The sequence below is a fragment of the Trematomus bernacchii genome, unplaced genomic scaffold (assembly GCF_902827165.1).
Source record: "Trematomus bernacchii unplaced genomic scaffold, fTreBer1.1, whole genome shotgun sequence".
NCBI lineage: Eukaryota > Metazoa > Chordata > Actinopteri > Perciformes > Nototheniidae > Trematomus > Trematomus bernacchii.
The window spans coordinates 10,306,407-10,444,975 of record NW_022987705.1 but is presented as its reverse complement, the minus strand read 5'-3'; the positions used below and the strand labels follow the sequence as shown (position 1 = coordinate 10,444,975).

The 138,569-nt window shown below is 39.2% G+C and overlaps 2 protein-coding genes and 1 long non-coding RNA gene across 9 annotated transcripts; all 3 read left to right on the top strand.

Moving 5' to 3' along the window:
• The first annotated feature begins 6,884 nt into the window (after positions 1-6,884).
• gabra1 (gamma-aminobutyric acid type A receptor subunit alpha1) lies at positions 6,885-37,692 on the top strand. 5 transcript variants are annotated; one of them, XM_034139987.1, is made up of 10 exons: positions 6,885-7,118; positions 9,333-9,435; positions 13,345-13,457; positions 14,448-14,515; positions 16,220-16,440; positions 17,802-17,884; positions 19,023-19,166; positions 19,888-20,040; positions 32,624-32,826; positions 33,589-37,692. In XM_034139987.1, exons 2-10 carry the CDS (start codon positions 9,356-9,358, stop codon positions 33,907-33,909), a joined length of 1,386 nt encoding a protein of 461 aa, XP_033995878.1. In that variant the 5' UTR covers positions 6,885-7,118; positions 9,333-9,355; the 3' UTR covers positions 33,910-37,692. The 5 variants fall into 5 exon arrangements, with proteins under 5 accessions (XP_033995878.1, XP_033995876.1, XP_033995880.1 ...); XM_034139985.1 differs by having other exon boundaries at positions 6,908-7,059; XM_034139989.1 differs by having other exon boundaries at positions 6,926-7,047.
• Positions 37,693-63,521: 25,829 nt separating this feature from the next.
• On the top strand, positions 63,522-120,768 carry gabrg2 (gamma-aminobutyric acid type A receptor subunit gamma2). 2 transcript variants are annotated; one of them, XM_034140434.1, is made up of 10 exons: positions 63,522-63,934; positions 71,347-71,486; positions 78,731-78,798; positions 81,650-81,870; positions 83,404-83,486; positions 86,091-86,228; positions 105,029-105,181; positions 113,067-113,272; positions 114,735-114,758; positions 117,201-120,768. In XM_034140434.1, the coding sequence occupies exons 1-10, from the start codon at positions 63,819-63,821 to the stop codon at positions 117,477-117,479; spliced, it is 1,428 nt and encodes a 475-aa protein (XP_033996325.1). In that variant the 5' UTR covers positions 63,522-63,818; the 3' UTR covers positions 117,480-120,768. The 2 variants fall into 2 exon arrangements, with proteins under 2 accessions (XP_033996325.1, XP_033996322.1); XM_034140431.1 differs by having other exon boundaries at positions 117,198-120,768.
• LOC117490657 lies at positions 107,794-111,465 on the top strand. 2 transcript variants are annotated; one of them, XR_004556689.1, is made up of 4 exons: positions 107,794-107,834; positions 109,215-109,266; positions 109,765-109,905; positions 110,566-111,465. It is a non-coding gene; the product is annotated as an uncharacterized LOC117490657 (long non-coding RNA). The 2 variants fall into 2 exon arrangements; XR_004556690.1 differs by having other exon boundaries at positions 107,804-108,003.
• Positions 120,769-138,569: the final 17,801 nt, after the last annotated feature.

Below are 138,569 nucleotides of genomic sequence, written 5' to 3'. Positions count from 1 at the left end.
TCTCGAAGAATAGGTTTACAGAAGAAATGCTAATCTAATTTTCTTTTGTGTTTTCAAATTTCAATATATTTATCTTTTGTAGCATAGCCACCCACAAACAAACATAAAAAGAATGGCCACAGTCAAGAGTCAGAAAGGAGTTGTTCTGTAAAACATAATGGACTGAATACAGCATGGTACTTTACACTTGACATAACTAGTTCTCCTAATCCGGAAACATTTTCAGTAAAGGTTCCCTTATCGTTTAGAACACACCGCCCCTGTCTTCAGTATAAGATCTCAGTATCTTCAGATGTGATATATTTGCTATTTCTCTCAATCATAAATCATACGTGGGTAAACAAAAAGGCAATTTCTCGCAAGGTTCACTTTTTTCGCATCGCCATCGCAAAAACAATAGCCATTTTTTTTTACCTTTAGGCAAGACATAACACGTTTGTAGCTTCAAGGAAGGCACATCAGACACATTATACTTTTCCAAAAGCCTCAGAGAAACAATGAAAGGTTGTCTTCTAATATGTAGAAAGTTTACTGCATGACCAGAAATAATGTGGTAAGTTATCAATCATAGACTTAGATTTATCACAATAGTTGAAAATCTGTAATAATTTTTTTTAAATAAGCTGTGACAGTTCCCTTGGATAAAACAGTCAGTGTAACATTTTATCTGTATGAGTGTATGTCTGATATTGACTAAATAATCATGTACAGTATTTAAACGTATGCCCCAGACAAAAATTGTAAGTTGCACATTTAGCTCATCCTCGCACGCCTGTCCAAATATTTAACAGAACTCTGTTCTGCGAGTAACAGGGTCAAAACATGTAATTGCCTCCAGGAACTCATGCTGGTTGAAGATTAGCCATATGCCTTCTGACATAGTACGCTTTTCTTAGCGTTGTGACACTTGCAACAGTTCGATTTCATGACTACACTCATGTCATAGAGATACATAAAAAAGTAGAGAGACTTAGTGTAAGTTTACCCTTGACTGCATCGCTGGACACTATTTCTCCCAGACCTTGAAAAGAAAAATGGTCACTGAAGGGTCAGCTAACCTTAGAAAGTGTTCAGAAATGAACATCTCAAACTGCAGGTTGGTGTTGGAATTGAGTTGTTGTTGTGGTCTAAGAGGTGGTCAAGATGTGTGGTCTAAGATATGACTGTGATAACATTTACAGATCGTAATGTTTGCTGTCAAAATATTTGTACTGTTCAGAGAAATAACCATCAGAATGTATTAAACATGTCCTGCTTTATGCAATGAAAATATAGCTGTCACTTTAATAAGTCACTTTTACTGATTACAGGAAGTCCTGAAATTAACACCCAACTAGCCCAAAGCATTCAAACATCCTGTTTCATGTTGTAAGATGGGGATGGGGATACGGATATAGGAGCAAGCGTTATAAAAGTAAGCTAAATATAAACATGAATGGAGAGAAAACTAGAGAGGAGAAGTAACCATTATCATCAAAATGTGTCTTTCATCACAAGCTTAAACAACCGTTAGACACAAGAGGAAATACAATTAACAATAAAATACTCCTTTCAATGTCTTCCAATTTTTAAGATGTACTCAAAGTTAAAAGCTTGCCAATTGCCCCCCAAAGTCTCCTCAATTGATTAAGCTCCTGGTATATTGAATATTGGTCCTGCCAGTCAGCTTTGACATTAAAATGTATTGGCAATAGTGATTTATCCCTTTACAGACTTTGTTTCCATTAGGTAATGGCATACAGTCAATATCAGAAAGACAGCTAAGCCTAAAACCAGGCAAAGTGTGCACATTTATTTTCAGCCATGTTGTTTTATTGAAAATAGATTGCTTCAATCTTTAAGAACAAAAGCTCTTGTGCTTTCTAGGCTCATAACTTGCCTTTCTTATATACTCTTAACTAGGATAAATATTAGTTATACAAGTGATGTAGAGTACAACATTTGTGATAAAGTCACATCATTGCTCTGTGATTCTTGAGTGGCAGGAGCATATAGTTTCACTAGGTAGAATCAATGTCCAGGGAAAGTATTTGAAGGAAAGCAACTAAGCAGTGGAGCAGATGGTCAGTGAGATTTTAATGCCCTGGCCAAACTAAACTGTTGCACGTCGGTTGGCTCAATCTCAGGGTTATAATCAGTGTTATGTAAACTGACGAGTGAGAGTGATGCTGCTGCTGTGGCTTCTGCCTCCGCTCCATGGCCCCACTCACCCTCTACCACAGTACTGTTTGTTTGTATGTAGAGAGTACTGATGGGAAGACATTCATGTTTTTAGAAGGAGAGAAGAAGAATCAGTATGGACGGAAACCAAGAAGCATGAGATGTAATAATGTAAAGGCTAGAAACCATAGGCCAGCAGGAAGAGAACACCTATGACATTTAATATAATTTAAATACGTTTATTTTTTACAGGAGAAACATTTGATTAATATTTACATGTTTAAAGTTAATCCATGTATGCAGCAACAACCACAGTTGAATACTGAAGCCAAGTGTTCACTGAAGCACTTCCTCTTATGGCCACTAGAGGCTGGCTCCATAAAGCTTTAATGAAGTGACTGGGAACCCAGCATACTCAAGAGATGTACAGATCCACTGTACAATCAAGCAAAACAAAGCTCTAGACAGTTCCATCTTTCAGTTGTAGACCATATACATATACTGAGTATCCACAAGCAGCTAATATACTCGTGCTCATATTGTCAGTGAAGCGAGTTAAGTGAGTTATAGATGAGTCAACTGTACATATGAATGGTTTATGTAACGCTATGGTAGAATTAACTAACAGTGAATGGGAAACAACTGCATTGGATAGCATGAAAGGGAAGTGTTATATTTAACCTTGCTGGAAATTGTGTCATTGTGATGATAAGATGCTGACATAGCATGTTGTGGGTGTCTTGGTGTACAGAACATCCACAGTATACTGTGTGTACTTGGTGGTGCAAAGATGCAGCAGAGAGGCTCCTAAATTCTTTATCTTAGCACAAATATTCTAAAATTAGAGCTGAGCAGTGTACTTCCTTTTAATATTTATACACATTGTGTTTACAAATTATGACGTTTAATTGGCAATCATGAATATTTGAGTGTGAAATAAAAAATGGTTACATTATGAAGTTACCTGCAGAGAATTCCAGACAATCCCGAGCTTTAGCTTTGGATTTAAGTCTTTATTTTGTCCTGCGTTGTGTTGTGCACGTGTGTTTGTGTGTGCATGCGTCCAAGTAGATGGATGTCAGTGTGTGAAGCTAATTCCAAAGCCTTTACTTAAGTTAAAGTTCTGTTGGGATATTATTTTGGACCATTGCAAAATAACATTTTACTTTTATTACTCCAATGATTATTATTTCTCACAGAACAATAATTTGAATTGTTTATGTTGCCCATTCATGTCCAGTTGTGAGAATAAAAGTAGCTGGTGGACCTGGATTATGTGCTGGTACAGTATGCTTAGCCACAATACATGTATACACTGTACATTTCAGTCAAATACTTATTTTAAATGAACGTTTTTGACTGTCTTGTGTCCATTGAACATTTGTATTTAGTTCAGTGCACTTGCATTGTTTTATATGAGGTATAACAAGTACAATCTGAAGTGCCTAATGCTGTCAAACTCAGGTCTTTAAATACACAATTAAACAACACTGATTTATGCTTTCCAGTGCTGTTAAATGTGTGTTTACATCAGTAATGACTGGGTTCCCCACTCTGCTGGTAGGTGGTTGTAGCACAACATGTGGGAAAGAAACAAGTGATTCATAAATGCTGAACATTGGCAGCACTGATGCAAAAATAATTCCTCATTTGTCTAAAATAATATGAACTTCAATGTTAAAAGAAACATACCTATCATAATTTGTGCAACATCCTATTTTAAGAAAAAACTGTTGAAACCTCTTCACCATAGATGTTATAAATTCTCAATGTTAGCAGATGTATAGGTCTGTGATTGTGTATACATAAAGTAAAGCTATATTAATGTGTTCACATGCAGTCTGTATGTATGTGAACAATATGCATTTTTGTAATCATAAAAAAAAATCTATATAGGTGTGTATATTTTCACATGTGTGCATGTCTGTTAACATGAGATATAATGTTCAGGTAGGTATGAATGTGAACTTGCTCCCCTGTGTGTGTGAGTGTGTTACGCTGGACCTTGTGCGACACAGTGATTCAGAGGAGACACAGCTTATGGCTGATTGCAGAGAGCAGCTCACAGAGGGGAAGCACTCTTTTGTCTTTAACAACAGCCTGATTTATTCCTCAGGACGACTGATTGAGGCAAGTCACCCTTAATTCTCTGCAGAAAGGGAACCACAGACTTTAGCCACAAAACTGCCTGAAAGGCAGACGTCAAAGTGCAATCTAAACACAATGGTTCCAAACTTTGTTCATCCCCGATTTTTTTGCAGTGAGAGTTTCTCGTCCTTTTGCTACCAAATGCGCATAGCACCTCACTGAAACACACATTTGGAAAGTCTGGATGAGGGATAACAGATGACACCAGGAGCTCGAAACGAAGGGAATGAGACACTGTTAAGCAGGCACAAAGACCGGGTTCAAGAGACTGCTGGCACTGTGACATGAAAAAGCCTCAGGGGCGAAATAACGGCAAGCAGAAATCAAGCTTTACTGCAGTAATTGAAGGGAACTACACTTGGGTTGATCCATGTCACCTGCTAAAGTCTCAGTCTGAGGCCAGATGGGAGCACTACCTGCTGCATACTGGAGATCCTCATCACCGAGGAGCAGCCCGACCGTGCAGGAGCCACAACATACCGCTGACTAACAGAGCCTCAGGAATCCCAGGTCCAATGACATCACATGCCAGTTAAGACATTCCTCCCTTTTCAAGAGTGGTTCATTCCACAACAACTGAAACATCTGTAAAGCCTTGTCCTGCTTTTATACATTTTAATATACTATTAATGCTTGAGATAATCTGAGGTTGAGATCCTTTTCTGTTTCCTGTGTGGTTGCGGACCAGCACTCTTAAAAGATCTGTGCTAGTTGAGAATGTGACAGTGTCATTAGAAGCCTTGTGTTCACTTATAAAAAAAAAGGTCAGGAAATCCTTTCAGGGTCACCAGTGTTCAGAAGGCCACTTTTGCTTTGAGAGTCAACAATCCCAGTGCTTTAAGTGCCGGATAAAAGCTCTATAGGACGCCTGAAGGAGCAAATGGTTGTGCACTTGCATTTGTTCACATGCAAACACTGATATAAACTGCAGTGTGAATGACTTCCCTTTCAAATGGACCAACACTAAAAACACACTGACATATTAAAGGCTGATTGGGCACATTCACAATTCACAAAAATTATGTCCTAAAACAGAGTGACACCGATGTTCAGTGTGAATACACAAAGTTGTTATGACAAGATTGACTCTGCCACATATTGATGCTGAATATGAACTCACAGCAGTTGGTATACTAAGTTTGTGTGAAACGGAACAAATGATTAGCACATATGGCCCCCGTGATGGATGCACACACACAGAGGGAAAAGGGGGGGGCGTATTCCGTCAATATCGGTTCTTTTAAAATTCAAAAGCACTGCGAGTGATTATTTATCCATAACCTGCACATCTCTCACCTAAATTACCGTCATCCATCTCTTTCCGTTTAGTACACACACACACACACACACACACACACACACACACACACACACACACACACACACACACACACACACACACACACACACACACACACACACACACACACACACACACACACACACACACACACACACACACACCTTTGCTTTTCGTTCCCATCAGCTGCCCAGAGATGGAGCTTTTGGTGGGCAAGACGCCTTTGCTGGTGTCTATTTGTTTGAGCAATTTTCGTCTTATATGATCACTTGCAGTGCTCCGAAAAAGCTGTGTTTTGTTGCCCACGAATAACTGTTCCTCGTTGGCACAAATGAAGGTTATTAAAACGTGAGGAGGCGTGCAGAGAGACCAGAGCTATATACTTTTTTTCCTCCTCTCCACTATCTGTCTCGGGCGTGCGCGCCAACACAACTCGCACGCGGGCACGTGTCGGTTATGCATGCCCGCACGTGCACGCGCGCGCACAGGCAAATCGAGTCACATGCAGCGGTTGCGTCTGACTTTAAGGAGAAGGGAAGCAGCTTGAAATGATACTCCACTTGCATTACAATAGCATTAATTCTGCGGGAGGAGCTCGGTGGGGTTGTGGAGGGGTTTCTTGTTGTCATTATTCAAGAATAATGTGCGCGTGCGCGTGAAACCACAGCATCAGGTAATAGGAACAACATATGAGAAGAGCTCAATAAGAGAGCGGAGAAGTCCATGTCAAAACATTCGGGTTGATTTCTTGTAATTTTTGTCATTATTTTAAGGTTTCACAATGTTTCTATAATGTTTGTCCTGAACGTGGAACAAGCTCAGATAGATAAATAGATAGATGGATGAGAGAATACAGAGGCACGTATAAACCAATGACGTCCCTCATAACTATAACGCTCATCCACTACTTTAACTACGCGTGAGGAGGCAACACACATACACGCACACTGAGGAAACGTTGCACTGCAGACCAGACTGACGTGACTACACTGCCAGCTCACTATGCCTGCTCTGATGAAAATAAACCCCCAGTCAGAACTGAAGGCGAAAAATGAGTTGTTCCTCTGTCAAAAGCATTCCCAAATCAACAGCTGGGATTTATAGGAGGCTTATGCAACCATGAATTACACTGATGTGATATAAACTGCCCATAAGAATGTCCTTGTTTTCCTCTTATGCCTCCTGCTGTAGTCCTTGGAGATGAAAATGTCTTCTGATTTGTAGTTTAACTTGAAATACGCAGATGACTACAAAAATATACGCTGGGTATCATCAGCCCAATTTTTTTTTTCCCCCTGCCTTGCAGATGCACTCGGCTCAGCGCTCCTCGCCGTTCTTAGCTCAGTGTGGAGTGGCGCGGCTGTAGCAGCAGAATATTTGGCTGTACACTGAGACACAGTGCTGTTGTCTCGATGCGAAACGCAGGCTTTTAGGAGACGGTGAGTGATACGGTGAGTGATTCGAAGAGGATTTTATTGCAAAGAGAGGCTCGTCTCATCAGTGCAAGCTGGTGAGGGAACACGATTTTCTTTACATTTTGGAGGTGTCTTTTCCCCTCGCTTGTGCGCGCGTATCCGAAGCCGTGTAATCCATTCGTGTTTCATTCGCTTCTTTTTTGCTTCATCGTAAATAGTCACTGTCCGTTTTATGACTGTTACTCATGTCCATTAGATGCCCTAGCTGTCTTGGGTTTTTCAACGGTCTTTTGATGTATGTCAGTTTTATCTCCTCGGAAATCATCACGTATAGGAGCGAGACAGAGAAAGCGCGATGGGGAAAAAACAAGGGATCCCAGTTGAAAATGTAAGAGGATTTTTGTATGGCAGCCACTAAAAAGAGATTAGGGGCGACAGCAGTGGAAGTTAAATTGTGCTGCATATAAAATGGGCGGGCTAGTCTTTATATTAGGTTGGTTCAGCCTATTCCAAAATTAAATGGTCTGCGCTTGGACACAGTCTGTTTGCCATGCACTTTATTTACAGGCACTATTGATGAACTAACCGTTATTTTGGATAGGGACCTCGGTCCATAGACAAGATATGTTAGTTTAGTGGAACATTTTTGTTGTTGCCGACAGACTGATATAGTTCAACTCACTACAGCAGCACCAATGAACAGTGAGAGAGACCTGCGCATATCGTCAGCAGCCGCTTCTCCAGCCTCAAGCAAAAATTCGTCAGATCTGAGATCACAGAGGATTTTTCTCATTCAGTCCGGCTAGAAAAGATATTCTCAAAAGTTTGGGGATATAGCCAGCGGACACCGAATATACCCCGACTCGTCAGCTGTAAGTGATATTCTCAATTTTCTTGCCTTTTTATCAGGCAGAAGAAGGAGAGAAGGGAGTAACACTCTGATTTAGAAAGGGATGGTTTGTGTTGCTGGACACCGCTAGAAACGAAGACGAGTTTTATTGGGGAGAAGGGGAGTTCGCCGTCGAAATTAGGACCGTTTAACAGGTATTTTATGGCAAAGAAGAACCATTTGATGTTTTAAACGGGAGACAGCATCACGGACGGCGCTCAGAATAAAACAGCATCAACGTACATTTGCTTAATTACTCCGCCACGCACCAATTGGATCGCCATGCATGCATTTAGAGCAACCTTGCAGGGATGCCAGTTGCATGCTTAATTTCTACCCAGCTCGACTATGTGCATGTATTGTAGGGAAGAGGGTGACATTTCCTCTGAATAACTTAGAAAGTGTGCCTGTGCGGGATTTTCTGATCCAATCGTTAATCTGCATCATCCCCGCTTTGTCAAATCCTTGTCAACCAAAGGATTTATTTCATTTTTATTTCATTTTATCAGATCATTGTACGTCCACTGACTCCTATCCGCTCCCAGTGCACCTTGGAACATCACAAGCAAGTAGCAGGGGCATTGTCTTCTATGTGGGCTGTGTTTCGCGGCAGGATTCTGTGGTCGTGTGTGAAATGGTTTAGCGCTTTTCTATAAGTAAGTAATTGGTCTTCGCGTGGACACATCGATTATCCCTTCAAAAATGGACCGTGAATGTGTTTTGCATGCACAGTAGAGCAGGCTAATTGCTTACATACTTTATGAACCGGCTGACATTATTGCTTAATGATTGAGGAGGACGCGAACGCTGTTTTTTTAGGTGGATTTGGTTTGATATTGCGGTAACGCGCTTTTCACATTGCAGGGCATTAGAGGAGGCTGTGTACAGGTGCTACGAGCTCACACAGGGTGTTATGTGGTCGGTGATGTGTTGCCTTGTTATTTCGTCTTAATTATTATGCGCTACAGATGCAGCCATATCGTATGCGTGTGTTGTGCGCGTCAGTTATGAAAGTCGTTTTTCCACTGGGTCCCTTTCTGATGATCGAAATGCTGAGCTGCTATTTCAATTTGATCCCCCACATAGTTAGGGTGTCTGTCAATGTGACACATCGTTTCAAATGATGATGTGAAATCTTTTGCGGGTGCGTGTGTCAAGTGGCATGTGATGGCCCAATGCATGTGGCAGGGCCATTTGGTTTGATTCATGTGCTGTCAACGAATCTGTGAATTAAGAGCAAGGGACCAAACAGCCTAATCTTTTAAGGAACAAGCCTTTATCTACACAATAGCTGTTTGTATTTAACACATCTGCATGTTTGTTGACTCTTGAAGAGAAGAGATGTTTGGGTTAATGGTGGAACATTAACTCACATGACTTGGTAATGATGTCAATTATCCCTCTCTTTGACCTCCAACAGTGAAAGGTCCTCATATTGCAACTATGGGTGGACGGAGCAGGACGGCCTTTCTGTGTCTGTGGGCTTCCTTGCTTGTGGCCAACAGCGTTCTAGGTGCGAAAAGGTAAGAACAACACTTTTATTTACAAATGCATGTATGTATGTTTCATTAGGATCATTGGATAATCCTAAATATGTGACCGCCACACTAGACATGCACACTTTTCATATGATTTGGTTTTGAAGCCTTTTGCAGAGTTAGATATAAACGGTCAGTGGATTTAAATATTGTGTATATGATTGAGATGTTAATGGTTGATGTGATTGCGCCTAGTGACATTTGGAGGACAAACTCTAAAGACCACCTTGTGTTGAATGCACTTTTGTTGGAGGAGAATTACAGTTTATTATTGGTCTCAGTTCTTGCCAATGGTCTACTTGCTAGTAAATATGTCAGTAAATCAGTCAGCCAGCAAAGGAGGCAAATGGTGGTACACCTACTGAGTTTCAATTATATCTTCCTGCCTAGTGTTCGGTATATTGGGTTACACCCTTACAAAGCAAATTCACTGTGGTTGTAACTGGGACATCCCCACAGGACACCATGCTTAGAGTTGCATGGAGGCAATAAGAAATTCAACGCAGGGAGGAGGTTAGAAGCCAAAATCACAACCACCCATCTTCTTCCTCCCATTTTTTCTTTCACTAGTCTTGTGGGACAACATCTACATTCTCAGTTCTCAGACCTATAGGCTGTGAACAGTGGGTGATGTGTGTTGCATTGGGGCAATTGGCAAAGATGTGTGCATGTGTTTCTGACGGTGACTGTGGGGATGGTAGGGTTGATGTTCCAACACACATCTCAATGTCAACACTGAGGTGTCGGATGTCGCCTAACAAGAAGTAGACAAACATATTGAGGGAAAGACGGAGAGTGATTGGATAAGAGGTGGCAGTAACTCACTGTCATATGTCTGCAACTGCATTAATTCCCACTGGAGTCAAATGCTGGGCAGCCATTCCTATGGAATACCTCAAAATATCCTAATCTGACAACACTCTTTGGATTAACGTGGATCATTTTGACATTGAACCCTACATTAAATAAGAATGCAGACCATTTACAGTCAAAAATAAAACACCAAACATGCAATTCATTAGCTGTTGCAATGGCATGAGATCATTTTAGCTCTTTCGTAATCTTGGAGAAACTCAAGAGATCAGGCTTTTCTGCATGGTTGAATTATTCAGTAGAACTGTCAGAGGCAGTTCACTTGAATGGCGATGTCTTGAGATGGACCAGCTCGCTTCTCTCTTAGTGACAACAACTACACCACAAAAACACACATGCATATAGTACACAGTACATGTTTCATCTTACACGCCCTGAGCGAGGGCAGAACACAGATGGAACCTGTCCTATTTTAAATGTATGATGAACTGCAATACGTCATGATTTCCCACTGGTTTGATTTAACTGATTAATTAAGGTTGTAGCTAAGGTTTTGGATACTGACTAACATATGGAAGGTTTGATTTACTGGGTCTGATGTGCTGAATGTTGAGCACATTAGAGCAAATGTAAAAGTACTGATTACTTTACTGGGGAACTGTCACTGCAAACTGCAAAGCAATTATCACCGAAAGATTTACTGTATAATCCAGTCCCTCTTTTGAAGTCAAATACAGAATCACACACACACACACGCACACACAGACGTACACACCTTGGGGGATTTCAACAAGACACGGTAATCAGGAAGACCTAGCACTCTGCTACAGTATGTTGCCAACGAAAGAAATTGCCTTATAATTAGATATCCGAGTGACGAGAGCAAAGGGGACTGAGAGGGAGGAAGAGAGAGAGAGATGTACAGTAAAATAGAGAAAAGGGGAGAGAGTGAAAGAGAGACATTGACAAAGTGAGTGTGAACGGCACTGTTGCTGTTCAGATGACCTGTAGATGGGGATGGTGTACAGTGTTTTATGAGGAAGTGGCCCCTGGCTGATAAACATGTGTATTCTTCCACATCACCTTTCCTCTCTGTTTTCTTTTCTTTTCCTTGACATACAACCCCCCACCACCTGTGTTTCCCATTTACACTGTGGAAAACATGTCTATCTTTGAAAAAAGCCATGTGGTATTCCATCAGTTCCAAATGTGTAAAATGGTTGCTTTCTACTATAGATTATGACTTGTCAGTACCTTAAACCAATGAAAAAAACAGCAGCCTTTTATTCAAAGACTGCAAGGTCAAAGAGTAAACCTTATAAAAAGTGTTTTTTCCACTGATTATTAATCACTTTTTTTTACATTGATTTGTTTTCCTTGTATTTTCGTGTATTCAAGTACGTTTTAATTATTGTTGAACTTGAAAGAAATACAGGACATCCTGGCTTTTTTTCTCGGTTGGTGGAGAGAATTACAAAAGGACTGTAACCCTTGGAGTGGACCAAAAACTGCTTTGTTGTTTTGTTCTGATATAGGGCAAATTAAAATTGCCTTAATGAATATGAAAAGTATGAATAATAATCAGAATCAGAATTCCTTTTTCGTCCCACATAGGGGAAAATTACAATAAGGAAGGGAAGAGGAGATTGTGTTTTATTTTAGCCTGTCAATGGATGCAAGTTATGTTTTTGTATATACATAATTGGCTACCAAGACCAAACAAAACAAAACAGACCAGTTATTGTTTTGAATGCGAATATTTCAAAGCTGTTACCTTCAAGACTGACGTTAAACAAAATTGCTCATTGCAGTTTCCACAGTTTAAATGCTGGCTCAGATAGTTGCCTTTTTTTGGCAGATGGAAGGACGCTTGCAAATTGAGCAAAATCGGTTGCTGAGAGAAACACATTAACCATTTTTATACAAATCCGTGTGTGACGCGGATGTGGCAGCCTTATTTAGAAAGCAAAATGTTTAGCGGCTCATGTTCAATCCAACAGCTTTGAACATGAACTGTTTTTCCCCTCCCCACTTTAATTTCCTAACCTTTTCCCAACGTCGCTCTTCTTCCTTTTATCCGCCTCACATCCATCTTTTTTATCTCCCATATTTTTGTATTTTCTTTGTCTTTCTTTGGAGCTTTACTCACATGTTTGTCCAGAAGCCACTTTCCCTCCCTCCTACTTTTCCAACCCTCCCGTTGCAGGTCCCTGCTAAATAATCTTGATGACCTCTCCCTCTCCTTGGAGCAGTTAAGCTTGCAGAGCTTGTTTCCAAACACTTTCTGTTTATTTAGGATGCAATCAAATCAAATGCTATTGGCATAAAAAGAGGGAGAGGATGATTGCTTAGAGGCATACAATGCCTAGTGAGAGACTTTCATCTGATTATTATCAGCCCTAACCCACATGCAAACATATGCATGGTATGTACCAAAGCTTGTGCGTAGACCCTAAGCCTACAGCGCATGCATTCCTTTATTCGGGTGTGAGAACACACACACACTTTCCTGTCGCATCCTGCCTTTATACAATGTAATTAGGGGCCATATTCCTGATTATGAGTGCGTTGAAATATTTATGCGGGGAGATGCTGCAAACTCTGCTCTTGCAATTACTGATTGTGACTGTTTTCGGCATTGCTCTTAGCATTTTGTTTCATGTTGTTCATAAAGCACATTCAGCAAGGCCTTTGTGGTCTGAAAGACCATATTATGGTATAAATAATGTATTATGATTTCTCTATTCTCTCTGTGAGATTGTGTCTGCGCGTGGGTGCACACTCATGTGTGCTTGCATGCCCATTTTCACATTTGGATGAAAATAACTTTAACACTCGTCACACTTTCCGAAGGGATAATACAGGATTATCTGCCCTTTGGCAACAACAGTAAAATGCGGCAATTTTGTCCATTTTTTCAACAGAGCTGTCCTGCTAACTACAAAGCAGGGATCTTTCTTTTTTGTCTTTGATATACAGTATGATTCATATTCAGGGTTTGTTCTTACTCTTTTGGCAGTTTTGAATGTGGTTTTGGAGTCTAACTGTGAAGACTTTAAATCTTATTCTTTGCTTTGCCAGCTCTGGGACGAACGGCATGACAGATGAACAGACAGATAACACTACAGTGTTCACCAAGATCTTAGACAGCCTTCTGGATGGCTATGACAATCGCCTCAGGCCAGGACTGGGAGGTCAGTAAACCCTTTTTTCCCTCACAGTGACTGTTTGAATATTTTTCTTTTTTTTCAAATGTCATTAGAAAAAACCTCTACAAATAGCTTTATTTTCACATGACTACAAATAGAAATATCCACATGACTACATCTTGTGGAGGTGGGTTTGCTTTGACTGTCAGATTGTGTGTGTGATAATTGAAAAAAAGAACGGGAGACTCATTCTTCAACTGCAGCTTTTGTAAAACAGTGAATTGTCATAAAGCCAGGACTTCTAATATAACACAGTGAATGACATTTCATCGTGTGGGCTGCTCTTCACTCTATTGTCAACTGACCATTGTAAGAGAGAGAAACAAAATGTCAGGGAGACTGAGACAAATCCAGATAATGGAACATGAGAAAAATAGAGAATAGGAAAGAACAGAGTAAAAGGGAAAAAAGAGGAGAGATAATGTGAGAATTGGTGTGTGAAGGACACCGAGGACTGCACAGTGCGATGTAGCAGGCATCAAACCGACAGGCGAATAAAACCAAGCCTGCTAAAAGTTCAGCAGCTGAGGGGAAGAAATTATGGATTATGATAGGTATCATTCATAAATAATGCTGTCGTATTTTAGTTTCAGAATCGCAAGAAACCAACCCTAACCCATGCATCGCCTCTGCCACCAACTCCAATTGAATCCCCAGTAGACCCATTTCGGTTATCAGTATTATGGGACCAGAGTGGTCAGTAACACAGCAATGTGCACATTTATGAAGGGATTGAACCACTGGCCCGGTAATGGAGCTGACACTGAAACCAATACCAGCAGAAATGGTTATCGATCTACAAAATGGATGTTTTTATTGTGGTGTGTTTTTATTTTTCCAATTTATGTGTGTGTAAATGTGTTACATAATGTTGAATGGATCAGAGGCAGCCAGGTAGGCTTGTATTAACAGGTAGTTAGGGGCTAATGAATGCCACTGATAGTCACTCACTCTGGCAATTTCCTGCTTCAACAGAGCGTGTAACTGAAGTCAAGACTGACATTTTCGTGACTAGTATTGGGCCAGTTTCGGACCATGAGATGGTAAGACTCTTTTTGCTTCTTTAAATGTCACCAGTTTCCCCCTTTCCCTGTTCCTCCACCCTCACCCCTGTCTTATAAACTCTCCAGGCAGACTGTTGTGTAAACTGTAACATGTTACATGTGTGAAATGTATTTCCTTGTGCATGGTTCGTAACCCAGCTCTACATAAATGCCATCCCGTCTCGTTAATACGACTGCATGTGACTTTTATGTGGATGTTGATATATGCTTTAAAATTTGACCCTAAAGAAGTTTAAAAAAAAAAGTTTAATGTAAAAAAATAAATAATAATAATACTAATACTAATAATGTTCGGGTCTACACCTATGCTGATCTGTCTCTACTAAAAATTACAGAGCTAACTAACAATATATTAAAATTGAAGGACTGAATGTGCTGTAAAGTAAAAGTAATTAAAGGGCAAAATGTAATTACTGGGCAAACATAGCACAATCAATATGTTATGTATTGCCTATATTTTTTAAATTCAAGCTGTTATCATATTCCAAATGGATTTTTCTAGTCATTACAGAATAGTGAGATGATTTGGCAGTAGATGGCAATACAAATAATAAGCTACGATTCCATATTGAAATAAAATGCTACCTAACAATATGAGTCATCATATTTATGTTTTGTTTAGTCTTCTTCAGTATGCTACCTTAAAAAAAAGCTGTGGGCCGCTCCAACATGAGCATGATCTGATCTTTACTCTCTGCACTGGAAACCAATTAATCTCATCCAAATGTCTCACTGCCTCTCCTTTACCGCTTTAAAAAAAGAAAGGACTTCTGTTATCTGCACGTGAAGTGACATAATCTCAGTTAATTGCAGTGGCTGACATGCGGGCCAGGACTGTTTTTCTGCTGTGTTATAAGGCCAGATGGAAAGCCAAAGAACAATTTCTCCATCTCCAGCCTTTCCCTATCCCCTTGTATTACCTCAAAGCTCTGTTTCAGCTCACACTAATTATCTTACGTGGGCCAAGTGGAATGGGGGAATAAGAGAACAAAAGAAAAACAGGCTGCGCTGTAATTTCTACAGCCTCTCTTTACTGTGCCGGGCAGTCATGTGGAACCATTAGAATCTGCTCTCAGCTATAGTCATTAGCTGCCTTCAAAATGAAATGTCTTCCTAATTTTGTTGTCCAGTGCTTCCTTTTTGTGTCCATTATAATTTAGATTACTAAGCGAAGAAGTTTCCCTAAAGACAAATGCTAACAATGATCATGTGTGGCACTTCCAAACAATGCCCCATTTGCATACATGCCATTACACTGACCATAATTGTGTCAAAATGGTTGTGAAATGTAATGGAAAAAGCAACCAAACATATAACTAAATAAAAATAGAGAACAATTACTATACTTAACATTAGAGGCTGGTATCTTTTATAAAAGATACCAGCCAGGAAACCATGCACCTCCGTCCAGAAGATCCTCCCTATATTTGGCAAAGGCTTTAACACGAAGAGACAGCTACCAGCAGGGAAACAAGGCCAAGACTAACATGAGAAAGTCAAAGTGACATGAGGAACAGAAAAAGAAACATTGCAAATCTTTTTTTGAAAAATAAGGTTACTCATTATCTTGAGCCAGCAGCAGTAGATGGAGGTGGAAATAAAACAGCTACCAGGTTGGGGGGGGATGTTTTTTGTTTCCTTCTTGACTTTTATATTTCTTTACCCCTTACTGTGCACCCGTAGGAGTACACTATTGATGTCTTCTTCAGACAGAGCTGGAAGGATGAACGGTTAAAGTTCAAAGGCCCCATGGCCGTGCTACGTCTCAACAACCTGATGGCCAGCAAGATCTGGACCCCCGATACCTTCTTCCACAACGGCAAGAAGTCCGTGGCTCACAACATGACCATGCCGAACAAGCTGCTGCGAATTACAGAGGAAGGAACTCTGCTGTACACCATGAGGTAGGCTGACTGGATTTTAAAAAACGAGCCAGAGTTCTAACTGGTTTAGAGCTGATGCTGAAAGTCTTATATTACTCAAACTGAATGAAATAGTGCATTATGTAGGCACCATTTTTCAGCTGTGGGTAAATACACAAGTGGTGTGCTTCTACATATTTGTGGCACCAGAGCAATGTATGTGGAATTGAGTAATGATACATTTCAGTGCCTATATGCATGGAAAAGAAGGAAAGTGTCAACCAGTCAAAGGGTGATGTTTATTGATGTGTTCTTAATAGTTTTTGGACATTTTAGAAGATTTGTGGCACAGAGGGAAAAGGGTTTTCTGGCTTTACTGTTGGTTTTAATCTTGGTTGTTTAAAATGTAATTTATTAATAGGACTAAAATGAAAAGAATGACCAGCTTTATTTTTAGGCTATTTATTAAACATTTTCATTGAGTACATTTTCTGAGGTAGATTGCTTCTATCTGTAAAAAAAAAAGACAGTATTATTATAGTGCTGCATATACTGTCCTTCTCACACAAAGATGATTCATTAGTCTTCTAAATGTATATTCTCTCTATTTTATATATCATTTTATATTACGTATTGTTCTAAGATTATGGTCAGCCATTTAGAAGTTCTGTGCACCACATACATACACAACAATTTGTCATTTTTCCATTGTAGTGTTCACCAGGAAAAATGAAATAGTTTTATCCTGTCATGATTTATTACTTTGGGGATTCTACGGGACAGTTGCGAGCAGGAAGATAAGGTGTATGACCAGCTGAGCTGAGTTTAGAACAAGTCGTGGCACCTCTGTATCCTTCAGCAGAATGCGGGTAAATAAAAGCCTCAGAGACGGCACAAACCTTGACGCACACTGCAGGGTGATGCTAATGTGAGATGTCTGAGTCAAGGATTGTAAAACATTGGTTTTAGCATGTTATCCAGCAGGGGGAGGGGGTGGAGGCGGAGCCCATATTGCTGTCACAGATGAGCGAGATGAGGGATGGATGGGAGATTAGTGTGTCACGGGTGGCCTGACGAGCTGTTTTTCACCAAGCTGTCAGGAAATAGAAACCCACAGCTCAGGTGGCTGGAGCGTTTCCGTGGGTTTGGGGAAAAGTATAGCTGCTGTTTGACTGTTTGGTGCAGAGATTTTGAAAAATAAATAAGTAATATATTACATGTTTGTGGTGCTTCAATTTGAATTGTCTTTTTTGTGCCCTAATTCTTCCAATCCTCTTTTTCATCCTTTTGACATCATTGTCGCTTTCTTTCTTTCTTACTGGCTTTGCTATTCTTTTCTTATTTGCTTGCTACGGTTTTGTTTTTGTCTAATTCACTCTCCATGTCTGTATGAATCTCTCTAGGCTTACAGTAAGAGCAGAATGTCCCATGCACCTGGAAGACTTCCCGATGGATGCCCATGCTTGTCCACTGAAATTTGGCAGCTGTAAGTGGCCGCTGCACTCACACACAACCTTACATATAAATGCACACCACACAGACACATGCCTCTCTGACACGCTGTCACTACTTCATCTAACTGGAAGCGTGAGCCCGCACCAGTCCCAGATAAGAGATGACAGTGTGGTAACAGCTGTTCTCCCAGAGGAACTGTCCGCCAAGTCCCCTCTGGCCCCCCCATTCAACCCTGCCAGGCCCTGAAAGACCCTGCAAGACCCTGGCAGGCGTGCAGCGCACAGACCTGTGTTTATCCGAGGCAGCCCTCTTTGTAACGTTTCCAGAGCATCACACCAGCTGCTCACCGCTGACAGCTACCCCTACCCTGCATCATCGTTGAGAAGACATAACAAGATATAGAGTGATTGAGGCCGCAGACAAGAACAGAGAGAAAAGCTAGAAGCAAAAAAAATAGCGAAATTGAAAGAGAAGTGAACGTCAAAATATCTCTGTACCATTCTTCAGACAGCTGCACAGCGTGAGTGAGAGGACCTAGCATCAACCCCCCTTTAAATTGAACTCACTCCCTAAATATTTCAGTGATGAGCTCTCTTCCGTATGCTGCAGTCTGCAGTGGAGCCATCCTTTCCTCTGCAGTGGTCGAGCCACACTGCAGCTTTGACAGGTTGGGTGGCCGGAGGGGAGAAAAGACTGACTTTGCTGTTTTAAGGTCATGTTGTCCTGTTGGGAGGTTGTTTGTTTGTTTTCTTACAAGTAGAGGGACGACATGACGTGATGTGAAAAGACATCACATCACAAAATGCTTAAATGTTTGAAAAAAGGACAACAAAATATGAGACAGCACGAGCTGAGGAGTATTACATAAATCAGTGGAGATGACGTTAGCAGACACTCTAACAAGGTGAAAGAAAATAATCTGCTTAAATAGCAAATGAGACAAGACAGGCAGAATTAAGATGAGAGCAGAGTAGACGAGATGAGAGAAGACAAGATGAGGTAAAATGGAACTAGGGGATTTTAGTGGAGAACCACACTTTAGATGTGTCTTTTCTTTCTTCAACTGGCATCCCTAGCAACTCCAAAAATATAACCCGCAAGGCAACACGTGACAACAGAAAACCGGCAGCAAAATAATTTATAGGTTTTTGCTCCGTTCTTCCTTCCAGATGCCTACACTCGAGCAGAGGTGGTGTATGTGTGGACCAGAGAGCCCGACCTGTCCGTGGTGGTGGCGGAGGATGGGTCCAGATTAAACCAGTACGATCTGATGGGGCAACATGTGAATTCTGGTGTGGTGCAGTCCAGCACAGGTAGGTTTTAGTTAGGTAACTATGTGGTCAGAATGGTACTATTTACTGTGAAATAACAAAAAAATGCATTTGAATCTACTGATTTACCCTTTTTAAATGTTTACACTGCATTGCTCAGTCAAAAAAAAGCTCAGTAGAAAGACGTTCCCTACATAAACAGGAACTAATCACTGCACCAACTACTGGTCTGAAACTGTTCATTCGATACAGCTGCAACAGTTCATCTGCAACGTCAGTGGCATCATTTTGACGCTTTACAAATGACATGCCATGCCCTAGATTCATAATTTCCCTACTGGGCATCACGTCTTTTTCCACCTCCTCTTCTCTTCATTGATAGTGGCAACAATTAGTGACAGCATAAAATGGGTGACCTGTTTTTATTTGTTCCAGTTATTTACGTCTTTTGAAAGCCTCAAAAGCCTCAACATATTTCTATAACCCTTACCCATAACATAAACCTCCGGTGCTGGTCCTCTGACACTCATATTATATGTTCGACCCGGTGCAACTGCACTAATGGAATGGATCATGCCTTGGAATTGAGTTTTTTTGACGAATGACACCCACAACTATGCCAATATATCTCAACTATACTTAAACTGAGCACAGCAATCCATTTAACAACAACCCTAGGGATGGTACAATAGATTTCCTAAATATATATATTTCAAAGTGTATCTGTGCATTCTTTCTGACTTCATTTGTCTGCCCACTACAGGAGAGTATGTCGTGATGACAACCCACTTCCACCTGAAGAGGAAAATTGGTTACTTTGTGATCCAGACATATCTACCCTGCATCATGACAGTCATCCTCTCCCAAGTGTCTTTCTGGCTCAACAGAGAGTCTGTCCCTGCCAGGACTGTCTTTGGTGAGTCGTCTGCTCTTCTCACTTCTAAACATCTGTGGCTTGAGAAATGAGCACTTCATCAGATGCTTTCAAATCTGGTTATGGAGAAAATAAATGTGAAAGATATGATGGCTTGACATGCTGTTGAGAAAAGCCATAAAACTAGTCTGCAAAAAACGAAATAAGAGTCATAATTAAATCAACGCATGAAATTATGTAAGGGTTTTACCTCACAATGGTTACATCACAGTTTTTATAACAATGTTATTGTTGCCCAATGATAGAAAATGTTGTTACATAATACTATAACATATTGCATGGTTTGAAAAAAGATATCACTGAGATACAAAAAGTATCTCCAGTCAAATGTAATACCTTTTAAGACCTTTTTTAAGACCCTTTCCATACATTTTAAGACCTCATCGCCACTTCGAGTTCTAACCGGTTACATTGGCGACACACTTTACCTCATATTTACTATATACAGTATTGATTGTCCTTCCTCCTTATCTTCCAACCATTTGGACGCAAACTTGCATTTCCCCATAACGATGTTGTTTAACAACCGCCGTAAACGGACCTTCACGCGCTATCAAGCAGTGAGCGTGCAACGTCCTGTTCAGATGACGTCAAATCCAACGGGATGCCATAAATAAACTACAAAGAATCACACTACACACCTACGCTATGATTACATTCAGGCAAACTTTAGAATACAACCTCTTTGGACAATTTATATACTTATTGAAAACAAGCTACAAAATGTAATACCTTGGAAAATGCCGTTTAATACTTTTTAATAGCCTTAATTTTCGCTAAATTGATTTATCAACATTTAATACTTTTTAATACACCCTGATCTCTTTCATAAGTCACTCTGACAGTATCGGATTTAATTTTTAAACAAGAGCTTTTTGACTCAAATGGAATATAAATGAAAATAGGACAACATGCTGTAACAATTTCATGAAGAGTGGACGGGCACAGTGTCTTCCTGGTGTCTCTGCTGGTTGCCTGGCAACCTCACAGAGATAACACAGTGGTATCAATCTTCTCATCTAATCCTAGGCAAGAAAGCGAGAAAGCGTATTTGCCAAAATGTCAAACGATTCCCTTAAAGGATATTAAATGTTAAAAAAGACGGGATATATTGCCTATTCAGTCCAAACGTCATTGTACGATAGTTCCACTCTATTCTCCTCTGTCTCTGCACCAGGGAGGGGAACAAGAGCTTTAATCAGTGGTGGCTGGCTGCGGTAGAAATTCAAGCACAAGGCTCAGTGTGAATTTGGATTTACGTGCTCGGAATGTTTGCCTACAAGTGTGTGCGCATTTGTCAATGTGTGTGTGTGTGGGTGGGTGTGTGTGTGTGCACTGACTGGCCTATGTGTGTTGTGCACATGTGTTTTGGCATGTGTATGTGAGTGTCTGTATGTGAGTGTGTGTATCCGTCTGCCTGTCACACTAAGGTCTTACATAATAGCGCCCAAAAGGAAAGCTCTTGCTAGTCTGCAGCATGCTCTGTAGCAGCAAAGAACAGCAGCAGCAGGCAGAATGTCCTTGAGTTACCTCGCCCTGCACTCTTTCTTCCTCTTTTCCTTTTCTCTCCCTCTCTCTTTCTCCCTCTCTCTCCTCTTCTCATGGACGGCAGTGTCTCCCCTTGCCTATTACTTAAGGAGCTTTCACAGAAAAAATAATTCAGATGCCAAATGTTGCAGCTCCGCAGTCTCCAGCATGTTTTTTTACTCCTGCAATGTCTGTTTGTGTGAGTTGTGAGTATCTTCATGTGTCACCGCAAGCTACCTGCGGTGCTCGTCACGTGTCGAGGGGAAATGAGGATGGCCTAGATTAGATTCGAACAACTATCTAGGGCATGTGTGTGTCCCTCATGCTATCACTGCTGGTTCTGCTTCATGAGATTACATGCATGCAGCATGTGCACACATGCGCACACACACACAGTTGAATAAACACATGTACGCGCTTTTCGCGAAGACGCAGAGCAGCGCAGCAACCCAGTATACTAGGTAGGTCATCCATGTGATTAATATGCATCATCTGAGACAGCAGATGAATGAGCGTGTTCTTTAAAGATGTTACAATGTCAATATCGCTGTAAATGAATCATTAAAAAGACATAGCCGACAATCAGGATCTTTCATTGCCATCTTAATCCTTTGGCGATCATCTGAGTCAAGGATTTATGTGGTATATCAAACCATTGTACATATGTCTAGTGCTATTAGGATGAAGGAGTGCATTGAGCAGCCTTCACTCAGAAAATCCTTTATACAATGTGTCTTTATTGTGGTATATCATATGGAAAACGCAACCTTAATAACATGGTTTCTGGCAATATTCAATGTAATCTCAGGAATAATGCTTTCATGTTATATAGAGGTTACGGTCTCACTGCTTGCAATGTTGCTGTGCAAAGGGAACTACGCACCTTTGGTTCCACTTGTCTCGTTGCGACTTTATATGCCTATTTACATTGATTATTTTGAGAGCTGGGCTAGTAAACGGTGCTTTAAACATTCAGCATGATGATGTGAGGCAGACAGATGTCAGAGTTTTGAGAGAGGCAGCTCGACAGGAACAGATTCAGAATGCTGATAGGCACAAAAACACAATGGTTTGTAGTCCCTTCAGAAAGGCACCTCATTACCTAAATGTGATTACAATTTTACAGACTTGCCCAAGTCACAGTGATCCTTTTACAAGGTCTTAACATTTCCGACATAGCACTATGCAGTCACACTAACGCAAAGGTTACAGTTAAACACAGTGAAATAAATTATGTGCACAAGCCGTTCCACTACAAATTACACTTAATGATAACCTTTTAAGCACAAATAAAGTAATATAGTTTAATAAACCACATAACTGAAATGATAATCAGACCAGCACAGCCATCTTATATTTTTAATTTTCAATAATGCCAACTTAAATGAATCAAAACACTTAATGTCACACGTCATGGGCATAAATGAATCAATTGAGAGTCCCAGTGTGCCTTGTGCATCAAATCTCTACAAATTATAAAAATATAGGAGAATTTGTATTAAAGGTGGGGTAGGTAATTTTGGAGAAACCAGCTCGAGTGCGCTAGAATTTGAAAATACACAGCCGGAACAAATCTGCCACTTCCTTACAGAGCCCCTCCTCCAACACACACGAACGCGCACATGACCAATGAGGGCACGAGATAAGTTTGTGCACAGATGGAAGGCTGACAGGCAGGTAGGCCATCCAGTTATTTTAGCCGGGCCGGCTAAAATGATTGGTCGTGCTTTTTACAGCACTACGGCTTCCACAGATGAAATTTCTTTATGTATTCATTGTCAAAGCACTTAAGATATTCATTGCTATCGGGATGTTAAGAGCATTCCATGGAATATAACAAAAAGTGTATCTGAAATAAATTACATACCCCACCTTTAACCCTTTGGAGTCCTGGGCTAATTTGGCCGTTTTCGCACACTTTTGATTTGTCTTACTAAACCCCATTAAGAAATGTTTGGCATGTCAATGTTTGGTATCTTTCTTTTAAGGACAACCTCACCTATATAACCTGATAGTTATTTTTTTAATTTTGAGATACTATATGAACATTTTGGACCCAAAATCACAAAGAAATGTAAAAACGGATTTTGAAAATGATATAATTTTTTATATAGGTAACACAAACATGCACAACGAAACAATTTGAAAGCTGGAAATATATACATGGGATGTTACTATGATAATGTGAAAGTTTGATTGAGGTAGCATGAATCTATATACACATTTTATGAACAAATAACAGGTGTAATCCATAGGCGTTTTTTTCCTAATTTCTCAAGTTCTGTCAACAGTGACACAGTAGGCACAACAAAACATTTAAAAGCTTAAATAATGTACATTGGATTTCATTCTGATAAGGCAAAAGTGTTATTATAAATATAATACAAATATATATATACACATTACGTACAAAATCAGTTTTTGCTGTCTTTATCTGTGCCCACGTGTTGATAAATCGTGATCTTCTCGCTCCCAGGAAAGAAACTTAAAATAACGAGACTAATGGAGTCTCTGAAAAAGGTTCAAATGGGTAGTTTAAATTAAGTAACGTGGTTAAAGAACAAGCATGGGTAAGGAGAGACAAAGCCGGTGTTGTCTTCAGGGAGGCTGCAGCGAAGGAAAGAGCGTGAGTTGTCTTCCGTCCTCTCTTTTTATCCACGTCTCGTTGTCTCCCGCTGTGCAGATAGTGGGCCCGTCCTCCTCGGTCTTCGATGTTCGACATCGCGTAAAACAGAGGACTTCAACATTCTGTATTCCCTGCCTACTTCCTTAAGCCTTTTCTCCTCCTTATCTCTTTCATGACTTTCTATTTAATACCTTATAAACAGCTGTAATCGTTAGTTTAAAACATTGTTAGCGGCATGCTGACCGGATATGAAGGATTTTCAGAATAAAAGCTTGGCATTGAGACTTTGAGAACTTCCGGGTTTTTTCACAATAAAACAGCTTTTAAAACTGACGATATATTTTAGACTAATTATGCTATTAAACATTGATTTTAATTTCTAACAATCCCTCCTTTCACACCTTTTAAGGTGTGAACACAATACTGAAATTAATGAGTTCTTCATCTGTAAACATTGATTTTAAATTTCTAACATGCTTCAAAGCAGTTTCTGTCAACTACGACATCACAGGCTCCTCCTCCTCCATGTCAAAAAACAAGCTTATAGCTTGACTCACGTTCAGAGTTCTCTTCATCATAGTTGAATCTTCAAAACTCTAAATCTATCTAACTATATCTAAATTCCCAATGTTTGTCTGTCACTTCACTTCAATCGCCGTCTCTCTTCGTCTCCCGCCGCCTGTCTTCGTATATCTTCGTCTCTCTCCATGTGATCTGATCACGCCGGCGTGATGGTCGACTCCAAAGGGCTAAGGGTATTCACAGCAGGAGTTTTGGAGGACCGTCACTCATGCCCACAATGGTCATTAATTAAACCTTCAAAGGTCAAATAAGTTTTCCATCATAAACACTGAGAGAATAGAAAACACTTTAAACAGGACTATTCAATTCACCACTGTTTCCATTTGTACCTCTGCATTATGGCTCTTTCCATAGTGGTCCTGTCAACCCTAATAAAGCTGTGCATTTTTTTTTTACATAAAGCTCACATATATCTGAAAGACAAAAAGCCATTATTTTTAACATATATACGTAGATGAAGCCAACAACACTCCGTGTTAAATGTTTGGAAAAGCCTTTAAAAGTGCAAAACAAAAATGTGTTGTTTTATTATATTTACAGCAGAAGTCCTAACTAAATGGCACAGACATTCACTTTAGTCATTCCTCCTGCAGACACCTATCACAGTTTGACTTCTCTTTGTTTTCAATTTCCGAACAGAATCATAATGTATCAAATGGTGCACGGATACTTAGGATAAACAAACAACTACTGTAATGCTATGTGTTCTCTTGTTACACACTGATGTGATCAGGTTAATGTTTCCAGCACAGATGGTCCAAATGTGACACAGAAACCCCATTAACATGAACAAGCACGGCATTGCAAACACTGTTTAAATGCCATTGTGACTACTACAGCCACTGCTCTAAATCTCTTCTCCTAAAGCTTTCCCTGCAGATGAATAGGCAATTTAAAAACACAGCAGTGGGTAGAGTTATCTTATTTATCATTGTGCCGATTAAGAGGCTGATTAGTTTAGAGCCAGTTTGTTGTAGTGGAAAACTGTTTGCTTTGTATTTATTTGCAGTCCAAAATATAAAAACCAAAAGGAAACAGCCACTGATGGTGCTCTGTCTCACTTCCCCTCCCCCCTCCTCCTCACTCTGTCTCTGAGCTGTCAGGGAAAGCAATGCTCAGATTATCTTGCTTCTTCCTCTCCTCTTTAAGTGATTGGCTGGGTATTTATTAGTTTTCCCATGATGCTGTTTAATGTATCGGCTCATTAAGGAATAACACCTTGTGTGTGTGTGTGTGTGTGTGTGTGTGTGTGTGTGTGTGTGTGTGTGTGTTGTGTGTGTGTGTGTGTGTGTGTGTGTGTGTGTGTGTGTGTGTGTGTGTGTTGTGTGTGTGTGTGTGTGTGTGTGTGTGTGTGCGTGTGCATGTGCGGGATTGTATATGTACACAAGTGAGACTGTGTATGTGTCACCGCATGTATTTGTTTGCTTTGCGTGCACATGCTGGTTGTGTGCCAGTGGGTGATCATAAATTCATGATTACTTGCTGACAACATTGTAGGCAGTGCAGTGATGTACTGTGTGTGTGTGTATGCGCACGCATGCATGTTTTTGTGTGTGTATGTGTGTGTGTTGCACAGTTCTCACAGCTGTGGTGTTGGCACAGTCAGTTAACTCACACGCCAATCAACATGTCAATTTATTTCTCCATTTATGTAAATCAGAGGTGATGTAGTGACACTGAATGAGATGTGTTTCTGAGTCAGGCCCCCCTGAGGCTTCAGTTATTGATAAGGCATGAATAAATAAGTAGCCAGAGCACAGTGGAGATGTTGATCGACATCCAAAAAGGACAGCTTTACTCCAGGGACTGGTTTGACAACTCCCTACACACAAATTGTCTTAATTCATCAACAGTCTTTACAAATGATGGTTACTAAACTGTACTTCACTAATTATACCCTGATATTGGTATCCTTACTAATGTATTTTCTGAATCTGAAATTCTCTGAAAAGATGCTCAACTATGACTAAACTGTTCTCTGATATTCATGCAGCCAACCTGTTTTTCAAAATTGTGTTCATTTGCAGCTTATGTGAATCAGCATATTATTTATTTTTCAATTCTTTAAATCTAGAGTTCTTTTATTTGTTTCCCTACAACATTAACAAATCACTTGGATAAGGGGGGATAGAGAAAGCTGATGCTTGAAAAAGACTAAGCTGACACAATGCTCAATATAGGATAATTATATTTAATGTTAATCTCTTATCTTATATATCGATTAACCAAGTGTTTTTAGCCAAAATCCTGTGGTTGTATGCCCGCTATCCAGCCTCCGGACATTATAGTATAATATAGTCATAGTCATACCCCAGCTGCAATGACGGTGCAGAGATGCCAAAAACGCAGAGAGCACAGACACATTGACCAATCAGAAGAGACCTTGGCTTTCGGGCCGTAAAGAGTCAAGCTGCTTGAACGTAGTGGTTTTAGACAGAAGGTGAAATTGCAGGTATATTCAGGCAGGCAGGCAGGCAGGCCTCTCAATAGAGTTTAATGTCACAATAAAGGATTAAATACTCTTGGATTGAGCAGGCATCCCACTTCACAATGTCCTTTGACCTTGTCCCACTTTTTGATTGTCATGTTTGGTTGCTGCTCAGTCAAAAACATTGTCAGAGGGACATTTCTGCCTGGAACAAGGCAGCATAAGAGTAGAGAGGGAAGTCAGCCATTTTCCTGATGGCTTACTCTCCACCACACAGATTTGAGATCTGTAGCTTGGCTGCAATCCAGTGGCTGAGAAAAGTACGTTTTACTCACTAATTTGAGATTGGTCAGATTTTCCAGAAGCTTCATTCAAGGATTGTCAATCAATTTGTCAATTGGAACCGAACAAAAGGAAACCATAGAATGACAGAAAAGTCAGTAATGATAATAAACAAAAACTCCTTAGGCAGGAACAACGTTTGGCCAAAAGGGACAATAAAGTTGATCTAAAAAGGTCTATTATTTTCTTTCCATGCATGGAGCAATTTATTTTGTTATCCATGGCTTTTCACTTAATTTGAACTAGACTGATTACCCTGATAGGCATTCAATCAGAATTATATAAGCTTTACCTTGCTGTGTCAGAAACCTGTTAACCCAAGTAGACATAATCCTCCCCATATTCTCTAAAAATGCACATATGGACTGCTTGCCTGCATATACGCATATCAAAATGAGTTCTTGCCTGAGGCAGCAGGGATAGTCACCCTACCTTGAAATAGTGTGAGTCACCTTGTCATTAATCACCATAAAATCTCTAATTTAGTTTCCCCAAATTAGCTTTCTTGCACCGTCTTTCACTATGTCTTGTCATTTTTTTGTCAAGTTTGTATCTGGAAGTGAATCTGCAAACAGAGGCAAAACCTGTGCTTGTGTACAGTGAACTAAATTAAAGTGAAAGGTTCTCAAGAATTGTGTTACACCACTATTAATCCAGTTAGAACTTTCCACATCAGTGACTTTGTTCATTAACATACTTCAAAGCCTCAAGTCTATTAGTTACAACATGTCAAATGGAGTCATTTAAAACCAGCTCTGGAGTCATGTTATAATGAATCAACTAACTGGTGTTCTAAATTATTCCTAAGTAGGCCTCACAGTTAACAGACAAAGGGTAACCATTCTTCCTCTAGGTGGGAAATCCATACCTATCCACACATATTCACAAGTATACATAGGCTTTTAGATACATTATATAGACTAATGTAACCAACGATAAATAAAACCATCAACACATCACTGTGTGCAAGCAACAAAGCAAACCAACACGTAACAATCAGTCAAATTCCTGCTTCGTTTCGATGTCATCGCTACTTTTTTTTCCTCTGGTGGTATTAAGATCTTGGAGGAGTTGGAAGACTTGTTTCCATGACAACAGAGCTTGTCAAACACAGCAAAGTATAAATGATTTCCAAGCATCGGGCCGCTTTTGTGAAGACTTGTGTAATACCCAATCCTCCTCCCCCACAAAATTAACTGATTTACTGGCAAACAAAGTACCTGACAGATTGACACCAATCTGTTGCCCTCCCATCTTTCCGTTCACCTTCCTTTACCTACCTCCATCCTTTCCTAATGCTGTAACCCACGTATCTCTAAATATATTTTTACCTCCTACATGTATATTTGGTTTATCTAGTTGTTTGATATCCCATTATGCATATTCCTTCACTCAGCTATATGTAGCTCTACAGAAGCAATGGATGAGAGGTGCTTTGCTTTTAACTCCAGCACGTCCTTACGCCATAAGCACAAATTATTGTTGTCAACATTGCAGCAGTATTTAGATCTAATATGAGACAATTTTATTTGGGTTTGTGTTGCAGAGAGGAGGTCACACAAAGCGCTTGACTTTGACAAATCTCATCCTTTAAGCTTTCCCTTTTATTATCACTCTTCAACCCAACGGCCCAGTTCTCACATAAGCAAATGTAGTACTACCATAGTCATGCTGAATGTGTCCTCTACAGATACTTTATTGAAAAATAAATGTGAACAAAATGGAAGCAGTTTTCAACATAAGACATTATCAGCCAAGCACCTGCTTTAGTTTTCCTGTTGTGTTGTTTTGTATTCCTAGATGGAAAACAAATGACAAATGTAGTCAGGAAACAGCTAAGTTAAATGTGATGGTTTTGTGACATTTCATAGAAAAATGCACCATACATTCCCGCAAAATGTTATTTAGCTAATACAAATGAGCTATATGAACATAATTCTCGGTTGGGATGGAGGGTATGAAAATCTGGTTTGAATTTGTGACTAAGCATCATTTAATATTTTCATATCTCCTGCCGCCATGCATTCCCATAACAATGTATCAACACATTCCATGCCCTACTTAGCAGTGGGTGCAGTGCAGCACATGCTCATGTGTGGACTGTATTGCATCACATAACTATTTTCATTTACAGAACTTACTGCAGCATTCTTTTGTTTTCTTTTGACATTCACATATAGTGCTCATGCAATGTATACATGCACCATGTATGATGATGAGGCAGTTGATACTCTTGATTATACTGTACCTGTATGTCCTTTCTTAATCTAAACAAAATATATATATTTATCTAGGGAAATCTAGTAAAAGAACAGGCAACAAAAACACATTTTGACAATAAATGATATCAGAATAAACCTCTGATTAGTTAGTCCCTTTTTAGTCATAGTGAATACAAGAACTGTAGGACCACCCACACTGTGTACCCACTATGCCTATCCAGTAAATCAATCAGAGGTATCTTATTCACTGGTTAATGACCAGTTATTTATTTGGCTCAGTCTAATTAGAACATAACAATCAGCCTTTACGCTTCATTTCGCAGCACCAAGTCAGTACTGCCAAAAGCATGTGAAAGTGAGTGGGAGAACGAGGAGTCTGTGATTCATCTCTTAACACTTCATCATAATCGCGGAGGAAGAAGGAGTGGAACGATTCTAATGTAACATTTCAGGACACATGATAACCCAGTACCACCTGCTTATTCGGGCTGTAGGTGGTGGATACATCAACAGAAACACTCTTAAATATATTACAATCCAATAGAAACACTAACGTTCTCTTTAGACTGTGAAAAAGGAGGGTTTTTTAGATCAAAAACGATAGGATCACCTGGTGGCAACCATGTTTTCATCATAATTCACCAACCCTTTCTTTGCCATGTGTCATCATTAATCCAATCCACTTTATTTCTATAGCACATTTCAAAAACAGAGGGTTTGCCAAAGTGCTTCACAACAAACATAACATAATAACAAAATATAATATTACAAGAATAGATAAAAGGCACACATAAGAATAGATAAAAGGCACACATGAGAATAGATAAAAGGCACACATAAGAATAAATACAAGGCACACAAAGGCTATGGACAGACAATAAAAGCATACAAATTGGTAGAGCTCAGACTGACTCGAAAGCGAGGGAAAAGAGGTGGGTCTTTAGGCGGGACATAAAAGTTTGAAGAGTGGGCGACAATTTGACATTGGGGGGCAGGTCGTTCCAGAGCCTGGGGGCTACCGCTGAGAAGGCTCGGTCTCCCCTGGTCTTTCTCTTTGTTTTAGGGACTACCAGCCGCAGCTGATCAGCCGACCTCAAAGCCCTTGAGGGGGTGTACACCTGTAGGAGGTCGGAGATGTACTGAGGGGCCAGCCCATTAAGCGATTTAAAACAAACAATAGAATCTTAAAATGAACTCTAAAATGGACAGGAAGCCAGTGGAGGGAAGCCAGAATTGGTGTGATGTGCTCATGCTTGCGGGTTCCTGTAAGCAGCAGAGCTGCAGCGTTTTGTACCAGCTGCAGGCGTGCCAGCGAAGTCTGGTTTAGGCCGGCATAAAGTGCATTACAGTAATCTAGACGAGTAGAAACAAAGGCATTAATTACACGCTCAAAGTCTAAAAAGGATAAAACCGGTTTAATTTTGGTGATAAAAACAAAAGGTGATAAAAACTGGACTTAACCACAGAGTTTATCTGTTTATCTAATTTAAAAGCAATGTCGATTTTGACGCCAAGATTTGTGACAATGGGTTTTGCATACTGTTGCAGGGAACCCAGGTCAATGGAAGGGACATCACCATTACTGTAGGTCCAAACACAATGACCTCCGTTTTGCTCTCATTTATATTTAAAAGGTTTAGCGCCATCCAGGCCTTTATGTCATTAAGACAGTCAACCAGGGGCATCAGACAGCTGGTGTTTTTTTTTAGGGGTAGATTTGGGAGTCGTCTGCATAAAGTTGGTAGGAGACGCCATGTTTTCTAAAAATTAGTCCAAGGGGGAGAAGGTATAAATAAAATGGGCCCCAAAATAGAACCTTGGGGAACTCCACAGGATAGGGGGGCAGAAGACGATGCAAAGTCACCAAGCCTAACAGAGAAGGATCTCTTGGACAAATAGGACCTGAACCACTCTAAGGCAGTGCCCCTGATACCCACAAGCTTGTAAAGGTTTTTCTTTACTGTCATTTCAGATTTGTTGCTAATAATGTTAAGAGCATAGGGCTGTAAAAAACCAAGGGAGTTATAAAATGACTTAGCAAATTAAGTTAAGGATCAATAAACTGTATTTAGCACATTTATGCATTAAAGGTGTCTGTACATGTCTGTGCATCTTTTAAACATGGAAGTGTGTATGAGGGGATATCAAATACATACATGTATGTTGGGTTCTTTTTTTGAAATATTGTATTATTCCTGAACAAGCCAGCTTCTTCAACTCCCCTCCATGGCAGCCAAGGCTGAATTAGTGGATTGTTTGCTCCTTGGGCTGATGTTATTTGGTGTGTAAACATCTGCAGTAGGCTGTTCTGTGATGAGCGCCGCATCGTCAGAGATGCTCTGACCCAGTTCCTCTCCCTCTCTGTACAGTGTCTCATCTAGGATTTTAATAGCTGATGTCGTGGATTAGAGACTTAGTTTTCCAGGTTTGCTTTTTAATATCAGGCATTTTGGTGCATCAAATGTATGAATGTATGCGTTGTCATTGCTTAATAACTGCTTATACATTGGTGTGCGGGTCAGTTTTGAGAGAAAGCCTATTTTCCTGGTATTAGTCAGCAGCAGTATCTCTGTTGCCGGCATCTTCCAGCTGCATCTGTGGAAATCTCTACCTCTCAGAGTCTATTAAAAGCACCAATCTGCAACACTGCATCAGCTGCTCATATATATTAAAGTGAATGAACTGTGTGCTGTGTACATTTGCATGAATTAATTAATTAACGCTTCAGCTCAACAAATAAAAGAATATTTATTGTGTTTTATTCTTATTGTGTGATGTAGTAGACTACAATACAACCTTTTTTGATTGAACAATTCCATCTTGTTTTTCTCCCTGCAGGAGTGACCACTGTCCTGACCATGACCACTCTCAGTATCAGCGCCAGGAACTCCCTCCCTAAAGTGGCCTATGCCACAGCTATGGACTGGTTCATCGCTGTGTGCTACGCCTTTGTCTTCTCGGCTCTCATTGAGTTTGCCACAGTCAACTACTTCACCAAGAGGGGTTATGCCTGGGATGGAAAAAGTGTGGTGCCAGAGAAGGTAATTGAAGACATTTGTTATGTTACTTACATTCCTCAAGAATTCACTGGGAACACATTGAGATTGAGAGTCCATAGAAGATTTGACAAATATGGTTCGTCAGGCAATAATTTGGCAATTGACATTAATTATCACTATTTCTACTGATACAGTGAGTGCCCTTGTTTTTAACCAAAAAATAAATAATTAAATATATAATATATTATATTAAAATAAATTACGTCAAGCTAAATTAAGGGTGAATCCTACAAACTAAAATATGATTCGATGTATGGACTTCTGCCTCAAAGAGTCATTCCTTTTTTGCACCAAGACAGTTAGCACTTAACTGTTGAGGGAGCGTGGCCAGGCGGAGAACATTTAGTTGTTGTCGCCAGCTCATCTCATAGAAAGTACAATTTGAGTAACATGACGTGAACATTAATAGTTTAGTGTTCATCTTGTGCTTTCTGCTCCACTTGTCCCTATAATTCAGTAAGCAGCACCGCACCCTGTAATCTCCAGCAGCTTTTCAAAGAAAGGGAAACGGAGCCTATTATTAATTATGGGTTTGATTGTTCTACTTGGGAATATGTAGTTTTAAATAATTCTTATTTCTCAATTTACACAATATCCATATGCTTACAGAATATTCACCAGGCTGCTACATTACCCATTAATACCAGTAATTGTGCAAAATGTACTGTATTACATACATGTTTCAAGAATCTGAACCTTATCCTCTTTACTTTTTCTAACCCTTTCCCCAACAAACAAAATCAGCAAAGGAAGAAGAAGGAGTCCCTCCTCAAGAAAAACAACACCACAGCCTACCCAGCTGCCACTGCTACAGCCTTCGCCCCCAATATTGCCAGGGACCCTGGATTGGCCACTATTGCCAAAAGCGCCCCCCCACTCCCCTCTGAGCCAAAGGAGGAGCCAAAGCCCAAACCTCCAGAGGCCAAGAAGACCTTTAACAGTGTGAGCAAGATAGACAGGATTGCCAGAATAGCCTTCCCATTGCTCTTTGGAACCTTTAACCTGGTCTACTGGGCAACTTACTTGAATAAGAATCCCAAATTAACGGGGATGGGTCCAGACTAATCCATGTTTTATTCCTTTAAAATTATACCTGTGATTTTCTTTTTAGTTTGCTTTCTTATTCTTCCTTAAACAGGTGTTTATTTACATTTTCAGACAAACATGGTGTCCATGCTGGTTTGAATTCCCAGTTGTTGCATTGCTTATATGTTTACCTAAAGTTTGAAGATTTTGAAAAAACTAAATAGAGAAAAAAAGAAAGATAACTTTACAGACTTTTGAAAGGGTGTTGATCAGGTCTCGGGTGATGCTACTAAGAAAATGCTACTATAAATATATAGCCAAGAGAATGCTACTCTACAACTGCACATGGCCCACACTTGTTAAGGGGCTTTTGTCTCAAGTTTATTATTCTTATTTTATTTGTTCTATTTTATTTAAACATTGAATCACAGACACATTAAAAGGCACTTGTGTATATGCATGGGCAGGGCATCTTTTAATTTATCTTTATTTATTAAAATACAGATCAACTTCGACTGATAGCTTAGTTTATTTGATATCAGCTGCAAAAATGCTACACTCACTCTCTGTCAAAATATCTTCAATTCTCTGTAGATGTTTTATGAGATTAATTATGTCATTCTTCAAAATATGTTAGGGGTTTCTGCAATAGCAATAACACATGTCTCAGTGGACACACCATTTATTTAGGGACAAAGAATACAAAATCCAATCATCTCTGTGTTCAGCATTGAAAATATTATTAATTTCCTTTCACAGCGTTGTAAATATTATCAAGTGTTAGAGATGTCAATATTATGTTTAAGCTTTGCAAAGTGTAACTAAAGGGTATGTTTATCGAATACATGGATTAAGTAAGTAATTTTTTTATTTAATTTAGTTTCTGTTTATAATTTATACAAAAAGAGTATAATCTTGTCTAATTCACGCTTAAGTGACTGTTTCTCGCCAAGTTCGCGTTCCATTCAAGCTGCTTTCACACTGAAGTAAAATACTATTAAACTGTGTGTGTGTGTGTACACACTGACGGCAACAACAGCAACAACAACATTAATGGTGTAATCTGAGATTGGCTAGTTATGAAAATGTAAACATCATCTCAAATCCTGGAGTGCATTTGACATTTAGAATTAAAATATTAATTATGTACTTCTTTTGTTTGTTTTATTTATGGTGGAAAACGCCATTTTTAACAAAGTACAGTTGGCATTGCTTAAAGGTGGGCGGGGCACATTGAGAAGGAGAAGTGCCTTTTTTATTTTCAGAGTTGAAGCTGTGATGGCTACTACTTTGTTGATGGATGGCACGTCTGCATTTTCCATCCCACTGTGTCCCCTGACCCTGACTCCCATAGTCCCCCTCTCCTTTCAGTTGAGAATTGAGACATAACACTCAGAAAGTACCAGCTACACTGCCTTCAGTATCACATGCCCGTTTGGACTCATTTGTTGCTGCTTGTTGGTGAGCAACAGCGAGAGACAGGGACAGAGACAGAGAGAGACAAAGAGAGAAAGGAGACATTGAGTTGAAGTGGCACTGTAATCTTGCTTTAGCCGGCGCTGTGTTTCGCACAGAGGACTTGTCTAGTAGTTCCACGATAGTGACGAAGATGAATATATTTTTGTAGCATGATGTCAATCCCTCTTCCCGAAAAAAAACAACAGAAACTAACGCAAATGTGAAAAGAATGCTTATTGTTTTGGTCTTGAACATTGCTTGCTCTTTTTTCTTTTAGCTTATAAAAAACACACATTTTAAGGACATGCTTCTTCTCTGATGTGGCACGTTAAGGTTTCTGAACAGTCCATTTTAAATTATGTTAATGTAGCAATATTAATTAGCAAGGGCTTTTCTTAGGACCTGAACCTGACACTCAGTCTGGGGCTAATATATATTGTAGCTTTACATTGACCCCTAACCACCTATCTTTTTCGATATACATGAAAATCTAGGAAATGTTTACATTTGGCAAAAGATAACAGGAATCAAATTGTGTGTTCATCTTCGGTTCTGGAGCCTTTGGCTAACACTCTAACCTTTGTTCACAAAATCTCCACATTTCTTCTCAGGGAGTGGGGGTGCATTGTATTGCATTATGGGTTTTGGGTGTGCTTTTCAGAACATGTTTTACAGGGCACTGAACAGGCTATAGGGCATGTACGCACCCCGCAGAATTATCTGTGTGTTTGTACGCTGGGGTGAAAATATCACACTATCGCCAGAGGAAAACTAAAAATATATAGTTGGTTGTCGCTATTGTTATTATTTGTTTTTATTTCATTATGACCAATGCTGAACCTATCACCTAATGGCAGACTTCTTTGCAGCCATATGCAAGCGGTCTACTGTTAAGAGCCACTTAACCTACAAGCAGAGGGTCGAGGAACTGCAAAGTCTAGGGTGAAGAGTTGTATAAAGATATTTGAATTCTAAACTATTGTATGTATGTTTATTATCATGAAGAAAAAATATATATACATATGTAAAATACATAATGCATACAGTATTTGATTATATTAATGAAGATATTAGCTAAGATGATGATGAATATTGTTTGTATTATCAACTTATTGTTATGCATTTTGCACATTTAGAAGAACAATAACATTACATTTATGTAGTCAGCTTCGTGCTATGCAAGGACAGCTTTGAACCACATCATTGACCTTCTCTCCCTACCATTGTGTTTCAGATTTACAAGCTATTATATAAAAAAAAAAGAAATGGAAAAAGCTTAGCTTTTATATCAGCTGTGCACCCATTTGCTTTTTTTTCTTTCAACCATGGCTAAACAGGGTGACATCAAAGAAAGCAGTGGATTATCTCTTTTGTTTGCGCTTTGGATTTGTCGGTGGTTGAAGGGAAAATGGCTTTCATTGTTGATTGCACTTTTTCTCTAGAGACATGCAATAAAGTGATTGAACTGAAGAACCAGGAGCAAAACTGTAACAAGATCACCTTGTTGATAACATTTATGTTCATTTTTTGAGCTTGTTTGTCATTGTAAAAATGGAAGCAGGTGAACACTTGACTTTGCTAAATGGATTGTTATGTTTATCTTTTGCTTTCCAAAGCTAAATGATATTACAGGGAGCACCAGAGAGTGTTGACTTTGACAAAGTACATTTTGTTAACTTTTCTGTTCAGAATATCTTTGCCAAGTCCTTTTCTTGTACTCAAAGCAGGATCAAACAAGTGTTGTAGACCATATACACATATTTTTGAGCCAGGTCTGATTTTGCTACATTTGATGCTCCAGAGAGAGAATGTGAAATGTGAGGCACAGTGCAATCATGAGCTTCCAACGTTTACCTTCACACTCATATGCAGAGCAAACATGTAAATATCACATTTGTAGGCACATCAGTCATTTGTTTCATCATGTTTGATGCAAGGTCCATCGCAGTTCTCAGCAGCACTTGCTTTTAAACATTCAGTCTTTGGTTATTCCTAGATACCTACTGGAGTTTTTCCTTGTATTTTTATCAAGCAAAATATGTTCTGATTTTCACTGAAATGTAAAAAAACCAACTAATTTTCTAAAGCACAAAAGTTGATTAGGGTAAGAGAAATTAGATCGATACTGTATACATATGGACATCAACAAAGACACGCTTTCAAAATGCACACAAACACACACACCCACGAGCAGTACACAGGAATGTGTTGGTAGTCCAATGATACTGACAAAGGGTTCTGATTGGTGTAGATGAAATGGTGAACCTTCTGTAAATGTTTTCTTTTGTTTCTTTTGGTTATGATATGGCCCTGTAGAATCTGATTCTCTGCATTAGTCTTTAAATAAAAAGAAAACAAATGAAAGTTGTGGCTATATCTCTGTCCTTGTGCTATGCATTACCACACAACGATTGACACACTGATACAAATGTACTTGCACTGTTAACATCAATGTATGAAAATAGAATATGTGGCATAGGTTTCTAAAGACTTCCGACTGAATCGCTTTAGACACAGTTTATTTTGCTGAAAATGGCTAGATTAAGTAATATAAAAAAGGCTCTAGTGTCAGTCGGTCATTCAATCTACTATTTTCTCAACAATGGATAGCCATTACATTTTGTGACATTTGGTAGCCCGAGGATTAGTCCCTCTGACTTTGGTCGTCCCCTTGACTTTAACTCAAGCACCAATCACCTGAAAAACATCTTACCCTATACCAGAAACATTGACACACAATCCGGTACAAACATCTATGGTTCCCAGACTGTATCCCTGTGACTCAGCTGATCTGCTGACTTTTCCTGTAGCAACACCACAGGTCCAAGATTTCACATAACATATAACATTTTAGCGTCTACTTGTTTCCATGAAATCAGATCATTCTTTGATGTCTTCCATACTTTGGTTTATAACAAATAATTGCATGATTCAATACACATGATAAACATTGTACTTGCTTAACATCAGCATGTTAGCATGAATCATTGTTATTATTATTAGTATTATATTAGCGGTAGTAGGCAGTTTGAATTGGATGATGCCTGTCTTCAAGCTTCCAAAAATGGCAGTCCAATCATCTCTAAGACGACATTTGTATTTTGGTCCTCGTTGCTTTTCCCCTCACTCTTGTTCTTCCACCTCTGCTCTCAAGCCTCCCCCTCATCTTCTCCCACCCTGCCATGAGATTTCAGGTGCAGGGGAACGTGTGCTTCTTCCTTAAACGCATGTGAGCTGCCAAGCCCTGAGACCGTTATGTAATAAAGCTCCTTCTTGCCGGCAGAAGAGCAGAGGCTTTTTCTCTTTCCCTCTGCCTGGTTCTCCTCCTCCTCCCTCTCTCTATGTCTGTCACTTTTTCCCTCAAAGGCACAGCTTTCAGTTGAGGGGGGGGGGGGGGCTATGGGGAGATGTCCTTCTCAGTATAGGCGCAGGCTGACATTGTATGCCAATTGTTTCTCAGAAGCATGTACTGTGTTTTTCTCTTGATCGATTGATTTTAGATGCATATTGAACATAACCAAAGCACTATGTGGATGCCATCGTCACTGATAAGAAATATCATTCTCTCCCTTTGAAAAAAGTAGTCCTTTTCCTTGTCTCCTCGTTCCACTAGAAAGCCATTTAGATGTGCATTGAACAGTCTGTCAAAGAATCAATGAATCGTGTTCATGCAAAAACTGAATGGCACGTCAACCAATCCCTTCATTGTACACAGGAGCTTGCAGCTGTCAACATTTTGCACAAAAATAGGCAAATCAGCAAAATGCATACCAGTGTCCAAACATTTTAACACAACATAATCCAATTCAAGCGCACTCAGTGGATATTGGGATCTATTGTGACTGCGGTGAGTCAAAGCAGAATAAAACGGATGAGTACATTGAGTAGTTTGTATCAAAAGGAAAGGTCTCTGGTCTCTAACAACTACATTATCATAATTTGTTTAACTAAGAGAGCTTGTTATTGTGCTGTACTGAGTATTTGATTATATATGTAAGATTTATTTTCTATTTCTCAACTACTTTTTCACACAAGTACCTTCTGCCACATTCGATTATCCAGGTTCTAAATTCTTAAACAGTATAGGCCCAACACGGACTCACATCTCCTGAGATTTCTTTTAGTTCTCTTCCTGCATGCTTCTGTCTCTTTGCATTGTCTCCTCCATGGCCCGTTGTCTCTCTTTCACTGATTATCCTTTAGAAGACTCCACAGATTCCATAGCCAGGTATCAGGATCTGTGGGTTTCCTTTCTCCTTCAATTGAAATGAATAAATCAACACATAAACAGCAAGGAAAGTGCAATTTGGGAAACGATAATTACTTTATGTTCTGCTCCTGCTTTGTTTGTTTTTTCCCAGGGTAGAGGTTTTATAAAAAATTAAATCAGTCATGTATTCTCCTCAACAGGGCTTGGGAAGTCATGATTGGATTAGTCTGTTCAAGGCTGTCGTCAAAAATCCATCCATTGTCAAAAGGTCTTCCTGAATAGAAGGAGTGACATTTCAACGTCCAGTCCATAACCAGATCAGTGGCAGTAAAGAGATTTGTTATAGAGTTGGTAAAGCAAAACGCCTCCATGTGCTGTAACTTTACAGATATTACTGTCATTATCTCAAGTACTGTTTCTGAAGTACTGTAGGTATCATTTTGAGGCACTTAAAGGTAGGGTAGGTAAGTTTGAGAAACCGGCTCGAGATACACTTTTTGTTATATTCCATGGAATGCTCTTAACATCCCGATAGCAATGAATATCTTAAGTGCTTTGACAAAAAATCCATAAAAAAATGTCATCTGTGGAAGCCGTAGTACTGTAAAAAGTACGACCAATCATTTTAGCCGGCCCGGCTAAATTAACTGGATGGCCTACCTGCCTGTCAGCCTTCCATCTGTGCACAAACTTATCTCGTGCCCTCATTGGTCATGTGCGCGTTCGTGTGTGTTGGAGGAGGGGCTCTATAAGGAAGTGGCAGATTTTCTCCGGTTGTGTATTTTCAAATTCTAGCGATCTCGAGCCGGTTTATCAAACGTACCTACCCTCCCATTTTATGCTAACAATGCTTCTATACTTTAACAGGAAGTCCATTTTGAATACACTGAATTACTATAGTTGCCTAAAACATCAATACATAATTTCTTTGTTGGTTTTCTGGGGGCTTCCAAACAATATTAAAGGTGGGGTAGGTAAGTTTGAGAAACCGGCTCGAGATCGCTAGAATTTGAAAATACACAACCGGAGAAAATCTGCCACTTCCTTATAGAGCCCCTCCTCCAACACACACGAACGCGCACATGACCAATGAGGGCACGAGATAAGTTTGTGCACAGATGGAAGGCTGACAGGCAGGTAGGCCATCCAGTTATTTTAGCCGGGCCGGCTAAAATGATTGGTCGTGCTTTTTACAGTACTACGGCTTCCACAGATTTTTTGTCAAAGCACTTAAGATATTCATTGCTATCGGGATGTTAAGAGCATTCCATGGAATATAACAAAAAGTGTATCTCGAGCCGGTTTCTCAAACTTACCTACCCCACCTTTAACATATTGTCACATTACTGTAACATGCTGTTGTGGCAAACATGTTACCACATCAAGCAAACACAGGGCAAAAACATTAGCGTTCATTGAAGCCATGTTTCTGTCCACCTAATGAACAAAAGCCAAATAAATTATAGATATTCTCCTTTAAGCTATGTTTTGTCTCCACCAATTATTGATGTAAATGTCTTGTTCTTTAGCTCTTAAATGCTTCGCTATCAGCTAGTTGTTAAATGTTTCAGTTGATAAATGTGTCCAAACCAGAACCGTAAAGAGTGGAAAGGCGATTATCTGCAGGTTTGTGAGGGACTCCCTTCACACCAAACATACGGTATCCATGTGAATGCATATATGCTACAGTGAGAACACATTGCTGTCTGCATACTCTGCAGGGATGGAACACTTTTGACTGGTGTAGCTACAAAAATCACTACTTTTCCAAGGAAACGCAACACTTCTAAAATGTGACAAGTGAACGTATCTCATGCATGTTTTCTGTCCATGACATTCAACCTTAAACTGAAGTCTAGAAATGTGTTTTTTTGTATTTCAACCTCAGAAGACTACAGCTCAGTTTCCCTAAGGGGCTCTGTCGCACTGCCTGAGATTTACACAAATTAACAAAGCAGCACCTTAAAACGACAGTATCAACCTACAAATGTGCTGATGCAAATACTAAAAACACGAGTCCCTTTTTCGGGATGTTACCATTTGGAGCTGTGATGTTGCAGTGAACACAGACAATAGCTCAACTTGGCCAGACCAGCTTGGAGAAGATCCAGACACTAGCCCACAAGCTGTTCTTTTTCAATAAGGATAATGTTAGTCATATAACACAACATCTGCAGAGCCACCACAGTGACAGGTCTATCTAAATGAGCTCTTCATTTAGTCGTATTTGAAGGCTGCAGAATACTAGGCATCAGCTAATGGAAGCAGCCAAAGGCAAGACTCGTCAGTCCAGAGGAAAGACTGGGAGAGGAGAGGGAAGAAAATGGGACATCCACTCTAGGCAATCATGATATCATCAGCACATTGTCTGACCTCCTGCATCTCTCGTTAGAGCGTACGCATTTTCTATTGTCTTCTCCTTTCTGTATACCTTGTCTCCACAGTTGTCTATTTCTGTTTGTTTTTTGGTTTCCCCCATTTATTTGTCAATGTTTCAAGTTGAAATACAGGGTCAGCATGAACAATGAACCATTGATCTCTGATGTAGCCTTCCCATCAGTTCTGGCAGCAGTTGATGCTTTGCTTCTACAGAAGTACTACACTTAAGCCAAGACTGAAATAAGGTACGTGAGACAGAGAGCACAGGCAACTTAAGGTGAGCAGCGATAATGGGAAGGGAAGGAACAGGATAAAGAGGTGAACAAGGGCATGTCAAATGATAGATCAAGCAAAAAAGGAGAGATGATCAACAAGAACGAGAGATGACCAGGAAGCAGGAATAGTCCAGGAAAGAAGTTAGATACTTATAAAGTAGAAGGATGAGAAAATGGAAGGCAAATGGGAAAACAGGAGAACATTACAGAATAAAGTAAAGGGTATTAGAAGAAGATAGGGATTGTGAATATAGGGAAATTGGCAGTATTGAGAAAGGAGTTTGAGAAAAGAGAAAAGTTTTGAGTATAAGACCACTGTACCTTACATGAATGCACAACACTCTGAGCATTATGAAATAGATTGTAATGTGTTGTTATGGTTGACAATATTCTGTGGTAGTGTCTAACAGAATGTGCCCTTCTGATTACTTTAATTCCCTCAAATGTCAGCTTTCTTCGTTAACATTTCTCAGCTTTCTCTTAGCTTCCTATTTTCAATTTTGTAGGGATGTTTAAATGACACACTCTTATTTCTTTCGAATCACAAACTGCATCCTCCTACACCAACTCCCAATAAGTTTGCTGAACTTGAATAAGACAAAAGCCATTTTGTCATACACAAAACTGCTTTCCTTTGTCTGGAACACACATTGTGTTTTGTCTGTAAGGTTGTCTTATATAATGGAAGTTATGTAACATAATTAAAAGTTGTTGTTATACCATCATTGGATTACATTTGTGTGCTCTCTCCATATGCCAAGCAGCCGCAGTTATATTTAATACCAGACAACAGAGGGGTTTATTTGGCTTACATCACCAAACGCACCCTGTTCCATAAAATTGCAAGTGACGGCTTTAATGCAGAATTAACTAGTTTTCTGAATGCTTAAAGAAACACCAAATCAACTCTACCAGTAAATATAAATACATTTTGAATTATAGAGGTATAATAATAAAAGTCTAATTGTGGCGTACCTTTTCTTTTTGTGCAGCAGTGAGGTGCTGCTTGTGTATTCAGTGACCATATCTGCAGCATAGAATCCACTCTTTGTTGTAATACAACTGGATTTATGTGGAACAAATTCGACTCGCTTGCGGTTTTGAATTATTTTATTCCAGACAATGGCCCTGGCTTCAATTTTTGCTGCAGTAAGCTAGTTGGCTACACAGTCAGTAAACACTGCCTAATTATTGAAGGTCAAAGCATAAATAGTCTTAGATCCATCGCGGACAATGTGTTCGAATGATTCAATGCAAGGCTATTTGGAACTTTCTATTTGTTCTGAAATGACTTTCTTTACAGGGTATTATCAGAATGTGTGTGCTGTCAGCTGTCTTGTAATAATGTAAGCTCCAGTACGCTGCTCAGTATTGACCCAGGCACAAACGCATTTGCCCACAGGTATAAGTATTAAGCTGACAAACAATACATTTATTGCTTCAACTTGGCCTGTGTGATTTGGTTTTGTTGTTCTGTGTCTGCACGTACTGTGCTTATACGGTATGTTCTTCATACACACATGTGTGTGTGTGATTGTGCGTAGGTTAATGTGTGTCCCACCTAGAGCTGTGTTCCTCTCATTTTCACTGCTATAAATCAAAGTGTAAACCCACATTTACCACGGTCAGCGCAAGCATCACCTGGTTATGGTTTGTCTTAATCATATGCCCTGTTCAACATGAGCACAGTTCCCCCCCTTTAGGGATTCAGAGGATCACGTGTGTTCATCCTGTCCTTGTAATATAATTGAATCTTTTATTATTTTTCCTTTCTTTTCATCTGTTCCGATTCCTCTGAATTGTTCTTCCAAAACCAATAGTTGCAACGCATACCACTCACTAACAAGCTCTGCAGTTTAACATGCTATGAAGATCACTTCTGCTCAGCCAGACATTGGCATTCAATCATATCTTGTTTCCATGAAATGCCCATCTATTATGGGTTGGAGAGTAGCCTTTCAAAGGGTAGAAGTTGTATCGGATCAATCACAAGTCTTGTCTTTTACTGCCTAGCACATTTCTGTATTGCAGATAATTTTACTATGGACTCTCAGAAAGAGGGTTGTGCTGTTTTCTACTTTGGATTGCCCTGCTAAACTGACTACCTTTAAGTTTGACACATTGTCAACTGTAACCTTAATAAATGTATTGGCTTGTACACGCACAAAATATGATTTCCTCCGGGGGCCAGTGGTTTCCCAGTGTCAACAGCATAAATCAATAAAGAACATAGAGGATAACATGGTTTGTGACCAAGGAAGCACAGGTTGAAATACTGATTGAATGTAAAGTAAAGACACATCATGTTTCTGCAATGGATTGTGAGGGGAATCAACCCAAGAAATGCTTCTTCACTTCCATTTCAGTTCAACAACATGGGCCTGCACAAAGCCTTAATCTTTAGGGTTTGGATCTCAATCTGCTGGTCTGTGAGGGTAGGCAGCACATACTGCAGTGAGTTGAACCATAAATCAAACCTTGGTAGACTTTGTACACTGAATCGACACATCTCTCACATCGCCTCCCTAGGGATGCATGGGAGGCTAAGGCATCAATCAACAGTTAGCAGGTTAAATGCAAATGGTCGGGAAGGCAAATGGATCCTGATCAGACGAGAAGCTAATGAAAACCTGTGGTGCTTTCTTTCAGAGTGCTTCTTAACAGGCCTAATAGCAGTTGTTACAAAGGGAAGTCAACTGATGTTAAGTGCGAGTAAAAAAATGCAGCTTGTTAAAAGGGGCATGACATGGCAAAATATGAAAAACCTGCAAATTTAGATTTACCCAGAAAAATGTAATCAGAGCCTCAAAATTCATGACTTGAGAACTGACTCGACATTCAATTGCCTACAACATTATTTGCTTTTTCCTTACACGCATCATGTTTTAAACGAACATATTGAACAACTTAAGGTGAATCTGACATGGTTAAATGCATTTTATTGAAAAACAACCTGATGATCTTATGTTTTATCGTTCACTCAATAATCATAATGGCTTTTAGCAGGTCAGAGTATAAACTAAGCCAATATACTCTATTAGGTTTCTAAGAAAGACATGAGTTTTTGTTTTGGTTGTATATACAAATGTTGGTGAAGTTTTGCCTTTTATTTGTTGTACTGTATAAGACCATGCATTGTTATTTGTATTTATCTTTTGTCTTTTTTAAATGCTCCTTAACTGTCCCAGCCACAATTGTTAATGCTGGACTCAGCTGTGTAAAAACACTAGTCAAATGACATTTCATATTGCAATTTGTTTAGAGACTTTTGAACCTGTAACATACTTCATAATAGTTATATTATACGTTATATGTGTGTGTGCAAATGTGTACATAAATACATACCAATACATACATCGGTTGGTCAGTGTGTAAACGTAATAATGTAAAATATTCAGATCTGTTAAAGTAATGTCCAAGGCTCCAGGATTACGAAAGAGCATCTGGGTTTGTTTTTACAGTATGGTGCATTGTGTAACTTTAAGATACCATGCGCAATAGAGGCAAAGATTGAACAAATGTAATTCTGTTTATAAATAACTATTGCACAACTGTTCTTTTTAGGCAACAATTTCATATTACATTGGGATTTGCCTGAGTTTCTCTGTCTCATAAAAACCCTGCAGATGTCCTTCCTAAACATGGGCATGATTCATGTGATTGTGTTCTATGTCTGTCATGTTGCGCATTCTTATTTTACCGTACATGGACCCATATGACACACACACACACACACACACACACACACACACACACACACACACACACACACACACACACACACACACACACACACACACACACACACACACACACACACACACACACACACACACACACACACACACACACACACACACACACACACACACACACACACACACACACACACACACACACACACACACACACACACACACACACACACACACACACACACACACACACACGTTATTTCAAAATCCTTATGGAAAACTTGTTGTTACTCCTCCGGTCTCTCACACACAAACATACAAGTACCCACACCTACAGTACACACACGCTGCTAATGCGGATGTAATTTGTTATTGTTGACATTTGTTCCACCCTCAGGCAATGCATTTTCCCACTTCATCCACCCTTTATTGTGTCATCTGGCATTCTGACCCCGCCTACCATGTAAAGAACATCACCAAAGGAGAGGTGAAAGATGGATAATAGACAGACGGACAGACTGACAGACAGATACTGTAGATAGATAGATAGATAGATAGATAGATAGATAGATAGATAGATAGATAGATAGATAGATAGATAGATAGATAGATAGATAGATAGATAGATAGATAGATAGATAGATAGATAGATAGATAGATAGATGGATAGATGGATAGATAGATACAGATAGATAGATAGATGCTAGACAGAGTAGAGAAATAAAGCTCTAGTAAGAGAGTAAGACAGAGAGATAGAGAGAGATAGGGAGAGATAGGGAGAGATAGAGAGAGATAGAGAGAGTGTTTCCATTATTCATCTGCTCATCTCACTGCAGTAGATCCAGCAGGGGGAGGTGTTGCAATATTTGGTTGATTGCTGGCCGTCCATAGCAAAAACCCAACTAAACACACAATCAGACTCACATTATAAAACATTTAAAATAAAAAATAAATTAAAAAAGTGTACAAGGTCAGAAATGTGAGTTTGCTTTGATATCGAATAGACAGTTGAATTGTTTTTATGTCCAATGTTTTTCTTCAAATATGTATTTTTTACTCTCTCTCTCTTCTCCCCCTCAACTCACTTGGTTGGAGGAAATGTAGGGTGGAGAAGAGCTGTTTGAAACCATGAAATGTCTCCCCTCACTAGGGAAGCTTCTCAGGTTTTGTCCGTATTGAAGTCAGGGAAAGTGAAAAAGAGAGAAGGGGTGTAAGAGAAACAGAGAGAGAGAAAGTGAATGAGAGCAGGATTATTGGATGAACCCAGGCACAGGGGAGAGTTGGATCTCTCTCTCTCTCTCACACACACAATGTGAGTGTCGCATTCAGTAGGTGGACATTATCACAAAACAAAAGAATAATGGAAGGTCTGGGATTATGGTTTCCTGTCACATCCACACACAAGTCTATTCTTTCGATTTAATTTGCGTACACACAAGGTGTCTACCAGGATTTCCTACGTGACACTGCTAGGATATTTCTGTATGCTTTTGGACTGCAGCTCCACAACCTAGTCTCCCATACGCCATGAAGCTCTCAGACAGTTTTAGGTCTTTTTATGGGCTTTTGAACATGTCAAAACAAAGGTGGTTACACACCTGTCCTGCCAAGCTAATGAGACCTTGCTACTTTCGCTGGAACTGTCGGATCACAGCGGGCCAGTGAATACGAGACTTACGTTCTAAAGAAGAGGACTCTAATGGCGTCAGGGCCACACTAGGCCGATAGGGGTCCCTTGGGCAACACTGATTTATAGCCCCCTAATGAGCCCATTTATCTGAATAGTGTCTATGTTTTGCATGTATTAGCTATCACAAGTTTCTAACTGTTTTTAACACAATGTGTTATCCCATTCTGGGTAAGTTAGGAGGTTGGTTTGACAAATAACAAACGCAAAAATAATTTGGCCAAAAAATGTAACAAATGATAGTCATACTTTTTCCTGTGTCATAAAGCCAACATCACAAGAAACAAGCATCAGATACGGGTGGCAATTTTGAGAAAAAGTCTCATTTTCTGCTACATTATTAACACATTGCCCAGGCACACGCACAGCCAGAACTTGAAGTGCCTTGGGTGCCAGCTATTATTCATCCTGCGAATGGCCACATGTATGGTTGTGGTTTCTTAGCACTGAATAAATCATTGTTGTATTTCAAACCTGACACTGACAAACCTCTCCTCTTATTTATTTTTGCTATTCTACGTCTCAGAGCCAAACTCAGAAAACATTCATTTACATTTTTCCTAAATTAGTGTTTCGTCCTGTGAGAAATAGCTCCCTCTAATTCAACTACTTAAATTAAATTAGGTGAAGGAAGCTAATTGTGTTTCCTAAACATGCTGGGCAACCAAATGTCTGAACAGATGGGTGTCTGTTAACATATTCATATTTGTATTGATTCAAAGTGACAATTAACTCAATTGAAGGGGACAAATTCAATTTAAGGCCACTGAACCAGTTTCCTGTTTTTCTTTTTTATAATGTGTTTGGGTAAGTCATTTCATCATGCAAGTCAATAAACGCTGTACTTTATTATCTGTTGCAAATGTGTAGCCAGATGTAAAATAGGCTCTTGATGAGGAATTGTAAAAACAGGGAACACACCTGAAAAAACATCTGTTGAAATAAAAGGCCAGTTGTGATGATAAAAATGTCAGTTTGTGTTCAGGCTTGCAGACCAATTCATCTTCCTACAGGTGTACAGGTGTGCTCCTAAAACTCTGGTTCTATGACGTCTACTCAACTCAAGACAAAACAACTTTTTTTTCCAACACCGATCAAATCATAAGTTCAAACCTGTATTCATTTTATATATATTTAGCATTGTTTGATTGGCTTGGAAACTCCCCTGAACGCGTTTCTACGATAGGTGAGCGTTACACTACAACAAAGCAAGACAACAGCTGTTCCTTCATATATTTCTCCACCTTTATAATGTGCAACCCTTCCGCATGGCTGCATGTCTTTCTCTCTCTAAATCCAGATGGCCACTTCACGCTTTAACATTACATGTGGTTCACTATTTTGAACTTCTGTATATTTTCCTGCATATTTTCTCACTACTAATTAGCCTCTTGACTGGGTCCTAGAATAAATAAAACATTTGATCTGAGCACTCTCTGTACTTTCTGCCTGCAGTTGTCTTAAAGGGGCCCGTTATGCTCATTTTCAGGTTCATATTTGAATTGTGGGTATGTTGGAGAAACTCTATACATTGAAAACTATTTACCTGTACAAAAACATATAAAACACCCAAGGAAAGGGAAAACCCTAACAAGCATAATAAGGCCCCTTTCTATGTGATAGTTTTGAGGAAAGTGAAGAACACATTTTAAGTCATAATCACAGCATTTAAGCTTTTCGGTTTAAGTGCTATGCTCTTGAGGCATTGTTCTCTGCACTGTCTAGTCATATTTCAGCCTTTCTGGACTTGTTGCCTCCCTGCATAATATCCTGATGTAAATGTGCCTGTTACTCAACGACTTGCATTTCAGTCCCCTGCTTGTTATACTGAATTGTATTATGATATAATAGTTTGCAGAAAGATACAAGAAACTATCCTGAAATAAAAAATAAAAGCATTCAAACTGGAAAACAAAATATCTATTGTTTTGTATTCCGTAGGTCCAATACTTTATGTACTGAATATCAAGTATGGTTGCATGGTAGGTTAAAATGTGATTGACAGATTATAATACACACGACTGGCAGGGCGTAGCAAGACCACTGTTATCTCATATACTCTTTCTCTCTGCAATCTCTAGTGACACTTCCACACTGTCTTGCAGCTGTCCAAGCGAGTTTCATATTCAACCTGAGTGGCACCATGACACCAGGGGAAGGAGTAGAGAGAGGGACAGAGAGCCAGAGGAAGAGACACAGGGTGAGGAGTGATGGAGGGAATGTTAGAGACGGGGGGGAGGACTGAAAATAAATCCAATATGGTTTTGAATGCTCTCCAGAAAGGGCATTAAGGAGTCACTTAGCTTAATCCATTATGCTTCACAGGATGTGTCTGCCTTTCTACTCTAAATCAAATCTTCTATCCAGGTAATTGTTCCCACATTAGAAAAACCACATCCTGTTTTCATCCCCTGAATGCTCACTCACCCTGACCCATCTATCTGAAATGGGCAATGGTTATAATGTTGATGATGATACAATAAACAATTTGAAGACGGTGTCACAAAAATAGTTTTTTATGAACCTAAATGAAGTCAAACGAAGCAGAAACAATAACGCTGATAACAAAGAGGAAAAGGATGGTGATGGTGGTGATAATGATGATGATGATTATGTTATTACGCCTCTTTATAAGTGGTTTAGTGATTATGCCTGTCATTCTTCAACTGTTTCGCAGATACACACTGTAATACTTGGAGGCTCCAATGTACAATGCCATTCTTCTGCCGAGTAGCTCCACTGGCCACTGTAAAGGATGTATAAGGTCAAGTTGTCAGACAACATTTTCAATGACCTTCTGTGTTGGCAGCTACGAAAATAAAGTGAGTTGAACTGCTTCAGTCAGAGATCGCTCAGACAAACTCACCTTACCACAAATCCACAAGATGCAACAAACATCAGAAAGGAATAATACTTTCTAAGGTAGTACAATATTCATTCATTATACTATCCAGGCACTAACTTGTATATTGTGTGGAATAAACAAATGCGTAATCTTAACATACAATGATTGTGTAAATGAGATGTCTTCAGTTTATCTGTGTAGATGTCTGTTTGGCTTATTGTATATTTGTTGTTGTTTTATTTGTATTGTTTCAATGTAATTTAAGTCGTTTTATCTGGGGCTTTCAACCAAAAGCCGTTTGCTCAGTTATAAACAGATGACAGCTAATAGTTAGCGTGAATGTGTATCTTCTATTGGACATAATTCCAACTCAATTAAATGTTTGTTAATATGGCTTGATGCATCATTTAGGAACTCCTATAGCGTATAACAAACTAACACCCAATCAGAATTTGCAACACACTGCAGCCAGACCACATTAGTCCTCATTCGTTTTGCAGCAAGTAAGAAAAATGAGTGTGTCACAGCAAATGAATTACTCAAACCTTCAATGTGTGAAGCCCAAATTGACCTTTACACGGCGTTCATCAAAGGGGTGCATTGCATAATTGAAAATCTTTGAAATATCAATGGACACTGAATCTCATCAATTTTCAATGTAGAACATCAACAGGAGCGAACTCATGTTCCGTCTCTGCGCTTTGAGTTCGGTCCAGTTCTTTGGCTTGATAGATTTTTGTACTTCACCCAGAAATTGTGATTTTAATATCAATTCCTCCCCCAGCACACACACGCGTCGCCCACCCAGTCCTTTTTCGGCCAGGATATTGTTACATTTCTGGCTGAAAAATTCCTTTAAGACTCTTCGTAGAAAAATGGTTTTACAATTTCATTTCTTGCATTACCTTGCTTAGTATTGCTAAATGCACACTTTTAGGTTTTTGTTGTCAGATGTAACATACATACAACAAACCTAGCTGTAACGCCTCTGCAGCATCAAAACGCCTCACAATGTGTCTGGAATAAACTACCAGTAAACCGCAGGTCCGCTGCAACTCTCCTTACTTAAAAAAAAAAGACTGAAGACTTTTCTTTTTGCCGCTGCTTTGGATTAAACCTAATGACTATTCATATCTTACATTGCACTACTACTTAAAGGGGACCTATCATGCAAAATGCACTTGTGTACGTCTTTTATACATGAATATGTGTCCCCGGTGTTCCAGGGAACTCACCAAGTGTCAGAAAACACAACCCTCTCTATTTTCCTCCATACCCAAATCTCTAAAAACGGGGCTGCAATGGATCTGATAAAAACTGATCCAGATTTGAACACTTTACTGACGTCAGTAAAGTGGCGCTACGGCTATTGGGCCAACTCTCCACCTATCAGGGGAATGTGGGGTTGGGCCACGGCCGGCCATTGCCGCTCGAAAGCGCTGGAGATGCTGTAGTACATATGCCAGGCCTGTAAGTGGCGCTGTAGTCTTTGAATTTCCTTGAAATGTGCTTTTTAAATAAACTCGCCTTTCCAAAGTTAAGTGTTTAACTCAAACTGCACACTTCGTCTCTCTGACCTTGGCTCATTTAGTCTACCTCTGAAAACATGAACAACTCTTTATATTTCATACAAAAAAGAGTGATGAATAATCTTTGATGTCATCAAGCAACACTTCCTGGAGCTGTTCCATTCACCGTACATGTGCCAAACGTGAACAGTGTAACAGCGCCCGTGGCTATGTCTTATATAAAGGCACATTGTTTGGTTCAGAGCCCCGAGCTCTTTTAGGAAATGAAACCCCATTTGGGTGTAAAAGACTTTCAACAGTTATTCTATAGTAACCAGAGTCGACCCTTTGTTTCTTTGACAGGAGAGCAGCTGCAGAAATAGAATTCTAATTACATAGGTTGCCTGGATTTTAGCTTAGGGGTATATTTATTCATATTAATAAATAATAATTGCACTGAGTGTTGACATTTCCTTCACAATATTATGCCCAATCTCACTTTGAATTAACATATTACTTGAAGTGTAATTACTAAGAGTTGCACAAACTGTAGCAAGAGTAACAATTGGGGCAGCTGTACATCGGCAGCTCTGCTGTATATGATACCATTTTGTAGATACAGTGATTTGTAATATTCATTAACATTTTAGTAAAGTTGTACAGATGAATGTTGCAGTTTGTGGTTCTGGGATGTAAAGTGCTGGTATGGATAATAGTTGTTTGTTTGGAAAATGTCTCAAACAAACTTTACAATCCTGAGTGAGAGAGACATATTGCCAAATGAACTACTACAGTATGGAGGCTTTGAGGAAACAGCAGCTCATTTCCAAAAGCTTATAAAAATAAAACATTACCAGGGGTATCACTGTGAACTGAAGCACACTCCCGAAGCGGAGTCCTCAACACGTTTTCAGCAAGTGCATTGCTTTCAGCCAAAGGCACTTTACGTTCTGAATAAGCTGCAAAGCATGTTTCAGCTCCCCAGGTAAGAGTATCTAGCCTCGGGTTAGGCAACAGACATAGAAGGCACTCCTGCTGATCCAGAATGCATTGGCTGCTTTATAAACAAATCACTCTCTGTGAACCCTATGGTTTATCAGACGTGTCACAGTATGATTTCTGTCCATTTATGTGATCTCTAATTGTCAGACGGGATCTAAAACCAAAAACTTTTGTTTATTTTCACTTCTTTCATTAAGCTATTAGGTTGTCTCTACAGTCACTTTCCTTCTGTAAACTTTACAGAAGGTATTCATGTGTAAAAGTCTCAAGGATATCCACCCGTAAAGACACACATATAGCTTTGCTGTCCAATTACGTACAGCAAGCTGAGTCGGCACTGGGGTTCCCACCAGGGTCTTTTACAAGCTGTTGATCAGAAAAACAAAAAAGGATACGTTTCCAGAGGCCCCCCCCACTGCTGAGTGGAGAGGGGTAAACACACACAGAGGCAGGTGGATCACTTGCACTTCACATCAGGTTAATAGCCTAATCTCAGGATACATAAATACAGGTGTGAGAAGAGGCTCTTGTAGGTTGTTACCCTGGTGCTGATTCTGCATGTAGTGTAATGTCAATAAAAGATTGGATTAATGGACTGTATGCCTCCTGCACCCCATTAAATAGCCAGTGAACACAGCAGAGTGATTAGCAGCTAATGAGCCTGAGATTTCCCTCAGGAGTTGGAGGAGACCAAAACATAGCTCAAAGGAAAGTTCATGTTGGACATGCAGGTTTGGGAGTACAAGGAAATGTTATTGTCAAAACAAATTTCAGGGAAACATATTTTTTCCCGATTACATTTGCATCAATATATCGCCAACAATCATCCAATCACAGTTCAGCAAAAAAGTCCCTGTAGCAGGTTTGAGTGGATGAATGGGTAAAAAAAAGACAGGCTTCAACTGATTGTTGTGGCCGGTGTTGTGTTTGAAATCCAAAAGTGACGTTCACTTTTTTAACTGTACATTACTTCAATAATGGAAAAGAAAAAAAAGTTTTGGTTTCAGTTGACCATAAAATAGTAACCATAATGTGAGACAAAATTAACTTCCCACCAAAAGTAATTGACAATGCAAATATTTGGTTGTATAGGTACAGTATTTAAATACTCAAGAGTGATGAATGCTTGGGTGAGGGAGGTCCTATCCCGAAATGCTGACTGCTATTTAGAGTAATTCACACCTTTGCGGAGGTGTGCAGATATACTGATTTTGGTTAGGCTATCCCATCCTAAAAAAGCACATTCATGTTAATTCTTTAAATACCAAGAAATGCAACCGGCAACTTATTTGGAACATCTTTAACATTAGGATAGACAAAGGAGAAGTGAAGTGTGTTGCAGGAGCAGTTTGAGAAGCTGGTATACATGATCATTACTGTCTGTCGTCTTTCTTCTTTTGCAAAAACCTATGTTGTCATTTAAATGAATTCAGTAATAGTTCTGAATCCAAGCTTCCTACAGATGCCAACATCTTTCAAGCCTTAAGAGGAAGAGTTTCCATAGTATACACATTGTGGACACATTTGCTGTGTCATTTATAAAGGAAAAAAGTACTATTTTGTTATTTGTCATAGAAACCTCAATAAACTACATTTAAAGGTGTTTGCAGGGAGTGCAATGCTTGAAACTCTATGGAAATGTCAACCATGGCTGTTGTTTATCCCCTTAGTCAGAGACAACATAGGAGGCCCCTCCACCATGAGCACAACGAGGCCGAGTAAATGATCAACGGTTGTTGTGAGTAACCAATATGCCTGCCATGCACAATGGGCCAGAGTGCTATGGCCTTGGGTTAAACAAGATGTTGCGTAGCATCCTGTTAGAGACACAGCACAGAGTGATGAGCTCGGGATAAAAGCTTCTCCTACGCAATCAATGGAATTCAAAAGCATTCAAACTCACTGAGGTGTGTGAAGACGTACTGCAATGATTATGTGAGATACAGTAGACCCCATATTCATACAAATAACACTTTTGTGTCTAATTAAGGTAATGTGTTTCTCCTCCAACTCATTTACATGCAGGGGCGGACTGGCCATCGGGACGTTCGGGACGAATCCCGATGGGCCGGTACTGAAGTGGGCCGGTCGGACGATGTGGGCCGCTCGGATAAGTCACTAGCACCCCCCCCCCCCCGTTAGTAATTTACGGAGGTGGGCCGGCGGTACCGAAGTGGGCCGGTCGAGAGTCCCGGGCTGATTTGTAGTCCCAGTCCGCCCCTGTTTACATGTCAAGGTAAGTAAAAGGGATGTGTTGCTTTACATTGGGAACATATTGTTTTCAGTGAAAGCCAGGATCATCTTTATTCCTTACAGGAATGATACATAGTATTCTATAGTACATTTCAGGCAGTCTTTTCTTTTTATGTAATCGCTAGTGGTTGAAATCTCTTGTTCTCGTATTCAAGTCATCATGTTGTCCATATTATTACGACACATTTTTCCACAATTACCGCCCAATCAAGCTGCCAGATTCCATGAGAACCTGGTGATTATGTTGTTAATGATCAATTGAAGAAACAGTGGTGCTCTCTTTACAAATCTGCAGAAGTGTGAGTCACAGCCCTTGGCTGCCATTAGGAGAGCCTTTTGATATGACCAAAATGAGACATAAAGACAAAATATGAGCTTCAGAATTAATGTCACTGCTGTTTTCTAAATGATTTAAGAGACATGCTCTCCATCTGAAGGGATGTTAAATGTATAGTATAGAACACAGATGAAATGGCTCCTTTTCTAAGTGTGATGCTTTGGATGCAAGACAAGACTTTATAGCTGATGGGCGATGTGATGCTGAAGAGTTCCCTAGGGACTGTCCATTTAGTGACAGCCATTGCTAGCATCCTCTTCTCTTTTCTGACACAAGCATCAGGCAACATGAGAGCTGTGTTATGGCTGTAATCAAGGTAAATATGCGTCTTAACAGCTATTTCAATCTCCCGACAAAGAATGGGCCAACAAGATCATTTCCAAACGATGTTTTGAAGTTCCTTTGGAAACTCCAGCCTATGATGAATGGGGGATGACAGGGCATTAGTGTTCTTCAGATGACAAAGTGGGGCTCTGGCACATCTTCAACTATAAAGCAAGGTAAATGAAAACAGAGAGGCCACCCTCAAGGTGAAAATACCAGCAACGCATGCAGTGTTGAGGGAAACAACTTTATTTGGAAAACATCGGGGTGCATCAAGGCCACAGGCAGAAAAGCATTGGGATTGCAGCATAAAGTTGTTCCCTACAGCTCTAAAAGCATTGCTGACATGTTCAAGGGGTTAGCATTCTGCCAATGGACAAGCTAATCTTGATGGTGATGAGGGAGATTTACTTTTGATAGAAAAATGCATCATACAGTAAGTACATCCCAAAGCAGATACACCTTTTGGAATTGGCACCCGCTGTGTAGAAGCATTTTTTTTGTTGCAGTTTTCTCACGCTTCAGTTGTTTCCCCCTCACACAAAAGGCTTTAGAAAAAAAAGTAGACAAATTCCTGAGGGTGTGACAGAAATAGTCTAAAAAAAATCCTCTCCACATATTCCACCATCCATCTTTTAACTTGGCAGTCCTCTGTCTGCAAATTGCACCACTCTTTCGTTCTGGCATGTTCTCCTTCACATGCAATCTGTAGTTTCTGCATCCGTGACTTTGGGCTCTATTGTGGTTTGTTTCTTTATAAAGCCGTGACCCTGAAGAGAACATAAACGCCTCAGAAATAATACCAGAGCTGAAAGCAGAAACTCCCTGTGATCTACCTTTGGGAGTGGAGATTATACCTGCTTAACGTCAAGCAGACCAAATACCATATAAAGAGGCTATGAAATCAGCCAGCTGAATTCCCCCCTAATCACAGTGGAGAGGTGAGATGCTGGCAGGCGCCTCAGCCACCATTCAGGAGCATGTGTGCACGCCTCATGGAGAGCAGACCAATAAGCTTGACTGATACAGGCTTAGAGCAAACTGAGTTTCCAAATAATCCTTATGGTTTGTTCAATCCATATACAATGGATGGTTTACTGGATCAGACCAATTTAGATAGAGCCAGATAAATTGTACTTTTGAACCTGATTTCCACTCATTAAAATAAGTTGAAACAACTGTAATAGTAAACACAATTAATTACAATATTAGTTTACATTCATATTATTTCATTTTGATTTAATATTTCTCAAATGTGATTAATGTTAAGGGCATTGCTTAGCTGTAAAGAATGTATATTGTGTATACAATGATTGTAATCAACACATACAAGGCATGGTTTTAGACCACTCCAAAGTTTACATAATGATGTAAGACCCAAACAGGCTTATGTTTAGGAATGTGATGCTTCATTATTCATGTGATTTGACAAAGTAGCTTTCAAACCTTCACATTAAAGATAGGACTAGTCTCCATTACATTGTACTTTATTGGCAGATTCAACTTAACAAGCAGCTACAATCTATATGTCACCGCTTTACAGTACAGCATCCTGCTTAAGTGCACATTCCCTCTCCCTAATATGTCAATCATTCATCATATATGCTTACTTTCAGAGCCAAGACCAGTATTTCAAGTGAGATCCACCCAGAATCTAACACAGTCCACATAGTTCTCTAGGTGAAATGCAAACAGTGTGAGGATGAAAGCCTGAGAGGAGCTTGATTTGGTGGTGTGTGTGCACCCTTCAGGTTGACTAATCGAAATGCCCAACACGTCTTAAACAGTTCACACCCTCTGCAGCTGACTGTTCGCAGTGAGGAGGTTGTTGGCATCTCACATCAATCCTATTCTAGTAACATTATCCTCCATGGTGATAACGTGGTTGTTATTCAGCTGATAACCTCAAGGCGCTCAAGCTGTAACATGATATTTTCAAAAGAGAAGCCAATAAAAATACAATAGTCAAAATAAAATAAGTAAGAACAATACAGTGTTTACATAAGGTACTTGAGATACTGTACTTGGGTGCAGTACGTTTTTTGGGGAAAATAGTAGGGTCCTATTGAGCGTTAATATCCTGGGAGAAAATGCTCGTGAGTAGAAAACGATGAGAAAATATACTTATAGAGAGGCGAAGTCCCTCCCCTTCCGGTTGAGCTCCATGGGACCTTATTTCGGAAAAAGTATGTATTGAAGTCAATGGAGAGAGAAAGATTATCTTTCGATCCCGTTTGAATTGTGCCACGAATTACACATATGATGTTTGTCAATTTAAAAGATAATTTTGCAAGTCAAAAAAATAAAAATGTGTCGTAAAACTGTGAAGTAACACTTTCTTTGTGTGAAACTGCTCAATGAACTACATCTCCCGTCTCGCACCACACACCAAGACGGCCGTCACATTGGCACATTTCACTTCTTTCTTTCAGAATGAGGCGAAAAGTATTAAAAGAGGTGAAAATCACTCCAAGTCTGGGCATGTTGAGAGCTGTACATACACAAAGGGGGAGTTAGTCGGTTCCGTAAGAGCCAGCATGCGGGACCGGGATTCTGGGATTTGTAGTTGCGTATTTTTCATAGTCTTATATTTCAACAGTTTTACGACAAACTGTGACTTTTTTGACATGGAAATGATTGTTTAAGATTGACAAACATCATATGTGTAATTCGTGGCACAATTCAAACGGGATCGAAATATAATCTTTCTCTCCCCATTGACTTCAATACATCATTTTTCCGAAATAAGGTCCCATGGGTCGGAAGTAGATGGGCGGGACTTCGCCTCTCTATTTCCAAAGCCACTACCTTACGAGAATGCCCACTAGTTTATTCCTTAACAAAATTGTTCTTGTAGTTGACTTTGTCAAGTATAACAGGATTCATTATCATCTTGTAGGAAAAACACAGAGCAGCAAATCAAGAGACGCATTGATGTTACTCTTAATTTGGGCCCTCATTAATTTAGCTGAGAGAACTGAATGACTCAGCATGACATGTTGTGAGGATTTGAAAGAAAGTAGTGCTTTACAACAGGCTTGGCAGAATGCAAAAACTAGTCTGTTGGACTAAGAAAAAGTTAGAGACAAAGTCCATTAAACCTACAATGGCATTTCAGATGTGGTTTAAAAATGTTAGTTATTTCAGACCACAGAAAGTGCTTTCTCATGTTCATGTCCGAAAGCTCTCAGTGAGAAGGGATGTGTTTGCACATTTGCTATGTTGCCACCTGGCCTTAGACTGCATTCGTCTACTCCAGTTTCACTGCTCTTGGTTTTGTACGTCTTGTCTTTGCTGCAGTACAATCCTCTCAGGAAGTTTGTTGTTGTTGTGTATGTTTACCTTCTTTGTGGATTTTTGATTCTGTTGTTGCGTAACGGTGGTCTGAATGCCAGCATGTTTCTCATATCCAATAGTGCTTGCAGTAGATCATTCTGCTCCCACAGCTTGATGCTAACAGAGTGGGGCTGTGACAGCATATGTGTGGGTTGTAAAACTGGAATGATAGTGGAACTGGGCATCTGTGTGTCCAATGGTGCCATTATAGAAGACTATACATTCATCAGCTCATATCTACAGATGACACAACATATCAAAACAACTAGAACCACATGTGCCATCCTGTCTGCAGAAAGAACGGGGGTCATAAAGGATGAAGTCATTATTTAAATGTTTTTTGAGCAGACATGTCACTAAACCAAGTCTTCAAATGCCAGTACTCTCACTGCCCACAATGCAACCAATCTGTTTGATTACAGAAATGAAAACCCTGGATGCTTTGTCATTTGTCATATCAGCCTTGTACTGTGCTCAATATCTTCATCCACTCACCCTGACACTATAGTCAAATACACAGTTTAGATTACTACATGTATTTGTGTTATGCATCTGAATTGGACAGAGCCCAGTACAGGTGCATCTATGATATGTGAACGCGCCAATATGGTTCAAATTCCTGCTGTGATTATTGAACGAAGTGGATCTAACCTCATCTCATTTGGGTGTGTGAGTGTGTGTGAGTGTGTGTGTGTGTTGCCTTGTATAACCAGAATAAACATTTGGTATAAGGCATTTAGATTAAAACTAGACAGATCTAATTATTACCCAACAGTGAGTGTCTCCCACTAACATAATACATCGACATGGGTTAATTAACTGTTGCGATTTAGTCTCCTGTGTTGCATTTCTCTAAATTACTTCTTTCGTCTTGGTTAGATCAATACCTCCTACTGCTAACCAGTATCCATGACGCTGGTGTTTGGGTCATGACCTGCATGGCTAGAGTCTCTGACAGCGGCGGTGACATGGCCGCAGGGCAGGGAGAGATACGTGGTCCTCAGGACTGAACGGTATATGTGTGTGTGAGAGTGAGTGAGTGAGTGAGTGAGTGAGTGAGTGAGTGAGTGAGTGTGTGTGTGTGTGTGTGTGCCTGTGTTATGACCAGTTTAATTTATAATTCATGATATGGATGGCCTATCTTTCCTTTGAATTTTCCCAAACTGTAGATATGTAGAAATACAACATTTAAAATACTGTATGAGCAATGGAGATTACTATTATCTGCTATTTCTAACTAATAGTACTAGTACACGTAGTGTTTTACCTGCATAAAAAACAAAACAAATAACAGTTAAAGTGGACCTATCATGCTATATTTGAATAATATAGTGTAGGACCATACCTATATAAGGCATATTTATACTTTTTTTTTTTCAAAATACCAAACAGATCATGCATTTTAGCCATGCCTCATTTGCTCAATTTGACATTTTTTAGATCTGTTTTAGCAAGGGTTGATTCTGTGAGAACAGCACCATCTACAGGCCTGGCATATGTACTACAGCGTCTCCAGCGCTTTCGAACGGCAATGGCCGTGGCTGTCTCCTCCTGATTGGTGGAGTTGGCCCAATAGCCGTAGCGCCACTGTCCTGACGTCAGGACAGTGTTCAAATCTGGATCAGTTTTTATCAGATCTGTTGCAGCCCCTTTTTTTTAGAGATTTGGGTATGGAGGAAAATAGAGAGGGTTGTGTTTTCTGACACTTGGTGAGTTCCCTGGAACACCGGGGACACATATTCATGTATAAAAGACGTACAAAAGTGCATTTTGCATGATAGGTCCCCTTTAAATGCAATGTGTTTTGTAACTATTATGGCCTTTTTTGCTGCAAAAAACTGCATTGCGTTTTTGGCTTTTGAAACCCTTATCCACATTTTCTTATTATTGGGAGGTATGGCCAGGGAAAGTAAATGGTTATAAGAATATTAATAAAAAATGACTAGACCTCATCTTGTAATTGTTTACTATATTGGTGAGTGGTTGTTGGTTTGTGGTGAGTGGTTGTTGGTTTGTGCATCCTGTCTGATGAAGCATCTGTCAATTTCCTCAAGATGATTAACCTACACTGAGCCTCACTTGCCACAAATAAACACATGACGGTGTTCTCAAATCAGACACAGCTCATCTTCCATGCATGTCACACTTAGGAGGAAACAGCTACAATCAACTTTGATTGCCACAGTTGAATTTTAATATCTTGTGTTTTAAAAAAAAAAGGAAACCGACAACGTCTGGTTGTCATTCTGAGTAAATGAGTTTCTAAGTACGCAGATTATGTGAAAAGAACAGTGCAGTTCACTTTGGCTGTCACCTCATGGGACTAAAACAGTGATGATGTAGCATGTTCACTGCCTGTATGCTTGTAGAAAGACTGTTCAGAAGGGAATTTGGGCTAATGCACCATGACAAGACGACGACTCTGAAAGCACCTGCTTGTTTCCACTGCACCTGTCACTTTTTTTGCCGCTAACTTTACCTTCCACTTTCACACTGGTAGCATTTCATTTTAAATCAGTTCAATTAATTGTATTTTTCTGTGTTTGACAACAACAAGTTATTGGATATGGACAAAATACCAAAAAACAAAAGACAGAGAAAGAAGAACAGAAATAACACTGATCTATCTTCAGCCTCTAGTCTGCACACTTGACAATGGAAATGTGGAAGCAGTGTCCTTGGGTCACTCAAAACATTTGACCGAACAAAGCTGCTGAGGACACGTGAGCTGCTTTGCTCTAGGCATTCACATCACACACAGTCCTAACAAACACCCATTAATATGCCTGTTATTGTCTATGTTTAGCTTAATTTTGGTGACATCTACATCACAAAATATTGTTGATACTGTTGCTTAATGTTTTATTGTTTGCATTTAAAAACACGTACTACTAGCACAATATAAGAGAGAGAGAGAGAGAGAGAGAGAGAGAGAGCGAGAGAGAAGGAGAGAGAGAGAGAGAGAGAGAGAGAGAGAGAGAGAGAGAGAGAGAAGAGAGAGAGAGAGAGAGAGAGAGAGAGAGAGAGAGAGAGAGAAGGAGACATATTGCAGTGTAACAGCATTATCAAAGTAATGTATGAGAGTCTGTGATAGGCTACAATTTTCTATTTTAGATTATGAACACTTTTTTTTTCACAAACACCACCTCAAGGAGTCCTTGGTAAGAAGTTACACCCCTCCAAAGGAGGAGCATTAGCATACTTACATAAGGAAATTGAAATGGGTACTAGAGCACCTTACAAAGGACAATTGTAAACCTCGGGATGCCTTTTCTGGATCGGTTTCAAAATATGTCAAAGACTTGTAAAAGCAGATATATTACAGAAGAGAATGTACATATATCATCTGGCACAGGCTGCTTCCACCCTATTCAGACAAACAATCAATGTATGTACTAAATAAGCAGACAAAAAACAATGAATAAGTTGCCTTTTTGGAGTTGACAGTATTTTGTTTTTATATTGTCAAATCAACTGGGCCGTGAGAGCCAGTGTTCAAGCAGCAACAAACTGACAGTAGCTGTCCTTGGTGCTGATTGGTGGTTTGTTTTGCAGATGAAACTAATAGAGCTGTCCAAGGTGCTCAAAGCGTGACTGCATTCCACTCAGGCCGGTGGCTCGTTTAGGATTCTAAATAGATCTGTATGAACACACACACACACACACACACACACACACACACACACACACACACACACACACACACACACACACACACACACACACACACACACACACACACACACACACACACACACACACACACACACACACACACACACACACACACACACACACACACACACACACACACACCTATTTGTATAATTACTTTATACAAGAGTATCTTTGTCTGCATTGTATGTAGGAAAAGTGCTAGTGAAACATGATTACAACTATCAGTCTTCTATGTAACCTCATTGTGGTCACTGACACTGCATAAAAGGGAATACTTGCTCTTCATTAGTCTGTTAGGGACCACAGGATGTCACCTCAGATCTCATTTTGTAAGCCCCCACATTAAATTGTGTTAACTGCTGCTTCACATTATTGGGCAGCAGCTACACCAGCAGCCAGTAATTACATCATAACTGCAAAATATGATTTTGTCATTAAAAAAGATTATATAACATTTCATCACAAGGAAAATACCAAAAGTGTGCCGGTGGTGAGAAATAAAACCACAATTTTTTTCTGTAGCAGCAAGCTAAGGTTATTTCCCCATTCAGTGTAGCCCTGCTTCCGCTCGGTGAAACCACGCATGTGTTGTTCCGTGCTGCAGCAACGTGCATCAGCTCCTCTCTGACCCCACTGTTAATCTGCATCCAGACTGTGGCTCCACTGCTTTTTTCAGCAGCTGATTTTAGAGAAGCATATTACGGGGGGGGGCTTTGCCGTCTGTGGCAATTTTTTAGGGCCCTGCCCGGCTGACGATTCGGCAAACAGACACGCAAAAAGAAAACCGAGCGACGCGAAATCAAGACTCGCATCGATTTTGTTTTGGCTGATTTCACTTCACCGTACGTCCGCCTCGGGTCTAGATTTGCAGACCCGCTACTGCTAACGTGCGTAATGTATCGTAGAGAGGAAAGACAGTAAATAGACGGACACGTCCATCTGCAATAAAGAGGAAACGAAGATGGTGACGATGGCTTCACCAAATTTAGCCTCCAAATGCTCGACAGCAATGGCGAAGCCTTCCCTCCCCTTGAAGCTGTTTCTCTGGGTGTTTATTGTCGTTAATCTCCCGACAAGGTAAGCTATTAATGAGTGATATTTCCTCTCCAAATCATGATTCTTTGTCGGCTTTGATGGGTAGCGTGTGTCTTATTTTAAAACACATCGTTTTGCGGTTCTTCCCATACAATGCCAACACAGCCCTGCTTTTCAGAGGGATCCTGGACGATCTAGTCTTAATTGAACAAATCAAGGAATACTGTAGTGTAAATACTGCACGTTTAATTGTGGTTCGACATGGACGTGTGATCTTTTAGATTTCTACAGCGACACATGCATCGCGTTACTTGGAGACGTCGTGGGTTATTTTGTTCACATAACATAAAGGCGAACAACGGATACAAGCTGCCTTTATTACTCGGATGTGGAAATAAAATAATTGAATACCGGGCATTTTGCAGATAAGCGAATCTATGAGCAGACCAGTATCTCACACAATCTGTCCAGCGTTAGAAATAGCATAGTGACAGGCTAATGTGCTTGAAGCTAAGGCTGCATATAGTCTCTGCTAAGCTGTCTTTAAGGACCACGTCTATTCTAAGACACTAAAGCCTCATTATTAAACGCAGGTGTCGGATGTGGCCGAACTCGAACAGCTATTTACTAAAAATCACTTGTTATAAAGACAACTTGAGTATGACTGAGGGTACATTTCATCCCACGTATTTGAAATAAAAAAGCATTTCAAAATGGCAGACAATCACACAGAAAATGCAAGTGTAAAGGCACAATAAGGACAAGGAGAACACATATGGACTCATCCTTGTCTTGCACACAGACACACACAAGCAAAGGACTGCCATTTCAGCTTTACTGAGGTGCATACTCGGGTTTATTGAGAGAAGCTGTTCGGTTGTCCCTGTCAAGACATTATTCCCGTTTACTAAGGAGAGAGAAGCCAAGGGGAAGGGTGGCAAGGCTCCTCGCTTCGCTCTCGTCTTGTGCTGCTTGAGGGTGAAAAATGGAGGCAAATAAATCAGACGACGTTCAATCACCGTCATACTGATCGCAACCTCAGGGCTCCCTGCCCAGCCTCCATTGCCAGGCCTGTGTATTTTTCTAATTGTATGCACAAGTAATGTTCACATTATGCATGAGTAAACACTACACCTTTCCCCATTCATTTAGAACCACAATTGAGGTGTATAGACAAGTTATGATTGAATGCATTGTGCATGGGTGTTTCAAACCTAATGAACTAAGATTTAACATTCGGGTGCTCCTTAGATAAACATGACAAGGCCAAATCACAGCTGTTTATGTAAACACTCATTCATTATGTGTTGCTAATAACTTGCTATGCCCCAATGTCAGCAAGATATTTTGTCTTTTCGAATTTTCATGCAAGTCCTGTTTAATAATTAGCTAATTAGACATCTATTGCTTGGGAAGATTGCATTGGACGTCATTTGTGATTCATGACTTGTTACATAAGACATCTCTCAAGCTCCTCTGGCATGTTTCAGTAATCTATGCTACTTTGTGACTCATTGACAGTTACTATGTGTAGTGATGTCTGATCGCACCACCATACAGTAGCCTCCCTGTACAGCCTCAAGTAGAATAGTATAATACATTTACAGATAACATACTAATGTTTTGGGATTATGATCCATCGTCTTATAATTAGACTTCATATGTAGGCCCAGGATCCACTAGGATATGGCCATGACAGGAGGAAGTGATGTCAGAGTGAGGAAGAATGCTGGTGTTTTCTTTTATTTTGCTAAGTGGTGTTTACTCTTCTGCAAACTCCCCTCGAGCATTTTGAGAGGGAAGCGAATATTAGAATATAATAACATGTTGTGAATCGAACAATGAAATCTGTGTTTAGTTACCTAACCATAACCACACCAGAACATATACTAATTGAAATGGGTCATGGATTAAGACTGATTTTGGTTTAATGGACATACACATACGTATGGGACAATAGAACATGTCAGATTTCAGGAATGTTGTTAGTGGAAATAATTGTTTGATTATAAGAGCTAATGAAATGTAATGCCTGCCATAATCTGACAAAGAAAGGAAATACACAACATGCTTTTAGAAGGGTTAGCAGGCTATTACTAGATGTCAACAATGTATTTTCTCAATAGATAGTAGTACAAACTCTACATTTCAGGGTTTTACAATGTCACACCATAATAATGATCTTATTTGCTGATTTAGTGTTGTGAAGTTAACTACTGTATATCCCTCATCACTTGAAATGTCAATGTTGAAAATACAGATAATGCCATGTATCAATGCCAGCAATACAAAATTACAAAAGGTGACAAAAGCAATACAATATCTAATGTAGTTGTGGTTTAGAAAAACCTCCAACAGCAACCTAACCAAAGGTCATCTTGCTTAACAACAAAAACCAAACAGATACCTTACAACACACTCACCCATATCGTTTCCTGTTGTTTGCATTATGTGTATTTGAGACAATTAACAATAAAGAAACGTAAGCCTTCAGCTGTTACAAATGACTTCTAGATGTGCACTGTTGATTTCTAGCTAAGATTGCCGTGCTAGCAAGATAATGAGATTGAATTGTTACGTACAATTATAACAATAACAACAATATTATTTTGAGCGAGGAGGAGTGTGGCTGATGTCAGACACATTTCAGAAGAGCACAGATGGTATACCAAATGTATAGAAAAGTCGAGCAAGCCACTTTTGCATTCCAGTTGTACCTAATACAGGTACACTTCATAAGTAAGTGCAGCTCCATCCATTTCAATGGGAAACTTATAGTGTATTCATGGATTCAGCCAAAACCTCCCTCATTATCTGCCTCTTGTCATTACTCAGAAAGGCATGGGATGAAACTGTCAATCTGTCATGTATGTAATGACTACCATATGTATTTATGTCTCAGAATTCCTACAAAAGTTGTTGATAGCCCACAGATGTCAATCGTATTTGTTCCTATGGGGATTTAAGACATTTTGACAGAACAGTAGGAGATGACAGTCCAAGCTCATAGCTGTCTCTAGTTAACCATTTTAGACAGTCTGTCATATTCACTCCCAAGAGGTCTTAAGGTCAGAGTGATTTTATATTTCCGGGATAGAATTTTATGAATTAAAAACACTTGTGATTAACCCCAATCACCCAACCCAGTCAGTACAACAAGAGCCCTGAAGTAGGGTCATGGATATTAGTCCATAACATGCCTTGTTATTTCCAGGTGGCCTTTCTGAAGTATTTTCACTTTGGCTTTTACTAGTTCTGTCTTTATTCTAAGGAATCCTGTTGATAAATATAGTTGTACTACCCGAAGTCCAAAAGGGTTTGTCCATTTCTATTTTAAGGCCGCAGGTACACAGCAGGTGAATGAGGATACTACAGTAGAGAGAGGATACTTTTAAAACTAGTCCACAGAAGCATGCATGGAAGACTTTACTACTAAACGTTGCATTCGATTTAGACACACTGTAATATTCCAGTTTACAAGATGCTCGAAGCAACACAATTGACATGCAAATAGAAAGCTTACCCCACCAACAATTGAACCCTGCTGCCAATCCCCTAATCATTTACAAGCCTCTTCATTCCACCAATGTTAGACAGCATCTTTACTACAAATTCATATTTTCATGATGCTGCCGCTCAGGGTTTGTTTACATCATCGTTAAGTGAAACCTCACTTTTAAATAGTCCAAGAAGGTATTTCTGATTGGCCCTTTAATCGTGATACACAACATCGACCTAGTTTACTTTATTGTACTTCATCACTGGCAGATACAAGTCAACATCGCAAGCCAATGTCATCTTGTCTATAGGATCTGGTTTAGATTGGACTGAGTGAAGCCGAAACTGGTTCTCATTGGCAGGGGTCAGTTAAGCAATCAGGCTGAGGGTCCAGGTGATGTGAGTACCATAACTGCAGATGTTTTTTTCGATATTGACAGCTTGAGTAAATAAGCAGAAACACAATTTGAATCCACTTTGAATAACTACAGTTTATTAACTAGTAACAAGTAGCCAAGGCATTTTGTTTAATTAACAGTAGAGCTTGTGATAGGAGGGTTATTGAAGCAATGTGATGTGCAAGATTGGTTTGTTGTGTTGTTGCCATGGATGAAAGGCAAATATTGTGTTTGCTGTTAATAAGTATGAGCATTCATTAGATTTGGTTCCTTCATTTGAAACATGCACTAATCATAGCTCAGGGAACTTGATGTGGATGCTAATGGGAAGCACATAGCCGTTTCTTAGCTTGTACTGCAGGCTTTGCCCTACTAAGGCCATCTCATGAATGTGTAAAACTGAGGAAATGGGCAGGTACCTACCGCTTTACATGAAAACTGAAAGTACTTGCTTTGTAGTACGGACATATTGCATATTTAACTAAAATTGAGTCTTTCTGTATGTATGAATGTATGTATCTAAATGTACAGTTTGTCTTACTTTCTATTTTCCCTCAACAACCATCCATTAGATTAACTTCACACTTGCTGGGTATTGCTGAGAACCCCAGGAACTGCAGTGTCGAGTGTGAAGTTGTCTGTATGATCGTTGCTCGACAAAGCTGCTAGTAGCAATACCTGGAGGGCAACTAATGGGCCTGTTCCGATCGGGCACGTTTTAAACGGGATGTAAGAGTGTTTTTTGATGACAGCACTGAATGTGGAGGGTTAGTATGTGCGAATATATCAGATTGTCCTCAATGAAAGTATCTGTGAGCACAACACTTAACTCCAGTGCTCTCTATCAATATATACACAGCCACTGACATACATATGCATGAAAAACAAACACTAATAAGCTCACAAACGCATAACAGCATGCACACATACGCACACTGGCATACCTCTCTGTGGATCTTCAGGTACCAAATTAGTCGGCAGAACTTCAGATCTGACTGCAGTGGAGAACACATGGCTCTCCCTTTGATCCGCTTGTCTTTGGAGCATTTCCATATACTGCGAGATGAAGATTATGCTAATGCAGTAGCCTAAAAAAGGAAAACACAGACGATAAAAATCATACACCCTTCTATGACCTGTTTATCGATCTACCCATATATCCACCTATCTCTATCTTTTTGTCTATCCATCCTTATATAAATACATGTGGACTGTTTTTGACAGAGAGATATACTCCCTGGATATGTATATGTTTATAACATCCAGTAAGGCCTATCTAAAAGGTTCCACCTGAGAAGGGATATTAAGATTTAATGTGTTGGGCATTAGTGTTATAGGGGAGATGGATGGCACTTAATGGCACTTAATGCAGTCTCAGAAAGAGTACTGGTCAAAACATTATTCCTTGCACCCAGCCTAAGAACATGAGAAAGCTATCACAGCCTCTATCCTTCTACTTTACCATGGAAACGGTGTCTTTCTTTTCTCACCATTACTGGTTCTTTATTATTTTATACAGAAGTATTTTTACCTCTCAATTCTCTAAAGCCGAAAGATCCCAACTTTTTCACTGTTGCTCTTTTGTGCTACTGGCAAATTCTCAAAATCCTTCTTAATTTGAGTCTCTCCCTTCTGTCTTGTTAAGTTGTTTCTGATTTCTGTGTTCTGTGATTCCAAAGTCTTTGGTCACCTGAGGTACATTCCCTTGTAACAAGTGAAGTAGGCTTCTATTTAAGGCATAAACAAGGAATATTGCGCAAATTGAAGGAGCTGTAAAACATGTGTTTCAGCCATATTCCATTAAATATTTTGTATTTCATTAGTTAACATAACCAAAAAAAAGCCCCCTAAAAACAGCATGGTTGAATGCTGGTGTATTAATATTAAGATTAACACCTGGCGACATGTTGTTGTCAGCATATTAATTGGCCCTTATGCCTTGCCATACCTTCATGTCTATTCTGGTCTCAAGACATTAAAAAAAATGTCTATGTAACAGAGACAAAACCTTTATTCCAGAAGTATAATTCTCTAAAATCCCACTTGTCTGTAGGATAAAACTGGAACAACTTTCACTGCTTTGTGAGGGTGGTATTTGTGGTCAGGGGCTTTTGAAGCATCATTATCTTTTCAGTTTGAGACTTCTGAACTTAGCAAGTAAACTTAGCACAATTGGATTGTCTTGTCTAGCCTCACAGAAGCTTGGGGGGTTCTAAAAGTGACACTCTTGATTCACCAAAACAAATGTGACGTCAAGTTCCTCAACACTGACATCTTAGAATTTTTCAAAACAAAGAAGTTATTCAAATGAATGGAGCTGAGGCTGTCAATTCTTCAACTATGGGCCTCACAGTAGTATATGCATTTCTAACATTTGTTTAGACTTTCCTGTCATGTTTATGCAATGAAGGGCCGGCCATTTTGCGAAGCAGTGGGAAGACTGTAATCCCACATTGCCGAAGTCATTTTAGTTACATTTTACTTATTGTAGTAGTAACACCTAGCTTGGGTAAATGTATAGACCTTCATTAAATATATTATCTCTTCGATTTACACACGGCATCTATTGCACGTCTGTCCGTCCTGGGAGAGGGATCCCTCCTCTGATGCTCTCCCTGAGGTTTCTCCCATTTTTCCCTTTAAACTGTGGGGTTTTTCATTTTTTGGAAGTTTTTCCTTGTACGATGTGAGGGTCTAAGGACAGAGGGTGTCGTATTGTGAGGGTCTAAGGACAGAGGGTGTCGTATTGTCATACTGATATTCTGTACAAACTGTGAAGTCCACTGAGACAAATGTAACATTTGTGATATTGGGCTATATAAATAAACATTGATCAAATCCCAGCTGGCTGCTTTGAAGAAAGCCAACACAACTCAAAAGTGTGACCATAATTAAACTTTATTCTTAACAGAGGAATATATTCATCTTCATGATGAAGCCGTCCAGGTGGGCATTTAACATTATGTCCAATTTACTCTACACTAATGCTAACATTAGCTGTCTAAACTGATGGGAGTTTGCATGACTGATTCTAACAAAGTTGCTGACTATGCAACCACATTACCTAAATTAAGCATTACCAACACAATTGTAGTGATGTAGGTTCCATTGAAAATAAACTTGATTTGATATATATTCTCCAAATTATCTAACCACCCATCCCCTAGGAGACAGCATAATTCCCAATGGCCATAAGCTCTCTATATATCTATGTTATGTCCACTTTACTGAGCATAATGTCCTTTTTAGGCCATGATTGGTCTCTATTATGTCATTTCTGCACATCTTGACATTGTTCTATGGCGCAGATAAACTGAGAACAAGGGGATTACGAACAAATTAACAAATATGATGCAAAGACCTGAGGCAAGTCTCACCTGATATGGTACAAATACATGATAACAATCGTCTTGAGATGACATTGCTGCAACTTGGAGTTATTCTGTTTCACGATAAATCATATAAATAATTCAGACATTTTTCTCACTGTGTTGCTTTTTTATAAGACACGTGGCTATATATTGATTGCTTGATTTATTTTCTCTCTCCTTCCTGCAGCTCCTTCCAGACTGAGGAAGATGATGAGAGCGCTAACAAGACGTGGGTGCTGACTCCCAAAGTGATCGAGAGTGACGTCACACACATCCTAAACAGCCTACTAGACGGATATGACAACAAGCTAAGGCCTGACATTGGAGGTGGGTGCTGATCTGTTTAGTCGCAGAATCATAAAGAAATACACCTACAGTTGTACGTGCATTGCTACATTTGCAATTGAGCACTCATTCTCCTGAACAAAATGCTATAGAAAAGCACTTTACGCATTAACTGTAGAAAATAGGGACATATAATCTCTGATGTCACTTGCTGATTGTTAGAAGGAGCCTGGAACCTGCCATGTTGTCATTCATTGAAGACTATCCATGATCTGCAGACACAAACTGAGAGGAGACACTTTAGACAAACTTATCTAGTGACACATACTTACAGAGAGCATTTTTAGTAAATAAAACACGTTGACTTTTAAGAAGCTGAGACAACAGTGTTGTGTAGGAAGGTTGAAAATGCTTTTGGGCCATTATTCAGGAAAAGCAAAATGAATCTATGCTGTTGTTTGCATTTGAAACTAAATTCACATTGTGAACAACAATCTTAATCACAGGAAAACATGTCAAGACATTTATTTTAGTCTACTTTATTTTGACTGTTTTAAATTCTACATGGCATTAAATCTAAATGGACAACTGACTTGATAGCGACTAAAAACACAAAGTCAAGGATTGGATACTGTAGCTCAGACTTGTGACCTTCTTGTGACTTGATACATATACATATGTATTAGGGCTGCTCGATTATGGCAAAAATCATAATCTTGATTATTTGGGTCAATAATTGATATCACGATTATTAAAAACGATTATCCATTTACTTTGAACATCCATTTATTGGAGAAAAAAATGTGAACAGTATGTTTTTAACAGTTGATTACCCTGAACTTTAAGTATAATTCAACTGAAAAACCAATAAAAAAATTTAAAAAACAAATAAAATAAAATAATCGTTTTATTTCGATTATGTTGTTTTCATAATCGTTGCAAGCCAAAATCGTAATGCGATTAAAATACGATTAATTGAACAGCCCTAATATTTATACATATGTAATACATACTTGAATCTTGCTGCATAAAGGCACCAAAGGAAAATGGTACGCCATATACAGTATGATCTAATCACTGGCTGTTAAAATTAAACACTGAGTGTTTAATATGCACATAATTTAGTTAATTATTACGCCATGCTGGTGAGTACACTGTGTCCTTGTGTGTTTGCCTGGGTCCATTCTATGTGTGTGTTTGTGTGTTGTGTGATGACAGGCAGCCGGGCTCTTTATAAAGAATGTGTACGTGTGTTTGTGTACATACATGCATTATGGTTGGGAGAGCGGTCCGTCATGGCGCTGCAAGCCTTGTCTTGTGAGAAGTAGACAAGTAGCTTACTCCCTTCACTTTGACAGACAGCTGGGCAGGGCTCCCTTGTCAAGTGCACATTTATCCTAAAGCCTGTCACGTCCATCTGCACGAGCAGAATATGGAGATATTCAGTACCCTTGAATACTTGATTCATGGATCGGTATTCCTGGGAAAACGGGTTCAAGTCAGAATATGTTACATACTCTTACAGAAAGATACAGATTTATCACTCTATATGCTAGCCGTGAGTTGCTTCGCCCCTACCTCTGTAGGGGCAAAGGGTAGTGCTGTATTAAAGTAGGAAATGGCAAGAATGGTTTGGAAAAAATCGTCTTATCAGTTTATGTCATAGAGTTGCAGATGAAACTCTTACCATTTGTTTGCTCAAATGCAGTGTTTTGTCTTGCGGTAGTGTACACAAACTTGAAGAGGGAAACAGCAACTGTCATATGAAACACACACCATTAAAACAGAATACCAGAGGTGGGGGACTCGAGTCACATGACTTGACTAGAGTCAGACTCAAGTCGCGTATCTTTGGACTTGAGACTTGCTTGACTAACATTGATAAAAGACTTGACTTGACTTTGACTTGGTATTCATGACTTGAGACTTGACTTGAGACAGATGACTCGAAAGGACTTTACTTTTTAAAATTAAATATTTGCATTTGTTTTTGTATTGTACGGAGCCCCTAAAGGGCAATGAAAAAAAAAAAAAGATACTGTATCTCGTTTGCACGAGAAAGTTACCGGAGCGCCAAGTAGGAAGTGGAGCACACAGGAGACAGCCGTTTCATTGCAGACTGTAATGTTTATGTTGGGAAATGGCAGTCCATACATTATTTTAGATATATTTCGAACTCGGACTCTCATTCACTTCATGAAATAGCTACAGCACCAGGAGGCAGCGGGACGTGTAACTCCGCCTCTGAGAAGTGCAGCACCAGCGCTAGGGCTGCTCGATTATGGCAAAAATCATAATCTCGATTATTTGGGTCAATAATTGTAATTGCGATTATTAAATGCGATTATTCATTGACTTTGAAAACATCCATTTATTGTACTTTAAAACAAATACAAATAATAATTTGAACTTTTTAACTGTTGAATTATACGTTCAGGGTAATCAACTGAAAAACCAATACAAAATAAAATAAAATAAATTATACATTCATGTCTACATTTAAATAAATAATATCAAAATAATAAATACCAATAAACAAGATCAACAAACATGTTGCAGTGCACTGTCACAACCTGAAAACTCCTTAACATATAGCCAACATTTTGGTAAAGCATATTCAACATATTCCACTCAGTTAAACATTAAAGGCTGGCCCACCGTCATGGTCCAGAAGTAACAGGAAATAAATGTTGAACTACAATTTAAGACCAAATAAAAATGTTTTGGCCACCATGGCAAATGCTGGTTGGGCTGCTCATCTCATCTCTTAAAGATTTTTTGCTAGAAACACCAACCTGTTTACATGGTCTGGTTTCAGAGATGAGTGCAGGCAGGTGACAATGTTGCCACCGGTACTGAAGACTAGGGCTGCTCGATTATGGCAAAAATCATAATCTCGATTATTTGGGTCAATAATTGATATCACGATTATTAAAAACGATTATCCATTTACTTTGAAAACATCAATTTATTGGAGAACATTTTTTTGAACAGTATGTTTTTAACAGTTGATTACCCTGAACTTTAAAGGTGGGGTAGGTAATTTTGGAGAAACCGGATCGCTAAAATTTGAAAATACACAGCCGGAAAAAATCTCCCACTTCCTTACAGAGCCCCTCCTCCAACACACACGAGCGCGCACATGACCAATGAGGGCACGAGATAAGTTTGTGCACAGATGGAAGGCTGACAGGCAGGTAGGCTATCCAGTTATTTTAGCCGGGCCGGCTCAGATGATTGGCCATGCTTTTTACAGTACTACGGCTTCCACAGATGACATTTTTTATGGATCTTTTGTCAAAGCACTTAAGATATTCATTGCTATCGGGATGTTAAGAGCATTCCATGGAATATAACAAAAAGTGTATCTCGAGCCGGTTTCTCAAACTTACCTACCCACCTTTAAGGTGTGATGTGTGGGTGTGTTTGTGCTCTGCTCAGCTCTGCTCTGCTCTGTGTGTGTGTGTTCGGTGTTTGTGTGTGTTCGACAACGGCATTTGTTTTCAAATGACCATGAACAGTAATTTACACACATCTGGTCAACTCCATATGTATATGTGGGTGTTCCCAAATGAAAGAAATGTGTTTAATCTTAATGTCGCACTGTCTGCACACAAACACACACACATACATATCATGCGCCCTGGTACATACACTATTCCGTTGTATTGGCTTTGATGCAATATTTCTTTGTGCACAGACACAGTTAGGAAAACAATGAGACAGTGTCATATGGGAGCACCTTAGACAGACCATGGAGACATGCTGTGACCCTGCTGAAGGGGAGCCAGGGCAGGAGGCTTAACATGTTGATGTAAAATATTTGTGTTGTACTCCTGTTATCACTTTAGAGCCCTTTTAGAACTTATAGGGTTATCATTTCAGCGCCCCACTCTCCATTGCTGTTTATGTTGAAAATAAAACTAAACTTTTCATAACCGATTTAAATGCGGAAACTGGGGGAATTCATCAGAATTTCGTATGACTTGACTTGTGACTTGCTTGACCTGAGCAATGACTTGACTTGACTTGCTTGACTCTCACCACAGTGACTTGGGACTTGCTTGAGACTTGTAGGTTAAGACTTGAGACTTGCTCATGACTTGCACATGTAGGACTTACTCCCACCTCTGCAGAATACACCTTTCAAAGATGAAAACAATGACCTATATTGTGTAACTTTGGCCAAACAAGTAGTCTTCGACTGAAAAGCTTTATATAATATTCTTTGCAGTTAACCGACTCATTTATAAGAGGTTGATGATTGCTTTTTCTGAAAGAAAAAAGGTTTTCAATTAGGTGTTTACCTTTTGGATTCACCAACATTTAGACTTACCTATTAACAAAACAATTTATTGCATTTTGACCCTTATTAGATCGATGCCCATGCAGAGGCAGACTGGATATGGTGACGATAAAGAAAGGGATACTACACGCAAAGGCCTCATTGCTGGAATTTAATTTGTCACATTGAGGTTTTGTGGCATTTGGCATAACCAAGGAGTTCTGAACTTGCCTTATATTTAACGATTATCAATTTTTGGGAATTGTTCATGTGTTCTTCTCATTTGGAATGAGCTGCGGTCCTCCACTGCTGACCTAAGGTGATTCTTCAAAAACTGCCACTGAGAGGTTATTGCTCTCCTCCCCCAAGGTTTCTTCACCTTCCTTGATGGAACCAGCCAATTAGAAAGCATCTCAAGTGCAACACAAGGGTAGCCCAATGGCTAGCCTATTGTAAACATGGCTAATCATTCCAAGTAGGGAAACAAATGACCAAGACCGATGAACAACTGCAGAGAATTGACAGGATGCAGCTTTAAAACATGACTAATGAATTGACTAAAATGATGGAGATGAAAGCAGCCAAGTAACATGGATGTTCAAACTGGCTTTTATGTTTCCCTCATGTTCTGTACAGTATGTACAATGCTACATATGATGTGACACATTTCATGAAGAGCAGCATCATTATTCTGAAGACTTTAGAAGTGGGCTTGTGCTATAAATTGAAGAGCAGCTCAGATGTGCTTTGAGGTGCGTCTTCAGCCCAGAGAGCCGCCGAGAAGCTGGGCGGCTGGCTGCCACCGTCTTAACCATCATCTTCAAACACGCTATGATCTCGCTCGCTCAGTGCTGGCATTCCAGCTGCTGCCAAGTAACACAGCTACAGAGGGGTTATAATTAGCTGGCTATACTGTCATCTGATCCACCAATCAACCAACCAACCAACTATACTGAAGCAAAGTGAAGATTCTGCTCCACTCCTCACAGCGATGCAATGCTGTGGATTTAGATTCACTGCTGATTGTGCCACAGCCTCCCTTTGAAGTCCATCGTGATGCTCATTCAATTTTAATGCCCACAGAGTCTACTGTATGTATGAACACTGAAGCAAATAGGACAGAGAGAGAGAAAGAGAGGGAGAGAGAAAACGTGTATTCTTAAATCAAAATACACACATGGTGCTGATGAAGGACAGTGCCTTTTAAAATACAATGATGTTCCATATAACTCACACATATAAAGAGCAAATGCAAGGACATACTGTAAGGCATTACAGTGAGTTTAATTAATAGGTCTAGATAACTCATGCATGGTGCAGTATTTGGACAATATGAGTTAATTAGATCAGGTATTTACCAATATTCATGTGTAGTGGTTATGTTGGGATGTAATATGTTGTCTCTGACTGCAAGTTAGCAATCTTAGCACAGCCACTGTGTTCACTGGCCTCTTAAAATGATGTTTCTTTGTCACTCGGTATTGCATTTATGAAAGACATCCACTTGCCATGTATTTTTGCGAATTAGTGTCCTATTCATGCCATGACTGTAGTATGTGATTTACTAATAATCCAGTCCAGTATTACATCGTTTCTGCATCACATACATTCTACATTCTTAGTATGTCAACTCAATAACATGCACTCTTTTCCATGCCACTCACTGATATATCATGTGTGTGTTTGTGAGTTTGGACAGGTTGCAATGCATGTATGTATGTATGTTTGCCTGTGAGTGACATGAAAAATGGATGCAAACCTGCACTCACTCCGTCTGTATATCTCTCACACTCACTATAGCTATCTCTCAACCTTACTCTCCTCTCCAGTCATCCATAAACATACGCATTACACAGCAAATAACTGACCAAGGCTGACTAGAGCATCTGACAGAGCATTCATTTGACAGTGAATACATGACGAAAAGATACATTTGCAACATTTAACATTGCTGCTGTAATGTTATCTGACATATTTGTTCTTGGGAGCTAAGAATTGTAATCTTCCCTGAAATCGTTGTCAAATCTTTGTCAAGATTTCAGGGCACTTCTAACCTAAATGCGCGTCTCAGCAGGTCAGTAAGAAAAGACAGTAACTGATTTGTTCTCAAGAGGTGCTCACAGGCTTGAGGCATTGAAGAGTAGGAAAGGGATGGATGGGATGTAGCAGAAGGCACAAAGGTACTGTGGTAAATGGGACAGGAGGCAGGCCCTGAATACAGACAAAGCGTGTGATTGTCTGACGTCGGCAGGAAGCCTTTTTGAAGATGAAGTTGGCCCTGTAGGCTCTGATGTAGTCTGCTTGCACTCAAAAGAACAAGGGTTTCTATTTATTCAGCACTATCTGATGTATCCTAGACGTGGTAGAATGATGATAATGTAATAGGGTGGTCAAATTAAAGTTGGACAATTTAAGTTTACGTCCGGGTGAACCTAATGTCATTAACTTGTACAGTGGACCTTACATGAATAGGGCCAGATATTATCAACATATGAATTCTCCAACCTTTGTTATACTGTAGCCACAGGCAGCAACAACGGATTGAAAAGTTCGACCGCCAATCACAAGAGACAGTTAGAACATCATTATTTCTTAAACCAAAAAAAACAATTTTCTGTTTTGCTTCCCTTTTACATTTGGCATTAAAATATTGGCTTGATATGTTATATAAAATCAATTGGTTGCTTTTGCCTGTAGCAAAATTAGAATGATGTTTCATATTGTGAAATTGAAGCCGGATAAAAAAATTAATTCCATAATAAAACATTGCATTTTACTGACCTTATGCAGACAGCTTGCAATAATTCAAACCTTCTTTGTGATGATTTAATCATATAGCTGTATATTCGATTTGAACATGGCATTAAACTGAAAGCTAGCTGAGCAGTGATGTTTTTATAGCAGCTCCGTATTCAAAGCATTATCATTTCACTCCTGAAACTTGTTGTGCAAGTGTATGATAAATCATCTCTAAAATGTATTTTCTGTGCTTTTTTTGCAGTCAAACCAACAGTGATCCACACAGACATGTTTGTCAACAGCATCGGGCCGGTAAATGCCATCAATATGGTGAGTAATACTGAAATATGGAGTTAATGTGTCATCTTGTTATCAATAATCAGCCTGACATGGCATGTATAACTAAAGGAGTTTATCTGTATTATAAAAATGTGAGTTCAGCCTAACTCTTTCCTCAGTGAGCTGAGCGTATAATGATCCGGAGAGTAGCTCTCTTCTCTGGCAGAGTTTCAGTGTCTTGCTCAAGCACACTGCAGCAGGGCAGATGCTTTCTGTCATGCTGGATTGGTGGGTCCATCTAATCACTATGCTGCCCCACTGCCCTTGTAGTGTTGCAACACAATGCAGGTGTCAATCTGCTACTTAACCACTGCACTGGCCTTTGCACCACATGGATAAATGAGGCTCATTGGTTGCATCTGCGTTGCTTCAGACACTTATAACATCCTGATTAACAGTTGAGCAATTGTGTTGCTCAACACACAGGCCAGATCTCAAAGCAGCATATTTGCAAATGGCTGCATGAATTGACAAATCCCAAGATGTTTGCACTCTCTAGTTGCCAAGAATTAAATACATTGAATACATTGAAATGGTGGAAAGTCAATGTGTTCACCAACAGAATTACTGTTTGTATTCTATTACTATTATATTACAGTCAGTTCTTTAATTATTATGTCCAGATACCTTTTTCTTTTTTATCTAATATTTAAGTAATCTTAACATGACCATACCATTGGTTATTTGTTATTTGTAACGTTGGAAATCAGGTTTTGTATAGGTTAACCTTGATGATGAACAAATTCACACAAGTGTTAATATTGTACAACTGTTGAAGTAACATTACAATTAACCTAGTAAACATGTGTTTTTAACACAATTTCTCATTAGATGTAAGAAGCTTGTGATTTCTGCTTAGCCAAGTCTGTTTCTTTGTTATATTACTCTTTCAACCGATGATCAGTTTGAGCCAATATGAGTGGGAGAACTGCTTGTTTGTACAATAGCAGATTCCAAAAAAACACATCAGTATATTTCTATTAATACAAATAATAATTGCACAGTTGGAACGGTTTGAAATGCTGAATTGCAGCCATCAAGTTCATAAAGGTAGGAGGACCCTACATTATGTTTGTGATGAGCAGTGTTATGTGTGTTACAATGCACAACTAATTATTGCTATGTTTGAAAACTGAGGAATAATAATAGAATGTACAGCTGTCATCCTGCAGTGCAGACTAAAATAATTGTTCATCTGATAGGGGAGTGGAGAGAAAAAAGGATTATAAAATGAGAGTCTCTTGCAAATCCCACTTCGAGGTTGTTTTATGTGTCATTGTTTTCTGTGGCATGTCCCCGCTGAGAACCCACTTCAATTGTAATTCTGCGGAGCAGTCTGCTCTACATGGTGGTGGCGTTCCATTTCACTTAGTCTTAGCTAAAACACCCACTCTCAATAACTGCAGTCACTGTGATGGTGGAAGAGAAGCATTGATGGGATCAGTTAGAAAATGTGTTTTTGCTCACATTAGGGAGTCGGGTGCATGTGTGTGTGTGACGAGGGCATCACGCTGAACTGAAATAATGCGCGGTCGGGCCGGTGTGTTCACACTATGACGTGACAAATATAGTGTAGTAGGTACATTTTCTAAAGAGCATCAAAGCATGAACATTATTTGTAATCATGCAGAGTTATTTGAACTAAAGCGAAATTGCAACTCATGTTAGACAGGGGGGAATGGATTGGACAGATGAACAGAGAGAAAGAGTGGGAGAGATTTGAAGAAGAGAAAGAATAATAAATGTATGCTTTTAGCCACTAGAGCTCAGAGTTCTTAGCTTTTCTTGGATGCGTTTAGCTTTCTGAAAGAAGTGTGGCTTTGCGAAAGATCCGAGAGAATATATTGTTGAAGGGGAAGAAATATGTTCATCTGACTCAGCAGGGCCCAGATGAAGATCCTAAGGCATTCAATCTCTCTCTCATCATTGGATTTGACCTGTCTGCCTTTCCTCCGTACAAAAAAGGATGTTCAAAGGATGGGAATGTTGCCTGGTGAAAATGTTGTTTTTCAAATCTCGTTTAGTGCTCTTTGGCATGGATTTAGGCTTTATTGTTGGGCTAAGCTTTGTCAGAAAGTTAATGCCTCTATGCCCTCTTGCACACAAATCCTCAGATTTCTTTTTTTCTCGACTGCTGTACTTCTCTTTGAACCTAAGGGCTCAACCATCCAAATAACTAAATAAATAAGAGACTGATAACCCCCTCTCCCAGGATCTCTTTTCCCTCTCACATTAGACCACATCACATATTTGCTCTTAGCTCTTCAACTGATGCAACGGCACTTGCCTCTTTCCATCGCTCATATGTGCGTTCTAACACAGCTCTCAGGGGCTGAATAGGGAACTGGTTTTGTCAAGCTCAGGACAAAGTGCTGCCAAGGCAGCAGGTTATGAGGTTAGGTAATACTTGAGCCAAACAAGGGGAATTATTAATTGCCCAGATGAACATTTAACTTTCAGGTTGAGGGCGTTAAGATGGTCTTTCAACAGAAGTCTCTAGTAGGGACAAAAGAACGTCTTGGCCTGAATAGAAACCATCTTGTCTGAGAAAATAGTGTATGCAAATGTGTTCCACTATTAAGTTTCCACTGGCATAGAAAAGATCCCCTCAGCCAAAAGAAAAAGAGTCGTGTCTTTGCAGCCCGCAGTTTGGTTTGATCACATTGCATCTCAAAGTAAAAAGCCACATATTGTTGACAGCACTGGTTGCAAACAATACTGTTTGCAAGGATTTCCTGACAAACTGAAACTTTCATCTAGTGTGTTACATACAATCTGTTCAGCTTCTAAACTAAAAGTTAAACACAACATCCTGGTAAAACTGTGTTCTATCCTTCATCAGGAATACACCATCGACATCTTTTTTGCTCAGACCTGGTACGACAGGAGGTTGAAATTCAACAGCTCGATGAAGGTTCTGCGTCTCAACAGCAACATGGTGGGGAAGATCTGGATCCCAGACACTTTCTTCCGCAACTCGAAGAAGGCCGATGCCCATTGGATCACCACGCCCAATCGCATGCTTAGAATCTGGAATGACGGTCGGATACTCTACACCCTCAGGTAAAATGTTAGGGATGCCTGAGATAAGATATTTATACAAATAAGTGATTTGTATATTCTGTAGCACTCATACATGGTGCTTTAAATGGTGGGTGTAGTTCAATATTGAAATGATAGCTAAGATGATGGGGAGTTCAGAATCTATTGACATAAATACTTAATTGTAGTGGTCTCAGCTGAATAAATAAGAAATAATAGATTAAAGTGAAAATACATGGAAACAAGTCTTGACTCAACAATTCAACAACTCAATAAAAGGAGCATTACAACTGGACTAAGAACTGATCATAGCTGTGCAGCATTTAATTGTTGATTTTAATTATCATCAATGTGTTGCCACTGAGGTGATTCCTGCTGTTCCTAGTATTCATCACAAGCTATACGAGTACGGTAAGGTATTCTAAAGTACCCCAGCATTTATGGCCTCACTTTATAAATGATTCATTGTATTGATTATCCTGAATAGGCCCAGGGCAATTTACAAAATTGTAATATTTGAAATGTGATATTAATTTGTGGGCAAGAAATGTATCCTACTGAATGAGGTGTTGTTAGTGACAACAGCAAAACCTGCATTGCCCTAAACAGATGTTTTTAGGCACACTTTCCTCATTAGGCTAGCATATGGATTTAAAGGCAACACTATTTATGCTATTGTTTATTTTCCTTAGTTGCTGATATGTTTGGGGAGGTTTTTGTTGTCATATAGATATTTTGCTTATTAAAGATATTGCTATATTACCTTGTTTGCCTGAAGAAAAGGAGATTTGACAAATATCATAACCATGAAGTTACAGCTCTTCTGGAGTGAAAGTACTAGACAATGTTTGCTTTTTAGCCGCCCAGATTGAAATGAGTACATGCTTAATACTAATATGACAACACACTGTTTGTGATCGTAAACCGAGAGAACTAACAAGAACTACGTAAAAGGTGTGAAACAGGATAGGAGGACAGAATGGAGGCAAATATTGATTGTGCTTATTATCATGTTTTGGATAGCATCATAAATAGAGCGGATGTTTAGACTGACAGCACAATATATCATCAGTGATAATGAGAGAGAAAGTGCACTATTCTGGACTCAATCAAGCCGTGATGGATGTTCTGCTTTGCAGCACACTACCCCTTCACTTCATTAATTAGTTAAGGAACTCAGAATGTAACCACTGGTTAATTAGGATGACCGCTGTGATTGGGAGGACACTGATACATGACAATAGCACGTTAATGGATGGGTAAAGTCATTTAAGGTCATTCTCTCATTAAGGGGAAGTTTAATGACTTTGCCTGCAAACTCCCTCAAGTGTGAAAAAGAAGAGAAGCGTGTGTTCCCTTGAAAAACATCAATTTGGTTTAGCACACTTCTGATTAATAATTCCTTCTGTTGATCATAATAAGGCTAGTGCCTGCATTTCTAACACATGTAAATTATAGTTTGTAATATATTGTTTTTATTTTTATTTAAAATGTACAGTATATTCACAATTTTTCTACAGTAACTAAGTGGATGCAAATATTGTGTCTCGGCAGGTTGACTATTGATGCAGAATGCCAGCTTAAACTGAACAACTTCCCAATGGATGAGCACTCGTGTCCCCTGGAGTTCTCAAGCTGTAAGTTTGGCCATATGCTGTTCCCCTACTGTTTTACCTCTTCCTCGGTTTCATCTCAAACACACACACGCTGTGGCAATGAACAGGCAACATATGAGCCTAACAAAAACATCATTTACGGGATAATTAAGCAACAAGCCAAAACAACAAATCCAAGCTCTTGAATTCCATCAGACCACTATAAAAAAACAAAACAATAATACGAGTCATGTGTGAATATAATAGACGTATGCGTGAAAAACAATGAATGGATTTACTGTACAGTTTGTGCATAAGTGTCACAATATGAAGACGAATACTAACATTGGTCAAACAATTTCATCCTTCTATTGTATGTACTGGCATTTGAGTAAAGGGATTTCATATTAGATGTCTTATTGCTAAATGACCGGAGGCAAAGTACTGATTGATTTCCTGCACTCTGTCAATACAGTGACATTTCAAAAAGTGACAAGAGTTCAAATGAGTCAGTTCCTGTATGTTAGAAGACGGTGTGGGTAAGTTATACTAACGAGGCCGCTCAGATCTACAGAGAAATGCACCATGGGGTACTCTCCAGAGAGAATGGTTCCTAAATAGCACCAGAGCAACAAGAAAGAGGAAGCGAGGGGGTAGCAGGCCTAAAAATGGAACAGTAGCATTCATTTCAATTTGATGAAAGCCATGGATGTTTTCAGAACTTTGAAAATCGCTTGATGTACATTACATGAGCTCAATCTCAGAGGCAGCAGGCGGAGCAGTATGCAGCAATTTATCACACGGGCATATTTTCTCAACATGTGCCAAAATGCTACAAAACATTGTAGCTTTTCTAGTTCAAACTCTTCCGCAGTGGTTTCTGAGAATGTTTTATCGGCACACACGATGCACTATATCATTTTAGTTCTTTCAAAATTGCATTCTCAGTAGTATGTTAATCACAGCAACTGATTCAACAAGACGAACACTTTCAAATTATAATTTACGACATTGAGCTGCAGGAGCATTGTTGTTCTGGCTTCCCAACAGTACACTGAATCAATAATTTGTCCTGGATGCATTGCAAGCAGAAAGCATACTGCCAAGCCTGCCGGGCTGTAATGTGGCAAATGGGCAGATCCTTCCACCGCTGCTCCTCTGAGGTCCAGCATTACTGGATGTCTGAGAGCACTTTAGTAATAAAGCCATTTAAAGTTCGAACTGAGGGAAGTTTTATGTGCATTATTCAAGCTACTCTTCAATCAGCTGTACACATCTCATCACTAGACTGAAGACAACATGACATCAGATAGCCCTGTTTCAAATTAAACATACTTTTAAACATCTATTTAGACCCTCCAGAAAAACGCGATTATGCGATCGCATAATTTACCGCATAATCAGCAAAATAGCGCATATTTTTAAAAGGCCGCATATTTCTTAAAAGGTCGCATAATCCCCGCATTTTTCCACACAAAATTGAGGAAAAAAAAAGTTAACGTGAAGTAGTGATGTCATCAGCTCGCGCAGGTAAACAACACCGTAGAGTGAATGTGTGGAACTCACACGAGAGAGAAAAGCAACAAGATCAGCGCCATATAGATTATTATATAGCCTACTATTATACTATTATTATTATATACTATTATAACTATACTATTATACGGCTCTGACCAAGATGAACAAATCGAATCCATCCCATTTGCCTACGAACATTTCTGCTAAAGACCGGGCAAAGCAGTACGCAGATGTCTTGCACGAAAGTGGGGGGAAACTATTCTGCACCCCGTGCAACTGTGTGTTGGAACATACAAGATTGAAGCTGGTCAGATAACGAACGGGTAAATGAAAACAGAATGAGGCGGAGGTGTGTGTGTGTGTGTGTGTGTGTGTGTGTGTGTGTGTGTGTGTGTGTGTGTGTGTGTGTGTGTGTGTGTGTGTGTGTGTGTGTGTGTGTGTGTGTGTGTGTGTGTGTGTGTGTGTGTGTGTGTGTGTGTGTGTGTGTGTGTGTGTGTGTGTGTGTGTGTGTGTGTGTGTGTACCATAGGAACTCTTTAAAAGGGCTTCCTTTCATTCAGTAGTAGCCTAGTAACAGGGTGTGGGAGAAGAATCACCTTTTTTCCGCCTCCCGCATATTTCGCAACTTTTCGCATATTTCCGCATATTTCGCAACTTCTCCGCATATTTCGCATAAAAACCCCGCATGTTTAATCGCATAATCAAGGATTTTAGCCCGCATAATCAAGGATTTTAGCCCGCGTTTTTCTGGAGGGTCTACCTATTTAATACAAATGTGGACACAATAAATTAATTCAATACTCACGAATATAATTCAATTTTGATAATGCATCTGCATTGTCTAAGTGAATCAGGGTAAGACTAGCAAGAGTATTATTGTGATTCAAACAACTGGAGAACTCCCTCTTGAGGTGATAGGATTACTGGAATCCAACTTGTGGAAAGAAGTAGATCAATATTGGATTTTTCCCAAGCCACTGATTGACTACATTTATTGTAAGAAGTTTGTTATATAATGTTTCTTTCCTGGAACAGTTTATTTGCAAGCTAGCTGACGTTTTGTGCATGGATTACTCCCACTGTACTTGTTTTAACAGAGCTCACTGTAACTGTGCTCTTATCTGTTCAGATGGCTACCCCAGGGAGGAGATTGTGTACAAGTGGAAGAGGAGCTCAGTGGAGGTTGGGGACATTCGCTCCTGGAGGCTCTACCAGTTCTCCTTCGTGGGCCTGAGGAACACTTCTGAGATTGTCAGGACTGTCTCAGGTAAGAAAACTATCTTTTATTTTTTTAACAAGTCTCTGCTATTTCTTCCTTACTCATTTCGTAAAGGCTGACTGAATATTCACGTTATTTGCCAGAGACACCCCGATGGTGTCATTTGACATGTCGTGTGTGTGACAGAAGTGATTTCTTGAACATGTTGCAGCGGAATAGGGATTCCACAGGCGCTGCACGACACAATATTCATGTTGGGCATGATGGATTTAATCTGATGGAGTCGTGAGCGTGACTTCAACATCACAATAATATGATGATATTGTGCAATCTCATATATGAAAATATGAGAGGTATTAATTGTATCCAGCCTAACCACGAATGCCGGTGACTCTTCAACTTTCACGCTGAATCAGATTTCCCATTCTGCTATTCCCCCAGTCCTATCCATAGACTGATCTGGTTCATATCTGTTGCTAGGGGTTACAACATAAACTTTTATAGAAACAGAGACTCAGGATGTTTTTATCCACTTTTAGTTCACACTGCCTGAAGTAAAATCCATAAAGGGTCCATAAATGCACCTCCTTCATATATCAGCTCCCGTGTGCCATGGGCAGACAAATGCTGCTGGCAGAGTGGGATGTATTGTAAGAACAATACATCACGGATGGCGTTCCATTCATTTAATTCATTTTATGGACCATACTTCAGTGTGTGGTGACTGTGAACCTCCTTAGTTTCAATGCTCCAGCAATTCATATTTAACTCTTCTACAGTGTATGGTTGCTACTCCAAAATTGGCAGGTGCAGATGCCTGTTGGAAGGTTTATCAATCATTAATCAATTGGAAAAAATTACAATTGCCAGTCATTGTTTAAACCAACTTAGGTAGAGCGTAATAGTGGAGATACAGTACCGAAAAAATACAATATACTGTATATATATTTATTTTAAAAAATGTTTTTTTTTCTAGAGACTCATCCCATCCCACATGTGAAGTAATTCACTGACATTCAACAGTATATTTATGGTTTACCTGCCAGACTCCATTCAGATTGATGCAGGAATATGAATGTTTGCTTGAGGAAAAACAGCTGCTTTCCCCATACCATGTTGATGTTTGAGAGCAGAGCCACTATATGTTTGCATGCATATGCTTGTTTGTCTATGTTTATATTCATGAGCTGTCGGTAAGTAATGTATGTAATGTTCTGCAAGGAATTATATGTATTCTTAACGCTGGTCTCTGGTGTGATTTAGAGAAAGCATGCACTAGGGCTGTGCGATTATGGCAAAAATCATAATCACGATTATTTGGGTCAATAATTGATATCACGATTATTAAATACGATTATTCATTGGCTTTGAAAAAACGTATGAACGTATAATTCAACTGAAAAACCAATACAAAAAATTAAATAAATGATACATTTAAATAAATAATATCAAAATAATAAATACCAATAAACAAGATCAACAAATATTTTGGAGCGCACTTCCCAAAGCTGCTAAACATATATAAATATGATAAATACAAATAAATTAGACCAAAATTAATTAGATCAAATATGTTGCAGTGCACTGTCACAACCTAGCAAAGCAAAATAATAGTTTTTTTCGATTATGTTGTTTTCGTAATTGTGGCAGGCCAAAATCGTAATTGCGATTAAAATACGATTAATTGCACAGCCCTAGCATGCACGCAAAAATGTGCTTCAGCCTGAGGAGAGTTTATTCTCATTGGATCAGCTCAGCATCCTGGAGAACTTATGATAAACAATTAAATAAGGGTGTATTATATTTTATGTATAAGTAAAACATTCCCACATGAATATAAACAGTTAAAGCGATCAGAAATAAATAACCATTTCAGCAAGTATTCAACTAAAGGTGCAACTTTAGAGGTGATTAAAAGTATGTTTCCCAATGAAGGCATCGCCAATGTGAATCTTTTTTTTTTAGCTTCAACTCGATCTTCTTTTGATGAGATATTACATTGATCCTACTCTGTCTGCTGTGTGAGTATTCATCAGGAGAATGGATTATTTTTGGCTGTACTCCATCTGTTTAGAATATACTACGATAGGCTGGAAGGCTACAGAAAGTAAAGTCATTGTTTTATACGGTAGCATTAATATTGTGATCATTTGCATCTTAGGATCTCAGCATGTTACACAGCGCAGAGGTTTGGATTCACAAATGAGATAACTTAAAACTCGACATAGTAAAAAATAACTTTACAAATATCTTACCCATAGCCAACAAATGTAAGATCATGTTATTTAAGAAGTGTGCCACAAATGTATTTATTTCCCTCCATTTCCTGAACCAACTCAATTTATAGTTGTTAGTTTTTTTTCAGGCAAGTCAAGACTTAACTCCATTATGATTTATCCAATCTAACAGCATCAAAACAAGTTGCAAGAGAGCACCATGAAGAACAAGTTACATTTATTGTGCTCCATTTGGAAACATGATACCATAAAATAATTTTACAACAAAGCTCAATCAGACATGTGTAAAAAATACACTTGTATGCACTACCACACAGAGTAGTGTATGGGAATAACTGAATCCACCCAATTGTTCTGTTCTCCACCACAGTTCAACAGTGTCACTGCAACATAATGCTAACAGACACACATACACAGAGGCATGTTGTGGTGTGTACAGTATAACCACGTTTTAAGACAAAATGAGTGGTGCAAGTGGTGCAAGTTAATTGAAAAATATGTTAAAAAACATCGAAGTAAGTTACCTTTCTGTTCAAATCTAAACATGTGTCTAGTGGCAACATGAAACGGCAATCTGCGTAGGAAGATGAGCGGAGTGGAGAATGTGCAGCGTCCTCTGACTCTCTCTCTGATCTGGTTTGTTTTTCCACAAACAGCCATCTGCTCTGTTGTCAGAGCAGAGCACCTTGGCTGTGGCTAAGAGACCTCTTGTCTCATTTTGCAGTCAGTTTGGGTGTCTGACCTGCTTCAAGATTCACGAACACAACATCTGTCTCAAAAAACAGTTAGTTAGGGCCCTATAATTACCCAGTCATCTCATGTTCTCGCCATGCATGGGTAGGGCTCCTAAAGGTTTGTTAGAAATGTAGAAATATTCCCTATGGTATAGCTATAATCTGCAGCTTTTGTACATTTTGAGAGTAAATAGGTACCGGTGATTTAGATGTTTTTAAACGTATATTGACACTATTGCTTTAATCTTGTTGTGTAAAGCAATTTTGTTAAACATAGCATTCTAATATTTTTGATAAGAAGAACAATCACTGGGATTTGTGTTGTTGTTGGTACATTGACCTACTGTACAGTGAAGACCTTGGACTCAAACTTGCATTCCAACATCTTCTGTTTTATAACACACTGTGTTGGTCACCATCAAGTCCCTGAATCCCTGCCTGTTGAAGGGTGTCTGTCCTGCCTGAAAGGTTTAATATGGTATAGTTATTCTTTGGAAATAAAACCTTTACACAGTATTCCAGTTCAAGGACTCTGCTGAATCACCCTCAATTACAACTGAGTACAAATAGGTCAGGTGAGGCAAGAGAGCGACACATAATGGTAAGCTGAGCAGACAGGCAGACAGGTGAATTGACCAAATCCAGACAATGAAGTAGGTAATAGTCAGAGGAAGAGATTTCCTCTCATTCTAGGAGACAGGTTAGTCTCTGCAGGCTCAACTTGTCACAGGACTCCAGCTTTAATGAATATGTTCCTGTATACTCTGAGTATCTTTCTTTATAATAACAAGTGATGCATGATTAAAGAAGGATTGAGTGACATCGTAGTGAAAGGAGGCCAGTGTCGTGACATGCCATCTGCTGCTCGTATCCAGTTGTGCTGTAGCTTTTTATAGGGGTTCAAGGTTCAAGGTTCTTTATTGTCAATCTGACATAGCTACAGAGTAATTGTGTAGTTGAAAATCTTATGTCACAGGCTTCTCCAACAATGCAATGCTTATAAAGGCTATGTCTGTTTTTATTTTGATTCTCCTCCCTCTCTGAGCCAGTGTCCAAGGGGCTTGGTCTCTCAACATGTCACTTCACATCAGAGCTGTACTGCCTGGAAGCTCATACCTGCATTTACAAACACAGAGACACACACATTTGCATGCACACACACTATTTTAGGCCAATAACAAAACATTCACTGATGCTTGTGACAAGCAAGGACTCCTTGAAAGGACGCCAGTGGACAGAATAGAGAGAAGGCTAAAAGACATAAAGAGGATTTTGAAGGTAGGCCAAAGCACTAGGTAGACAGCTAACATTGCTGTTAAGCTAACCTCAAAGGTTACACCTAAGTGAATGGGCTATGCTTAAAGCTGGGAGCTGTGTTCTCACCCGTCTGCCAGGCTGGAGTTCAGGGATGAGCATCGTAGTGCAGACAAGGACAGAGAGGCGACAAAGCAGGGGAGAGGAGGAGCGGACCAATCATAAATAGGGATTATAGAAGGGACGATGGTTATGGCACTTTTTTGGTCCTTCAAAAGGGAAATAAAAAAAAAACAATAATTTTACTAGTCTACAAGAGTGAAATGTGTTGACCTACTGCATTTGAGGCTATATGTTGGGGATTTATATCAATGTAATTTGGGTTATTATATTTGGGACAGCTCTGGCTTAGGTAGTAAATGGGCGTCTACCAATCAGCGGGTCAGTGGTTCCATCCCCAGCCGCTAGCAAAATACCTCAAATTGCATCCGTAGGCATGTATATGGTACTGAACTAAATGTAAGTGGTTTTAACTGGAGTGTCAGCTAAATGACATGGAACATATTTTATGAGCAGCAATATATGAACTACCATTTTGCTGTATATAGCTTTGACTCTATTGTTGGTTGATAAATGTATTTACTCAAATGTACCAAAACACTTTCAGAGTTTGTCAAAAGATCAATAGCCATGCATGTGCATCCAACAACAGCTATGTGGTTGCATTAGTGAATAATAGGTGCAAGTGTTTGATTGATAGAGAGGAGGTCAAAGAAGATAGATTGTGAAGGGAAAACCAGGACAAATGACTAATTTGTTTTATCAAGAAACTGGTGATTAAGTGTGATGCATTTACATAAACTATCAAATACAGGGATCTCTCCGAGGCCGTTTACCATCTTCCCAGCACATTAGAGGAACAAATGAGCTTAGAAAACCATCGCTTGGTTTGCCAAGAAGCCTTTCCTTTCAAGCATAAAGAGAATCAATGCTATTTAGGGTCTATCTATCTGGTTTTGCTACTAGCCTCACTTTTCTCAGCAGTGAATCATGGGATGGTTTAAGCAGGACGTGAAGTGCTTAATTTGCTTTCCTTTTAGGTGAGCACAAATATACGCTATGTGCATCAGCCTGTGGTACATATCTGTGTGTGTTAGACATTATTCAGAGTGCTTTGGTGTGCGCCCGGGTCCCATGAATTAATGCATGTTCCTATGTGTCCATTTGCTTGCACGCACATTTAAGTGTGTGCTCTCCACTGGATCCAAGTCTTATTTTTTTATGTATTGAATGCTATTCTTAGAGTGACCTTCCAAAAGCCAAGCCGTGCAGCCCAGTTGTCTGTGTGCGTCCGCCTGTGTGATTCAGTTAGAGTGGAGAAAGCCCAGGGACACATCAGTGGCCCTCTCCCGATTACGGAGCTCCACAGTTTGCAGATGATTCTTTGATGGGGCGAATCTTGAGGCATTGTGGTTGAAAGGAAGTGGCCCAGCGAGAGGCAAACAGTCAGCCAAACAAACACATGAACGCCCATGCACACGGTATATATAAACACACTCGTGTAAGATCAGTCACTCGCTGACACGCCAAAGGACTCCCCTTTTAGCATGGCAGAGTGCATCGTTGCTCTATTCTGCCAATGGATCCCATAATCCTCAGCTACAAGAATACACTCTCACACACTACTACAGTAAATGCATTCCTGATGCAACACAATCTCTTACATCCTTCATTCTGACAATTTGAGGTCTATTTATCTTATATAGGGGTTTTTGTAGAAGAACAATAGTTTTGTCCTTAGATAATATTTTAGTTTTCTGTCAGGAGTATGTGATGGTTATTTGGGTTTCTTTGAGGTTGTGTTGAAATATCATTGCATTGCCAAACAAAAAAGCTGTACCCTGGGCAGACATGTGACAATAGTGTCTTGGCTTCTGGAGGTTTGTGAAATCCAGCAGCTGTGGTGTTGTAACAGGCACGCCACAAATGATGAGTTCAATAGCAGGAATCCAAAGCAAATTAAATAGAAAATGTTATCATGTTCCTTGAAACATGATGCTTCAGAGGCAATGGTGCTTGTCACCACCTGTCTGGTTTAATCAAAAAAAGATGGAGGGAGACAAAAAGCAATAAAACCAAAATGCCAATATATATATATATATATATATATATATTTTCTTTCTTCTCTCTACAACTGTATCTGAGACAATGCATCAACACCGGTGAAAAGTCAAGGGAAATTGCTCTATGAGTAGCACCTATTTCCATAATAATAAGAAAAACAAGAGTAGGAAAATGTTCAAATATATTTTCCCCGGTTTTCTTACACAATACATCTTGATTTGGTTCTTAGACATTATTTATTTTAAGAAAGTGTTTATCATAAAAAATCCCTTTATTTTTTGAAAGTATTAATAATAGGTGTGCAATAGGTGCAACACAGTTAAAGGTGGGGTAGGTAAGTTTGAGAAACCGGCTCGAGATACACTTTTTGTTATATTCCATGGAATGCTCTTAACATCCCGATAGCAATGAATATCTTAAGTGCTTTGACAAAAAATCCATCTGTCATCTGTGGAAGCCGTAGTACTGTAAAAAGTACGACCAATCATTTTAGCCGGCCCGGCTAAAATAACTGGATGGCCTACCTGCCTGTCAGCCTTCCATCTGTGCACAAACTTATCTCATGCCCTCATTGGTCATGTGCACGTTCGTGTGTGTTGGAGGAGGGGCTCTGTAAGGAAGTGGCAGATTTTCTCCGGTTGTGTATTTTCAAATTCTAGCGATCTCGAGCTGGTTTCTCAAACTTACCTACCCTACCTTTAACATGACTGTGCTGTATATAAAAACAGTAATTTAATCACAGTAATAATCCGTGCAGTTTTTTTTATCAGATGAGGATCACTCCATCTTTGCTGAAGAAAAAAGGTTAAGAAGCGCTGAAACAATCCATTAGCCACGGTGCAACTCTGTTTCTATAATAGCTGCTCTCTCTAATCTCTCCCTCCCTGCATCCCCCCTTCTCTCTCGCTCTCTGCGCATTCTCCCCCTTTGCTTCTGGGGGATAGTTGTGATGGGCAGGAGTGGGAGGAAAAATGCTCTGACTCAGCCAGAATCCTCCTTTTGTGAAGTTAAATACCAATGTACACTCCTCCCCATCCCCTCTCCCCTCCTCACACACACATCCTAACCCGCCTTATACACTAACAGCATTCACACTTACAAGTGTCTACTCTTTACAAGCCATTCTCATTTCTTCCCTCCTCACTCTCGCAAGGGGGATGATTTTTTTATTTTGCAGCCTTGCATTCCTGTGTCCTACTTTTCACAACCCCCTTCCCCCTGCTTTCTCTCCTTCTCTCCTCTTTTTTCTCTGCCTTCGCCCATCGACAGTCTAATAAGCTGGTAATTAAAACCTGGAAACAGAGAATAGTGATAGACCTTAGGAAAATAGATTGCTTTGGGAAAATAAGACCTGCTTATAAGAAGCAAATATTTGTTTGTGTCCTTCTGGTTAGTGTTGTCAGTGTTCTGTGTTCTGTCTGTGAGGGTTAAGTCCAATAAAGTCAATAATACTCAGCGTCGTTTCTCCACTCCTGCAGCCGTATTACACCTTAATACGTCAACAGAACTGTCCTCATGGTGAGTATTTCTCCATCATCCTTAATGGCAGCAAACCTTTCCGAAGCACAACTGTAGTTTCTACATGAGCTTGAGGATGTTAAACTAGGACACTGGAATAAATTGACTACAAAATGAAAGTCATCTAATTTGCAAGAGAGCGAAAAAGGAGGGAGTGGACGTAAATAAGTGAGGATGTTGTTGTTTCCTGTTTTTCCGTTTTGATGCTGGTAGGCAAAGATGGAGGGCATGGGGTGGAAATTTGCAATGGATTTAAAAAGAACGAAGGGAGAGAAGAAAGAAATTAGAGGTGTTTTTGCCAATACCGAAACAGAAAACGGGTCAACGCTGTTAAGAGATTAAGTTTCTAGACGTTTAGTGTCCTTGACTTCTGCTGTTGCAGCTGTTGAAAGTGTATTCATAACAATTTGTACTATTTTACTAACTTATCATATATTTTGCAGGTAAAATATATACACACAAGTACCTATAGCTGTGAAATAATGGAGATAAGTCAAATAAAAAAACAATATCTTCTATTGAAGCATGACAAATATATGCTTAGGTTAATCACAGCTGCCTCACAAAGTGCTTCAGTATTTCATGTACTCAGAAGTACATTCCACCACTGAAAACAATGTAGTAAGCCTAGTACAGGGGTCTGCAACCTTTTTGACGAAAAGAGCCATTTTGCCCCCTTTTCCAACCCTTTTTTTTGTCTGGAGCCGCAAAACATATTTGATAGCTTGATAGCTTATAAAGTTGTATGTATTGTTACATCATAGACAAAAACAGTTTTTTTGCATTTATTATTTATTTACATTAAATAAAACTGTTAACCTCTAATAAGAAACAAAGAACTCTTACGGGCCGTCTCCACGGCAGCGTTAAAAAATCTTGAAACGCTTCTGCCCATTCACTTTGAATGGGGTGACGTCACTTTTTTTCGCTTTCGCCGAAATGCATTGTGGGCAGGCGAGCGGAGATTCTCAGGATTTTCAAGATCCAAAGTTGAACAATGTTCAACTTTTGAAGCTGAGGAGGAAGCGTCAGCCAATCAAATCCCGTGTACGCAAATCTGACAGTTCAAGCTCTAGCCAATCAAACGGCGTGTATGCTGGGAGAGACCGACCGCAGGTCATTTCCTCATATTCCAAAACATGGAGGAGAAATTAGCGGTAGCGAATCAATCACCCGGTGCTTTATGACCAGACCTACCGGGATATAAACCGGAGGAGCCAGGCATGGAGGGAGGTGGCAGAGACAGTGGTATGTTTTCGCCTGTTTTGGGGAGTTTATATCCAGTTTACTTCGGGCTTTTTGGCTTCATATGTCGCGGGCGGGAGATTCATGTGATTGGTTGATCGCAAAAAAATCCCCAAGCCTCAGATACGCCCACCTCCAAGATTTTTTTAACGCTGCCGTGGAGACGGCCCGTTATAAGGAGAATACCAAAAAATATACACAGGCCTACTTTAAAATAAATTAAACACAGCACTTGGGGAGTCCTCTGCACATTTGAAGGAAAAAAATACAATTAAAATGGACCCACTTTGAAATAAATAAAACATATAGCTGCACCCTAAAAAGAGTTAAAGGTGGTCGTGTGTGTTGGAGGAGGGGCTCTGTAAGGAAGAGGCAGATTTTTTTCGGTTGTGTATTTTCAAATTCTAGCGCACTCGAGCTGGTTTCTCCAAAATTACCTACCCCACCTTTAAGTGATTGAATTATGACTGAAGATCGTCAGCTGTCTTCCTCTTCCGTTTTTTACCTCGATACGTAAAGGCTGCAGCACCTTTGACAACTCGAATCGTTTGCTGTGAAAGCATAGAACTCTGTCCACGCAGAATTAAACCCTCTGTGTTCCTCCCATACTTTTCTTTTCTTTGATTTATCCATAGTTCGCTCATCGAGCCGGGGGTCAGGTTATTCGCCTGCTGAAAAGGCGCTGGTGCGGGACCGTAGCAGGATATGACGCATATTTTAGTTTGACCTAATTAAAACCGTTTTGTTTTTTATTTATGTGTCATAGTATCACCTCAAAATACAAGATACGAAACATTTTCAACCGTGCAACTACATTTAAATAGTCCTACAAATACTTTTATTGTATTTCCTTCTTATTTTTGTCTAAACTCAAGGGAGCCAGAGCAGAGGACTTAAAGAGCTGCATGCGGCACGAGAGACGCGGGTTGCCGACCCCTGGCTTAGTAGCAGGAGTAGTAGCTCTTAGAAAGTATACAGTATTTTTGGTTAATTATTATATAAGTGCTATTGCAAAGTAAAACAAAAAGGCTTCTTTTGTCAAAGATATTTGCAGAAAGAGGGATATTATAAATATTATATTCCAACAGCTATAAATACAACTGAATAAGAGTTTGTAAGTGCATTGTAGATGCACGCTTCTGCATGCCCATGCTAAATAAACAGCCTCTTCTTGGTACTCTGTTTAGACGTACAGAGCTGGTTTAGAGACTAAATGTGCTCAAAGTTGATGCCACTCAGTGGAGCAGTAATTGTTTCTGGGCCAAGTCCTCAGTGCTCAATCAATTATAATAAAGTTTGATCCCAGATACTGTTCTCACTCAGCTTATTGGCCTTACGTAATATTCTGCAACCCAAGGTTTCAAAGTAATTAGCCATAAGAAAAATGGAGAGAGTAGTTGTGGAACATCCTTTGTCTGGTGTGTTAACATATGGCATAAGAGGATGAATTTTAGTAATCCAATAGAAAACGCTGTTTCAACGTACAGCACATCACCTTTCACATTAGCAACCACTTAACAAACATGTTTTATTGTGATATTACAACTCTGCAGAATCCATGACTATGTGTTATGTTTGGCACATGTTATTACCTTGTGAAGCTTTTAAAATAGCATTTTATGTGTGCATGTTATGCTAATACATCTGAGGCCTATTTGGAAAAGGCATTTCATGTAATCTAATCTTGGAAATGTTTAACTTCAGTTAAACTGTCCATGAATTAGTTGGAGATGCATTGTTAATATTCATGCTTGATATCTAGTATCATGCATGAATGAATTTAAGAAAAAAGCAGTACATTTGTTTATAAGGCTTATCTATTTAAGTGTACATGACTGTGTTTTTCTGAGAGTGCTGTTTTGGAAAAGCTTTGTTATTATTGAGGTGTTTAAAATAAAACATACTCTGAATATGCACAGGCCTACGTCAGTGCTGTAGTTTGAGGCAATTCATTCTTTTAGTTGAATATGATTAATTTGATTTCAAAGCTTAAAAAACAAAGATCCAAAAATATAATCTTTAATAGCACTAAGCCATGGCAGAGAAGTGGGGACTGATTGTCTTGGCTCATAGCGTTTGTCTGAGCTCATCTATCGAATTTAGATTTAAATGACATTGTTGCTATTGTAAAGACCATTACAGTATGCTATTAGGACTGGAAAATCACCCCAGAGATATCTTGTAATTGTACATTCCTTTTTTAATCTGACAGCATTTCTGATTAATTAAAGTAGCATTATAATGAAATTGGACAAAGTTGATGTTACTGTATGATTGATCTGATTAACAGTTCAACTGTTTCTGAACATCACAGCATTCAATCACAAAGTTGATGTGATTCTTAAAGGTGCATGTGGGAGGCGAGTGAGGATGTGTTTCAAGCATGATAGACTGTGGTGGCAAATGATAGATACTCAGTTGTTACAAAAAACAATATATAGTTAGCCAACGTGTGACATTCTAGCCCTTTGATTATCTGTTTGGAACTCTACTGGCTTTTCAACTGAGAAAGTGTGATTATTATAATGTAAGCTAAGTAGTTAGCACTTCTTCTTTGTATTCCAAACAAATTAATGTTCATCCTTCAATACCGAAAACCATTGCAAATATTGTCCATCTTTCTCCTTCGATTGCTCATCTTAACATATGAACTACCAAGACGCCCCTAGAAAGCTTTTTGTCTTCTGTGTTTATCAGGACATTTATGATGATCACACACTGCACTACATTCTCCTCTCCTAACTTTTACTTAGCTGCATTTCATCTTAATTGTAGGCAGCTTATCTGTACTTGTTAAATAAGCTAAAATAGGTCAAGTTATCATTGACGTGACTGTTCAGAGACTCCTCTCACCCAGCCAAAATAGTTGGAACAGAAAATGGGTCTAAAAAATGAAAAAGAGGAGATATATTAAACATGGCGAGAATAGATGGTGAGAGTGGATTCTTAGAACTTGGAGCTTATGTAACCAGTGTGAATAGCATCTCTCCTCAGCGTGTGAATAGGAAATAATGAAGCCATTTTTAGACAAGGTAAGCTGGAACACAGACTGAAAAAGCTTGTGAATGCGTTTGCCTCGTTTTTTTAATTATCCAACGGGGTGGAAATAAACTCACTAATGATGTTGTCTTGAAACTTCTGTTGACAAGTAAAACAGCTTAGGTGAGGACAAGAAATAAACAAGAATTTTTTGTGGCCTGAAATAGGATGTTACATCACAAAGCATGGTGTTTTTTGGATGGTAGTCGTAGCTGGACCGGGGATTGGACAGTTCCATGGTCTTGGTCTAAACGCTCTGTTATATATTTTTTGGTAATAGGCATCAGTAAATTACAATTGGGCCATAAAGTGGCACCTTTTAACATTTTCAATTTTCAATTTGAAACGTGGTTTTCTAACTTTTCCACAGTCTACTAAACTCTTAAAATAATGGCAAGGAAAACAGTTTCTTACAACCTGTCATAAATCCTATAAACTGCCTTGCTCTCAATAATTTGAGAGCCATTAGTGCATCTGAGAGAGGGATAATCACCTTTCTGTGTCACATTCAACAGAACATTAACAACCAGGCAATCAAACTCGGCAGACTCCTGTCTGTGGTTTAATCATGCTGCTGTGTTCCCACAGTTACTCACCGAGACAATGTTGAGCATTTTTTCCTCTGACATCATCTTGCCACCCGCCAACAGGCTGGAATAGCTGCAGCAGCCTGTGGAGAAAAAAAAAAAAGAAAAGAAAAGTGACTAGTTAATCACTGGCATATTGCCCCTAGTCGTGTCAGAGAAAGTGGTGAGTTAACATCCTCTGTAAGTATTGTTGACCCTACGGAAGCCCAGCCATGGCATGACCATGGTCGATAGCAAAGCTTCTGTCTTTGACACACACACAGACACACATGCACAATTACATCCGCTGTCAGCTCTGATATAGATGACCCTTGACAGGAGAGGAGCTCAGTGAGACAGGCTGTCAGCCGCTCTGCAATGTGTCTGCTTCGTCTCCCTTCATTGGAAGGCCAGCATGTGCCTCAGGTCTCTCCTGCCCATCCATATCCACACCAATTTACAGCCTAGCTGCCAGCAGAATGATATTCCCAAGTGACAGTTTTTTTTCTTTTTCTTCATGGTCAGCAATCCTGAATTAGCCCATTTCCTTCCTATGGACTCCCCTGTGGCCATTGTGCAATAATGTACAGCCCCATCGGATCAACATTAGTTCTCTCAGGTGCATTACTCTCCTGTCAAATACAGAATGTTATAACAATTTCTGCATTATAATAATAATAATAAGACATGATTTTGTGTATTTCCTCTAGAGTACTCTTACTGCTGTGTGTCTGTAATTATGTTGAGTGTGTTGTCTCTGCGGCTTTTAACAACAAAGCAACACTGTTTTGTGATGAATGATCATCCCCGCCAAGTTTGTATTGCTTTTTGTAGATTACATCAGCTTGTAGCAAATCACTTTTGCAGAGGAAATATGTGATCCTAATAAAAATACTTCAAACCATATCTTAATGCAAACACTAGTTTTGAGCTATTGTCTGCATAGTTGATTTTTCACCCCGCTGTCATCAGCATTTTTAATTCACAAATTATAAACACAAAAGAAGCAGATTGAATAGAAAGCGATGTAATTATAGAGATAGAATGATAGGATTTGAGAAATTTGAACATTTAGGAATTTTAATAACAAAGTAGAAAGATAAGACTAGGGTTGCGGTCGAATACTCCAAAAAAACAGCTCCTAAGTTCTATCCCTATCGTCTATTCCTTGACCTCGGAGTGAAACGTCATGGGGTTAAGGGATAGTGGATAGGAGAATTCAAAAGGATTTAGGAGAAGAGACTGCGGTACTTGAGAGAATCCGACTGCACTTTCACTATCCGACGTGTTTATGATGTGCCAGCGGAGGTCATAAATGTGCGTCTGCTGCTGTGGGGAAACTATGGAAACTACAGTTTTCTATACAGCGGACTACAACATGGATGTTTAATAAGAACGAGGGACTACTGTAAACTCATCTAGAGACTCTGCACCGTGCTCTGATGCTGTTGTTTTATGCTTTATGAACGGGGACAACAGAGAAACATATTCTTCATGACCAAAGTTGGAATTGAAATAAAAAAGGAAAGTGAAACTTATGCTCGTCACCCTCTCCCTCCGGTCCACATTAATACAAATGATCCCAATACGTATGATTGTATGAAAAGATCTTAAAATCAATACAAATGTATTTATTATAAACGTTAGTCCTTAACATCTATCACTGTGTATATCACCATTCAAACATCTTTTAAAAGTTGAACAAACCCCACACAGCTCAGTAAAGACTGTGAAATGTTGACTTTATTTGATCATTTCAGTAAAAACTAACGTTCATATTTCTCTTTTTGATTATAATACTGATGAACGTTCAAAACAAAGCACTTTGGCAACTTACCACATACGTTTTAAAATGTTTAATAAGCACCGTAACTTTCATGATATCATTTCTCTTTCATAATCGGTTGTTTCCGTGAACGGCCGACTGTTGTGTGACGGCAAATGCCGCGGCCGCAAGGCATTGTGGGGCAGCATTTTCTCCTCTCCTTTCGGTTAGGGAGGTCCAGTGGTTCCTAGGCTAAAGGAGGTTATAAAGGAAGTTTGAAACCTCCTTTCCTTTTAATTTAGAGAATTCGAACGGCACTTATCATGGCTGCCACTGAGGGACTTCCGGGTCATTTCACTCCGTTAGGAAGGTTCCTAAGCTAAATGGACTATTCGACCGCAACCCAGGGTTACAAAATTCCGGGAATTTTCAAAGATGGAAACTTTCCATGAGAATTAACGGGAATTTAAGGGAATAAACGGGAATTTATGGGAATACATTTTCTAAATTGAAGGTTGGCTCTTCATAGGGAACTTAAATATAGTTGGGGAAAGTATATGTTATATGCATAATCTATCTAACTAAAACAAACAGATGCCATTCCTCAATCACATGCACATACTGTAGCACACTGCTTACTGCATGGCTAATGAGACCACACCCCCTACAGGCACTGTCCATCACATGCACAGATGATTTCTAGAAGTAATATTTAACTCAACATTCATGTTTTTGTTCATCAATGAAAACAAAAGATTGTATCATTTTGCATGGATGTTTTCTTATGACAAAACAAAATGTTTATATTTATGCTTGGATATGATACAATTCGATTACATTACCCTCAATTCCCACTTAGTTCCCATTAATTCCCATTATTCCCATGGAAAATTCCCAAGCTTAAAGGTGGGATAGGTCATTTTGGAGAAACCAGCACGAGTGCGCTAGAATTTGAAAATACACAGCCGGAAAAAATCTCCCACTTCCTTATAGAGCCCCTCCTCCAACACACACGAACGTGCACATGACCAATGAGGGCACGAGATAAGTTTGTGCACAGATGGAAGGCTGACAGGCAGGTAGGCCATCCAGTTATTTTAGCCGGGCAGGCTAAAATGATTGGTCGTGCTTTTTACAGTACTACGGCTTCCACAGATGACATTTTTTTATGGATTTTTTGTCAAAGCACTTAAGATATTCATTGCTATCGGGATGTTAAGAGCATTCCATGGAATATAACAAAAAGTGAATCTCGAGCCGGTTTCTCAAACTTACCTACCCCACCTTTAACTTCCCATGGAAATTTACCGGAAACTTACCGGAAATGTTCCGCCCCTTTGCAACCCTAGATAAGACGCTGAATGATAAGATGCTGAATGAGAAGCCGTAACAGAGAAATGAACTTGTAGAATTGAAGGAGTAATGACTGAAGCTGTCTGTAGGATCACAGAAGATGTGGGCATTGATGGATACAAGCAAACTACAGTAAGATCATAGCATCTCATGTATGAAAGCTTCTTTATAATCCTCGTTCATCCACAAACAGTAGGTACATTTCAGTTCAGAGGTAACGTTGTTTGTAGAGAGAGCTTTCTATAGACCTTGTGAAGATGTGTGACCACTCTTGCGAACACGCCCTCATCTTCTGGCGTTGACAGATGGGGAGTTCTATCTGAGGTTAGTTTGAGGCCTCCCATTAGGAGGAAAGCCGGCACGAAGGCTTGGATGCTTTGGTATTCCAGCTGCAGTCCTATGTGAAATAAACAGCGACCTACACACACACACACACACACACACACACACACACACACACACACACACACACACACACACACACACACACACACACACACACACACACACACACACACACACACACACACACACACACACACACACACACACACACACACACACACACACAACACACACACACACACAACACACACACACACCACACACACCACACCACACACACACACACACACACACACACAAATGTACAAATTCATATAATTTAATTTTGAAGCAATAACAATCAGATTCGACTTGTATTTGTTCAACTCTTATTTAACAGAAAACAGTATATATTGTTCAGAGTTGCTAGCTGCATATTGTGCTTTTATAAATGGTATTAATATTTGAAGCTCCTATGTGAAGGGTATTACAATATCTCTTAGAAGTGGCAATGCACATGAGCACATACTGTACTGCTACACCCTCAAACAAAGACTGCATTAGTTTTCACCAGGATTGTATACCTTTTTATTATGTTCCATTAGAATAATGTAAAAGGTAGCCGAAAACACAATCAGAACTTGATTTAAAAATTCACTCCAGCAGGCAATCTTATAAAAATAACCATGCAAACAAACTGTAATGTAACATGTTCACACTAATTGTTGTGGGATTACTTGTCTGGATCATTTACCAACCTGCCCCCCCGTGCAGTTATGTTGCGATATCCCAACCACACAGTTAAACCAGGAAGGGAACTGGAAACCATTTTTGTTTTAGTATAATCAGGAAGTCATTAACAAACTGATACGTTACTACAGATTCCTAATGGCAGGGCCGAAACAGATACATCAGCCTGCCAGACAGGAGGGCAGAGGTCGATAACACATCCTCAAAGAGTCTTCCTGGCAGGGGCTGTGGCCTGTAATGAAACTAGAGAATGGACTGAGAGAGGCGTACGGCAGGAGGGTGTTTCACCATCCGACCTCACCCCTGTGGTGGAAATCCCATTATCATTAAGGGTCCGAGGAAATGTGAAGAAGGCTTTGTGCTGCTGACCGAGCTGGAATAAGTGTATTAACAGGCAGTTTCTCTGCTGTCAGGGGTCTCAGTTTTGGGCCCTCACTAATGTAATGTTAATAAAAACAAAATAGTGGGCTGCGAGATCCCTGAGAGAAGCATGCTTGTGTTTTCCGTACTCGTACAAACCAAGGCGGCACACTGTAATTCACTATGCACCTGCCTGCATCAGCAGAAAACACACATGGCGATATGAACAGTTATGGTTCTGCTGCTGGGGTTATTGCACTTGGTTTATTTAATGATGCTATGCATGGGTGGGTGAACAGAGGTGCTGGGTGGGATGAATCACAAATACTTGGTCCCTCTCCAGACACTTCGAGAACTCACTCACACACACACACGGAGTGAACATGTTCACAGACATAATAAACACTGACAGTCTCATCTCTTTCCCTCTCTGTCGCTGATTAACACAAAAACACACAGATGTTGGCTGTTTTTCAATAAACGGCAGTATGTGTTGTGCGCATGAGGACGATTATTAGCCAGCTGTTGAATCCACAGCTGCAGTGACTACTCCTTGTGCGGTAGGTGCCTATACACACACACACACACACACACACACACACATCCGATACATGGCTGAGAGAGAGTAGGTTTGCCCCCTGCAGGTTACGTTCCACACTGAGAGGCCAGCGGAGGTTTCCGACACTGTTAACAGTCTGATGTTAATCAATTAGCAGACAACTGACTTAGCTGGAGGCCAGCAGTGAGCTGCCATTAAAGGGAAACAGACAGGCAGGTACATGGGCACACCACTATAGAGGACAGTAACTATTGGCAGGCTTTGCTGCATTGTCAAGCTGTCAGGACTGGAATTGTGCGTTTGTTCTTGTACATGTCAATCCTCCCGTTTGGTTCTTGTTTATTTCCCTCTCCTTGCAAGTGTTTTGAAAGCACACTGTGTCTGCATGTGGTACAAGAAGGTGCACGCATTCATGATTAGAATGCATTTTAAACAGGCAGGCTGAATGATCCGTATTGTCAGGGTTAGGGCTATCTGGACTCAGCTAACCTCAACCTCCTAACACCGAACATCTGCTGGGGTCAGACAGCCAGCCCAGGGAGGGCTCATCATCAGCTGGATGCTAGTGTTCATGCTCGAGCTAACTACTGGCAGGAGACGAGGGTGTGTGTGTGATCGTGTGTATTCAAGCAAGTCCTGCTCTCTGAAACACTCTGTTTCATTTAAGATCTCCAGTTGCCTTGGGCAAACATGCTGTGGAGTTTTTGGTTACACAACATTACGCATTGATCAGCCCGTGACTTAGCAGTTTGTTTAAGCTTAGCTCTGTGTTTCTGTGTTGACAGAATGTTTTGATTACAGGAAGTGAATGTGCCACTGACTTTCTCAGTGCATTACATGTTTGATCATTCATATTTTCTAGTATGGACTGTGAACATTAATACTCACGGCTAATTACTATGCAGTGTTTGCACTTTAAAATCATGTATATCCTGCATTTAAACCTTCTATCCCTTATGTTTGGTCACACCTGCCCTTCATTTATCAATTTTCTCTCCTGTTATTTCTCTCTCTCTCCAGGTGACTATGTGGTGCTGACCGTTTTCTTTGACCTGAGCAGAAGAATGGGATACTTCACCATTCAGACCTACATCCCATGCACCCTCATTGTTGTCCTCTCATGGGTCTCATTCTGGATCAACAAGGACGCAGTACCTGCCAGGACATCATTGGGTAAATATAAAGTAAACCTGTTTTGCTGCAAGCTGTCGACCATTTGTTGTACATGCTGGAATCATGTAAAAGTCAGTTAGCAGAACATTTTAAAACAGAATTTTACATTTACTTGTATAACCCTTTTTATACCCAATATGCATGTATTCTGTTACTGCTCTTGACAGAGCCTTTGCTCTACTTCATTTTGTAATGAGTCCACCTAGCCCGAACACACTTATGCTGCATTGATGTTCATTAGGCAGCCTAGCCCTGATTACTCTCTGCTGAGAAACACAACTAGCACCCTGTGGTGGTCATACACCACCAAAATACAAAAGATAAGTCGGCTTAAGTTTTCTGCTTCCTACTGCTCTCTCCTTTCGTTTTGCCGTCCCTTCATCTTCCTCCTCTCTCCCCCCTCTGAGACAGGGCAGCTGCTTAGGAATCTAGACCATCTTGATTAGAAGAGCCTATCCTGGCACATGTGTTTTCATGCATGGCCTAATGAGGCATTAATTATGCAGTACAGCAGGGAAGTTGCAGAGATGCAGCCTCAGCACAATAATGATGCAGGTGGCCTCTTCACTGAATGCAATAAGTGGACACTGAATGAAAAAGTGGGCAAGACTGAGGATTTTAAGGATATTCGTCAGCTTTGAACTTGCCCTTGGCATCCAGTGGACATCCTCAGAAGTTCACTCATGGTGCAGTAACATACATATTCCTTAGTCAGCTTATCTTTCGGCCCCCTAAGGCTCTAAACCCTGACCTCAAGTCAATGTGATGTGATCATTAGCGAGCATAACTGAATGTAAAGCAATCCCTGCAGGCAGAAGCCCATATTCTATCCCACTATGATCCTCACTTTGACCATCATTAATCCATCTCAAAATAGGTTGTTTTGTTTTCCTCCTACTAATGCAGCTCCTGACATGATTTCCGGCTGAAATAATAACAACATAAAATCATTGCTAAAATTGTACCAAGAGTCCAAAATCTTAATTTCCTTTGAAAGATGAAGTCGGAGGTACAGGAAGCCAGGTGGTTAGGAACGGATTAATGCAGATGACATACTTCTTAATCCTTCAATGCCAACCAGAAATATATCAATTCACTCATAATACTGCAATGTTAATCATGACGCAGACTGATGTCTTTCACTCAGTGTTACATTTAGACATAAATCATCTCCCGTATACAAGGCAAATCCTGTTATAAGTATGGTCGATTTAAAAAGGAAAGAGGCGGCGTTGTTAATGCTTGTTTGTTGGTGTTCGGCTTGTGTGTGTGTGCTGTCTCCAGTCTGGTGTATCAGCTTACTTATAAACGCATTTACTAGTCATGTGCCATAACCCAGCCTAGAACTACATCATCATTAGAGACAAATAGAGCGGGTCAAATGGGAGAGTGTAACCAGATGGTGGATAAAGAATTGTTGTATGTCAGTGTGGTGGTCAATGGCAGCTAAACCAGTAAAGTACGTGGATCATAGGGACAGTAAAAACAGCTGCTCACTCCATCCGCATGGAGCAACAACAGCAAGAGCTTTCAGTTCAAAAGCCAACATTAAACCTCTTTTATTTATTTATATATATATTATAATATATATAGTTATAATCAGTTGGTTGATAACCTCTAGCATGACTTTTTCTAATTAATCTTAGATCTGACATAGCTTTCATCACATGGAGTTTCACATATGCAACTCGGTTCAATTTGAATGAGGCTGTAATTCTAATTCAGCAATTTTTATATTTTCCAAAATTTAAAATGTACCTTCTACACTAAAACATTAAGGGGTTATTGGGCTGAAAAATGTATGAGAACATTGATGAATGAATTAACACACTGAACAAAAAAGGATGCAATCAATGCAAAATATTAAAAAACATCTATTCCCAGTTTCAGATTACTTCCTTTATGACACTATTTTGAGGAGAATATCCTTATTGTGACATTTATTCAATCATATCTTTAAAAACAATTAAAACATCAGGACAGATTTAAGAGCGTAAGTAAAATGCGTGTATAAATGTTATGTAACTATAATTGTGTTGCATTTTTTGACATTATAATATACAAAATATATCAGGCTTCTGAAAAGGAAAGCAACTTGTGGATATGACAAACCATTGCACTCTATGTAGCACACTCAAAAAACTAAAACAGTGGCTTTGTAGATATCACAATAATAAAAAGCTATATTACCTTAATAAAATCTCTAAATATCACCAAAGTAATTGTTTGAGTCGGACATACCAAAATAAATGCTTACAAATCCAACAGTTAATTTTGTCTTAAATTATTACTATCATTTAAGTTGATGACACGAAAATAAATGAGTATTTGACTAACAAATTATATTTTTAAGATATCCTTAATATCTTTGGCAAATTTCAGTCAAAATATTTGAGAATTGGCTAATTATACTGATCAGTTTCAGGAACAGCAATTATTACTCATTCCAAATCAATATTCTTCATCTTTAACAACAATTTAAGAAATTGAGTAAATTACACTAAAATGTCATGAGTGGACCCCATTAACAATCGCGCGCAAATGCAGTGTGCTCATGGGAAATCTACTTTTCTATCTGCGCCACATGTGGCAACCGCAACAAGCAAGAAAACACCACGACGAGAACCACCAGGAAAACTCCCTGCAAATCCTGGTAAGTAGCCAGCTAGCAAAAGTTAATGAAATATTGACCCTGACTTTGTGCATATACAACTTTATGGTGTGTAATTATCTAAATACTGTCACACTTGCAGCCATGCTGTCATAGGTCTAGCTAGTTCTCTGTCCGCTTCTACACACGCATGGTGGACACAGTCAACCAGGTGAAGTGAAGCTAACGTTTACTCAAGTAAAAAGTAGAAACATTAGCACCTGCTTTGTCCGCAGTTGTTGTCTTAAGTACCTAATCAACCAGCTGTCTGTATGTAGCATAGTTAGCTGTTTGTTTTAAGCCCCTTTTACACTGTTATTCAGAAATGCTGTAGTAAAGAAGATCCGCCATTACGTCGACTTTTTAATACTTAACCAGGCAATGCCAGCATAATGCTGCCCCAGTGTGTGATATTAGACAGCATGCCGGCCTGACGTGTAACACAACAGCGCCGGCGAATATGTGTGTCTGCATGTCCCGCCATGCCGGGATAACGGAGCAACAGTCTCGCCTTGAACAGGCTGTGAAGGGGGCTTTGCCGCCACACCCGGTTACTAAGCAACGCTTATCGTTTAGGTATCCCTGATAAGGAGGCAGTCGTATCATTAACTAAAACTAGCTAGATCTGATCGATATGGACATAAACACGAGTGAAGTATAATCGGGAGAGTGATCAGGTTCTGCAAACTGAGACACGCAGCTCTGCATGATCACCTGCAGCTCTGCCGCTGTGAGGGGACCGGTGAGCAGAGCACACGCTTCAAGTTAGACCTAACACATTTAGCAATCTTATCTACCTCTGGAAGTAACCGAACTTATTTATAAATATGTTTATTCTTTACTTTTGGGTCACTCATTACTGGATTAGCGAGCTGCATGAGACTAAACTGACGGGCTGTCAGGAGAGGGAGAGAGGAAAAGAGAGCACCCTGTTTATTTCTCCCGTGTTATTATCCAAAGTTACTGTACATTTTTGAATAATGTAGTTAATCTACTATTAGTTGTTTGTGTAAATGTATTACTTATATTGTTGATTTTTGTAGAAGCGCCGATAAAAGTATGGATAATACAAAGATAAATGCACCTTGTTTGTGTAAGGTGGCTATTAGTTTATTTGGGTGATTACTGTATCGTGCGAGTGATTTCAGATAACGTCTGCCTACTGCATCCGCGGCCCAGCAGCTGTTACTAGTCTTGCCTATATGCTTATGAAACTGTTTCATCTTTATTATAATAAGGCATTGCATTTTCTTAAGAGGAGTGGCCTACCTGCCCAACTTATGTGTTGTCATATTTATGAGGGAACACTTGATGATGGCTAGCGCAAGTAAAGTTGAATTATTTTGTGAAGCATGTTAAATATTTTCAATATTTGTTTCACAGCACCGACTGCGCTAACGGAGAGAAGTTGAACGAAGATAACAAAACAGAGGAGGTAAATTTCATTATTTTATTAAACACTGAAACAACGTTGCCAACATATTAGTTTGCTTTATACAAGTTTAAGAAATCGGTGAATAAGCTAAATGAGTTGCACCTTGATTTCGACCATGTTTGAGTGCAAAGGCCAGGAAGCACTTGTTAGAAACATAAACAGTGACTATATACAAATATCTAGGACTTGATAATACAAACTGTTACTAATTATTATATACTACTCCTGCAATTGAGGATCCTGGCTCTGAACACTGCAACTGCAATCGTTTTTATTGACTGTTTTCCAAATGTTTGTGCAATTACGGTAGATGTTCCATTAACTATAGTTTGGAGTAGATGTAATTATTAGCATCAATGAGTAAATATAATTGGGTTTCATTTTTAAAGCTCTGTATGATAAAACATATTAGTCCAAAAAGTATGTAGGTAAATGGAAGTAGCATTAAACCAGTCTGTTCCCTCCATGTGATAACACTATTTATCCTCACTTTTTTAGGTTGCAGCTTATGGGATGGCAATGTAAGCTCTGCACATGTGTGGCTTCAGCGAAAGGGTCACTTCTCAAGCACTATCGATTGAAGCACGGTACCTTTGGAATCTGGGAGAAGATGCGAGTGCCTTGATCAAGGACTTTGAGGTTAGTACTATGGCTGAAATGATTCCTCAAGTAACTCGATTACTAAAAATTATCGGGCAGTGGGACAGACATACACGCACTCAGTCAAGCAGACAGACAGCGTGGCACAGAGGTAAGACCGAGGCCGATACAGATGTGCAGTGATCAGTTACAATTATAGTACCCTTATATGTGTAGCCCAGAAGACGTATACTTTTTTTTTTTGAGTTCTTTGAAATAAAAAAACAATAATTATTAGTTTTTGCATTTCAGAAAATGGGTTCTTTAAAACTTAATGCACTAAATGGGTCTAGTTTTGACATATTATTGTATGCAATTTAAACAATAACAATGTGGATTTTTCTTGTTGTTCATTTTGAGAGGCCGGTCTTATTTTCTCTTTTCTATATTTACTATTGCTCTTTTAATAAAGCAAAATAATGTATTATCCGATTAATGAATTCATCGTTAGAATACTCTATAGCTGCAGCCCTAGTTAGTACAATAGTTTTCAGGATTTTTAACAGTGTTAGTTTTGAAGTTTTAAATAATGTAATCATGGATGACTGTGATGACCATGAACATACATAGTGAGTGAGCAGTGAGGAATTGCTCGTTGTGTGTCTTGTAACATGCAGGCTGAAAGTAAGCACTAACCAGTTATCTTTTCAATGTCTGCAGGATGCTGCTGATGCACCTGTCAGTGTACAAGAGGAGTTGGCAGAGGAGGTGATGAAGATGTACCTGCTGCAGAACCAAGATGGGTCAGTCGATGAACCTACTGATGTAGGGATTGTGATTGAGGGCATCCCTGTCCTCAGAAGTCTTAGGGATCTTAGCAGAGCCTGCTGCTATCTGTTGGGACTAACCTATGCCTTGGATCTGAGATACCCCAAGAATCTCAAATATAGTTTTGAGGTATTCCAAAAACTACTGTTGGAGCTGGATCCTGGCAACCTTTCAACCAAGGTTCAGAGACTGAAAAATTGCCTGCATATGTAGTTGCCGACTACTGTTCAGCAAGATGCTAAAAGGTACGAGTTGAGAGTTCCATTGATTGAATTGCATTTTGGACTGGTATTGTTGTAAAGTGTCACTGTTCTTGGTGCATTTCAGTCATATGCAGAGTTCAGTTCAGCCCGTTGCTCCCATAGCTCAATGGAAATGTTCACATGCTCATTGGCAAAAATATACCTGGTTGAAAGTTAAGCTAGATAAAATGCCTAAAAGTTTTATTGCTAAATAATCAAATTTGAGATTTCCATTGATGCTAAGATTTCTCTGCTGCAATTGGTCTTGTTGCATTTTACCCGTGTTTAAAAGGACCGCTTAGTTATATGCAGAGCTCAATTCAGCTCATCGTTTTTATAGCTTGGCCATTGTTACCAGGGCTCTCCCTTCTTAGTCGATTAGTTGACTTTATTTGTGGTTTTGGTCGATGAAGATTTCTTTAGTCAATTAGTAATATTTTAATGTATTTTTTTTCATGGTGAATGACTTATTTGTAAGAAACGTATATCTATGAGTGGCCGTTGGGGACATTATTCAGAAATACCGTTCACATACACATGTGAAGCACTCTCATACACAACTGAAACCAAAATCATTTACAAACATATGTAAAAATCTCTCGTATACACATGTGAAACGCTCTCACACATATGAAACGCTCTCACACATATGAAACAATCTCTTATACACAAATGAAACGCTATCATATACACATGAAATGCGATTTCAGTATGTTGTGTGAGAGGGATTTCAGTTGAAACGGAAGGCATCTCAGTTGATAAAGGAAGTCGATTTCAAAAAAGCGAACACAATATTATGTCCGTTTGCGATTGTTCCATCATGTCTGCTCAGCAGCATGCACAAAGCTTAACTGAGGCAGCAGCGTTGTTAAATAATATCCTGGCCTCAGCGGGGTGCACAGTCTCTCCTAAGGGGAGCTGTAGTGGGCCGTTGCCTGCCGCGGGACGGGAAGAGGGACGATACATGGTGTTGAGGCCAGGATATTATTTAACAACGCTGCTGCCTCAGCTTTGTGCATGCGGCTGAGCAGACATGATGGAACAATCGCAAACGGACATAATATTGTGTTCGCTTTTTTAAAATTTGCGCTTCTTCGCTGTTTTTTTTAAACGACTTCCATTTCAACTGAAATCCCTCTCACACAACATACCGAAATCGCATTTCATGTGTATATGATAGCGTTTAATTTGTGTATAAGAGATTGTTTGTGTGCGAGAGATTTTTACATATGTTTGTAAATTATTTTGGTTTCAGTTGTGTGTGTGTGAGAGTGCTTCACATGTGTATGTGAATGGTATTTCTGAATAATGTCCCTAACGGACCCTCATAGATATCTCTGGTAAACACAAGGATTTAAAGTGGTGTTTTTGTGTGATTCTTTGTGAAGAATATGTTGATTTAATCGATTAGTCATCAAATGTGTACGAGTGTTAGTCGACTAAGAATGTATTTTGTCAAGAACAGCCCCTAATTGTTACAAATGTAATATGCAAACTAAACCAGGTTGAGACTTAATGTGATGTGTTATACTGGTCAAATTTGAACAATAAATATGTAATTAAAATGTCAATGTGTACAATTGCTCTTTTGGTTTTATCAGATGTATTGACCTCAGGTAAAGCACTCCTGGAGTAAAGGGTAAATACAGTTAAAAAAATAAGTAAATGTAACACATATATTTATATAATTAATAGTCCAGTTTTAATTAAATGTAGTTAAAAACATCGAGTAAATTTCACACATTTGTTTTGTTAAATAATAGTCTCCTTTTCAGTTACATCTACCTAGCATTTAAGTGATATCTACTAAAAAGAAATAGTGGTTTTGGCTTAGGGTTACTATTGCATTGACTTAGGATTTTAATTATATTTACTCAATTGTATATGTTATGGTACTAAATGTAGTTATTTAGACCCACTTGATTTTTTTACTTACATTTACTCAATTCATAAGGTAAATTTAAATGATTTCACAGCTTTAAGATTGACTCAATATTTTTAAGTGTAAAAATGTTTCACCAATTAAATTGAGTACATCATCGTTTTAGTTTTTTGAGTGCAGTGCAAAAAGAGTACAGTATCATTCATTCATACATTTCTTGATTCAGAGCTGATTTAATTTTTCTCTCTTGTCTTCAATCTCATTATCAGGCATCACCACGGTGCTGACCATGACCACGCTGAGTACTATAGCCAGGAAATCCCTTCCGAAAGTTTCCTATGTGACCGCCATGGACCTGTTTGTGTCAGTCTGCTTTATTTTCGTCTTCGCCGCACTTATAGAGTATGGCACGCTGCACTACTTTGTCAGCAACAGGAAGCAGAGCGCCAAAAAGGACAGGAAGAAGAGAAACCCGGTGAGTTTATTTCAGTGAGGATTTCTTTTCTTTAGGTTTCAGTTTGACAGAAACATTGCTCAATTACAAGTGATTGTAATGTATTTACCATGATGTTGGGTTAATCCTGTGTGTTATATATTTGCAGTGTTTACAGTATCCTTTATTTAGGTGAAAAGTCAAGTCCTGCATCTGTCCATCCCCCCCACTTTATAGCAGCACAGGGATTAAGCCTTCGGGAAAAAAAGAGAAACACTGATTTCCTAAGGGAGTATCTTCCCAAGGGGCCAGCCCACAAATTACTCAATGAGCGAGGCGTGCAGCTCCAACCTTTTCCTGATCCAGTTACAGTTACAGTTGTAATTTAGACCAATGTCACGTGACAGGAGAGTAGTAGTCATGTGAGCTTTTAAATCCCTCAAGAGATCATGGCAGCTATGTTGGAGAGCCATGATCCCTCGCCATATGAGCACTTACGAAGCTGAGAACGCTAACCCTCAACAGCAAGACCAGCAGTTGTCCCTAATCAGCTAGAGGTGGCTTATGGTTCTACATATGAATGTCTGCATGACAATCGTTTTAAGTCTACTTCTTGAAGTCTACTTAATGGCACAAAGTTTAGTGTTTTAAGTCAGAAAATGTTTTAGGGTTACTGAAATCTCTTTTTGAAGTTATGACTTTTCTACGGACTTGGAAGATATCAAATCTTAAACCTCTAAGTATGATGTGCTCGGGTAAACCGGAGTATTGAACTGGAATTTTGGTGGAAAGTGGGGCACTCTAGTTTCAGCCTCTGCAACTAAGGATGTGCACATGGTGAAACTGTCCAATGGACGAATGAATGAGTAATGAAGTGGAAGGTGTTTGCCAGTCTGCCATCTCAGAGGCGCTTTTACAGGTCTTCACTGGTTAAAATGCAGTAAGGAGGAAGTATGCTATAAGAAGGAGGTCTGTTACTGAAATTCTTTTGACGTTCATGAAATGTTAAAGGTCATCGAGGAAATGTAAATAAATGAAATGTTTCTCTTAGTTCTGTTAAGCCATGTGATTTAAAAAAAAAAAAAAAATCTTATATTACCAGCATATGTTACAACAACGCCTGTTAAATGTCACAAACCAAATGTGTCAACGAGCTGCTATGTAAGGCGAATTTAAACGTAATGATGTCACAAGCACAAGGAGTGAACACTGTATTATAGTTTTGTATCTGTAATATTTCTCCGAAGGTAATGCTGGCGTAATCATGTGAGATACATGTTTCCCACCATGCATCTCCTCCTATGTCTGTTTGTAACATGTTTGTCCCTCTACTGTATATTTATTCTCTTTTCATTATTGATTTAGACAGAGTGATTGTAAGTTTCACACATTATCCTGTGTATATTTCTATCGCTGTTTTTTGTCCTCTGTTTACATGGATTCTTTGTTTTTTTGTTACTCTCTTTCAATTCCACATATTCTTTGCATCCTGTCTGGACAAAAGCTCCTCCGGATCTTTTCCTCAAAGGTATATTGCCTGTGTCTGACTGCATGTGTCTGCTGCATGTTGGCTCTTTGATCCCCCAGCACCTCACTGCCTTTTCTGTCTGTGACACAGCAGATACGCCTCTCTCTATTCCCTCTTTATCTACCTGCATTCTAACTGTACATACATGACATTAAAAGGGGCGCTCTGCAGTGCACAGTGCGGGGGCAGCCAGCCAGACGTACTTATTCAATTTTTTTAAATGAAAATAAGCATCCAGAGGAATGTTATAGTACAGGTCCAGTGTGGACTCATTCTGGCTCCCTCTGTCCTGTCTCACTCTTTGTTGTTGTTGGAACCACAGTGACCCAGCAGCCGCTGCAAAAGCTTCCTGTCCTCTCCCTTCTCCTGCCAGTAAATCTATACCTGTGTGTTTGTTGGGCTTCTCAACCTGACGCTGCAGAGAATTAACAGACTGAAACAGACAACCCCCTGCACTGTGCTAAGTCAAATTAGATTTGGAGGTCCATTCAGAACATTAACACATGCTAATCTTTAAACACCTAAAAAGCATCTAGGGTGGTAGCAATCAAAGGTCTACATTTAACCTAACACACAAGACAAGATTATATTTTTCACATAGTGGTCCTCATAGAAACTTTACTGGGGGGAATAATATTATCAGTTGGATTTCCAGCAAAGACATGAGTCTACAACCATTACATATTTAACTTAAGCTAGATAACAAGGGCATCCTCCACTAATGAATGTTTCCGCCGTCTGCCTTCTATGAGAGGTTGTCTAATTTCAGCCAGTTAAAGTTGCCAATGCCACTGTGTTGTTTCTTTGTTGTTCTTTTATTTTGTTTTTGCTAACACCGACACAGCACAGCCCAGCTTGACCAGGCCATGCGGCAGGATGCTGTTAATGCTCCTTCTGCGCTTCCTCAAGTGCAACCAATCCCCTTGAGAACTGAGTCATAACCTTTTTATTTGTATTTGTTGCTTATCCCCACCTCAACACACTGTCCGTTAATAATTAAGGACAAATAGGCTGAAAATAACCCGTATGTTGTTTTGTTTGTGGTTATGTATCGTTTTCAAAGGGACCACAGGTTTGTGCACTAGTGCTGGGCAAGAATAGAATTGTGGGGATGAACAGTTTAATTCAATTGATGTATTTAAAGCTTGTTTGAGGATGCATGTGCACAGCAGATAGTGTTATGTTCAAACTAAAACTGCAATGACCATTTTTTGTATTATTTCAGCAAGCATGTCTATTGTAGGTGTATACAAATGGGGTCAAAAACATCACTTTTGTGATGTATTAAGCAATTAAAAAAGAACAGATTGACACAGAGCATACATATAAGTTGTAAAACGTTTGTGAGTTCTAGCAAAGTATTTTTTATAGATTAGTGTTCCTATGTTAAACGAATAAGCATAAAGAACACTTAAATAACAGCTGCTGGCACTTTTTTTGATCGGAAGTAATGTGCAATTCTTCAGAAGTTCAGCTTTGGAGTATGCTTGAATCGCTGTGTCTTTTTTAAATGATGAGCTTGACACCCGGATATATCAGCAAGGTCAAAGAACCTCTGCCAAAGGGGGGCAGAGTATTTAATCTGCCAAAAAGCCAGTATTCCAATTTGTGCAAAGGTGGCCTTTCAAGATAAAAAATGATAATTGTCTCACTGTATAATGGCAGGGCCACGTACTCACTGATGTCACTGTCCTATTTTGGGAATCTTCACAAATAAATAGCATGTGCCCTCCAGTGAGTGGTGAGCACAGTTTGAAAAGGGGTTTAATTATTTTGGGATTTGGTGACAGTGAGAGTGGGCTAGAGAATGATTGAGCTGTGTGCTGAACATCTGCCAACGCATGCTCCTCCCCAAGCTTAGCTTTATGATGCCATAAATAAGCCATTAACAATATATCCTAATAAAACATTCCAGAAAAAAAAACAATGCTTACAAAATCAATACAGGTCCAAATGATGACATGTTGTTCAGTCACTGAGCATTGAATTTGTTTTTTCTACATGGAATAAGTGAGGCACTCGTGTGTTTGCTACAGTGTTTTCACTGCAGATGTTATGGTCAGAATCTAAATGAAATTGAGGGGCATTGCCCAGCACTAGCTTTATATATCTGCAAAATAAAGAAATATGAACTACTGTGCTAAACATTTTATAACTTGGTCAGCGCCCAATTTATCCCCAGGCAAAGGTGTCACTATAATCCTCACTAATGCAACCACAGTTGGTAGCTACGGGTCAATTTGAGTTTTCTTGGCATTAAAAGGGTCCATTGGCGAGTTGAAGGTGCAATTTGCATTTCACTGACTAAAGTTAAACTGAAGCAAGCGACACAAAAAATGGCAGCTCAAACTAGATCCCCTGTAATGTCAGTGAGGTCTTTGCTACGGCATACTGGGGCTCTGGTAGCTAACTAACTCTGTCTTTTTGTCCTGTTAAAAGCAGAAACCCACGGTTGACATCCGCCCCCGCTCGGCCACAGCCATCCAGATGAACAACGCCACGCACATGCAGGAGCGAGACGAAGAGTACGGTTACGAGTGCCTGGACGGGAAGGACTGCACCAGCTTCTTCTGCTGTTTCGAGGACTGCCGCTCCGGAGCCTGGCGGCACGGCAGGTTGCACATCCACGTCGCAAAGATAGACTCGTATGCACGCATCTTCTTCCCCACTGCATTTGGTCTATTTAACCTGGTCTACTGGGTGTCATATCTCTATCTCTAGGCCTGGGTGTGTGCCCAGCCCTATCATACAGCTCATTACATTCTACATAAGCTCTGTGCCAGCAAGGGACATTATGAAGGAGGGGACCCACTAAAACGATACAATGCATTTCCTTTATATCCATACATTTGATCCCGCTGAATTGTAGTTATTTTATTTGAAAACTTTAACACACATTGCAAAAGTTGTAGCATTACATTTAACTGGTATGAGGAGGTTTGTAGATTGTGTGACCAATTATGTTTAGTTTTTTTTTTGTTAGCTAATTGCTAATTGATAAATAATTTACTTATGTATAAAGCAATTCAAATAAATTGAAATTGAAATGACAGCAAACACTCATCAGAAAAATCTAAATGACATTAATTGCATCATTTCCTTTGACTTAACCTACTATATCACACAATCTAAAGCACTTTAATAGAGCTATTTTAGACAGTGATGCTAATTTATTTTTAGTTTGTTTAGCTTTAGTGTTGGCACAATTAAACATTGCATTTTTCAGGTGCGGTCAGAGAAAGACAATGCTGTTTATGGACAATGCTCAACTGTACAGACACTGTATATATTTTACTATTACATAGTGGTTTACATTTATTGCATGCACCTTTCAGGCCAAAAATCAACATATTTTATGGTCTTCTATTGTTGGCTATGGAAATATATTTAAAAAAAAGCACTGTTTATTATCATTCAAGATTGAATTATACTATTTTCTAGGAAAATTGGAAAATGAAATTATAAAAATGTGCCCGATTTATCCTTTTTAATTTGTGGAATCATCTCTGCGTACAGGCCAGACAGCTTGTTTAGTCATTTTCCTCACAGCTATTAATTAGCTAACGGTATAGACAACCCTGACCTCTCCTATATTTGCTCTTAAAAGCGTGCATATACATAATGACACACTCCTGTTGTTGTTTGGTTACGCAAGCTTTTACAAGACACCTAAACTGAAACAAGTGTTCTTATAAAAACAACAGTGTTAATGGCATCTACATTACCAGCAGTTTCAAATATAAATTGAAACGATTGGTCAAAATACAACAAAAATGTTATATGAAATCAACTAATGAGCTTTGTTCAAGGGGGAAAAAAGCATCTGCTTGTGTTGAAAGAGATGTGCAAGCCTTATTATCAAGCATCTAACTTCCTGTCTCTTTGAGAAGAAACACGTTGAGAATGTAAATGATTACATAGTGAGGAAACTGATTTACTGGCTAGGCAGAATTTCCTTGTTTTTGTATTTTTTTCTTATTTTCTTTTCCATTTAAATTAGCTCTGAATGCCATAGTGTGTGAAGAGAGCGGAGAACACAGTGAAAGCATCTGACAAGTAAATGTCATCTATGATAAACATGTAACACACATTAATTACAAACCCTACAGATTACAATTTTGATAGACACCAGTATGCAACAAATGGAGACAGTGCTTCAGTATGATTTGTCAAGGAATGGGTGTAAATCACATTGTTTATGTACATATATTATTAATGGAAGAAAACACTTGTCAAGCCCTTGGAATTTCGTAAAAGGGAATATATTTTGTAATTTCAGCATTGTTACAGTATATCATCCTACAGTATATTAGACCTATTGTATCATGCTGGATTGACCATGTAGAATACTTGGGGGTAACGGGGTATTTATTTATTTATCCCTTTATTGTATTTATTTATTTATTTTATCGAGAGAAAAAAAAGTATGTTATGTTCATATAGCCCCTGAAAAAAAAAGAACATAGAATGCTGTCATTTATATCAAAGATGCATTTTTGTTTGATGTGTCAATGGAGCTTGAGCTTATTTATCTTGTGTTTTCTATGTTGTGATCGATGTACACTACTCTCACAAGGGCCTGTCAAACTGTTATATCTGTTAAATTAGTGGGTTGCAACATAACCTGTTTTGCAGCTTCTGAGTAGTAGACTTGAATATTTTCAGGGGGGGAAAAAAACACAAAAAAACGTTCCCAAGCCACCAGAAGAGAAGAACATTTGCTTGTCTCAGTGACTATTGGTTATTTCCACTTTTTCCACCTTCACAAGGTCATTGGTCATATTTGCCATATTTAATAAAGTATCAGTGATGATACTTCCATATGCATTAATTATCAGATTATCTCATATTTCCAGAAGTTTCTTCCCTTTTGTATTTAACGGTGGTCCTGTTGTGTTCTGAAGCTGCCACTTAGTAGTCTGTCTTCAGTGTGCACATACTCTATCTCTCACATCTTTAGAGACACAAGTGTGTCAATAGCAATTTAGACTGGCCATCATCTGTGTTCTGTAGTTTAAAGAAGTGTAAAAGAGTGATTACATCTTATCAAGTGCCAAAGTGACACACATGCAATAGAGAATATCAAACTGAAATATCATTTGTGAATCCACTTTTAATGCCTTGAAGAAATGAAAAAAAAAACATGTGCTGAAAGTGAGTGTTTTCGTGAAGGAAATGCTATTCGATGAAAGTTGAACACACCATTATTCCCTCAGATAGTATGTTTTTTTGTTCTTTTTTGAAAACGTTACACAACCAAAAGCATGAGTACAATTATTTGAATGTAGACCAGATTGATAAGAAATACATTTTGTATCAGGGTGAACAGCTAAACATTTCTGACTCAGACTGACTCAGACTTTATTAGATTGCTGGGTTTGTAAATAACCAAGCATGTCTCGTGTTTGAACAGTGGTGCAAAAAAACAACATACTTTATGCTATTTTACTTCTCCATGATGTTAAAAGCTTATTTCATTTCTGTTCATTATTGTTTGTGCACTCTACTGTAAAAGCAGAGGTATAAAGGAGTATGGGAGACACTGTTATATTCAGTAGTGTGCATGTCGGATATGTGTTCAGATTTTGGACTAATTCAATGTTTCATCTGGTTGCAGTCTTTTGCCTGCATTGGAATGGACTTTTATTACACTGTACATTTGACAAAGTACTTTTATTTATGTCTGGACCCACACATGAGACATGTATGTGAACAGCACATGTAGATATTTTCTATTGTTATGTATTTTGTCAAACTGCAGAAAACAAAATAATATGCACTGGTATTACAGAGCTCAAGCTATCCAAGAACAAAATAAATTTCATATGATCCTCATACATACATTATGTTTGTTGTTTGCCATTTATGTATATTTGAGTATTGTATAAAAGGGGCACTGATCAATTATGTTAGGGTCTGCATAATATGCTATACATGTACTGGAAAAAAATCCTTTTCATAAGGAAATTGCACATAGCTGTGAAATTTTACAATAAAATGGTTGCATTTATCAGTGTGCATAAGTTCATTATTATGTTTGGGTACTCTTGTTCGATAAGTAATATTACGCACAGACAAGTATTTATTTTAAAGTCATATGTTGATAAAGGTGTAGAAATATTAGCCAATGTACTTAAAGTAATAGTTTTATACTATTTTATTGAATTATGATTGATTTATCAATGTGTTGGAAACATTTAACTGTTTAGGTGGAGCAACTTTTGAATATTGTATATGCAGTTTAATCCAGTGGCTGAATATCTCAAGTGAATGTAGTAGATTCATTTCCTGGAAACAGTCAAATTCCTACAGTAAGTGCCTCACCATTTTATTTAAGTTTAGCGCTCGAATAAATGTTCTTCCCATCACTTTTTTGACAACTTGTCATAAACTCAGGTTGCTTAGCAGCAGAGAACTTGCCAAGCAATTAGACTAAAAACATTCGAGTTCGAGAAGGAATCCGGGCTGTATGTGAAGCAATATAACTTTACATTTAGCTAACGGACGAAGACAGTCTTTAAATTAACAGACTAACCTTTCGTCACCATGAACGGTAATTGTAAATTGGTTTGACTGGCAATTCAAAAGGTCAAGCCATAGACTAATCACATCAACCTGTCAGGAGTCTAGCACTGCAGTCTGTGAGTACAATGAGAAGAGGAGGTTTAAGTAAATAGAAGATTGATAGAAAGTAGATAGAAATCCAAATATTGAGAGTGCGGAAACTAGGATTTTAGAACGACATCGATGTAAGCCACACAATGTGGTGATAATTAGTAAAGTGCAGTACTCATTGCCTTCCCTAAAGGCAAACAACTGCTGATAAGCTAAAAAGATATCCTCCTCTGCAGTGAGAACAGTACATACTGGTACGGCTATATTTGTTAATTTCATCCAGCAGGGTTAAACGAAATATGCAGCAATTAAAAGTCCTGGCATGGATACTAAAATATTCACCATAATAGCAGAACAGAGAGTTTACACCTACACTAGTATATACATGGTCAATTACAACATTGATATTTTATCCTTTTTTCAGGCAATGTGCTTGAACACATTGTAAATAAAGTAGACTGGGATAAACAGCCATTTGATAAACCGTCCATAATTCACTTAGATCTTACAAGTCACATGCCGAGTCAAGCAAAGGTTTGATATACATTATTCTTATTTTCCCTTGTGGAAGCAAAACATTTTAATAATCCAGTTCTCCTCATTTCGGATATCCACATTTACACTTCACCACTAAGCACAAATCTTAATGCAATTTTAACAATGCAAATGTTAGTTAAGGCTAAGCAGCATCCTTACAGCCAGCACATACTGTAAAGGACGCAGATGGTGGATGTTAAAATGAATTAATGTACTGCAACTACTGTTAAATATCAGAAAAGCCCTTCAGCACAACTGCAAACCGAGTCAACGAGAAATATGATGAACGAATTAACAAAGGCAATTTAAGTTCTAACCTGAAACAAGGACATTAGTTTAGGCATGACAGAAGATAGTTTTCAAGTTTTTCAGGACAGTTTTCATGTAGTTATATCACAGCCTGCTCTAGTCTCATCCTGTGACTGTCTTCTTCCAGGAAAGTGCACTTCAAACAGAGCGGCAGTTGGCTGATGGAGCCCTGCTCTGCTCTGCTCTGCCCCCCTCCCCCCCCTCCCTCCACAGGGCAGTGTGGCAGCTGCAGAGGACAGCCATGTGAATCCCTCTGATTATTACACAACCGTCTGCAATGTAGCACTGCAGCGTGCCATCGCAGCCAGCCCTTTCATCAGCTGAGGTGCAGGCTCTTCAGCGCGGACTGAGCTGGGTGTGCAGGGAGTCCTGCATGAATAATGCAGTCTGCACATGGCTCGCTTTTTAGGACTTCACCCTACTGCTTTCATCACTGTGAGCAATGAGACATCCAGAATATGAATGTACTGACTGCTACTTTCTTTCCGATAAAGTAAGAATGTACTGTTTTGGTCTTGACAATGATCAGTAAACTCAAAATGATGACTTACAAAACAGTTATCTACGGAAAGATCAAATGTTTTCTGCAACATGCTGCACAGAGGTGAGAATATACTTAAAAGGTCCCCTATTATACTGTTTTTCATCAATATATTATAGGTTTCAGATATATACAAAACATGTCTCTGAAGAGGTTGACTCAAAATACCAAACAGATCACCCATTGCAGCATCCCATAAACCCCTCTGTTTCAGCCCTGTTTCAAAAGTGCTGATTCTGGGTCTGTTACTTTAGATGAAATAAAAGTGCCACTCCCAACGCCCCTCTGAGAGATATTTGGTTAAAAATAACACAATGGTGCTCTAGGAGGATATTCAGGTGATAAGGTGGGGGGGGGGGGGGGGGGGGGGTTACCTTGGTTGCTGATTGGCTAATGGTTACACAAGCCAACAAATTGTTATGACATCATAAAGTGGCCAAAATCTGATCAGCTCATTTTCAGACAGGTTTTTATATAAATGGATCAGGACAAAAAGAGAGCGAATCTTTTTTCCTGAAACTTTCAGAATCTCTTTACAACGTCAACTAAGTCCAAAAAGTAACAATGACTTGATCCTAATAAACCTGTTGTCTGAGTCTTCAATGCCTGACATAGCTTATTTTTTTGTGACAAATACCCTATGGTTGTACATGAATTAATAACTTGCACAGTTAATTTTTTAAGACACATTTTCAGCTGGCAGAGGCAGAAACACTGTGATCTTGCTAATTACCCTAATTGCTGTTTCTGGCAGTACATGTATTTAAAGACTCCTTCTTATTATACAGTGATATTATAAATATATCACATCAGGTCTAGGAACACCTCAGGGGCTTCTAGACAGAGCTATTTGCTTAGGAGAGGGACGTCTGGAATACCTTGTTTAGCCCGCTGCCCCCATGACCCGGCCCAGATAAGCGGGTGAAAATTGATGGATGAATTATCTCAACCATTATTTCAAACCGATTAAGGAAAAGCATGAAAAATACCTCATGAACATACTGTACATGACAAGGGTTGACATGTATTTAACCTGCAGTTGATATACAGCAGGCTCTCAGAGGAGATCATACAGGCATCTCTGACATATGACAAAACAAAGATGAATGTAACTGACTGTGGGAATTTAAAAAAAGGAGTTCAAGTAAAGGGACAAATAAATCTCTGCAGACCTTCTGTCAATTAACATTATAGCGCTTAGACTTAGCGTTAGAACATGCAAAACTCCTCTAATAAACCTACTGTTAAATTGCATTTTACAAAAACCTTTGTTGATTTCCTCACACCAATCAGATACATTACAGCCACTAAGACATTTAATTTCTCTAATGTGTTTTTTCAAATGTTACTCATGACAATAACGATACCACCATTACATCAATACACCACATACTTCATTAGAGATGACATTTAGGGACTTTTGAAATGATTCACGTTGTTAAATGTCAGCCATCAAATAATTTGACCTTTCACATTAATTTAACGTGTTGCCACTGAGGGCTGATGGGAGTAATCATGTCCGAGTAGGTTTTTTTTAGGTTTTTCAGGTTTCCCCATGTGCATTAAACTGTGCTTGCCTGGTTTCCTGCACCACTCATTAACAACTCAACTGTAAGTGCCTGGGCTCAGTAACAGTGTGAGCAGGGTAACAGAGGGATGGTTGTGTAACTTCCGAGACAATGTATAAACAGGGATTAATTACCAGTGTTTACTTTCAAGATACTCCAAACCACAATCATCACAGGCAGATGAATAGGATCCTAAATGCATCAGTGCTATTAGGACACACACACACACACACACACACACACACACACACACACACACACACACACACACACACACACACACACACACACACACACACACACACACACACACACACACACACACACACACACACACACACACACACACACACACACACACACACACACACACACACACACACACACACACACACACACACACACACACACTTAGTTTAAAGTAGCAGATAATTTAAACATTGATATTATCGATTTATAATTGAATAGATGTGATATGCAAACATTGTTAAATGACTGTTCCAGTGTAAAATACCTAGTCTTGTGTGTTAAATATCTCCAAATGCAAAATGCCAAATAAGAGGACATTGAGGGTATGTCAAAGATAAAAAAGAAGAGAAGAATATTTCAATTTATTTTATTTCTGGTAATTAGCAGAGGCTTTAATGTCTGTAGAGACCTCTGACATTCGTGCTTTCTAAATTCCCACTCAGCTTGTTCCTTACCATTGCAGCTGCCTGCTGTTTCCTTCATAAAAAACACATGCCAGCTAGGATTTCTTACAGGGATTACAGATCTAAAAATATATTTGTTTATTATACTATTCCGCAGTAATGAAAGAGAAATGTATAATTTTGTATTCATGTCCTATCCCAAACCACTTTATATTTATCCTTTAAATTGTCTTGAAATAGCCTAAATTATCTTTGTATATCCACAACTATGCTTTCTGTAACATCCTGCCCATTCAAACAACAGCTAATTGTATTGGCAAAACTCTATTTAAGGCACATGCTGTGTCAAAAGGGAAACGTGTCTAAAGCAGTATTGTCATATTGTAACATTGAGGCATATGTATATTTGTTTATTTTTCATTGCTTATTATTTTTGGTATAATGGTAATCTCAAATGCCATCTAGGTGTTCTAAATTGAAAGATAATCCCTTTTGTGTTTTCAGGTTTGAAAAGCACTTTATTTTTAGCAGCTAATTGAGCCTCTGGTGACTAACTGGTGAGTAAAGAAAAAACAAGCTATATTGAAAGCACTTGTACCTTTAAAAAATCATCTGAAGTGTACAACGGCTGACGTTTTCACAGAAGTGCATTACAAATGCAATCGTTTGAGACTAAGAAATTACCATACGTACTTGACTTCCTATTTCCCCATTTGCTGAACACAAATCGGATCCACATAAAAAGTATTGTATGCCCTTCTTTTCAATGTAAGAGCTAAGATCTAACACAGTATGGCCTCTTTGAACAATGTGTTTTTGTGGACAAGGTACATTTACCATATAGTGAAAGCACCATAAAGCACAGGCTTTATGGGAAACTTAAGTTCAATGACCCTTGGTGCTTGGAGCTGCAAACTAGGCTTCCTATAGTCCTTCAGATAAAGTACACCTTTATGTTAATCTGACCTTCCTAAATCTCTGGAAATGTTTACATTTGGGTTGGATTACTGGAGTAAATTCTAAGAAAAATATTTAAATTGCAATTTAAAAAAGAAACACTGACATATGGCAAGTCATATGATCTTTCAGGTCCAGAAACGCTATAAGCAGGTGTCTAATTTTCTAAGTAGAGCATTTACACTTCATGCTGAATTGGTAAACACCCAACAACTGAACAACAAGGTCATGTGCATCTGGTCACCGATAGCCAAGAGGATAAATATTGGCCAGTACACCACCAGCGCTTAGCCACATGCCAACAGCTTTCTCTTTCGCAAATGTTCCAGATCTGCTTACAGCAAACATTTTTGTTGTACTTATTAAATAGAGGCACAAAACAAAGCCATCCTGCAGACAGCAACAAAGGTGAGAACAAGGTACTCCATTCTAGCAGAATTGTATCTAACACCCACACCTTCTAAAGCTGTCACCTTTTTCACGCTTCTCATACCTCCCAGGCGCAACTTTCCACTTCACACTTTTGCCAGATAACAGTTTCAATTCAAGCATTGTGTAGAACGTTCTTTGCATTGGATATTTCTTTAACACACAGTATGGCACTCGGAAAAGTTTGGTTCTAAAAATGTAAGCTTTTTAGGAAGCGAGACCTAATAGCCTTCCCTACAGCAGATAGCTATCTTTCTATGTATCATCACTCTATCCATTTTTAGTCTTCCTTACTTTGCTAGATCTTGTTGCTATTTGCTGATGCAGTTGAGCTCGTTCCTCCTCAGGGGTCATTAAACATTCATCATATCTGAAGCATGAGATGCAGGTAAGTATTCACCATCTCACATACAGAACAAAATAAGGCTGTTAAATGTATCAATTTTGTCAAGGAAGCCTCAGGTGTTGTTTTGACACAGAAAAACACCGGGGAGCAAGATGCAGGAACATGCATTTATTTCAGATTATACCAGATGAATGGTTGGCTAGCTTTGACCAACTTCACATGGGATTTCAAGCTATATGTGTATTTATATAACAGAGATAGCAGCTCTGTCAGGTAGGATTTGTTATATCAATTTATGTCACTACTGAGCCTGCTTTGTTGAAATTGGCAGTTGCTTGTTGTTGTCCTTCTCGGTTTTAAATTATAACAAATCTTGACTCGTAATCTATTGATAAAAGGACCAATTGAGTAAAATATCACATCACTAATTATACTGTTAGTGCTGTTAGCTGAGCAGACTGATGGGATGAGAGGATTCACAAAACCTAATCTCAGTTCAGAGTTTTTAATGGTGTTGGGCTTAAAACTAAATGGTTTGCACAAAACTGTAACAATCTAAGATCCAGATTCTTAATCACTATCTGCCTGCTGTACAAACAACCAACATTTACAGAGTAGTGTTTGCTGAGACTAAACAGTAAAGACAATGGGACGAGCCATTATTTTTGTCTTTGGTCACAATAAAACGATTAGTAACCATATACTGGCAAAACTAAAGGTCTTTCCCCTTCTTTTGAATAATCCCATTTTCCCCTCAGAGCCTCTACTCTGTTCCTTTAAGCATGCTGCCGCTGCAGGGAGAAAGGCTGCAGGTGGAGAAATGTTTAAACTTCTAATCTCTCACAGTCACAGACTTCTTCTCGGTGACTAAATCTGTGAAATTAGGACACTGTGATGCTTTGGGTTACTCTGCAGATAACAGTAAAGTCTGGTTGATGTAGATTGAAACAGCCTAGAAAAGTTTAAAACATTATTTTCTTTACAACAACTTTCCATTCCCTATTTAAAAAATAATTATACAGCTACGATGAAAGAACTCAGAGGTTGCTGTGATTTCAAATTATATACGCTTCACATGCAGCGCACACAGATAAGCTCATGGTGTTCCTGTGAGGCTGCCAGTGCCACCTGTTCTGGTGTTTCTTTACACCTACTGTAGACTCTCTGCTCTACTAGGTACTGTATTCTCACATGTTGTTTTCCTGTGCTTACTATTTCTGTATCATCGATATTAACTGGTGCAGTGCCTTTCATGTCTGTTCAGATGGGCCAATAGTTTGGCCTTAGGGATTGCTGCTTGTAGATTTCTTGAGAACCACTCATCCAAAGAACTTCACACTCAACACTGCACTCTTTGTGGTCCTGAGCGATACACCCACTAAGTGTGAAGTTGATCGGATGATGGGCTGTCGAGAAAAATACTAATAAGTAAAAAGGTGTCACACAGACCTCCAGTCTTTCTGTATCTGTCCCTGAGCAAGTAATGGAGCTTGATATGTACTCAGCCCACTATTCAGCGGTGTACCAGCTAATAGGGGTCCTCTATTAATACACTGCAAAGTATGTACTTTTCTAATAAATATTTCCTCTAGATCTCAAGAGTATCACTCAACACTCTCCTTGCCTAGGTCCTCAGCATTACACCTGCCAAATGTAAAGTTGATCTTATGAACAGTTGTTGAGAAAATCATAAGGACAGACATAGAGACAAAGGGACATTTTAGTATTCAAGTAATAATATAAGACTTAGTGAACATTAGACCCAGGGCCCTCACATCATTGTTTGCTCAGCATCGAGCGACTATCAGACGCAATCAAAGCCTGATAAGTCGAGCCAATACCATTACCGGGGCCGCTTCACAGTTTGGTTTTGTGATGAACTGTGGCAATGAGCTTTGACAGGATTGATGGAGTGTGCAAACAGGAGTGACATAATGTTACACACACACACACACACACCCAACAAATCTTCATCACTTTGTGCTAGGATATAAATTGTTGGAGTGTCAAATGTGCTGTGACATGGAAGGCATTAGGAATGTTTATTTACCCTACCACAAACATTGATTAAAAAAGATGATGATAAAAGTGTACAATTGCAATAGTAAACATGGTGCACTGACCCTTCCAAATGCCGTCCTCTAGGACATGCAGCTTGACAGCCAGTTTACAGAAATTGAGATGCTTGGACAGCTTGTCCATGAATTCTTAACAACATCCCAACTTAACTGCATGCATTTTAACAAACTAAATCACAAAAAATGGTTTAGGTTACATTTCCAATGTTTAGGAAGAGAGTGTTCTGTAGAGAGAGTACAACTGACCAATGGCACCAATGTAACACTTTTTCCATGTCTTTTCAGCCCATTATCCCTAGAAAATATGTCCATGTTGGACGACTAAGTACTTCACAGTGTACATCTGATGCCAACAATGCCATTGACCATTCTATCACTTCAATTAATTGTTTAATATGCTTAACCATACCCTTCTTACAGTATAGCTTATTTACCATAAATACCAATAACCAATGCTATAACCAATATAATTAGGACTCAATAAAATAGGGTTCTTTTGACAAAAGGTCCCCAAAGATCCCAATCCATACAACATATTATTTGTCCTTCTTTTTCAGCTTCTTCATTCCATGTGCCGGGGCTTCTCTTAGTCACAATAATACTGCGCACACTCAAACCATCTACAAAGCAGTGACAAAATCATATGGAGACATTCAGAAAACACAAAAATACATATGCCTTTGAGCATATGTGGATATAAACACTGGCATGTTGTGAGAGTGAAACATGATGTGACAGGAGGGGCAAGAAAGATTTGTTTATCCGATGATATATATGAAACACACACAGCCTAGTCAGCCTACTGCCTGTCTTACAGTACCTTCGGCATCTGTCTTTTCTAATCTATCAACTGAGAATACTTGAGCTGATCCGTTTTTTTGAAGCATTGAAGCACAATGCTCTAAACGTGGTGTGTTTCACAGTTTCACTTCATTAGGCATTTGTAAAATGCAAGGGAAAACTATGTTTCGGCGCTGAGGTTATTTTAGAAACAGCTTGTCAAAAAATGTTATACCTCTGAAAATATGGCCCAATGAACACTGCCTCAGCTGTAGGATAGAGGTACAGCCTGATAACACTGCAGTGCAGGGGCTGAGACGTAAATCAGTAGCCTGCATGGAGAGCCATCCACTGTGGCATGGAGGATGCTTTTAAATGTAACGTTTGTTTGTTTTTATAAAAATGATATACAATAGAAATGTATATTATTGTCAGAAGTTATATTAATGGGATCTTAGAACAGCAAACTCCCTTGAATTGTTTAAAAGTAAATTAAAAACCTATATTTTTACTATGGCTTTTAATTTGGGTTAACTTTAAATTCTCACTGGTATCATTGTCCATGTTTTACTGTATTTTTTTTAATTTACATTTTATTTTTTAAATTGTTTTATTTTAACCTATTTTAATTTATTGTCAGCTTTACTTCAAAGGAATTTCATCAGGATCACTGTTGATGTTTTATCTTGTTCTCTATTTATTTTAATATTGTTGTTATGTTTTCTTCTTGTTCTGTAAAGCACTTTGGGCTGCTTTGTGCATGAAAGGGACTATACAAATACCAGTTATTATTATTATTATTAATGTTATGAAGTATTAAATACATACATTGCAAGTTGCTAAGAATTTAAATGATAAAAGGAAACCAACCCTCGAGTAGGACTAATTATTTTCTCAATTTGCAGTGTTTATAGGTATGTCATTGTTCTGTTATTGGTATATATGCACATCCGCCTCTATACTCCTAAATGTGTGTGCCTGGATTAGACGGCTGGAGGAGCACACTTCTCGAACACGCTGCCCTTGACACCACCTCTACTCACGTGACCGCCCGGGCCCGGCTCCCTGAGGCGATGGCGCTCCAGTGTCAGACCTGTCTGGTCGAGAAAACCAGATCTCTCTCTCCCCACAGGGCTAAAGGCCCATGGTTGCGTGACTTAGATATCTCCTTCACTGGCTGTCTACTCCCCCCAGGTGCCGTTGACTCACCCAAACACACAGCTGAGTCACTACCATAGAGGAACACAAACAAAGGCACAACAATTCTGCAAAAGTCAATTATGATGATATTTTGAGGATATTTTGAAATATATTTGGAATATAGAGCTTGGATCTAAAAAAATATATTCATATACATTTTTAAGAAGATGAAATATTATATTTGGTGTGAAAAGGACACTTGGAAAATGTATCACCAGGGGTAAAAACCACTTGTCTGCCTAATGCTTGGTAAGTATTGTAAATGGGGGGCAGAAATGCACTCCCCAGATACTTCTCTTAAGGCCTCCTGGAACTTCCTAAGACATTCCCAGGTGAGATAAAAGTCCCTCGAACATGTGGTGGGTTTGCCTTCAGGGTATGGTCCCAGTTGGATGTACATTTTACTTGAAAATGCTCTGGAGGTATAGATAAAGGTTTGGATTACTGATTTGGACACCTCGTAAAACAATTGTATGCAGCCACCTCTGCATTGTATTTCTATACAGTACTGTATATTACTATGTATCAGTGTAGCCTCACTGTATTTGCAACAGTGCAGATATAACAGTCTAAAACAGAGTTAGACATGAACAAAAGGGAGATGGCAGAATGGAATTGTAATGTCAACATCAGGAACAAAGCTTTGAGATGTTAGGTTTCTATATATTATCATGATATTTTCTCTTTTATAGATGTATATGTATCACTGGCTTATTGATGCCTGTGGTGTTTCTGGCAAGAATATACTAAAATCCCCTTTAACAGACATAGCAAAGAAAAATCCATCCATTCTGTGCCCGCCACAGGGATCCACCTCAGATGATTTATTATAATCCTATGGGGCAGCAGTTGTACTCCAATCCTCTCATCGTATGAAGGAAACTAATTGCAGCCCATTTTATCAGTGATGTCAGTATTTTCAAGGGGAACTCAGAAGTCCTCGCATGAAAAAAGGACCCGTTCCAACCAACCCAAAAGTGCTCTGGCAAAGGCATAATCAACGCATGAAAGGGAAACAGTGCAGCCCCTTTCCGGAGGGGAAATGATAAGACAACTATACACACTGCTGGCAATCCTACATGGATATATGGACAATTCATACGGTACATTAGCTTAAACAAACATGCACACGGTAACGTATGATCATTTGTGGATTTCCTAATGAGCATCACATAGTGACTGATCAGCTTTCCTATTACATTGAGGACATCATCTGTGGCTGCACACTCCATAAACCAAGGATGAATCCCATATACACAGTAACACACAACACACAAACACACACAAACAGTAAATAAAGCACTGATGCATGCCTGGAAGAAGCATCCATGTGATGTTTAAATGTAAACTGGCATCATCCAGGAATTTCCTGTCCTGCCATTTGGCCTGGCAGGGAGAGATGTGAGTGGGAAGACATCTGCAACATTGTCTCCTTATATAACAGCTGGATCGTCTATTCACTACTGAGCCTGCTTTGTTGAATCAGTGTGAGTTTATGTCACGTGTGTTTGATTCTGAACAATCTGACATTGGGGACTGATTTCGAATTGAAGCCTGTTGATAACAGCTAGCCTAAACATAGACACAATTTTTGCCATCCAAAGTGTTGGTTGCATTTCTTTCAGCAAAATGCTAATCTTTTTTAACCTCCTCTGGAGTGTTAACGTGGCTAAGTAGTAGCTTTTTCAAATAACAGCAAGAAAGATTGCATAATTTGGCTGCTTCAGTTTCTTCCTGAAGTCATAAAACATGCATGTTAGATGAATCCCTTTTTTGACTGTAGGCATTTAGTTCAGAGAATTGATGGATAGATGGATTTCTTTCATTGGCAGAAGGTTAATGATTGAGTCAGCTATGGTTAAGATTAGCATGAGCCTGAAGGAAATACATAATAATCGAAGCATTGAACCATTTTTGACCTAACAATGTGTGTTTATGTTATGAGTTTGTGTTCATGTGTCCATGTGTTTGTGGCCCTTTTATACCACTTTTGGCTTGGTACTAAAAGAGCGGCAAAGACCAACATCTGTGAAGCCTAAATGATGACACAGCATCAAGGTCAACATGTCACAAGCAATGTCATCCTCATTAAAATAGCATCATATTGAACCCACTCACACGTATAGTATGTGAGTGAAAAACGCTGTCAACTGTCTGATAAAATCACTTATAAATATAAATGTCACAACAGATGATGGGATGAGAACAGCCATTGAATTCAAATGACTGTCCGTGTCAAGTCAGCAGATAATACCAGGCATTGACTAAAGGTCACAGGTTTAGGGAGCTTTTTTATTTAATTATTTACCTTCAGCCTGAAATTAAATCCACGGTCCTTGGGCATTAGATGGCCTTTAGGAGTATGCCCAGCAAGGTGGCATTGATTGATGAGATCCCTCTAGATGCTAATGTGAGGGCATTTAGATTTGTTTTGATTTCTTCTGTGATTATTTTTTCCTCTCGTGTTATATTACACGCCAGGCACTCCCCATGTCAAAAGTATAAATGTCCCTTGAACTTTGAGAAGAGCCAAGTGGAAAAAATAAAATAGAAATGAACAGTGACAACTGATGGAATAAAGATTATAGGTAGACCTGGGCTGTTTTGCACCTGTTGAAACTGAGTGGCAGATGGAAATTGAAATTGTTATATGTAACACAAAAAGCATTATACAAGTCTGAAAACAATGGAGCTATGACTTAAGCATGACTAAGTCTAATTAATTAACATCAGTGCTCTACAATATGCCCATCTGCTGTTTTTTCGGATGTGAAAAAGAGTGAAAAAGCCATCGAAGCGTGCAAAAAAACTTTGGACTTTGGAACAGCTGTTCCCCATTAGACTGTACTAATATTAACTTTGTATAAGGTAAGATAGAACAATGAACATATAAAACACAGACATTCAACCCATATCAATCAAATTATCCTCATGCAATAAAACATGATCACATAAGAAAATATGCGTGATGACAAAATATAGCCTGGAAGCAAGCATCAAAATGAAAGAGAAAGACAACTAAACCAAAAAAAGTTTGAAGGAAATTCAATGAGCCAGCTGTTAAAGCGTGTTTTGTCATGCACAACCAACACGCATTCAACTTCAGCTCATATTTGCACTGCTTAGAACAACTGCAATACATATAACAGCCAACATTATATAAGAGAGGGTAACATAATTCGGCTGAAAGTCATAGAAAGTTGACTGAGCGTGCTTGCTCTTCTGCCAACTCTGTTTACATTCATCTAAGTCCACATCCACACCTGGAAGCTGCCAGTACAGCCGCAGTTTTGATACGGTTGATGAACAGCTCAGCGGGAGTAGTTAGGGCTTTTGTGCTCCACTCAAGGGCAAACTGAAAAAGGGGAGGGTGATTCATTTTAGAAACCCATACTTGTTTTCCAGGCCATCCATAATTTTGCAACTTTAACAAGCGCACTTGTCTGATTACGCCTGAAACATTGACTTCCTACCTAGATATAATCAGCAAGATACTATGTGAATACATAATCAGATGCTGAAATGTCCAGCAGCAGCAATTAAGAGTTGTTCGAGGGAAATAACTACCCACCTGTCAGGGAAAAACACACTGTTTACAATGTGTTTTTCATTTCATTTTGGCAAGGCGTAGGAGTGAAGGTTGGCTAATGTGTATAGATATAACGCCTCATATTTAATTGGGATTTATATTTCCCTGCCAGCAGCTGCAAAGTACAATTACGTATTTACTGTCAATTTCTGGTCAAATCCCTTGCTCAAAGGTACAACCCTTCAAATATAATATTCAATTATTTATATTTTTCTTGTGCATCTTCATAGTAAATGTAAGGCAAAGACTGATTGGCTATAGCGAACATTTCAAAGTTGCATGTGTGGCAGTTTTGACAATTTTTGCCAACTTACAGTTCCAACTGTGGCACCAGATTTGCTGAATCGACAACCTCTTTAACAACTTGATAAAACAAAAAAGAAATTTACAGTTGTAACAAATCAAACCCATTTTTGGCTGGACATAAGTCCCCAATTAAACTTAGTGAAACTGCAGCCCAATGTTGCTGTAGCTGGGGTTCAGCTGCGTTCAGTGAGTGGGAGAGAGGACAAATTAAATTGACTGCACAGACTGCTACAGTAAACCGATGCAGAGTATTCACTGCATGTACAAACAAATAAAAATGAAATACGCACTGCTACACTAAGTAATGACTTGATAATTTGACTGCAGGCTTCAACAAAGAATCATCGCTGTAACATTGCAAAGTATGAACACAACACCTGATGTCAAATGGCACATTTCAGACTGAAGTTAGACATCACCGTGGAATCAGAAATGTGTGTTGATGCATTGCTTTTTCATCATAACTTTTGCAAGCTCCTCGTCATCCCCAGAGCAAGGGGAATTATGCAAGACTCATTGCAATGCTACACTACTCTCCCTTTTATCTCATCACATTCCCTTTTCAACCACAAGTCTTTATGGTAACGGTGGGCTCCGGCCCCTTAGGTGCAGACTGAAAGACCTTTAATCTTCTCGGCATTGAATTCTTCCTTTGTCACATCTACTTACATGTTACCTCTCCTGGGGAGTCTGCAGATTTCCCTTTTGATATGTTTTGGGCCTGTTCCTCTTTGCAAAGCGACCTTTTATCCTACTACCCAAAACAACTTCAGTGATGAAAATACTGAAAACTGCCACAGTGTTACCAGTGACTTTGTGGACTTTTTTTAAAAACTTTTTTTTATATGTAAATTCAATATTTTTGAACTTAATAGCAGGTAAAACAAATCAAACCACTAGTAGTGATTCCCACAGAGATAGAAAACGGTTTTTAACAATCTCCTTTTTAATTAGTGTTAGTAAATGTTTCTGTGGAAAGTGTTTATGTTGTCACAGAAGGAGAAACACACAGAATGGGGTTCTTTGAGGATAAACAAATACAAAAAAAGAGTGTTTAATCACTGGGTTTAAAAAAAGCTTCACACTGCCTCTATTGTGAAAGTCAGCTGAATTATTGTGTGAGAAATAAAAAGTCCATTGCTTCATCTCCCCACTTCAGTGTTCTCCTCCTCCTCCTCAACACCAGAGATGAATCAGGCAAATAGACAGGAGTAAAGTGGAGCTTTGACAGCCATCTGGAAACCAGCGGGGAATGTAATATATGTAAGGAACGAAAGGCGTTTAAGGTAATTAAATGGCATCCTCTACAGTATTACCCAAATGGTTTTCTTTACAGCTGACGGTTACTACTGCTTTTGTGCAGCATGTGAGCTGCATTGCTGCTTTGTTGTACATGAAAGCAATACTTTGGCAAACAATGTAGGGACATATAACCATTAAAGAAGTTTACATGAATTTCAAGTGACAAAAGCATTGTCCTGTTTGTTTTATCTATGACCATAAAGTAAAACATTTGTTCAGCTTTAGTTGTGCCCTTGGAAGAGCCATGTCATATGGAATGCAGTGAGGCTTGTTAATATCTGCCAATAGAAGATATGTTTTCCATATTTTGTGTTATTAGTAGGTTATTGTTTAACGGCCTAGTTACTTTTAAGGACTACCCACTGTGTCTCTCCCTACATTGAATAAACATTTTGCTGGCTGTAATTGGTTAGACATTGCTTTGTTGCTGCTGCCAAAATTGTGGTGGATATTTGTCCTCGTGCAAGCTGATTCTCTGAGTCTGGATTATAAACTCTCTCATATAAATATAATATAAAGTACTTCATATCAAAGGAAAAGCAAAATCCATTTAAAAGTCATCAAAAAGCTCTCTCATATTTCAAGAACATCAAGTTATTTTACTTCAAGTGTTCTTTACCAATCTGAAATGGTTGGAAATGTAAAAATCACAAACTGGCATCTGAAACATGGCTTCATAACACTAACAGCTAATGGCTACTTACATCTAATACCTCATTCATTTTCTTACGCACTACAGTATATGTATAGTGATGATTTATTCCCTCTAACTCTCTGTGGGTTTCTACAAAAAGTGAGCAATCACAAACAGCAATATTTTACACCTTATCCCTTCAATATATACAGTAGCCTAGCTTTACACTGAATCCCCTAGAAAGCCACCAAACCTATGATATCATGGTTTCATGCATTTGCTGGCAGCTAAGGCTGGAGATGTGGAGGGGTATTTGTTTCCAGCATTCACAGCTGGCCCTCTGGGAACGACATTCAGCATACCCACAGGCGGGCAATGGCTCTTATCTGAGTAATACACCTCTTAGTGCTGTTGCTACTCTGGCTCTTGGGCTACCATTGCTACAGCTGCTGGTAGGTATCCAAGTTAACCAAGTGTTATTGCTTGAGGCAAGGGCATTTGGGAAAATACACGATGATTAACCTAAGCCAACAGTCATCTTAAAGCTGACCTTATATTGTCCTGTATCATGATGTGTGGGAAAACTGAATAACATATGTCCTTTAAAGCTCTTAAACTAACCTCACCTACAGTATGTATGTGACTACATAGGTCACTAAAAAGCTTGTTCTGAGCAGACTATTCTTCTGACCAACAGAAACATAATTAAAATATGTTTTCATAGATACAAATTTGGCTGAATTTCACATCAATTTGTATATTTGGAAATGATACCACTTTAGAATCCTTGAAAGTTTAATGGGATCTGTAGTGGATGATATCTGATTGTGGCTCTAAGTGTGAAAGCAACAAGGGAAACAACATCCAATCAAAAACACATTATGTAACCGAGATATTCTTTAGGCCCCTTTTTTAACCAAAACAACCTGCTTATACAATGTGTGTGTGTGTGTGTGTGTGTGTGTGTGTGTGTGTGTGTGTGTGTGTGTGTGTGTGTGTGTGTGTGTGTGTGTGTGTGTGTGTGTGTGTGTGTGTGTGTGTGTGTGTGTGTGTGTGTGTGTGTGTGTGTGTGTGTGTGTGTGTGTGTGTGTGTGTGTGTGTGTGTGTGTGTGTGTGTGTGTGTGTGTGTGTGTGTGCGCGCGTGTACTGAACGTGAATGCCACACACTTAAATAGCCCTCACAGGAAAACAGCCTCTTGACAATCGCAAGCAAACATGTCAAGCACAAATAAATATTAGCGGTTCATTTTTGCCTTTTTTCATGATTCGTGAGGATTTTAGTATAAACTATTTTGGGAAAATAGTGCAGATGAGCTGAAAGATGATTGACCCCAATGAACCAGATTTACTTATTCTTTTCAGTAGTCTGGCTTGCTCCATTTAGCGAGCAAAACTTTGACCTATCTTTGAGTGTTATCTCATAAGACCTTAGGTTATGCAGAACGATAGATATTAGGTTGGAAAGACCAGACATCAGAGAGTTCCTAAACTCCTTTAAGATAAAGACACACATTCAAACTCCACCTGTCTTGGCTTGAAGATTGAGCCAGCAAGCACAGAGATACTGCCTTTTCATTCAAGCTGTCAGAAGCCTTGCTCCACCCTACAGATTTGAAAGTGTGCGTTTGGATAAAGCAGCTGCTGAGAGCCACTGTGCAGAAACAAGGGGGCTGTAAATTCACTCCTTTCAGTAGATCAAAGAGTAACTCCTGGTGCTATCTATCTAAACAGAGCAGCCTGTTGGTTGTCAATGATGCCACTAACCTGGCTAAAAGATGGATGTCCTTATTTGGCCATTGTCTGTTAGAAGGCAGACATGTTGGACATCAATGGAGGGGCTGGCAGTGCAGTGAGCTGTGGCTGGAGTCCTAATGCCAGAGTGAGGAAGCTACAATGGATATCACAAGCACTATATACAACGTTATTTTGCAAAGGTTAGTTAGAGCCAGGGCCAGTGGTGCAAAACG

Excerpts from the sequence above, each read along its gene's own strand:
- gabrg2 (XM_034140431.1), top strand. The coding sequence starts at position 63,819 with ATGGTGACGATGGCTTCACCAAATTTAGCCTCCAAATGCTCGACAGCA. Across the intron at positions 83,487-86,090 it reads TCCCCTGGAGTTCTCAAGCT|ATGGCTACCCCAGGGAGGAG; the intron begins GTAAGTTTGGCC and ends TTATCTGTTCAG. Across the intron at positions 105,182-113,066 it reads ACCTGCCAGGACATCATTGG|GCATCACCACGGTGCTGACC; the intron begins GTAAATATAAAG and ends TCTCATTATCAG.
- gabra1 (XM_034139984.1), top strand. Across the intron at positions 17,885-19,022 it reads TCCACTGAAATTTGGCAGCT|ATGCCTACACTCGAGCAGAG; the intron begins GTAAGTGGCCGC and ends TCTTCCTTCCAG. Across the intron at positions 20,041-32,623 it reads CCCTGCCAGGACTGTCTTTG|GAGTGACCACTGTCCTGACC; the intron begins GTGAGTCGTCTG and ends TTCTCCCTGCAG.